The following is a 119,790-nucleotide window of genomic DNA, read 5'->3' on the forward strand; positions in this document are numbered from 1 at the left end:
ATTCATGGATTTTTATTTTATGTGATGAGTTCTGATTCATTTAAATTGGCTTAATTCGGCCAGTTAAACTCTCTCCAAACTGTCTTCTGCGTCCTTTTCAGAGGTCCCCATCATTCCTGAGAATTTCCTTATTTCTTGGCACAAGTTGGCCAAGGTTAATCTTGTACTTTTTCTGCCCAACTTTGGATCGGCTGTTTCTTTAAGACTACTTGGTTCCTTTTTAGTGGATAATCATATTTAGAAATTGTTTTGTGGTTATTAGTCAGTCATCCATTCAAAAATCTTACATTTATTTTAGCATTGCTGTACATGACTGATCTCACATTTACTCTGTTTGCGCATTTCTTAATGAGAGACAACCTCTAAGAAAAACTTTAGAAATATTCTGTGTAATTATTAAAATTTAAAATAATTGGTAAAATAAGAATATTTTATATTTGAAAGTCTTATAGATTCTGATTAGCTTAATAATACTCATTTTTTTGTGTGTGTATCATGGCTAACTTATCGAGGGGGTAAATGGTACCTTTTTTTCCCCAAAAAATTCAGGCCAATGTACATTTAGAAAATAAAGATATAGGATAGTTAAATATATACTTTTTGCTTTTAATGCCATTGCTAGTTCCAATTTATTCTACATTAATAAATGCAAAACAGTTTACCAACTTAATAAAAATATACCTTTGATAATGAAAATTGACAGGTAAGATTTGCTTATTCCATTTATATTTGTTGCTCAAGCATCTATTTTCATCGATGTGTTTCTGTGGGAGACTAATGCCTTGGAATTTTTGAAAAGTGTAATTATGCTGATATGATTCATGGCACCTTTGACATCTGTTTAGACATATGAAAAGTAGATTCCCTTTTCCAATGAGTATTTTTGGCAAGGGTAAAATTTTCCCCAAAATGTATTTTCAAATGTAGTCAGCTAACTCCTGATTTTGATAGAACACAGAGTACAAGTGAAAATCTTCCTTTTTTTGCTGCAGGGACACTCTAAACTAAGTGCAGGCCACTTGATTCTCCCTGACTTCAACCTAGCCACGGACTCTGGGACAATCATGGGCTATGAGTCCTAGAGGAGGGTCACAGTGGCTCATGATTGCATTAGCCTTCCTGTTAACACGGGCCTGACCAATTTCTCCCAATAACTGGACTTCTTTCTTAAAAGCAGGAACCTGCTAGGTCTGTTAACGGGACACTTCTCTTGTCCCCAGAGCTGAATATCTTCTTTATTCTTCTATCATTGTAACTTACACATATTTCAATAAACTTAAGACTAAAGCATGTTTTTAAATTATTTTGGCAGATTTCAGCATAAAAGCTATAATAGCTCTGAACTTCAGGGCCAATATGAAAGCTTCATGATATGGATAAATGTGAAAGAAAATTCATTAATAACGGTGTATTTTGGTGGGAGGCTCACAAGTATAGTATAGTCCAATTTCCTCACATTATAGATTTACAGATGAGGTGGAGAGGTGGCTTTATTTATATAACTTACTTACTCTTATTTGGAATGAGGTCTAAAGTAACCCCCAAATTCAAAATCAAGACATGAACTTTGCTTCCTCTGAAACTGGTTGTCCTACTATGTAACATTTCACCTTCCAATTCCACCTTTTCTTCTCTTCCAATGGAAGAGAAGAACAATGGAAAAACATTCCACTATTCTCTGTTCACGTATCTTCTGATCAATAGCTAATTAATTTCAATGATATTCTTCATAATCTTGCTTGCCAATGATGCCATTTTTTTTTTATTTTAGAATACTAGTTAAGAAAAAATTCTATCTAAATCATTTAAACTTTCTAGAACCTAAGAAGTATCGTCGAGGTTGGAAGTTAGCTTAAGCTTTGCTTTCACACTCCTTGATAGATTGCAATTGAAGTAATAATTTATAGATTATTTAAAACTTTCAATTTAGTGTAACTCTAATTTAATATATAAAAGCTCTGAAGACCATGTATCCACCTTAAAAAAAAAAAACTGAACTGAGTACAGTATTCAGGTAGCTATAGAACCTTTTTTTTTTTTTATTTAAATGTTGAGGGAAATCCAAATAAGTTACATACATTCTGTTTTATTTTTAAATACCTCCTTTTGTCTTAATAAGTTAGGTCATATAAAATAAAAAAATTTTAGAAATGAAGCAATTGATGGAAATGTTTGAAAAGGGAAAATATAGGACTTGCACATACTATTATTGACAAAATATTTGAAGATCCTAAGTTTTTACTGAAGCAATATAAATGATTTATAATGAACTTGGTCTTAGAATAATTAAAAGGTGTAATATATTTTTCCAGTATCCAGGAGTTCAACATGATTTAAAAGGGTATTTTAAATGACATTAAAGTTTAAAATGTAGAATTTCTTTCAGTCTTATTCCCCTCCCCAAATCCTAAGCGAGTACATGTCTCTAATTTCTAGCCAGGGGACTATTGCTTATCCTCCAACTTTGCCCCAGCCTCATCCCATACAATTGCCTAATTATTGCCAAATCTAATTTTTGTGAAGCGCTCCCACAGTGACTACTGACAGCTCCACTGGCCTGTCTAAATGTTGACAAACTGCTTGCTTACTGTTCAAATTACTGAGAATAAAGTGAAAAGAAACACTTCTTTTCATACAACACCATGTCTTCCAACAGCTTTCAAACATTAGAACTACTTATGTATGACATTTATATCTATCTTCAGAGATGTTTTTGCAGAAAGTTAATTGTTTGGGCTAGTTATAATAAAATGTCAAAAAGGAACATGATTTTTCAAAATCAGACTCAAAGTCATACATTTTGCCTAAGTGAGCACTATACATTGCAATGAATTATAGATCATTAGGCCATATTTCTAGAGAGGTGAAAGTATAGGAAAATATCATACAGAGATAACTACCATTACTATTTTTGGGTAATAGTCTCTTAAATGTCTAATTCTAATGGGAGCTATGTTAACCATTTTAGAACAAAGCAGTGTTTAAATTAGGGCTCAGCAAGTGGTAGCTCTGAATGCCAACAGAGAGCTGCTCTTCCCAATGCTCAACTGGCAGGACTCGGGGAAGGAAAAGAAAAAACAGAAATAGTATAAAGGACAATAATCATAAAGAGTATGTGGCGTAAGAAAAAAAGAATATACAACCTAGAGGAGTTTGTGAGAATGATCCTGAAATTGTCTTGAGGGCCATGAAGTGGCTTGAATAAAATTGATTTCTTATCTTTAAATTAATTTGTACTTGTGTGACTTACAAAGATTAATGTATTTCAGATATGTGTCTAACATTGTCCAATAGTATTTTTGCCATCGGTAAAACTACAAATGCTTAAAAAAAATACATTAATGGTTTCAAAATTAGCAAAGGCTTATTATACATCTGTTATACCCTGGTGATAAAAAGGTACATAAGAAAGGTAGTCCCTGTACCAAAAGGCTCCCAGTGTAAGTAGCAGCCATCTTCAAACACAACTAAACTATGAGATAAGTACCAGATTGGTGAAAAGAACCAAGCATTATTGGATAGATAATTAATTCTTTCTCTAGTGCCTGGGGGAAGTATCTTCAGAAAAAAAAAAAGATTTCTACTTAAAATAGTCCTTGAAGACAGAACTGAGTTATGCCAAATAGAAAGGGAATTCCAGACTAAAGGAGCAGCAAAAGGAATAGTCTATTTGTGCTGAAATATTACTTTTCTTTTCCTTTCATATGCTTTAAATCAGGAGTTCCAAATTTAAATGCCCACAGAATCTGCCAGATAACATAATCAGGCACACATTGCAATCATTTCAAAATTTATTTTAATCATACTTTGAAAAAAAATGACATGTCCCTATCATAAATGGGAAACCATTATTAGCAATTATAAATGGAAAGTAACAGTAAAAATAAACACAATGAAAACCAAAATAATTTAAATATATTTTATATTTAAACAAAACAATAAAATAAAAGTATACTAAATTTAATCAATGTATAAAATGCATTCTGGAATGAGAAGAATGAAATTCTTTATGAGCTGTCACTAATAAAAGTATATGTAGCTTAATGACTTAATTTCAAAGGAAAATTAAATTCAACTCAAGATAATTTCAGTTTTTAAAAATATTAACTAGAATGGAACATCTCAAATCACATTAATTTCAAATCAAAATCTTCAATAATTTTTATTCAACAGATTTTTGGTTTGAGAGGCTTGCTGAAGTGTAGTCCATAATGTACTTTTCTGTAATGATCAATTTATTTGGTAATGTTCTTAAAGTGTTCTTTTTCTACTAACTGCTGCCTTCAAGTTAAGAAAAAAAAATCTTATAAAGATTTTATATTGTCTTCCTAGTGTTTCTTCATAATATTCAAAATGTTTTCATGTTGTTCCCCAAAGTTGTTCATGAGCAGGTCATTCACAAGAGACAAAACCCAACATCCCATCATCAGGAAGTGCGTGCATGTTTCCAATGTTATCATCACATGTACTTTGTACTGTTTATAGGAAGAGTTGATGCACTTTAAATTTTGGTTGGTCTATAAAATACCAAGCCAGTGTTAACCAAGCTTGTGATCTCTGAAGTTTAATGTGTTGTCCAGAAAAATCTTGAATATCCTGATACCTTAGTAGACAAGTCAAGACTTTGTGCAAAAAGTCAGGATGGAACAACAACACTTGTAGACACTGCCCATATTTATTAGAAGCAAAAGAAAAATTTAGAATTTAGTGACCCATGCCTAAACATGATTGGCAATTTTAATATCATAGATAACCTAAGTATTTTTCCTTTTTTTTTCAATTTAAGCTTCTTTAATGTTGATGAAAGGTATTTGTAGTTCATATAAACCATACTTACGTGAAGGATAGCAGATGCTTCATATAAATTATCACTTTGATATACATATCTTATGGTTTATGAGAAAAGAGAAAAAATGATATATCGGTTTTGCTCCCTTTCAATGGATTTTTTTTTTAAGGGATTGTTTTTTAGGTCTTGTCAGCAACATCAAACAAAAGGTACTGAGTACTCCGCAGGGTACAGAATGCTGCTAAGCACCTCAGAAAAATTACATGACATGGAGAAAATGCACTTCTTGCTCCTTGAAGAACTTACAGTCTAGGGATTTGACAACTCGCAGTCTTAGGAACTGAGTGAAGAACAAAGTAAGGCAAATTCTTCATCCCCTAGAGCTATTGTGGATTGAATCATTTTAGAATTTGGAATTAATGCAATCAAGATGAGAGACAAGACTAAATTTGGCCGAGAATTCGTTCAGGCTCGCATAGTTTTTATTAACATCTGTCTAGTAAACAGAATGGACCTAACAGACAACTGAAAGTAAAGACTAGATCTCTTGAAGTGCAAGGGCTAAAACTACTTAATTGTGGTTACTTATTTTAAAAAGCAAACACACTGAATGGTATGACTAGAGTGATTACACTAGTTTAAAAATAGGCCAGGTACTGACACTGCATTCCCCTCATGCATTGCTCATTTAAAGTAGTGAATATTAAAATATGTGGGCTTTACATCTAACCCACAGAAAGCCCACCACAAATGTTCTGTGTATCAGATATCCACCTCACGTGTACTATGAAAGTTTTATTTATGCCCCATTAAGTCAAAAGTAAATAGTCAAATTATAGTAAGCTAATGACCTGCGTATTTTCATATGGATGAAGGTCAGTATATCTAAATAGGAAATAAATGGTGATCCTATCTACCTATAAAAAAAAATAGAGTATCTTTCCGGATTTTGCATACTCCTCACTATAAGAAGAGGTATGCAGGTTTTAAGGTTTTACAATCAGTTGTCAGAAAAACAGCAGTTATGCCTGCAGTATCTCGTTAGCATCTGACTCAGTTATTTTTAGATTACATTGTTTAGACATTGTAAACCCATCTAAAACTTTGTAATTATTTTGAGATGGTTCCAATGTTAACCCTAGAATCATCGTCAGAAAGAGTAACAATGTGATGTAGAAGAACAGCTAATCAACATGACTAAAATATGCTGATTTTCAGAAAAACAATCTGGTCATCTGGAAACAATCAGAGCTACAACCTAGGGAACACTCCCGTATGGGATACTGATCTGGCCAAGCCCACTTTCTAAGCAGGAAAACTATCACATCAGGGTGAATTTAGGCCACTTCGGAGGAGTTGCCTATAAACATCCAAACAGACCTTCTTAGGCAGCAGAACTGGTCCAATTCCTCTCAAAGCAGTTTGACACAGCCTTAACCACATCAACCCAAAGCTTGAAGTTAAGTCAAAAGAGCATATTGGAGCAAAAGTGAACAGATGTGTAAACTCTAGCACATGCTTATTGCTGTATTAAGTTTGAAGATGAGCACGTCCTACCCACAACAGTATTGCTCCAGGAAGCAGGGTAGGAGTAGTGGTAAATTAGAAAATAGACTATTAATTGCACAATTAATAGAAAAGTAAAAACATGTTCAAAATCTACAATAAACCCGTATCCAAAGGAGTCCTATACATCAGTGATGTGCTGGACTTTGAATTCTGTGGTACAGCTTTGCACTGGACTGCCTCCGGCCTAGTGGTCTGTGTATGGCTTGCTTCCTGCCTGTTAAAGGGTGAATATGCTACACAGAGCTATGATGGTTTCTACTGAGTGGTAAAATTCACAGAAGTTCCAGGTTCATCATGTCAGGATCATTCCTTGTGCAAAGTTTGATGTAGATGAAGATAAAGTAGTTTCTTGGTCAATAATTGCAATTTGTTTCTTTTAAAGTCAGTGGGTTTCTTGTATAGTTCTATTACCATTGACCCAGGTTTAATTTCATCCATCTCCATGAAAGCAAAACACTTGGTGCTGGTGAACCTTTTTTTAGGCTTGTAGTGTTTGAGTTCAAAGAAGAGAGCTGCACCTTTGATTAATTTTTCAACATGTTTCTGGAGCTCAATGTCCACATTAAAATGAATGTATGTGTCTTCTTTTCTTGAAGCCACAGGAGTATCTTGCACAGGAGTTAAGTCTATGCCATTCAGATCCTTTATACTAACTGTAATATAGGGATCGATGCACTGCCCAGCATCTTTCAAACCAATTTTCTCAATTCTGATAGTGAGTAATGTCATTCCTGGTTCCAATGGCAACCTTGGTAATAAAGTACTGGGAACTCTAGCAGGAAAAGAATCAGGAGACCCTGCTCCAGCACCACCCTCTTCTTCATCTTCTTCAAATTCCAAATTCTCTTCTTCACCAGGTGCCAAAATTCTTCTTAATGGGACAGGCTGAACATCAAATGGGAATTCTTTATTATATGTAAAAATATTCTTTAGGATTGGTTCTAGCTTCTTCGGGTCCTCCGGTTTAAATTCTTCTTGAGACTGTGTGGACTGTAAAGCTGCACTTCACAATTCCAAGCATGTTGCAATTTTGCCTATGGTTTTCTTTTGTTCTTCTGTAAATTCAGAATTATTGTGTTGAGCTTCGGCCTCTTTTTGTAGATGTCTTGTGAATATCTGATCCCATCTATCGCCTCCACCAGTTAGCCCCAAGAGTCGAAGTCCGCGCCTCTCCTAAAACTGGCGCCCCAGTGCTGCAGCAGACTCCAAGTCACCTCCGACATGGCCGGTCCCCACCCCGTCCCCTCCCACGCCTACCCCAGTAAGGCCGGGTTCTAGGGTGCCATCCTCCCCGGGCCTGGCGTCCACATTGACAGGGCCAGGAGGAACCACTAGGGCCACCACCACCGCCCGCCGAGGAGCTGCCCAAGCCCATTGTCAAGGCTATCTTGGGTGGTAAGTGCGTCTCTCTATAGACCCAACCAAGTAGCTTTGGCTTCCAGTGCAAAAACTCATATATGTGGATCAAGTCCTTTGAAGAACCATCACGGTTGTAGAGCTATTTTCTATGCACTATTCTACTTTCAAATACTCATGATGGAAAGTTTAATAACCAAACATTTCACATGTTCACACACTATGACTAAAGGGTATTATCACAATATACATTACTCTTGTTTATATCTATATCTGCATCTGCATCATTATCTAGGATATCTGTAACACATTTTTAATATCTGTGTTGTTAGTATTCATTTCTAGGCAAAGGCAGATTATTACTACTTAAAGCAATCAGTTCTGCTTTGCAGTTCTTTCCCTTTCTCATCACATTGCCGTAGAGGGACAGGCCTGTATGGGCAAAGGGGTTTTTTTGTCACCATGGGAAGGGAACCTCAAAAACTGAAACCCTGAAGGCTACATGGGAGCAGGACAGCTCCCCCTCCTCTCCAGAAAGACAAAGAGAAACCCTATCTCCCTAATGTGAACAAATGCCTTTTGGGAAGAGAAAGGGAAGGTGTCTAATTTCTTGCCCATTGGAATCAAAAGAAATGCCTCGGGGTTGGGAAGGGAGATAAAATAAGCATTTCAGAGTTTATAATCCAGAATTTTACATTTATATGTAATCAAATGAATAGCTTCAAGCGTTGCCCAGGTGGGAAGAACATGTTTGGGATTGGAAGGAAGGTCCAACAGACAGGATTCTAGGCCTTTTACACTGCACTTGCAACTATTGGGTCTGTGTTTTTATCTGCTGAAAAAAAGTTCAGAGCCACACATTTACACCCCAACCCCAGGTCCACGGACCAGTACCAGTCCATGGCTGTTAGGAACCAGGCTGCACAGCAGGAGGTGAGTGGCAGGTGATCCAGTGAAGCTTCATCTGTATTTATAGCCACTCCCCATTGCTCACATTACCGCTTGAGCTCCACCTCCTGTCAGATCAGGGGTGGCATTAGAGTCTCATAGGAGGGCAAACCCTACTGTGAACTGCGCATGTGAGGGATCTAGGTTGTGTGTTCCTTATGAAAATCTAATGCTTGATGATCTTTCACTGTCTCCCATTACCCCCAGGTAAATAAGCTCAGGGGTCCCATTGATTCTATATTATGGTGAGTTGTATAATTATTTCATTATATATTACATATATAATAATAATAGAAACGATAATAATAATAGTAATAATAATAGAAACAAAGAAACAAAGTACACATCAAATGTAATGCACTTGAATCATCCCCAAACCATCCCCCCTGCCACATCCCCAGACTGTAGAAAAATCGTCTTCCACAAAAGTAATCCTTGGTGCCAAAAAGGTTGGGAACCATTGCTCTAGACGAGAAGTCAGCCTAAAACCTCTGTGGCAGTTGGAACCCCTCTGTGATACAAAGGGGCATACTGTCTTTATACTGTGGCTTTCCCCATCATTTACACAAGCCATTTTCATTTCTGAAAGCCAGTTTCCTCCTTTACAAGTTAGTTCTTGCTGAACATAACTTACAGGACTGTTGTGAGGATTAAATAACATAAGGTAGATGAATGCTTTCTGTAAAAAAATACAACCAACCAACCACTGTATTAACATTGCAGGATATTACTAATAGCAAAAATCTGAAGGTTGAAACTCAGGTCTGTTTTTGCTATACCTTTTTCTCTTCACTTCTCTTTCAATTTCTCATGCAGTAAGCTTTGTGACTTTAGATTTTACTCTTCTAAAAATGCCCCTTGATTAGGGTCATCTCAGGTGATAGGATAGACACAATTGCTGTTCTTCAGGGCAAGTTTGGTGATTATAAATACTGGAATAATTCTCAGTCCTAAAAAAATATTTGTTTTAGGAAGTTGTGCTTCACTTTGTCATTTACCTGGTGAATTTATTATTCTATTAATCCATTCCTGTTTGAGAACTCTGTATTACAGTTCTTACTGACTTTGAAGGAAAAGTAGATTCAAATTCAACCTGCTCTGGCCTTTTTGTGACATTCAGGGATCCATTAAACGTGATCTGGAGCAACATGAGTGAAGTTTTAAATGAGTAAGTCATTTTTGGGTTACTGGTGCCACCAACCTTATTCTCAGGATTGAAAACAAAATGGTTCTCTCATTCTTCCAACCTACCATCACACCCCTTTATTTCATCAGTAAATTCACGGGAAGAAAAATGTTATAGAATCCTTGAGTTGGATTTTCTTGTATGGTTTCATAATTCTAATGAGAGGGACTCAAGATCCAGAGTTGCTAAGTGATTTTACCAAGACTGTGCTCTTTTAATCAAAATGGGGTCTAAATAAAATAACCTAGATAATTTTAAATCAGTGTTTTCCAAACATGTCCCATTGCTACTTTGACAGAATGTTCCTTCCAGGATAGTGTACTTGGTTGATATTATCTTTCCAAATTCCCAGTACTAATAACAGAAAGTTTTATCAAATAAAAAAATGAGTTATGTGTATTTCAAAACACAAAAAAGTACCATGACTTAAAATTAAAAAATATTTTATGATACATCATAGAGAGTATCCTCCAATGGCTTTGCATGAAGAAAAATTTCATACTTCTGTAGGTGTGAGTGGCTGCTCCTCTGCTGATTCTCATTTCTTAGTTTCCGCTAAAGTCATTGTTTGCCACATATCACTAGTTTGGTCGATTCCTACTGGGCAGATTTCATCCTAATTATTCTGTTCTCTATATCCTTGCCTAGTGTAATCCACCCCTAGCCTGAGGCATTTGCACCTTGAATATTGACAGTGGGAGGCTGAAGCCTACTCAGTTGGGAGCTCTCCCAGCCATTTTCAAAGATCTTGCTTCTTTTTGGAGGCTTACTCTGCTGTTGATAAGATAGTTATCTTCTGCTCATAGAGTTTCTTGCCTCTATGCCAGCCACTGATTTGTTTTTTGTTTTGTTTTGCTTTCTCGCTAGTTGGTTCCTCAGGAGTTTGAAATATCACCACAACATGGAGTAGTTCAAGGTTTTTGCCTAATACAGATGAACGCAGAACATACAGCGTAGGCAACCCTATTGCTAAAGGAAGATGTACTTACAGTGAAACAAGATATCTGCAAATAAGTGCTATTAATTAATTTCCCCTGACACTTAATTTTTCTTTTTCTTTTTGTAAATCTTTTAAGTGTTCAAAATGTTAGCAGTACTGCTTTTGGAATTACATATTACAGAAACATAGTTCTCTTTTCAAATATTTTTTCTACTCCGAAGAAGTTTGATCCCCATTCGAGAACTTTGATTTTCCTTGTGGTTTGCTTCATACTGAGTCAAGTTTGTGCAGATTAGTTTTGTGCTTTGGAAAACTATAGAGCAAAAGGGTCAGTCAGTATACTCTACTCACTAAACACACATTTCACATGAGAAAGTGACATAGCTTTAATAAAACAATCCCCTGAGAGCAAAGCTTTGAAATATTTATCAAACACAACTTTCATAAATCCTGCAGAGAAAAACTACTTGAGCAGGACAGATACCACAAAGCACTGCTGCTATTTGCCTCACCCAGTAGAAGTTAAAGGCTGTTCTTTGTAAAAAGCTGTCAGTCTTTTAGGCTTATGTTCTGTGAAGAAAAGTGCTATAGCGAATGATCTGATCGCTAGTTCTATTCGTGTGTGGGTTGACTTTCTTTCCCTTTTTTTCTTTTCAGAGACAGGGCCTGGCTCTGTGCAGTGGCACCATCATGGCTCACTGTAGCCTTGACCTCCTGGACTCATGCGATCCTCCTGTCTCAGCCTCCTGAGTATCTTAGACTACAGGTGCGTGCCATCATGCCCGGCTAATTTAAAAATTTTTTGAAGAGACAGAGTTGGTTTGCCCTTTATTAAAGGCATTTTGGGCAATAGCGTATTTGATTTTATTAAGTATGATAGATATTGTGTATCCATAACGCCTATATGCCAAGAGCAATATAAGGGTAAAAGCATAGACTTTGGAGCCAGGCTAGCTGGCTCTGGGCTTTATTAGCTGTATGTGCCCAGGCAACTTACCTTTTTGTGCCTCAATTTTTAATCTGTAAAATGGAGAAGATTTATTGTGAAGATTGTATTAATAAGAGAAAAGCATTTGAGACACACCCTGACACATTTGTAAGCACTCAAAATGTTCATTACTATTACAGTGAATGTGCCAGGTTGATATGGTCACAGAAATTAGGAAATAACAAAGATATATTGAGTATACCCTGTATGTATCCTGAGCTGGCCTCACACCATGTAGTTTGTCCCTTGATTGTGTTGTTTTTTCCTCTTGCTTATGGATTTAGTAGGACAGGAATGAAGCCCTGTTATGGCATATGACTAGGGGAGCTGCATCAGAGGATGATACGAGGGACAAGCTCCATACAGTGTCCAACACCAAATCCCAAAGCTATTCCTCTTAGTCGTTTTTAAAAATAACTTTTAGTCAGTTCTTTGAATAAAAGACTCATATTTCTGATTTTATATTTTTCTTTTTTAAAGAGGGGTCTTATATTATTGGCCACACAGTTTTCACTAACAATCCTTTACTAGGAAGAGTGAGAAATGGGGTGGGGCTAGCCACAGAGGAAGTTGGAAACATCTCTGCTCTTTGCCACAGAAGGACAAAAATGGTGCAGATGTGTCATCTTTGTTTTATTTGATCAAATTCTTAATCCAGAGAAGCGGACTGCTGAGCAAAGTCAGAACAGGAAATAATTATCGAATGAGGACCATGAGCTTTCTCTCTGAGCCATGTCCATCTTTTGCTGAAGATATCTTCTCTCTCTGAAAAAGAAACAACAAAAGATGAAAAGAGACAACCCACTAGGACAGGAACACAGCAGATTTAATTGAAAAGGATTCTGAGATTCCTAGAATTAAAACTGTAAATTACTAGCCCCAGTGCTTCCCCTACAATGTTTTTGAGCTCACTCTATACTCAAACATAAAATTCAGTTTCTTGTGAACTCTAGATGCTATAAAACAACAGAAAAGAACCATAGTGAGTAAAGGCTAAGAATACACATAAATGGAATAATTTTGTAAACCAGAGAGTTAGGCAATCTTAGTTTTAAATATCATTTCCCAGTAAAAGGAACTAGTCCTTTGAAGAAAGAATTGATTAAATGTTGGGGTGAGAGAATGTACAAAATGAGTAAATGTAAAAGAAAGCCAGGAAGTGCATAAAGACTAATGGAGGCATTAAGGGGCTTCTACTGTTCAAATCTGAGAAATTAAAATATATTTTAAAATGAATTACAATGGATTTTAACACATTGAACATCATTGTCAAATGGTTTCCACAAGTCTCTGGGAAAGGAGAGGGCAGACAGAAGGAAAAACTTATTTTTACAGAAAAATGCTGGATAATAAATATACAATTAGTGATAGATGTACAAGATCACATTTTTGCAACTACTGAAAAAATAATTTATCAGACAAGAATCATCAGTGGATGCTAAAGCCACTGGGTGAAAGCTGGTTGGGGAATAGGATATTAGTATGCTCTCAAAGTATTTTTTAATAATGAATGAATCTGGTAGAAATCACCTTAATCAAATTATCAAACTCAGTATCACCAGTAATGGTATCAATGCGACATATACCTCTTGATGTGATACAATGTGAAGTATACAACAATTCAGGAAATATTAACCTACAGATAAAATTGAAAAAAGTTTGGTTTAAAGGATGTGAAAAAGGCAATGAACAAAGTTAATTTAATGGGTATGTGCTAAGTTTAATAATCTAAGAAAACTTAAGATAATCTTATTTCTAAGCTTCCATTAAACATTTGTAGAAATTTATATTAGTGCACAAAAGCTGCTATAATATATAAATCAAAATTATAGGATATTTTATAAGACAACAGGTCTGAATTCTACTTTTAAAATTCCAGTATCATTAGAGACAAAAAATTTAAAAAGACAGGTATTGAAGGAACAACTAAAAAACTGTGATAACAAAATTCAATGTATTAAGTCTTGAATTGATCCTGGATCAAAAAGATAAACAGCTAGAAAGGACATTATGTTAACAACTAAGTTAATTTAAATAGACTACCAATTAGGTATCCGTTGCTGTTTGATACACTCAAATTCAGTGGCTTAAAATAAATAATTTATTGCTTCTCTGGAAACAATAAATTGCAACAGGTGCTGATGGGTTTCTCTTCTGGTTTCACCTGCACTTAACCATGCAGCTGGAGGGATGGCTGAATGGCTGGGTTTCCCTGTTTGTGTGCTCTTATAATCTCAAGGAGACTGGCCCAGGTGTCCTCTGGTAAGAGCATTCTTATAATCGCAAGGAGACTGGCCCAGGTGTCCTCTGGTAAGAGCATTCTTATGATCTCAAGGAGACTGGCCCAGATGTCCTCTGGTAAGAGCATAGGCTTCAATATGCATAGGTTTATCTAGTCTCTACTTGAAGCATGTTCCTTTGTTGATAGTGGGTTGGATAGTGGGACGAGATATTCATCAAGGCCATTAATGTAGCAACCAACTATAGAGAGTATATTAGATAATAGTTTTGAATCAATATTAAGTTTCTTGTATGTAATAATGACATTGTGATTGTGAAGGGGAGCGTATCCTTATCTTAAGCAATAAATGCTGAAATAGGTAAAGGTAATGTGTCATGATGGGTAGATTTACTTTCAGGTTATCTCAGGGAGAGTGGGGAGGAGTGAGAAAGGGCAGAAGGGAGGAAAGAAGGGAGAGAGAGATAGGAGGGAGAGGGAGACGAATAAAGGAAGCAAAATGCTACCAGTTGATACAATGTTTATTTACTGCTTTTTCAACTTTTCAAACCTGGGTTTGTGCACAAAATTTTAATAGGTTTAAAATTTTACAAAATAAAACTTGATGGGGTTCAAAAGATCCTCTGGCAACCTTGTTAAAGAGCAACTCTATGTCTTCTCTACCTCTGAGATACTGATTTAGTAGTGGGTCCAAGATCTATTTGTGTAACATGAGCTAAAAGTGACTCTATTCATCCATCATTCACACTTTTAGAAATACTACATTATAAACATTAAGATAAGCTCATACACTTTCCGTTTTTTTTAAAAAAAATACGTGAGACAGATGGCTAGAAAACACAGGTCAAATTTAAAAAGAAGGAGAAAAGGAAATGGTTAAAAATTAAAAGATAAAATAAGATGGAGGAATTGAAATCAAACATATTGTTGATAAGGATAAGTATAAATAAGAAAAATTCATTTATTAAATAAATAGAAACAAAGAGTGGAACTTTATAACGATAAATTTTGCCCTCTCTATTGAAGATCTAATTGGAATGAATCTTTCTAGACTAAGTAATATAATATAAAAATTCAAGAAGCAAACCTATAGGGAATACAAAAGTAAATTTAAAAATTCAGGAAATATTAACTGACAGATTAAATTGAAAAAAGTTTGGTTTAAAGCATGTGAAAAAGACAATGAACAAAGTTAAAGGGTGTGTGCTAAGTTTAATAACCTAAGAGCACTTAAGATAACTTTACTTCTAAGCTTCCATTAAACATTTGTAGAAACTTATCTTAGTGCACAAAAGCTGCTTCAATAAATTTAAATAAATAAAAATATATTAATTATACGAAAAATAGAAATTATAAAAATAAAAATTTAAAATCTCCAGCCACCAGGAATTTTTAAATGCTATCTTAATTATTCTTGTGTAAAGCAGGATATTAAAAGTAATAATGCAGATATTATCTAGAATATATATCTAGAAAACGAATATATATATATATAGAAAATAAAAATAAACTCTAGACACCAAAACTAATAACATGTCTGAAACTATATTTGTAGAAAAATTAATAGACCTAAGTACTCACATTTACTAAAATATGGAATAAAATATTGAATTAAGGACTTAACCCAGGTAGATCAAAAATAAAAAAAAGAAGTCCCAAGACCAATAGAGAAAATCAATAAAAAGTTGGTTCTTTGAAAAGATCAATAATTTTGATAGGTGGCTAGCCATGTTAATTATGAAAAAGAGGACACAATATTCAAAATAAAAGAGAGGTCATAACTACAGAGCCTATGGACATTACAATGATACCAAGGAATATAATATGAACAACTCTTATGACCACAAATTTGATAACCTAGATGAAATAGCTAATTCCTTGAAATATATAATCTGCCACAACTCACATGAGAAGAAATAGATATGAATATTTGAATATCCCTTTGATATATTTGAATATGTTATATATGTATTTAATAGGCCTGAATAGGTCTGTATATATTTTAAAGAAATTGAATTAATAAATAATAACTTTCCAAAACAGAAAGCACCAGGCCCAAGAGAATATACTGGTGAATTTTACCAAACATTTAAGGTAGAAATTATACCAATTCTCTACAATCTCTTTTAGCATATAGAAGCAGGAGGAATAGTTCTTAACTTATTCTATAGGGCCAGCATTACCCTAATACCAAAATCAGAGAAGAAATGACAAGAACAGAAAATCACAGGTCAGTATCTCTCATGAACATAGATGCAATAATCCTCAACACAATGTTAACAAATTGAATCCAACAATGTACAAAAAGAATTACATACCATAACGAAGTGGGATTTATCCCAGATATGCAAGGCTGGTTCACCCATGAAAATCAATTAATGTAATCTATCAGATTGACAGGCTAAAACAGAAAAATTACAAAATCATATCAATAGATGAAAGCATTTGACAAAATCCAAAACCCATTCATGATAAAAACTCTCAGTAAGCTAGGAATCAAGGGGAGCTTCATAAACTTGATAAAGAATATTCACAGAAACCCTACAGCTCACGTAATAATCATGAGAAACAAATTTTTCTGCTGAGATCAGGAACAAAGTATGCTTTTTCTGCACTGCTCTTCAACAAAGCTAGACTTATAGGAAGGTCTAGCTAATGAAATAACACAAGACAAGGAAATAAACAATATGCTGATTAGAAAGAAAGAAATAAAACTGTTTTTGTTTGCAAATGATATGATCACTTATGCAGAGAATCCAAAAGAATCAACAAAAACAAACTCCTGGAATTAATAAGTGATAATAGCAAGGTTGCAGGATATAAAAATCAATATTCAAAAGTCAACCACTTTCCTATATGCCAGCAATAAACAAGTGGAATTTGAAATTATAAAAACAGTAAAATTTACATTAATGCCTTCCCCCACGCCACAGAAAGTGAAATACTTAGGTATAAATCTAACAAAATATGTATAAAATCTATATGAGGAAAACTACAAAACTCTGAAGAAATAAAAATCAAATAAATAAATGAAGAGATATTCCATGTTCATCAGTAGAAAGGTCAATAATATTACGGCGTCAGTTCTTAACTTGATCTATAGATTCAATGCAGTCCCAGCCCAAATCCCAGCAATTTAGTTTGTGGATGGTGACAAATGGCTTCTAAAGTTTATACGGAGAAGCAAAAGACCCAGAATAGTCAATGCAATAAAGAAGGAAAGAACAAAGTTGGAGGACTGACACTACCTGATATCAAGACTTACTAGAAAGCTATAGTAATCAAGACAGTGTGGTACTGGCAAAATAATAAGCAAATAGATCAATGGAACAGAATAGAGAGTCCCCAAATAGACCCACTTAAATGTAGTCCAATGATTTTTGACAAAGACACAAAATCAATACCATGGTGAAAAGATGATCTTTTCAACAAATCATGCTGGAACAACTAGATATCCATAAAATAATTGAATCTAGATACAGACCTTACCCTTCACAAATACTAACTCAAAATGGATCATAGACTATTTTGCAAATGTAAAATGCAAAACTAAAGCTCCTAGCAGATAACATAGAAGTCCAAATGGCCTGGCATTTGGTGATGACATTTTAGAAACAACACCAAAAGTATGAACCACGAAAGGAACAATTGACAAGTTGGACTTTATTATAATTAAAAATTTCTGTTTTGCAAAAGACACTGTCAAGAGAATGAAAGGACAAATCAAAGACTGGAAGAATATTTGCAGTGGACATAATTGACAAAGAATGGCTATCCAAAATATATAAAGAAATATTAAAAACTCAACAAGAAAATAAATGACACAATTAAAATATGGGCCAAACACCTGAACAAACACCTCACAAAATAAGATATATAGATTGCAAGTAAGCATATGAAAAGATGCTCCACAGCAAATGTTATCAGGGAAAAGCAAATAAAGACAACAATGTGATATATCACCACACACCTATTAAAATGGCCAAAATCCACAACTCTGACAACACCAGATACCGATGAGGATGTGGAGTAACAGGAACTCTCATTCATTGTTGGTGGGAATGCCAAATGGAACAGCCACTTTGGAAGACAGTTTGGCAGTTTCTAACAGAACTAAACATACTCTTACCATGTGATCTAGCAATCACACTACGTGATATTTACCCAAATGAGTTGAAAAGTTCTGTTCACACAAAAACCTGCACTTGGATATGTATTGCAGATGTATTCATAATTGCCAAAAATGTCCTTTAATAAGTGAGTGGATAAATAAACTGTGGTATAATGGAATATTATTCAGCACTTATAAAAAGAGCTATCAAGTCATAAAAAGACAAGGAGAAAACTTATATACATATTACCAAGTGAAAAAAGGCAATCTGCAAAGACTACATACTATTCTATTCCAATGATATGACATTCTGGAAAAAACAAAGCTATAAAGTTAGTGATGGGTGGTTTCTTGGGGTGACGGGGTGTGTGGCAGGGAAGGATGAATAGACAGAGCACAGAGGATTCTTAGGGCAGTGAAACTACTCTCTGTATTATGGTGGATACATGTCATTATAACTTTGCCCAAACATATAGAATGTACTACATCGAAGAGTGAACCCTAACGTAAACTATGGACTTTGGGGGATTAGGATTTGGTAATGTAGGTTCACCAATTAATTGTAACAAATTTAACACTGGTGAGAGATGTTGACAATGGGAGAGGATACACATATATGAGAATGAAAGTATATGGAAAATCTCTGTAGCCTCTGTTCAATTTTGCTGTGAACCTAAAACTGCTCTAAAAAAATAGTCTTTCCAAAAATGGGAGTAATTACAGTACTGAGTCTCAAGTATCAAATGAGACACCAAAATGGTAATCATGTATATGCTGTAAAATGACAGAGAAATATTGGTATGGGTATTGGAACTTCGTGATGTTCTCTGGGATAAGTGTTGCAAGCAAAAGAGATAGGATTGAGGTAACCAGATCCCTTTTACCAGGAAGACCTTCCCTGCCAGATGTGAATATTCTCACATCTGAACCCTACAGCCTATTTTACACACTTCTCCAACTCATTTGCATGAAAGACATTTCTCTTCCTGTGACATCGTTAGACTGAAAGACAGGGAAGAGGATTTTTTAGCATTAACCACGATGTGCCAAGAACTGCATTGACTATTTTAAATATATTACCTTAGAAAAATCCCCATATTTTTGTTAGAAAATTTGTATACGACTTTGAAATGGAAAGAAAAAGAGATGATGTTGGGTGTCCTTTCTAGTGCACTCTGCAGTTTATCTGATTCTGTTGTATCAGGGGAACCAGCCCCCAATATTTCAACTTAGGTTCTTTCTATTTTCCCTAAGTGTCAGCTGGTCTGAGAAATACAGAGAAAGAGTACAAAGAGAGGAATTTTACAGCTGGGCCTCCGGGGGTAACATCACATATTGGTAGGTTCGTGATGTCCCCTGAGCTGCAAACCAGCAAGTTTTTATTAGGGATTTTAAAAGGTGAGGAGGTGTACCAACAGGGAGTAGGTCACAAAGATCACATGCTTCAAAGGGTAATGAAGATCACAAGGCAAAGGCAAAATTAGAATTACAGATGAGGGTCTATGTCCCACTGTGCATATATTGTCTTGATAAACATCTTAAAAGAAAAACAGAGTTCAAGAGCAGAGAACCAGTCTGACCAAAATTTACCAGGCTGGAATTTCCCAATCCTAGTAAGCCTGAGGGTACTGCAGGAGACCAGGGTGTTTTAAAATCGTTATCTCAACCACATAAGACAGACACTCCCAGAGCGGCCATTTATAGACCTCCCCCCAGGAATGCATTCCTTCCCCAGAGTATTCCTTGCTGGGAAAAGAATTTAGCGATATCTCTCTTACTTGCATGTCTGTTTATAGGCTCTTTGCAAAAAGAAAACTATGGCTCTATTCTGCCCGACCCTGCAGGCAGTCAGACCTTACGATTATCTTCCCTTGTTCCCTGAAAATTGCTGTTATTCTTTTTTTTTTTCAAGGTGCACTGATTTCATATTGTTCAAACACCCATGTTTTACAATCAGGTTGTATAATAGTGGTCCTGAGGTGACATACATTCTCAGCTTATGAAGATAATGGGATTAAGAGATTAAAGACAGGCATAAGAAATTATAAGAGTATTATTAGAGAAGTGATAAATGTCCATGAAATTGTCACAATTTATGTTCAGAGATTGCAATAAAGACAGGCATAAGAAATTATAAAAGTATTAATTTTGGGAACTGATAAATGTCCATGAAATCTTCACAATTTATGTTCTTCCATGGTTCCAGCCGGTCCCTCCGTTCGGAGTCCCTGACTTCCTGCAACACTTTTGGGGCCTGTGCTTTTCATGGTCTTTGAGCTGAAGTGGTCTTTTATAGCTCCGTAAGTTGCAGAAAACTGATATTAACACAAATGATTCTTATCTTTAGAGATGCAAGTAAAGTGCATCTGGTGGAGATGTAGTTGATTATTGCTCAATGATTATTGATCAATTTTGCTGCTAAGGTATGTATACATTTATATCAGTTTTCCTTTTTCTATATATGTTAACTCTTTGAATTGCCACCGTCAACTGGATCTTCCTGGTTTCTTCATCAGCTAAGGAGTTCAATGAACCCTTTCACATGACAATTAAAACAGAAATATAAAAATTCGATAAACAGTTGCACTGACAAATGAAATCAAGAACTGGCGTTTTCAAACAATGGTAATAATATAATAGAAAACTATGTGATAGTATAATGAAAAAAACTAACAAAAATGTGGAAAGATGTTGAGTATTTTTGAATAGGAAGACTCAGTAATTGAAAGATGTCAGTTGTCCCTAAGTTAAATTTGCAAATTCAGATGATGTCCTGTCAAAAAACCAACAGATGTTCAGTTGCTCTTATGTTTGTCTGTTTGAAATGTAATTGTCTTATTTTAAATTCATCTGGAAAAGCAAAGAAATAGTAGCCTAGAATAACCTGAAATAGAAGAATAACGATAGTGGAACAGGTAAACAATTTTAAGACATTATTAAGACACAATAGGAGCTGAATACAGTGGCTTGCACCTGAAATCCTAGCTACTCAGGATGCTGAGGTGATTGCTTGGGGTCACAAGTTGAAGAGCATCCTTGGCAACAAAGTGAGACCCTAATCTCTTAAAATAAAAATTAGCCATGTGTGGTGGTGGTGTGTGCCTACAGTCCCAATTACTTGGGAGGTAGAGGCAGGAGGATCACTTGAGCCCAGGAGTTCGAGGCTGCAGTGAGCTATGGTCATGCCACTGTACTTTATATTGGGGTGACAGAGCAAGATGCCTCTTAAAAAAAAGAGAGAAAGAGACAGAATATTTATAACTGTATGATTTTAGCACAAAAGAAATTACACAGTCCAGAAACTGATTCAAGTACCTATTATAATTTGAAATACATTAAAAACATTTTTTACAACACTGAAAAAAAGCAGAGTTATTCAATAAATGGTGCTTGGTTAACTGACTAGGAGTTTGGAAAAATAATAAAGGTAAACTTTTATTCCTTATTCTAAAATTAACTCCACATGGATTAAATATTTAAATATAAAACATGAAAATAAAAGTTTTTGAACAAAATAATAGAGATTAAAAACATAATTATCTCAAGAGTGTGATCAAAACCTGTTAAAAAGGAACATTTGATACATTTTACCATATAAGAACTAAATGCATGGTAATCATCAATAGAACCAAAATAAAAAATGAACTGGGAGAATATTTGCAAAAAATCATATCAGAGGTAAAGGAATAATTATTTTTAATATACAAAGAGATCTTACAAATTATAAGTGTACATTCCAGAACTTTCTAGAAAAAAATTTTGAGATGACCCAAAAAGTTACAAAAAAAGGAAATACAAGGACCTGATACACATAGGAAGAATTGATGATTCTGCTCACAAATTAACATATAGACACACTTAGGTGCTCAGATGCCATTTAAATCACATCACTTTGGGAAATAATTTTTAAAAATCATTTTGGCAAGTGTGTGAAGAATCTGTTAGCAGAACAAAAATTTAGTTACAACTTTTTGCAGGGCATTTTGGCAATACCTATCAAAATTTAAAATGTGTATCATTTTGTGACACAACAATTTTACTTCTAACAAGTTACCTTGTAAATATATACATGTGTATAAAATATATATGCAAAGATGTTAATGGTAGCATTTAGTTTATTTTTTTAATTGACAAATATTGTACATATTCATGGGGCACACGGTAATGTTTCAATACTCATATGATGTATAAGCATTTTTAATTTTGGTAATGAAATATAGAAAACAATCTCTAAGACCAAGCGTGTGTCTGTGTGTGTGTGTGTGTGTGTGTGTAAGAAAGAGAAATTGAGAGAGACTAGAAGAGAATAAGTGTGGTGTTTAATTTTTAGTTTTATTTTTGTTTTTGTCATTGTTTTTAAAACAAACTTGTTTCACTGATAAACAATAAACAAACCTACTTTAAAAATCTATGTGCTTTTCTAAAACGCTCAATAAATTCGGTATTGATGGAATGTATCTCAAAATAATAAGAGCTATTTATGACAAACCCACAGCCAATATCATACTGAATGGGCAAAAACTGGAAAAATTCCCTTTGAAAACTGGCACAAGACAGGGATGCCCTCTCTCACCACTCCTATTCAACATAGTGTTGGAAGTTCTGGCTAGGGCAATCAGGCAAGAGAAATCAAGGTATTCAGTTAGGAAAAGAAAGAAGTCAAATTGTCCCTCTTCGCTTAGATGACATGATTGTACATTAGAAACCCATTGTCTCAGCCCAAAATCTCCTTAAACATTAAACAACTTCAGCAAAGTCTCAGGATACAAAATTAATGTGTAAAAATCAAAGCATTCTTATACACCAGTAACAACAGACAAACAGAGAGCAAATCATGAATGAACTTCCATTACAATTGCTTCAAAAGAGAATAAAATACCTAGGAATCCAACTTACAAAGGGATGTAAGGACCTCTTCAAGAGAACTACAAACCAGTAGCAGTGGAAATAAAGAGGACACAAACAAATGGAAGAACATACCATGTACTCATGGATAGGAAGAATCAATATCATGAAATGGCCATACTGCCCAAAGGTAATTTATAGATTCAATACCATCCCATCAAGCTACCAATGACTTTCTTCGAATTGGAAAAAACTGCTTTAAAGTTCATATGGAACCAAAAAGCCCGCATCTCCCAAGACGATAAATCAAAGAACAAAGCTGGAGGCATCCGCTACCCTGACTTCAAAACTATAGTACAAAGGCTACAGTAACCCAAAACAGCATGGTACTGAGTACCAAAAGAAACAGAGATATAGACCAATGCAAGCAGAACTGAAGTCCTCCAGAAATAATGCCACACATCTACAGCCATCTGATCTTTGACAAACCTAGGAAGGAAACAAAGAAATGGGGGAAAAAGGATTCCCTATTTAATAAATGAATTATAGGAAAATTAAGTATACATAGTAGAAAATTGAAACTGGATCCTTTCCTTACTCATATATGAAAATTAATTCAAGATGGATTAGAGACTTAAATGTTAGACCTAATATAAAAACCCTAAGGAGAAAGCTAGGTAGTACCATTCAGGACATAGGCATGGGCAAAGACTAATGTCTAAAACACCAAAAGCAATGGCAGCAAAAAGCCAAAATTGACAAATGGATCTCATTAAGCTAAAGAGCTTCTGCACAGCAAAAGAAACTACTATCAGAGTGAACAGGCAACCTACAGAATGGGAGAAAATTTTTTGCAATCTACTCTATACTGACAAAGGGCTAATATCAGAACCTACAAGAACTCAAACAAATTTACAAAAGAAAAAAAGCAAACTATTCCATCAAAAAGTGGGCAAAGGATATGAACAGACATTTCTCAAAGAAGACCATACAATAACAGACACATGAAAAATGCTCATCATCACTGGCCATCAGAAATGCAAATCAAAACCTAATGAGATACCATCACACCAGTTAGAATGAAATCATTAAAAAGTCAAGGAAACAACAGGTGTTGGAGAGGATGTGGAGAAATAAGACACTTTTACACTGTTGGTGGGATTGTGACTGTTGCAGCCATTATGGAAAACAGTATGGCGATTCCTCAAGGATCTAGAACTAGATTGTACTATGTAATTTTAGCCATCCTATTACTGGGAATATACCCAAGGATTATAAATCAATATACTATAAAAGTGCATACTGCGTATGTTTATTATGACACTATTCACAATAGCAAAAGACTTGGAATCAACCCAAATTGTCCATCAGTGACAGACTGGATTAAGAAAATGTAAGCTTTATATACACCATGGAATACCTATGCAGCCATAAAAAGGATGAGTTTGTGTCCTTTACAGCAGGGACATGGATGCAGCTGGAAACCATCATTCTTAGCAAACTATCCACCAAGAACAGAAAACCAAACACCATGTTCTCTCATGGTGAGACTGAACAATGTAGAGATCACTTAGACTGGGAAGGGGAACATCACACGGGGCCTATCATGCAGGAGGGGGAGGGAGAGGGATTGCATTGCAGGAGTTATACCTGATGTAAATGTGAGTTGATGGGTGCTGTGAGTTGATGGATGCAGCACAACAACATGGCACAAATAGCATGCCATGTATGACAAACCTGCGTTATGCACATATGCCCTAGAACTTAAAAGTATAATAATAATAAAAAATAAATTAAAAAAAAAAAAAAATCTATGTGCATTCTAGAGAGAATTTGGATGGAGAACATAAATTAACAATAAAAAATTAAAAAGCGCTAGCATCTTGTTCTCTAAGGAACTTTCTTTTAATGTAATTTTGAACTTCGACCAATATGAATGCATTTTTGTTGATGTGCTTTTCTGTATCATGGACAAGTAAATTGCATAAGAATAGGCCATTTAGGCCCTGCTGGATTTCCCATAGCCTTTTCTGAAAAGTTTGCCTAAATGAATAGTAAGTCAAACAGCGGGGGCTGCAGAATCCAGGAAAACCACACAAAAACTGAGGAAAATGACATTTTCTTCCTTTTATTTATGATCTTGAATCATCTTTGTGGGAGGATAAATCAATCTTATAAAGCATTGAAGTTAAGCAGTGATTAGATATTTAGAATTTTTGCAATAGCCATAGAAAAGGTATATATTTACATAAAATAGTACAGCATGTAGAGTCTGGTGTCTGAAAAAAAATCCCTCATATGAAAGTGTCCAATACCAAGTTGCTTTCCCGTCTCTCTACTCCTCATAAAATACACAAAAAATATATTAAAATATATTGTGAGATTTAGTTTTACATATTTTCTGACCTCGTATTTAATATGTCACATTCCCATATTAAAGTTGATGGTTTTATTACTAATACAGCACATACATAATATGATTTTGAATTTCAGACTTGAGATCCTCAATAAGAAGCATTGGGAGTAAGATGATATAAGTGAGGGGACAGGATTCTAAATGATCTTTAGTGTATAAATAAAGAGAAATAAAAATTCTGCAAAATATCTCAGCTTATGATTTGAACATGTTAGACATGTCCAATTTTCCTATTTTTGTGGAATTTATCTCATAGTGATTTTCCATTAGGCATTTCAGAGCTGAAATAAACAACAGGCTCATGTGCTATCCCACTTTATGTCAAAACTTTAATGTAGTAAAACATCATTCTGTGCTCAAAAAATAGGAATGCATCTTCCTCAATCCAGTCTACAAGTGATGGCAAATTCTGTAAGAATCTGTATTCAGTGAACATCCAATTACCACAGATGATTGACATAGTAGGCTATTGGGAAAACATTTCTGCCTTGTGCTTGCAAAAGATCTTCAAAAATAACAGGGCAAATAGTTCCAGGTCTCTGTGACCTAAGAAGTCTAACGAAGCCAAAGAATTACTAGAGCATCTTAGAGAAACCCGAGGCCATTCAGCCTAATGATTTAGTGATGATGTCTTTGTTTTTAGGTCAGAGAATAATGTGGCTTCTAGCTTAATATTTATTGAGCAACACTCACTAATATTGGTAGCACTGGCTGTGAGCCTTCTTCTATGTCCTGAATATTCTAGGGCAAGAACAGACTCTTCTGTTTAAATAATTCTAAAAATCGAATTGTTTTGTAATGTCTTCAACTTCTAGGAAATGATAAAGTCCAAATATAATAATAAAGTAAAAGAGTGTTGAAAACTCAGTGACTGAAAAGCAGACGTCACATTGACAATCAGACTGATAGCACAGGAAATAGCAAATAGGTTTCTTTTTTGTAGTTCAGATTTAAAAAATCTATAAATGGCAAAATATGGTCATATAAGAGGAGAGATACAGGAGAGAGAGAAGAAGGGAGGGAGGGGAGGAGAGGGAGAGAGCCCAAACTTAAAAAAAGTTTACATTTTATAATATAGACCACCACAGATTATCATAATTAACCCTATACTTCCCTCTGGTGGTCAAATTTGAAAATGTATTTACAGATGAATTAAATGAAAGATTAATAAGCAGTAATAACTAAAGGTAAGACAACCAGATACCTCATTTTGTGTGAACATTCCATTTTAACCAACTACCTCACTCCAACATTTCCCCTAGTTATTAAAGTTGAATGACTCTTCTGTGGAGAGGTCCCAATTCTCATAAACTTTCCTAACCTATGGCAGGGACTATACATAGCAAGTTGTATTGCATGGCACTAACTATATACTTAGGATGTGGATATTCATTTATGCTATAATTTATGCAAAAATAATAGGAAATAATATTTTCCTGGATTTCTTAAACTACTTAAATTTTAAGAAAGTAGTCTATGAATTATTTCATGCTGTATTGTGTCATGCACATTAAAATAAAAATTTGAGGAACATAGAGACATACATTATTATCAGAATATCAGATTTTAGAATCTTAACCCAGCAACCAAACCTGGTGTTTTTGGGTAGTTACTGTTTGTGAATATCAGATACATCTTACAGGTACTGATTTTTTTTTTTTTTTTTTTTTTTTTCCCTTAAGGGAGCAATGTATACTTAATTACAGCTTTAATAAATTTAATATTTTAAATTTCAAAATTACTTAGAATATTAATTTTTCTATTTAGAGAAAAACTAAAGCCTGCACCGACATGTTTTTCTTGGCTGTTTAGTTTTAATGTCATCCCTGATAATTTCATATGGGAGCCAATACAACTTATTTTCGTGAATGTACTCCTTGAGTCTCGAAGAAAAAAAGAAAAATGTCACTAATTTTATTTGGCTCCTTTTTTTATTCTAACCATAAAATATTCTTTTAACTGAGTAAGATGTGACAGGAATTACAAGTTTTACTTTTTTGTTCTTTTTGACAACTGAAGAGTATTTAAAAGGGTTTCCCACCGGCCGGGCGCGGTGGCTCAAGCCTGTAATCCCAGCACTTTGGGAGGCCGAGACGGGCGGATCACGAGGTCAGGAGATCGAGACCATCCTGGCGAACACGGTGAAACCCCGTCTCTACTAAAAAATACAAAAAAAACTAGCCGGGCGAGGTGGCGGGCGCCTGTAGTCCCAGCTACTCCGGAGGCTGAGGCAGGAGAATGGCGGGAACCCGGGAGGCGGAGCTTGCAGTGAGCTGAGATCCGGCCACTGCACTCCAGCCTGGGTGACAGAGCAAGACTCCGTCTCAAAAAAAAAAAAAAAAAAAAAAAAAGGGTTTCCCATTATACTTTTTAAGTTTTATCCACTGTATTAATTGGATGTGAGCTATTATGAAAATGATTACAGAGTGGAAGTGTAAATTGTCTTGAATTTGAATGTCTTTTAATTAAGCAGTTTCTCAAACTGCTTTTTTCAGTGTGAAACCTAAATAGGAGACACAGGATAATTTTAGAACCAAATGAGGCCTTTAGGATTTAGCTTACTTTCATTTATTCAGTAAATATTCATTGTACTTATTTTGCAAAAATGTTATTTTGGCTACCTAAATCAGTGAAGGGAAACTACAAAGGTAAATCAGAAATGTACTGTGAGATCAAGAAGCCTGTAGCACTGAGGAGAGAAAAACGTGTTTAAAATAACAAGAGTGTGAAGTGGAGAAATGGGCTAGTATTGTAGGAGATAGACAAGAGGAGGAGAAGTTTAATCAAGGAAATGACATCATAAGCTGAATGTAGGCTCCTTTTGAGGGGTAGCGTAGAGCACTGTCTCTGTAGTTCTCTCTCTATCCCCCATGCCTCACACATGGTTGACATTTCATGAATATTAAATGATTAGAGTAGAAAATCCTGACTGATTTTGTCACATACTTGCAGCATGGCTAAAAATAAGGCACTGCAATTTCTTGAGGCTCAGTTCCTTTACCTACAAAATAATATGGATTTTAAAATGAATATCAAATGCATTTACACATGTGAAATACTTGAACACCTTTATAACACAGGTGATACTGTTGAATTAAGGTAAGTGTATGTGGATTTTACCAGTCCATATGTGAGTAGGGAACCCACACAAAAAAGTGTGGACCTACTTTGAGAGTTACATGTTAAAATGAGACTTTTCTTATTTTATCAGTATTGGGGTCTTCAATTTAAAGGGTTGTAAGTGCCCACACTTAGGATTTCAAAAAAGAGAGTGCCAGACTACCTTATCAGTTTGCAAAGGGGTGACTCTAGTCAATGTCTGGTGGGTCCCATCCCATTATGTACTTCAGGAGTGGGATACAAATATATAAGGCGAACCTTGAAGCAACTTGGGATACTATTAAATTACACCACTAGAATGTGTCCATAGTAACAACGTTTTATGTTTGCATAAATTTAGAATCCTTTAGTTGAAAACAACCATTTTACAAATATGAGGAAGTTAAAATATCTCACAAAGTGATGTTACCTACCAAGGACAGGAGGATCATCGAATTTTTTTGGCTCTCAGATCAGTAATCTCATTATCATATCCAATCCATCTCTATTTGCAAATTTGAAACCTTCTAAGACTCTAAGAGTGGGAATAATATGAGAAAACACCAAGTTTGTTTCTCTGTAGAAATCCAGAACAAAAGTTGTATTCCTTCTAACGTGCCCAAAGAAGAGGAAAAAGAGGGGTAGGGATGAGATAAATAAGTGACATGTGGAGTTTGAAACTTTCTAAGTTTCTATAAGATGTAAAAATATTACATTTACATTGAAAATTTTTATTAAAAAAGTCATGTAACTCTGTATTTCCATTGCTAGTGCAACAAATTATCACAAATTTAGTGGCTTAAAACAACACAAATTTTGTTTCTTATAGTTCTGTAGGTTAGGAGTCTGACATGGGCTAACACCAAGGGACTGGCAAGGCTGTGCCCTTCTGGAGGCTGCAGGGGTAAGTCTATTTCCTTGTCTTTTCCAGCTTCCAGAAGCTGCCCACATTTCTTGGCCTGTGGTCCCTTCCCTCATCTTGAAAGTCAACAATGCATGGGTTTAGTCCTTCTCATATGACATCACTCTGACCTCCGCTTCCATCATCATCTCTCCTTCTCGACTCTGATTCTTCTCTTCCACTTTCAAGGACCCTTGAGATTACACTGTGACCACCTGGATAATCCAGGGTCTTCCCATCTCAAGGTCCTTATTGACACATGCAAAGTCCCTTTTGCCAAGTGAGGTAAACCCTTCTCTTTGTGTATGTGATGAATACATTATATAATATAAATATAACATTATATATATATACACACACACACATATATATATATATACACACTAGTCTATTTTATCATTTACTACCATAAAATTTACATAAATCTATTATAAAATCTCCTGTTGCTATTGTGGTGAGCTCTAGTGTTGCAACTATCCACTTAAAGCACCATGTGATGCTAATCATCTTCAGATGAGCTGACCATCTCTCTGGTCAATTGCCTCTGGTGGTTATGATCTCTTGCAGTTCTTGTATATTTTTCATCATTTTTATTGTGATAAAATTAAACCTTGTAAACCTTGGATAACACCATGGTACCCATACGGAGCTCGACTAGTGATGCTGGAAGTGCTCCCAAGAAGCAGAGAAAAGTCATGACATTATTAGAAAAAGTTGAATTGCTTGTGGTCTACAGATGCCGTTGCCCAACATTTCAGAAGATTCTTCTTGTAATCAGATGATGCAAACTTACAGTACTGAAAAATATAGTACAGCACTGTAAATGTACTTTTTCTTCCCTATAATTTTCTTAACAATATTTTCTCTAGATCACTCTACTGTAAAAATATAGTATGTAATACATATAACATACAAAACGTGCTGTTTATGTTACAGGTAAGGTTTCTGGTCAACAGTAGACTATTAGTACTAAATTCCTTTTTTTTAAAACATAAACACGTATTTATAGAAAATATTTATTACTTTGGTTACTAAAAATTTACCTAAATGTTATCATGCTATGCACATGGTTCTACAACTTACCTTTTTGCGATCAATGTGTTTTTTAGCTCTATCGATATTGAGACATAGAAGTCTAGTAGTTAGTAATTCTGAATATAAATAAATCAGTATAATAGGAATAAAAAGAGATTTGGTAGCTCAGGGAGATGCTGTACTATTAATCCTTTAAAATTTATTAGGATTTTCTGTTCCTATGGTAGAAAATTCCCATAATCCGATACCAGCCTTTTTGGCTGCTACTTCTACTGAATGTAGTGCCATCTCTGTACACAAGATGGCAGGATCTGTTTAGTACAGATGGGGTTGCCATTTGACAGAAAGCCATGCCAGAAAAAGGTAAAATAAACACTAGAATTTAGCCACACTAGATTAGGAAAAATAAAGCCTAAAAACCTCAAGGGAGTTAGGCATTCACTTCCTAAGGTGAGCAAATAATTGCTCATTTAGATGAACCTCTAAATAATAAGTGGCTTTTTTGGTACCATTTTGAAAAATCTTGTCTGGTACCAGAAACTATATACAGGTAATACGATTGATTTTTCATTTTTCTTCTGCAACTGCTTTACTTCACATTTAAAAGTTTGCATATGAATTGGAAATCCCAACTAAAGAATAAATAAAAGTTATCCAATGTAAAATTCTAAAATATATTTAAATGAGAACAATAGCTTTTGTATCACGATTTATTCAGTTTATCAGCATAATTTAATGACATTTCAGATTAAAATTGAAATGAGTATAAGAAGTTATAATCAAATATTTATTTGTATTAGCAAGTCAATAAACAAACATAAGCTCCATCACTTTTAAGTAGTATTCATTTAGAGGAGTAATAATTGTTTGGATGGGAAGGTGGTGAGCTCAGTAGCTCTTAAGTGGTAGTCTACAATCTACAAAAACTTTTTTCCCCCTTCAAACAGCACATAGTAGAAGCTAACAATTACATAGTGTTTGCGAAGTATCAGATACTCATCAACATACTTTACAGATTTTAACTAACTTTAACAACACAATAACCATGTGAGGTAGATGCCATCATAAACTCTATTTTGTAAATGAGGGGCCTGACACAGAGGGCTTAGGAACTTGTCCAAAGTCACACAAATAAAATGAAGCAGAGGTGGGATTTAACCCATGCACATTGACTGCAGGGTATACACACAAATAGAATGCTGTTTTGTTTCTCCTGCATAGCAAAGTAATAAACAGTACTATCAGGTGGGAATGGGTAAAATTTACATTTGAATAGGGGTTATGTTATTTCAAAGTTTTAGAAATAATTGCAGCAAACATTGTACTAGCAGTTCTGTTTCAGTTTTCGTTTTTCTTACAAATTTAAATTAAATTTATTTTTCAGAGATGGGACCTTGCTATGTTGCCCAGGCTGGCAGATTTGCACTCTTGGGCTAAGTGACCCTCCTGCTTCAGCCTCCCCAGTAGCTGGGATTATAGGCGTGTGCCACCCTGTCTGGCTTAATTTCAGTTTTCTTAAAAAACAAACAAACAAAGAATACTAGCATGCCTGTCATTTTATTTTGCCTACTGGAAACCACCAGTTAAAACAAGAAGAAAACAGGAAAACCTCCAGTTAAGAGGGTTTTAGAAAAGTGTATTTCAGAAAAAAAATAATTGTACATTCAAAAGAGTGGTTGGTTCCTTTAAATTGTTACTGATAACCTAGAATCTCATTTTAGCAACATATCTGTGTGTATTTATGTACGTGCATATACTTGTGTATGAATGTATTATGTTATGCACATATTCTCAATGATGAAAAATTTTTGTTCTCTGAGAATGAACTTTATCTGGCGATAATCAAAAGCATTATGAGCTAAAATGGGTAGATGATGTAGAGTTGGGCAATATTAACTTGAAATAAACGTAAGTAGTTACCAACTATGCATTTACTTTATGAAACAAAGGATCCAAATATCTATGGAATCTACTTCTATTAGAAGGTAAGGCTCTCCCTCCTTGCCCAAGGTATTTTTGCCTCACTTCACTGGGATAATAGGTGAGAAATTTGGACTGTAACTTCTTTGCATATGGACTGTATACTGTGTTCTAGATTATGCAACACGAGATACATATTGTGGTAAAATGAGCATCCTCACATGTAATGCTATAATAATGTAGATGTTTTAGTCACCCAGTAAAGTACTACTTTCATAAAGAGTTCATCAGAAGAAATTTTCATTTTTATACTTGAATGAAACTCAGTATTCCTTCATTCTCACATTTTTGGGGAAAAAAATCATTTACCCACTCCAACAGTGGCTGAGATCCATTTGCTGTATGAAAATGCACTCTTCTCTCAGCATAATCTCTCTGCTGTCCCATAGACAGATTCGCTTAACCACTGCTGCCATCTGCTGGTCTTGTCATTGTTAGATTTTAGAAAAAGCAGTGCATAAGGCTCCAGTCAAGATGATGCAAAATGCAAGAATCATTAATAGGTAGTTTTGTAGACCCTAAATAAGAAAAAAACAGTAACAGTGATGAATAAAGCCTGAATCAACTATACAAAATGGACAGACTCTCAAGATTGCTAGGGACCTGACTAACCATCTGCTCTAGCCACCTGTATGCTTTTTTGCTACCCCTTCCAAGTAATCAGATTCTTACAAAACCCTGCAGAGCCTTATGAATTCACCCATTCGGTAAATAAATGTGGGCACCCACTAAGCTTCAACATGTACCTTTATGCAGCCGATCATATAATATGGGAGACAGGAAGTAATCACAGAAAAGAATGTTACTATGTGACAGGGGTGTTAATAATAAAGCAAACCACCATGGTTGTTTGAGAGTGCGTTGCAGGAATCTTAAGGATGCTGGTTTGGAGGGTGGGAAGTGGAGCTTCTAACTACAAGTATCAGTGAATTGGCCAGGGGAATAAGGCAGCAAGTAGAGATTCCAGGTAGAAGGAATTTTATGTGCACAGTCCTGTTGTAAGAAAAAGCAAAATATTTCCCAGGGACTGAAGGGAGGTCAGTGTGACTGGAGTAATGAAAGTTAAGTGGAGCACGATGAGGTTGGAAGACCATGGACCTGAGCACTTTTTATGCTTTGGGTCTTTTGGGTCCTTTTTTTTTTTTGGAGACAGAGTCTCGCTCCATTGCCCAGGCTGGAGTTCAGTGGCACAATCTTGGCTCATTGCAACCTCTGCCTCCTGGGTTCAGGTGATTCTCCTGTCTCAGCCTCCCAAGTAGCTGGGATTACAGGCCTGTACCACCATGCCCAGCGAATTTTTGTATTTTTAGTAGGATGGCAGACAGATTGGAGGGGCCAGAATGGATGCAAGGAGACCAATTAGGAGGTGACTGTAGTCTTCCAGGGAAAAGATGATGAAGGGCAGATGGAGAGGTGGAGATGGATCTCAAGGGTGAGGAAGAAACGCAGAGAGGGTGTGAAGAATGACTTAGTTGGACTTGCCCGGTTATGTATGGGGTCACTGTTCTTAAAGATGGGAACCACCTCCCTGTGTTGCCCAGCCCATCTTTGAATTAACAAAGAAATATCTTCCTGTGTTAAGTAGAAATATTTCATTTCCTATAAGTTCCATCACTAGGAGTACAGATAGATCGATTTTAATATCTCTCCCACAAGATAAATCCTCAACCATTGAAAAATAACTCTTGTATATCCCCGGAGGCATCTCTTTTCCTGGTCAATATTTCAGCTCTTTGACCATTTTTCATATGGAATGGTTTCAAGCTTCCTTACTCTCCTGGCTGCTCCCCTCTGAATGACTGCCATTTTGTCTATATCCTTCTTTATGTTTAAAGAGTCCAATTTATTTATTTTTTTTTTAGTGAAAGTACAGAGACTTGTTGCAAAGTGAAAAGTACACACTTGAGAAAGGGGAACATGAACATACTCAAGAGAGAATCATACAAGGGGGTTGTGGTTCCTATTTTCATGATTTCTTTAACCGACAGGTGGAATACTCATGAAGATTCCTGGATAAAGGTAACAACTTCTCAGAACTGTGGTGTCACTAATTTTTACAGCAAATATGGGTGTTCCCGGAATTGTCATGGTGCTGGTGGGTGTGTGATTTGTATGTTAATGAGTGTATAATGAGGTCCTACGTCAAACCTAGGGCAAATCCAGCACCACGTTGGGCTCAGTTGGTCTTAGCCAGCTTGATCCATACCCTGTTTTTCAGGGTGTTATCAGCCCATGGCCTCTGCAGCTATTTCAAGTTTCCTTTGGCTAGTCATGTGAAACTGCTGCCTGGAATTTTCCTAATCCGTGACCACCCTGTATTATTTCTGTCTCATCTCCCCGCCACTTAAAGATTTCCATCCCTATCCTTGAGGCTTGATGTGGGAGGAAGTCAGTCTTCTGCCTCTACTTCCTGCTGATTAAGGGTAATGGCTCTGCCATTGAGGGCATGGCAATCTCTGGCTGCCTGGTCTAAGGGTCCCAAGCATGAGTCATCAGGAGAGTCTGAATCCAAGGCAGAAGACTCCAGTATTCTTTTTTTTTTTTTTTTTTTTTTTTTGAGACTGAGTCTGGCTCTGTCGCCCAGGCTGGAGTGCAGTGGCCGGATCTCAGCTCACTGCAAGCTCCGCCTCCCGGGTTTACGCCATTCTCCTGCCTCAGCCTCCGGAGTAGCTGGGACCACAGGCGCCCGCCACCTCTCCCGGCTAGTTTTTTGTATTTTTTTTTTTTTAGTAGAGACGGGGTTTCACCGTGTTAGCCAGGATGGTCTCGATCTCCTGACCTTGTGATCCGCCCGTCTCAGCCTCCCAAAGTGCTGGGATTACAGGCTTGAGCCACCGCGCCCGGCAAGACTCCAGTATTCTAAGGGAAAGTCTGAACATTACAAGGTAAAACAAGACTAGCACCTCTCTAATTTTAGATATATCTAAGATTACAATCAGATAATCTAATTTATTTAATAATACTATTAGATCCTTTTAAGAAGGAAAAATAACAATGGTATATGGGTAAGTCATTGTAGAAGACACATAAGGGCTCTGGAAAAAGTCAAAAGGAATGGAGAGGAGGCAACTCTAGGCAGCAGTTGGCATCCTGTCTGCTTCAGATCTGCAAGGAACAGGGCTGGTGGCCTCCCTCTCTGGTGAAAATTCTGGCCACTGGGGTCCGACAGGTTAACAGCCTCACACTACCCAAATTTGGGCAAAACTTCAGGAAAGGTAGTGGGAAGAGAATGCTGTGTCTTTGGGGCAAGAGTTGACTGACTTGTTGGGAGGAGTGGGTTCATAAAAGCAGGACCCTGGGCTCTGTTAGAGGCTAATCCTCAGGGCTAATCTGGATTCATGAGTATCTCTCCTAATGCTCACTCAAGGACTCAGTGAAGAACATGCGCCAAAACTTGGGTTCCTACAGCCAGGCCATGCAAAGTGTAGGCTTAGGGAGACTCATTTCCCCCTGCAGAGATGCAAGCGCTTAGAGGGTGGGAGGCGGTTCTGTCTTTGCTGCCTTGCAGCCAGATCAGCTTTGAGGGAAACCCAGAAAGGGAAGCTCTGAGTGGGCTCCCGCAGGAGACAGGGTTGGGGCAGGATAGACAGATTGACAACAGGAACACATGACTCTCCTGGCTCCACAATGAAATTCTCCCTTCAAAGAATGGACTTTTGTCTGGTTTCATTTTGTCTACTTCTCTCACACTTCCTTAAAGGTCTTGTGTTTCTAGTTTACTGGAAGAATGCAGAGATCAGAGGTAAATTTGTATAATAAATCTGAACAGAACAGAAACAAAGTCCAGGATGGAGGGAATGTGAAAACTGTCAAGGAAAGTTCTCTTGTATTATTAGTTCGTAAGATTAATGCTAACTAATATGTAACATACATATATGTTATGTATTAATTAACAAAATTAAATATGTTACTAATATTTTACACGTGTGTGTGTGTGTGTGTGTGTGTGTGTGTATATATATATATATATATTCCCTTTCTTCAACTTAAAGAATCAGAGTAGATTAATTTGCCTTTGTTTGATGACCAGAGATAGGTCTTCGTAAGTTAGGTTGGGGCCAGTTGAATTGTTTGATTCAGTGTGACCCTTAGCACTAACAGAAGCCACTCAAATCCCAAATTCTACAAGAAGTACCCTAAAACCTTGCCAAGTGCAGAACAGCTTATTTAAACACGCACACACACAGACACACAGACACACACACACACACACACACACACACCTGGCAGTAGGCTTTGAATTTCCCAGCACCTTTTTTTTTCTTAGTTTTTAAGACTGCAATTCTCACCTAGATCCTGGTACTAATGCAGAATAGGTATTCCATAAATATTTGTTCAAACAATAAATACACTGAGGTGATTTCCACATATACTTTGTGAATTTGAAATTGATGCAATTACTTAAATTAAAAAAATGGGTCTTCAGTTACAAGCACTCTACAATCTAATTATATGAATACATTGCTAAGTGCTATTTTATTACCTATGTAGACAGAAGAATAATGTTCTCAGGGAATGAAAAATTTTTTTCCCCTTCAATGTTAAGATTCTGCCCAAACTGCCCAGTCTCCTCGAGAAAAAGACTGATTGTAGTTGGGCCACAGCAATGCTTTTCCTTCATCAAAGGTGGATGTTAACTCTTGGAAAGAGCACGCTAACATTCTTCCCAAAGCAGAAAGGTTTTCAACTTGGATTTCTGAAGTAGCTACTAAGATAATAGACCATCTCATTCTTCACTGGGGAGTAGCTTACTGACCTATACATTGTTGTGGTAATAACTGCCTGTGTTGGCATTACTGTAGACATACTGACTAAAGTGTGTTGGTAAAAATATAATTTATATCTAGCTTAAAGATGTAACAATCTAAAATGAATTTCCCAATGAGTACTGGAGATCAGATATAAAAGAATATCAGGGCCGGGTGCAGCCAACACTGTGAAACCCCGTCTCTACTAAAAATATAAAAATTAGCTGGGTGTGGTGGCGGGCACTTGTAATCCCAGCTACTTGGGAGGCTGAGGCAGGAGAATCGCTTGAATCCAAGAGGTGGAGGTTGCAGTGAGCCGAGATCGCGTCACTCCACTCCAGCCTGGGCAACAGAGCAAGACTCCGTCTCAAAAAACAAACAAACAAACAAAAAAACAACAAAAAAGAGTATCAGAAGTATGAAAACATTCAACTGAAGCACTGATGGCATTAAAACTAAATGGAATCAGTAAAGTTCTTCACACAAAAGGTGCTTGGCGTTCAGCTTTATTCCTCGCAGCTGTAGGTCGTAGATTCTTAAATATGCATCTTCAAGGACTGCTTTCAGATATATAACTGACAGCACCTATAAGTCCTGCAGATAACAGGTTTGCTTTTGTTTTCTTCTTTAGAATTTAGGGGTTTTTGTCTTGTTTCTACAAAAATACTTTAAAAATTATTCCTATGAAATTTACTGTTTAGTTGATGATGCTTTTCTAAACTGATTGGCATGTAAGCATTTACAATTTTTCTTTAAATCAGCTGTCAAGAGGCAATTAGGTGTCTGCAGTGAATGTTAAGTACCACTAGACATCCTTTAAATTTTGTTTGTAGATGACATATAAGATTTTTTATTTATTTATTTATTTATTTATTTAGTTAGTTAGTTAGTTAGTTAGTTAGTTAGTTAGTTATTTTGAGACAGAGTCTAGCCCTGTCGCCCAGGCCAGGGTGCAATCTTGGCTCAGTGCAATCTCCACTTCCCAGGTTCAAGCCATCTTCCCATCTCAGCCTCCCAAACAGCTGGGACTAGAGGCACACACGACCACAGCAGGTTAATTTTTGTATTTTTGTAGAGACAGGGTTTTGCCATATCGCCCAGGCTGGTCTTGAAATCCTGAGCTCAAGTGATCTGGCCACCTTAGCCTCCCAAAAGTGCTGGAACTACAGACATAAGTCACCATGTCTGGCCCCAGGTTTTTTTTTTTTTAACTCTTTGCTTTCATCTTGGCCCTCTCTCTTCTTTGAATACTTGTAATCTTATCTTAGTCATTTTTTTAAATAGAAAAGAGCAAACAGTCATTTTCTTAGGTTTAGAAATCCTTATTTTATAAGAAAACTGGCCTAGCTAATCTAAATTGCACATTTCAGAAATATGGTACATGTGCTGTCGTGCTTTTTTTTTTTTTTTTTTTTTTTGCCTATTTTTACATAAATAATTAGCCAAACTTTAGAACCTACTCTAAAAAATCTAGACAGAGCTTCACTGGGATTTTACAGGAATTATACTGAAGGTTATTGGAGAGAACTGCCTAATTATAACAGTGAGGTGTTCCATCAGAAATGTGGTGAGTCTCCCATATTTTTCTGATCTTCTATGTCCTCTAGTAAATGTTTGTAGCAAAGTAAAATACAGTATTTTAAAAATCTGGCACATTACTTGTTAATTCTTTAATTAGATTTATGTAATTTTTGTGGTTACTATTAATAGCATTTATTTTCCTCTTTTTAACTGGTTTTTGGTGACAATATTGGAAGGCAATTGATTTCATATTTATTTTATATCTCAAGCCTTACTGAATGATCTTATTGGATCTTAAATTTTTCAGTTGATTCTTTAAAATTTTTATTTTAATTTTTAATTTTTGTCACCAATAAATTGAAATCACAATGCTTACATTTTTAAAAAATGTAATCTGCAAATGATAATCTTCTCATTCCTTTTCCTATATTTATTCATTTCATTTCTTATTCATGTGTTTCCAAACTAGCTAGATCTACAGAAAATATTGTATAATAGTATGGAGAAATCTTTGACTTCCAATATACAGAGAACTCTTACGTTTCACGAAACTCAGGTATATAATTGCTATTTTGTTTTGATAGACATACTGTATAAAAAAACAGCATGGTAACAGGCGGCTATTGCCATTTCCTTTTCAAATGCAAATGATGGGAATTTAAAATTGCATTCATCAAATAGTTCTAGTATAAAAAAACTTCCTTTTATTTCTAGCTTATTAAGGGGTTAGTATAGTATTATCATGTCCTTTTCTTATTTGATATGGTAGATTAAATGAGATTAATTAATTTACATATTATGAACAATCCTTGCATTCCTGAATTAAACCCTATTGGGTCATAGTATATTAATCTTAAAACTTACTTTCCTATTTGATCTGAGGTGTCTTTTTAAAGATGTCTTTACCAAAAACAAAACAAAACATTCCTCACTGTTTTTCAGTACTCCTTTAAATAAAGGACTGTAAAGAATTAATACTAGACTTTTTGGTTAGGGATTCTCTCTTTGAACAGGGTTCTTATATGTAGTTAACAGGATTTTCAATTCAGTATTATCACTGTAGTCAAGACCAAAATAATTTTCAAATGCTTTAATATAAGTCTGTACTTGTATTACAGACTTATAAAATATGTACTTCTTTATACCTATAATTACTGATAAACTGTGATCACTAATTTGTGATTTTCTAAGGCTTCAGCATCTTACATGAGATAATAACCAATTCGTTAATGTAAACAAATCATTTTTTGTGAGGTAGATGAAATATGTGTAGAGAGATTTACAACATATTTTGGGCACAGAGTTACTTTTTGTAGAACGAAACTCCGACTACAATAAATGAGAAATGTTCATGAAAGTAACTTACCGGTTTATAAATGTTTCAAGTTGTTCTTAGGTATTTAAAAAAATAAAAATTCTGATCACAGTCCACATATTTTTGAAACAAATTTATTTTTTAAATCTGCGAATGTTAATTGTATTATCAAATAATGGATTTTAAATCAAAATATTTCATTTACAATGATTGAAATGATGTTTTAAATCTAAAATTGAATAATCATTTTAAAGATCAGGTAGAAGTACATTCACTTTATGGTTCTTAGAGATTAGCAACATTAATCTCCTTAGAACCAGGAATTATTTGCTACTACAACTGCATATTAAGACAAGTCTATGATGCCTTGACAGGGGGAAAGGTCTTTGGATCAATATTGTCTTTAATAAAAATTCTTAGAAAAGAATAACAGAATTTTATTTGCATATATTCCTCAACTGAAGACTTTTTCTACAAGTAAAGGTAACTGGGAAAAGTTCTAAAGCAATTTTTTAGAAAAAGTTTAAACATTTTAAAATATTTAAATTGTTAAGGAGACAGGGTCTCACTATGTTGCCCAGGCTGGATTTGAACTCCTAGGCTCAAGTGATCCTCCTACATAGTTGGACTACAGGTAGATGCCACCATGCCTGGCTAGAAGGGGAGAAGTTCTCTGATTTTGTGTTTTCTTATTATTTCTTTCTTTTTCTTTTTTTGAAGAGACAGGGTTTCACTCAGCTGTCCAGATTGCAGTGTAGTGGTATGATCATGGCTTGCTGCAGCCTTGACCTCCTGAACCCAAGCAATCCTCCCTCCTTAGCCTCCTGAGTGGCTGTGACTACAAGTGTTCACCACCACACCTGGCTAATTTTTAAATCATTTATGTAGAGATAGGGGTTTCGCTATGTTGCCTAGGCTGGTCTCAAACTCCTGGACTCAAGCAATCCTCCCACAAGTGCTGGGATTACAGGTATGAGCCACTGCTCCTAACCTGTTTTATTTTTCTATCGACAGTTTGGGCTAGGTTATATGACCCTCACCCCCAAAATTAACTGAGCATTTATTGTGTTCTTGGTAGTGTTCTTAGCACTTTACTCATATTCTCACAGCTCTCTTGATTGGTTATCCCCATTTTCAGATAACGACTATATGCACAGAGAGGTTAAGAAACTTGGCCAATGTCACACAGCTAGTATGTGACAGAGCCAGGATTTGAACCCAGTTGGACTCCTGAGACTATACCTTTTGTTGTTGTTGTTGTTATTGCCCAGACTGGCCTCAAACTCCTGGGCTCAAGTGATGCTGCTGCCTCAGCCTCCTGAGTAGTTGGGACTATAGATGCATGTCACCATGCTTGGCAAAGTGATTTTTAAAGAAAACACACACACGCACGCACGCACACACACACACACACACTTTTACTAGAACTATTTGATGAATGCAATTTTAAATTCCCATCATTTGCATTTGAAAAGGAAATGGCAATAGCTGCCTGTTACCATGCTGTTTTCTTACAAAATTGCTGGTTTGACATGGAGGCCTTTGGGAGAGTAGGAACCAATATAAACATCTATTCCCAAGGACGATCTACCTCAGGGGATACTTTAACCTTTAGGATAAAAAAAAAAAAATCTTTCATCTTGTTTATCTACCGTATTTTAAACAAATTTCCCACTCTCATATTTCATTGGGTTATTTAAAATCACTTCAGGGAAATTTAAGTCGACGACAGCATTTTTCCATTGGAGATGGGGTGGAGAGAGACACGATGTTATAATAATAATTATAATTATCATAGCTCTAGTATTTTCTTTCCTAATTAGGCATTATCACATTCTGAACGTTTTACCTGTCAGATCCATTCATGGGCTGTCTGCCCTGGACCTGGGTACCACAGGCAGTTTTCAGAAAATAATGCAAACATAATATTAAATACTTTACTTACCTGCACGCATTCCCATTTTCTTTTCTTTTTTGAGATGGAGTTTTGCTCTGTTGCCCAGACTGGAGTGCAGTGGTGCGATCTTGGCTCACTGCAACCTCTGCCTCCTGGGTTCAAGTGATTCTCCTGCCTCAACCTCCCAAGTAGCTATGATTACAGGCACACACCACCACACCCAGCTAATTTTTTGTATTTTTAGTAGAGACAGGATTTCACCATCTTGGCCAGGCTGGTCTTGAACTCCTAACCTCGTGATCCACCTGCCTCAGCCTCCCAAAGTGGCAGGATTACAGGCGTGAGCCACCGCGCCTGGCCTACCCCATTCCCATTTTCTAAGTCTGCCCTTTCTCGTACATACCTTTATTTCCTTAAACATGAAGACGCCCCACATTGCAGCTATAAATCCTGGACCCTTAAATAAAAATATAAACTTTAATTAAATTGGATATTTACCTATGACTAGATTCTATATAAATATAGTAAGTTAAAGACAATATAAAAATGTTTTCAGGGAAATCTACCCATAATATCAACCCTAACTCCACACTAAGCTAAACATTAGGTGATACTAAGTAAAAAAATGAAGACTTTTTTTCATTTTCTTTTCTTCATGGTCTTCATTTTTATTATTTTGATGATACTATAATATTTTGTGCCACATAATACTTTAATATGTTTGACATAAATTATTTTTATAAGCACATAGCTTATTTTTTCCATTGGCCTAGTTCCTTAGGACAGTAGAAATGGGATTAATAAGAAAAAGTGTGCACAAGCTTCTAACTTTCTTTGGCATGAGATAATCTCATAACTGAAGAAATTTTGGCATATTATTTTTGGCCTAACAAATAATGTACATGTGGAAGTAGCTCGTGCTTTAAAAAAAATTTTTAACTGATATTACTGCAGAGCAATCAAGTCTGGCTAGCATTAAACACCAACGAATGCTAAAAAAAAGGTTTATGGGAAGGTTAAAATAAACATGTAAGGAAAAACAACAGGAGTTTCTGGGCAGGAGACAAAGAAAAGAATGAAATAACATAGGACAGAGGAAGTGAGAACAAACAGGTAAAGAGAAGGAATGATTCTGCAATTTATAAACTTTAAGCTATTCAAGTTTAGTGGTAATTCTTCTTAGCTGAGAAGAAGAAAATTGGAATGTGGGTTAATTGTGGTCTTTGTAGAGAAGGTGTATTGTATTAGCATTTTTATGGTTGCTCTTCAAACCCCGAGAAACTCTGGAAGAGTTTCAAATAGATTCCAAAATGTTTTTCCCCTATCACTACTCCAACTGTCTAAAGAACTGAGTCAACGAAGTTTGATTCCACTCTTGGTATGTAAGTGAAGCAAAAGAATACACTCCTCTCGTTTATCAGTATCTGGAAAGTCAACACCAAAAGAGCCAGAGAAATAGGTCAAAGGAACTGCCTTTTATCAATGATTTAAGTTCCTAAGCCTCAAAATCCAAATCAAACAAGAAGCATATGGGTCTTTTAGGCAACCCCACACTAACTTTCAGCAGAATAGGAGGAAACAACAGAACAGGATACCATATGAATGTTATGCTAATCAATCAATAATTTTTAATCTGAAAATCCATTTCCCTTCAGAGAACATGGTACAGGACAATATCACGGGGTATCATTGACCTTTGAAGATTCTTGTTTGATGGTTTTCTAAATATGAGTTTAGGCACGGCCTAAGAGTTATTGTGAGTGATGTGGTTATAGGAAGGGTGCTTTGGTAAAAGTAATGCAAGCGTAGGTCAAGGTATGTACTGACTCTTTGATTCAGGCCACGGAGAGCCAAATAGGAAGGATATCTTAATAGGAGATACAACAGTTGGTAATTTGGATTATATATTTTCCTTTTGTAAATTAATGTATGTTAGGTGTAAATCAGCTTTTGAAAACAAAGTGAACTCGCTCCTATCTTGAGAAGAAGCTGATTCAGTTTAGAATTATCAAGGAAGACGTGGAGCAGCTCCTGCTAGGTTACTTTTTTCTTTCTTTCTTTTTTCTTTTGGCTTTTTAATGGAATGTTATTTGCTAATAAAGAAAATGGATACTACTTTCAGGAAACTCAGTTCTAGTTACCACCGGATATATAACTATGGGAATATGTATACCTGGGAAGAAAAGCACTGCTGGGATATTAAAAATGTATTCTGATAAAATTGATTGACCATATTCATAATCGTTGAAACTAGGTGATAGGTTAGTTTGACATTTTATGTTTAAAAAAGTTTTAAAAATCTAGCCCTTCCAAAAAAATAAAATGATGAAGACTGTAAGATTGTTGAGGGTAGGGACTAAATCTTTTCTGTCTGTAAATAAGGTTGTTCTTGGATAAAGTGACTAAAATAAAACCAAGCAAAGGCCTGGTAGCAATAGGGACCTACTCCCTCACCAACTCCAAATACCTGTCCTTCCCAGATAACAAGCACCAAGCGCACAAGGTAAGAAAGTTACACGTGGTGAGTGAGAAGGCTCTGCTTCCATTACAGTTTTTCAAGAATAATCTCTGTGATGGGCAGGTCGCTGAAAGCCACAGTGACCACTCTCACTGATCCTCTGCCCACACCCACCTACTTCAGTGGTTTATTTCCTTTGAATTAGCCTTTCATTTTGTCCTCAGTCTTTATTCTAACTCAAAACAAGAAACGATGGTAGAAAAACCAACTCTCTACTATAAAAGTTTTGTGACGGATATCGTTTATTTGTTTTTCAATGTTGCCTTTAAGAGATCCCATATGATAAATTCTACTAAGAATTCAATGCAGAAAAGAAATAATTGGTCTGTTCTGAGGAAATAATATGCTGCTAATAATAAGAATTACTTACCCCATTGCATTATCCTTTTGAAAACACTACGTAAAGTTTAATGTTTAATGACAGCAACTATTTGCCATTTACACTATTTGCTCCCTTTCTTGTCTTTACCACGGTTTTATTTTTTATTTGTGTTTGTATTTCTATTTGTCTGTGTGGCTTAATTGCATCTGTGTATTTTAGAAAAAATTGCCTCAAAACCTTCTTGGAGAACTCACATCTGCTCAATACTATAATTTGAGTAAAAGAAAAAAAATCACTATCATATGATAAAGATAAAAGCTTACATTTGTTGTAAATAATGGCTTGTTCTATTTTAATAAATATTATTCCCCCTTATGTAGTGGAATTTAATATTTTCAAATAACATTTGCATCTATAGCCAAGGGACACATCATACTGTATACTTTACAAATTTGCTTTTATGCATTTAACAGGTAAACTGTATACCCACTGCCTGTCACTTCTAACATTAAGTGTCCTTGAAATAAGGAGGAACACATCCCTTGTTGGAAAGAGTTTGGGTCCTTTGCCATTTCGATTGTGAAGAGTTTAGACCTACAGAAATTCTTCATAACTTGCTAGATTTTCCCTCAGCAGGATTAAAAATGTTAAAATGTAAGTTCTTTAAATTTTAAAGAAAAAACCCTTTATTATTTGAATTTAGTTGCATTTGAAGGTTAACTATTTTACAGAGTAGAACTGTCAAAATATACTGTTTGATACCCAGGGTTTATATCAAATTTTATCAATGGTTTTTAGACTAGATATTATTTCTAAAAATCAGTTTTCTAGCTTTACACAGGTATGCAAACACTAAAATGTTTTAGATAAATTTTGTTAGTGATGATGATCTTGGAAGCAGGGGATGCAGTTGAATGCTGGTTAGCAATCTACAATATCTAGGATAGACCTAAGAGCCCAACATGAAAGCAGTTCCTATATATATATATATCAGTCCTAGTACCTTAGTGAACCTGAAACAAATTCTAAATTAGATTCCATGCTGATGGCAGAAAGTAGCACTGTGTACTGGGAACCCTGGACTTAAAAGTCTTCAGATTTTCCCTAGCTATGTGACTTCAGATATATTCTTAGCTATTGCCTCAATTTTCTCATCTTCAAAATGGGAATAATCTTATGAGTACTTATTTTGCCTACGTAAAAAAAAGTTTCTCTATTATCTATGTTTTATATCATTGGCACCAAAAAAATGGATGAAGCAAATTGTATTAAGTATGCTGTAATAAGTGGTATCATCCAGAGACAACACCTTGCTTTAGCACTTTCAGAAAGTTTTGCTTAAAAACAGTGAAGTATCAGGAGGCTGAGGCAGGAGAATGGCATGAACCCAGGAGGCAGAGCTTGCAGTGAACCGAGATCGTGCCACTGCACTCCAGCGTGGGCAAAAACAAAACAAAACAAAACAAACAAAAAAACACACGCGCGCACACACACACACACACACAAGAAAAACACAGTGAAGTACCATAGGAAGAGGTGTCTGAAGTACTTTCAATCTCACAAAATTGTCAAGACATTGATGTGGTAATAGGCATAAAATCATTTTTTATATTTATCAACTTTTATATAAGGAGAGAATAATAGTTATAAATAGCAAATTACAATGTCTCTAAAATGACATTAGATAAACCAATCAAACCAAAAACTGCAAGGATATTAAAGATTAAGGATTAATAGCCCTGCTAAAATGAGGTGAGAAATATTCCTTAGCAATCAAGCACATGAAGATTCAAGAGGGTCAGTTTGTCTATCCGAATCCATTAATTGCACTCCTAAAAAATCAAACTCCATGACAGTCTTTAGCGATGCCCTAACAGTGCTTCAGAAAAATCGGGATTACATTTATAAAATGAAAATTTGGAGAAACAGTTCAGTTACTTACAGCAGTGATTATTGGAAAACTGACCACAGCACTCAAAGAGTGATTTGCTATGAACCAACAGCAGGTAGCTATTGCCCAAAGTACTCCTGACAGGAATCCTGAAACACAAAGACAACACACATTTGCAGACCATGTTCCCCTCCTGAAGAACTCACACTTAAGCTACAACAGGAATATCAAAGTGCACATATAAATACATTCCGATCAATGTTTTTTGAGCTGTGTTTTATTGTTATTTTAGAACCAGGTAATTTCTCTACTCTTGCCTGCTATGGGTAGAGTGATCGATGCTTTCACATTATCGGTATTAAAGTATCCATAGTAGTCAAAGAGGTAGAGATTGGGTGGTGAAAAGGGGCCTAGGGGACATACTGAACCCGAACATTCTCTGCAAATATCATTTACTGTAAACCATAGATATTAATAAAGTGAATCAGAGTGATGCTACGGCAAAGAAAACAAAACAAAACAAACAAACAAAAACCCTATAGTATTTAAGTAAAAATACCAGCTAAAATTTTCACAGTACTTTAGCTAGGCATTCAGTAAAGTATTCTAGCATTTTGTATATGGTGGCATTCTTTAGCATAAATCTGTTAGGCATTCAGAATAAGTCTCTGACTTATGCTTTATTTTTGCCTTTAAAAATTTTTACTTGTGGACCTACATTCCAAATTGAATTATAATAAACTCCTAAATGAGATTTTTTTTAAAAAAACAATCAATGCCTAATGAATTAAGTCCAAAAGCATGTATGTTTAACATATGTCTTTTTTGAAGTCATCACAATCTCTTCTTACATTTTGTAGAAACTATTTTCCCAAGTTACTGCATATTCCTATTTGTTGATATATGAACCCTCAGATAGTGAAAAAGAAATAGTAAAGAATGATGATCAATACAGAAGATGTTTGGCACAGGAAAATATCTTATTAATAGATTTATTGTTTAAGTTTTAGGTTCTGTAATAATGGCCAACATTTCATATTCAGTTTCAAGGATTTAAAATGCTTCATATTTGGTGGTGAACTGGGCAAAAGTAATTAGGGGGAATGAACACACACACACACACACACACACAAACACACCACACAAACACACAGAGGATGGCTTTGTTTCCAGAAGAAACTTATTGAAGTTAAATGAGTTGTAGATGATACTTTCACATAGTAAGATCTGTAGTACATATTCTTACCTGGTAGGACTGCTTCAGGATATAGTTTAGGACTATTTTTCATGGCTATGCAGTAGGCCAGAAAGTAGACAGTACTTGTAAGAAAGATGCCACTGAAGTGTGCAAAAACATAGTCTAAATCTGAAAATAGAGATTAAAAACTCTCAAACACCATTTTCATCATTCCAGATATATTTAGATTTCTGAAAATAAACTCACCAAAATTAACCTTAAAGGTAAAGAAACCATATCAGGCTGGGCGCAGTGGCTCACACCTGTAATCCTAGGACTTTGGGAGGCTGAGGTGGGTGGATCATGAGGTCAGGAGATCAAGACCATCCTGGTTAACACAGTGAAACCTCACCTCTACTAAAAACACAAAAAATTAGCCTTGTGTGGTGGTGGGAGCCTGTAGTCCCAGCTATTCGGGAGGCTGAGGCAGGAGAATGGCGTGAACCCGGGAGGCAGAGCTTGCAATGAGCAGAGATCATGCCACTGAACTCCAGCCTGGGCGACAGAGCGAGGCTCCGTCTCAAAAAAAAAAAAAAAAAAAACAAACCCAAAAAACCATTAATTATATTTAATCATCCTAGTTTTCTATATGCTGTTCATATAGAATTTTAATTAATATATTTAAAATCTAAATACATTAAGTAGTAAATTTGTTACTATAATCAAAACTAAAGGCTAGTTTTTATGATCATCTGGTAAAGCTAAATAAGAAACACTGAATTATGTAACTATGATGTTAATACCTCCCTTTTAAATAGGCATTCAGGCCTAATTTTACTAATGACAATAGAAATTATAGCAAATCCTCAGGTTGACCACAGTGAGGATGTGAATGAAAAAAATTGGGGGTGCTAATTTTATAGGATCCATCAATCTGGAGACCAGCATCTCTGTTGCAGATGACAGCTGTACAGAAGGCTATTCAGGAAGTTAATCCAGAGAGGGTTTTATTCAATTGTTGATTATAAACCTAAGTACATGGGGGAGTTAATATCACATGATGGTGGCCCAATCTCGGAAAAATTCCAACTCCACTGACTGTTTAAGCAGATGGGACTGTGGCCACACAGATGGGTGCACTACAGGTTCTTGGCTGGGAAAGCCATGTTGGACTCAATGTTTCTGTCCCCTAAAATTTTGACAAAGATGAGTGGCCATGTTTAGGAAGTAAAGCTTAACAGACAGAGAGTTTGTCTGTTGCTCTAAGTCTTAAATCCTACTTCTGGATCATGTAAGGGCAATACATCTGTATACGGACCACCACAAAGGAAAGCAAAATACAGTGATTAAAAGCATGGACCATCTGGGTACAAATCCTCATTTCAATACTCACTAACTTTGGGGCTTGGACAAATCATCTCATGTCTGTGTCTTAATTTTCTCCATTGTAAAACTAAGATAATAAGGGTATTAGTTGCTATGAGAATTAACCGAGTATTTATAAAATACTTAGGACAGACCACATACTACATATATGTTGTTAAATAAATGAAATAAAAAATAATCCCCCCTAATTTTTTTTGAATAAACTGGGATAAAGTGTCCCCATCACATTACATTCAGAGTTGTCACAAGCAAGACCCCTAAGAAGCCATTGTTCTCTTTGTGTAGAGATTGTTGAGGACATTGTTTATTATGTCCCTGTACCAAGAACATCTGTGCTCCTGAACAATTAGTTTTTTTTTATCTTGTGCTCATTGAATCATGAGGCTGATCTGATTTCCCTTGTGCCTACAAGGACTCTAAGAGCCAAATTTACGCCTCCTTTCTAGCAAGTATGCAAATATAGTACAAGGATTTTAGACTCATTTCTGGTTCCTTTTATACACCCACTCTTGTTTTTCTTTCTTTAGTGAGACCTTATTTTATCCTATGTTATTCTATTTTTGTTAGTTTTTATCTTTTTGTAAAAATGCAAAAAAGTATTTGTGTAAAATTTTAACAAAAGAAAGAAATCAATAAAAGGTTTGAATAATATACATGGGGATAACTACAAAAAGGAAGACGGAAACTATGGCATCTACTCAGTCTATCTTTTCTGTTAAAGTTGAGTTCAAATCTGAACTTCTTTAATAATTATTCCCCCATGAATTTTGCCCTCCAAATTCTCCTTTATCTGAACAGAGGTCACATTAATTTTCTGTGCCATCTGATTTAGAACTTTACTTTATGAATAATCTTATTCTCTTATCATTTCATAGATGTAAGTCATGCTGCAACATAATCAGAGGATCCCCAAAGTAAACACTCATTCATCTCCTTTTGAACCTGTACAAGGCTATTGCATATAGTATTGAGTTTACTCCTGGGAGATTAATTCTATCAATGGAAACTCAGAGATTAACAGGAAACATTACGCTGGGCCTTCCAGTGCACGACTCTGTGCTTGAAAAATAATATCCTCTGACCATATAGGCTATACATTAACCTTTACCTGATTTTAAAGTACTATGCACTATACTTTAGCCTTTTTAAAAGAGCAGAAGTGTACATATTTTCCCAGAGATCATCTAACTGAAACATAATTTCCAAATCTTACTGGAAAGTCAGAAGCCATGTGTTAAGATCTAAGTAGTTGAAAAGAGTCCTGACTAAAGTTGGTTGCATTTGTATGTTAAAAATCATATGAAAATACTCAATCCTTTATTATTTTTGGTCTTCAGTGCCTTTCTAATTCACCACTTACAATGACAAAGAAAGAGCGAATCGACCCATCAATATTTACTATTATCACAATTCTTTTTATATTCATACAAATATATATTAATAAAGTAAGATAACTTTTTATTCTCACCATATTGGCTTGCCCCTGCATATATACTATCATTTCTTTTGCTGTGGTCCTTGATATAGATGATTGGCACAAATGTAGATCCATAGAGTACTCCAGATATCACTGCAAGACTGCAGCCCCTTACAAAACAAATAAATCACTATTAATCTTGGCCCAAAACAATATTTCTCACAAACGCACAAACGGAATCATAAACATGCTTCAAAAGGCAAATCACAAACAGGCAAAAAGCACCCATTTATCTCAAGCTCTGTGACTGACAGAAGTCACAGAAATACCCTGCACTATTAAAATGGCATCAGGTCTAGGAGGACAGCTTCAGTCTACCAGTGTCTAATTTTAGAAGTACATGATTTATAGAAATTAAAATGGATTATAAATTGTTATTACATGGATGAGAATATTGCTACAGTTATATTGTATGGTCTACATAAATAAACTTGGCACTCTAATTAAATTGAGATATCTATATACTGACACCATGCTTTATGCTTTTTTAAAAATTTTAACAGGCCATACTATCCAGCACAGAACTAGGACAGACTAAGTACTAAATGCATGTTTGTTGAAAACAGCTATTGAAATCCATGAACTTGCCTATGCCTTAGTTGACAATGCCATGGTCAAGAGGAAGTGCTGATTTAATTAAATAATCTGGGTATTTCAGACAAAACATTCCTTTTTATAAAAAGAAAATGTTTCATTTTCAGCACTGGAGTCAGAATTGGGCCGTATCTGCATGAAGCAAGCATTTCCAATGATTGTAGGGGGAGGTGATTCATATTTTGGAACAGTTCCTTGAAGTTAACACAAAGGATGATGACAGAAGACAGAAAACAGGCCAGGCGTGGTGGCTTTCGCCTGTAATCCCAGCACTTTGCCACTGCACTCCAGCCCAGACGACAGAGTGAGACCTTGTCTCTAAAAAAAAAAAAAAAAATCACACAAAAAACCCTCCAAACAGAAAACAGTTGTAGGCAAAAACAATTCCCTCCAAAGCTTAAAAACTAACTTAGTCAATTTAAACAGTGCTATAAGTAATATGAGCCTGTACAAACTCACAAGACCACCTTAGCAACATGTTCTACTCATAGCGGAAATCCTTGTGTCACGTGAGGTCTGGACTTCATAGCCATGGAGCATCCCAAACACAGAGAAGACTTTAGGCCTAGCTAATTACAAGACAACTAACAATATTTTTCTTAACAAATATCTTAATGAAGGGGAGGCTTTTGTGAAAATTTTTTCTGTTTGAAAGATTGGTTTTATTCTGATGCAAAACCAGCAACATATTTATTTCTTTCAAAGGTGGTTACTTTTTCATTCATTCAAATTATTCAAATATGTATTACCTACTATGTGTCAGGTGCTGCTCTTTCCCCTGTAAAGACAGTATATACACTATCAAAAAGAAGGTTTTCTATTCTTGAGTCAAAAGGTGCCACCACATGAAGTTTAAAGCAGCCATCAAATGTAAAATGCAAGCTATAGACTAGTGTGTATTTTCATATTTATTTGGAAGTCCAAAAACCAAAACAGAACAATGACCAAAAAAAAAAAAAAAAACACAAAACACTATAAAGTAGAGGGGCTGATGTTGAGCCCAACTCTCGAGTCCTTATGGAGATGGGGGAGTAGGACCCACACGGACACAGAATATTCCACTATATTTGACAATGAATGTCTGGAATTATGTAACTGTCTAAATACAGGAGTGTGGGGATTCCCAGAGCAGGGTGGACATCCCGGGTGGTGCAGTGCTAGACAAGCTTATTGCCTAATCTGATTGTGACTGCTGAGAGCAGGTTGGTCACAATACTACCTCTTTTACTTTAGCTACATAAGTCATGCAAAATTAGGTTGCTTTTATTATCTACTTATCATTTGGAGAGAAATGCAATGATTTAGTAATTACTCAAAGCAGTTGAGCTCAAGGGCATCTGTACCTAAAATTCAGCAGGGGACAAACAAAACCTCGCCGCATGGAGATAGAAGTCAAAGCTTGCATTACTATTTTCTTCTTGAACTGAGATGAACATTACTTCATGCTGGTAATCACTGCTTTAACCAAATATGAAGCAGCATAATAGAGCAAAGAAGTAACTTCTCCTTACACTATGCGGTAGTGTACTGTAGAAAGTTTATCCACCCAGGAACAGGGGTCTTGAGTTTTGTTGATCACCTATGGAAAACATTGACCCAAATTAAAACAAAAAGAGCATTCAATTGATAATCACACTGGTAATAATATTTCTAGTGTTTTTCTCTTCTCTTTCAAACATGCTTTAAAATATAATACACATGTCACCTATGTATTCTGATATCTCTAAACTCAACTATTTATAATTCTTTCCTCTTTCATTTAGGATGACTTGGCAGTTGGCAAGTCCTCCATTTCAAATTCTCACATTTAATATGTGACTGTTGTGATACACCTATAAAAACTAATAAAACTTATTCACTCATGTTTCATTTGCATATTTTAATGGTCTGTATAATCTGTAAGGAAATTAGACTGTCCTCCTATGGAACGCTTAAGATCAATGAGCATTTCTTATACTGATTTTCTTTTACCTAATTAGTTAATAAAATATTCCAAGCCATGTTTCAATATGAGGCTGATATTCTAAGTCAGGAAAAATTATGAGCAAATTCATATTTCTACTATGGAATTACAGTATCCCTCCCTTATCTGTAGTTTCGCTTTCTGTGGTTTCAGTTACCCGCTGTCAACAGTAGTCCAAAGATATTAAATGAAAAATTCTGGAAATGAATATTTCGTAAGTTTTCAATTGCACACTGTTCTGAATAGTGTGATGAAACCCTGCATCGTCCCTCTCCATCTCACCTGGAATGTGAAGGAGTCCTATGTCCAGCCTATCCATACTGTATACACTGCCTGCCCCCCAGTCACTTAGTAGCTGTCTTAGTGATCAGATACAAAGAAATAGTATGTATAGGGTTTGGTACTATCTGTGGTTTCAGGCATTCCTTGGGTGTCTTGGAACATATCCCCTGTGGATAAGGGGAGTGTATTATAATACTGCCTCTTAGCTTAAGTGTTCTTTTTTTCTTTTCTTTTCTTTTTTTTGTTTTGAGATGGAGTTTCACTCCTGTTGCCCAGGCTGGAGTGCAATGGTGTGATCTTGACTCACTGCAACTCCTCCTTTCAGGTTCAAGTGATTCTCCTGCCTCAGCCTCTCAAGTAGCTGGGATTATAGGTGCCTGTCACCACACACAGCTCTTTTTTTTTTTTTTTTTTTTTTATTTTTAGTAGAGATAGAGTTTCACCATGTTGAACAGGCTGGTCTTGAACTCCTGACCTCAGGTGATCTGCCCACCTTGGCCTCCCACAGTGCTGGGATTATGGGCATAAGCCACCATGCCTGGCCAGCTGAAGTATTCTTGATAATATACTCTTACTGTTTTTGTAAGAGACAAGAAAATAGGTCTGAATTCTTTGTTATGTGCTAAGTCAAGTTTTCCTTTGGCAATAACGGTTTCTTTCACCATAAGGAGCTCATGATACGTGTTTGTGTACCCATCAATCATGCTGTTTATGGATCTTTAAACTTATTGCCTAGAAAAATCTCAGGCAGTTAACCTACTGTGTATCTTTTACCAAAATGCATTTGTTTTATTATTTTCTTCCATTGTTTTGGAGGATGGTTGGGCAGGAGGTGTCTGGATCCCTGAGGCAGGCAAGGAACCCTTTCCCAAAGCCAAATCCTCCCTTCTCCATGAAACATTTCCCTGATTAGAGATGCCTGTGGATTAATAAGCCTCTTCTCTTTATACTTAAGCTAATTACTATTCAACTTTAGCATCAATTTAACTAAGGCTTTAGTTGATAAAAGTTTTGATAGGGGAAGAAGGAAAGGAGAAAAGATTAATTTTGAAGATAAGCACCCTGTGAAGGGGCAATACCCCATTGGGGGTGAGGAGCGCTGGATTCAGAGGGCAGCTGGATAGCACTGGCCCAGGGCAGACAGGAGAGATTTCTTGAGATGAGAAGGATTAGGGCCTGGGTTCATGGCAATGGGGCTTTGCCCTGAAGTCACTTTTGTATATGCAGCTGCTGACACTTGTGCTTTATCAGGTCCCTTTAAAAAGTTGCTCCTATTTCACTCAGATTTACTATTCCAGACTAATTCAGATTCTTCAAGGTCAAAACAGTGACTCTATCATATTTTCTGTTTTTCACTTTGGGTAGAATGGGTTACCAATTCCTACTCTCACACGACTTCACTTACCTTTCATGGGCTTCCTATGGTCTATTCTGCCCTGGACCAACTTCCAAACCTCCTTCCGCCTCCTTTCTAAAGTTACTTTCACATTCCTCTGCAGTATTTAGGGTTCCTCTATTGTATGAATCTTTAAATTATTACAAAACATGGGGAGATATATATATATATCACCTAGTAGAGATCTGTTAATCAAAATAAATAAACCTGTGTGCTAGCTGAGACGCTCAACTGTGGAAATACTGATTGATTGATACATAGACCTAGCCACAATAAATAAGCTTAGATATTTTACATAGCCAGGAGTGATGAACAAATACCACTTTTTCATCTGTGTTTACAATTTATGTATTTTCCATTTATCTTAATTTTATGTTTCAAATCAAGTTGTCTCTCATACTATACTCACAGGCTCTGTTATTAATGGAGTGGTATCCACGGAACACGTGTTATTTGGTATTTCACTTTTGATGAACAAAAATATGAAAGCACTGCAAGGAAAATAAAGTTTAGTGATATTTGTCATAATACTGGTTTATATCAAGCTGCTTGATTTTTAAGAAAAAAACACACATCTTAAATAATCGGATCCTAATGATACAATGATTACTTTCAAATTGCCCCTTCAGTGGTCCTGCTGTTTTGCCAGAACTCCTATTCTCTCAGATGTTTCTCATTTTCCTTAATTACAACAGGCTAAAGGCTAAACTCATAAGCTTTCCTTCCACATCAGATCTTTCCCTTAACTTTGAAATCACATTGTAAAAGAAACGCAAATGAAAACTACATTGTGTCCTTTGTAGGGACATGGATGCAGCTGGAAACCATCATTCTCAGCAAACTATCGCAAGAACAGAAAACCAAACACCGCATGTTCTCACTCATAGGTGGGAACTGAACAATGAGATCACTTGGACTCGGGAAGGGGAACATCATACACCAGGGCCTATCATGGGGAGGGGGGAGGGGGGAGGGATTGCACTGGGAGTTATACCTGATGTAAATGACGAGTTGATGGGTGCTGACGAGTTGATGGGTGCAGCACAGCAACATGGCACAAGTATACATATGTAACAAACCTGCACGTTATGCACATGTACCCTAGAACTTAAAGTATAATAATAATATAAAAAAAACACCAAAAAGTAAAAAAAAGAAAGAAAGAAAGAAAGAAAACTACATTGAAATAATATTTCTTAGCTATTATATTGACCAACTTCAAAAGTTGAACATCCTCAGCTGGACAAACGCTAGGGGACAGATACTCTTAGATACTGCTGGTAGAAGTGCAGAACTGTATGACTCCCACAGAGGAGAATCTGGGGTGATCTACTGAAGCCACCGGTGTGTCCACTCTTCACCTTACCAATCCTGCCCCAGGACCACTCACACAGGTACACGCAAACTCAGGTGAGGTGGCCTACATGGTCATAAAATGGAATACTATGCAGCTGTAAAAATGGAATGATGATGATATCTATGCTCTGATATGGAAAGATCTCCAGGATATAGTTTAAGAGATAAAAACATACATTTAAGTCTAGTGACATTTTTCCCTTTAACATCTCTCTCATAATATGCTATTGATGTCCTGTATCTTTGAAACAAATGCCTCACTTACTCTTGGCTTTTAAGCCTTGCAAATTTGTTAAAATGCGTCAAAAGATTAAATTAACTTGAGAAGATGAACAACATTGGGATACTTTTAACATCTCTTTTGAAATACTTTTAAAATACATTTGCATGGTTCAACATTTCAAACAAAATAAGCTTTGAAAGCATATATGACACTGAAATAGGGTAGGTAGCTAGGTACAGAAGAGTGTCTATCATGTGCTATCTTTTGTGTAAAAATTAAAATGTTCTAGTTAGGTTTATTTGTTCAATCTCCTACTTGCTTTAAAACATGAATAGTTTCCTATTCCTTTCCATATGAGATTTAACTTTCCTTTTTGATTTTTATGGCTCTCTGCATTATGTTCCACTCAACGTATCTCAACATAAATCCTCATATGGGCTTCTATGCCTGACCACTGCCTGCTCCAAGCTCTCTACCAACCCCCTCCCCAATTTTTCACAATGACTTGCACCTGCTTCTCTTTCTTCCCTAGCTGGACACCCTACATACTCTGTGTCCAATCCAAACTACACAAGAGTTGAAGTGTTGAATGTAGTTTAAAAAAAAAAAAACTTTCCCTTGGGCCAGTCCTCACTGAATCTTCCTTTTTGAATCCCCACAACACTAAGAATAGTTACCACACAATCTAGACCATTTGCCACAATGTAATCTTTTTTCTCTAAAGATTTTCTAATTCAATAGAAGCCAGTGTTGGGGTCCAAAAATGATACCCCAAATTACGGCACTTTGGCATGCTGAGTGCTTTGAACTATAGGAGATTGGAAGGCCTTAGAAGCAACCTCAGAAGGCAAGTCTCTCTCTGACTTCCTCACGCCTTGATGGCTTCCACTCACCTTTCTCCCACAAAGCAGACCACAGAAATTAGAATTCCTCTTCTCCAAGATAAGTCATGGACACTAGAATCCCTCTTTCTCAAAGCCAGCCATGAAACCCAGATCAGTTACTCTAACAACTCCCAACCTTCCACTTTCTGTGTAGGAGCTGGCTATACAGAAATTCTCTGACCTACCTTGTCTAGATCATAAGACTCTCATTCCAGAGGGGTCCTGCTGCCTATCAAGGAGGAAGAAATACTACACAAAGAGACCAAGAAGAATCTGAACAGGCAGGTTTCGCTGTGTTTCTCCCCTCAGTCTATTACCATTAGATCACACCCTTTGTGTAATTACATTTCTACATGGCTGTCAAATCTTCACATCTAAGCAGAAAAACAGATGTTTTTTTCCCTGCGTCTTTGGGTCTACAGGTTCCCATGTCATGCAGAACTTTGATTAAATTTTGTTATGTTTTTGTCTCATCAACCTGTCTTTTGTTATAGGAGTGTCAGCCATGACCTTTGTGATAGGGAAGAAAGGTATCACGCCTTTCCAGTCCTACAGTGGAAACCACATATCTCCTTCAGGGTCCTCAAGATATTTAACACGTAGTAAAATTGAATGCATAAAGCCTAATTATATCAGTATATTTAAATGAGTTATATATGTGTGTGTTTTATACGTATTCTATATATATATATATTTGCACACATATATTTGTGTAAATATGTGTGTATTTCTGTGCATGCATATTATATATATATATTTGTAAGGTTAATATTAGACATTAATTGGCATTTTGTCCTCAAAATTATACAATGAAAATCCTCTACTCTGTATAGATCTGTGCATTTTTCTAATAAACAATACAGAATGATATGTTAGAAAATACTTGAAAGCCACAGATAGGGTAGGTGGGACCAAGATGGCCAACTAGCAACAGCAGCAATCAGAGGGTCACATCAAAAAGAATGATAATCAGTGTGTGAATCCTTCACTGGCAACCAAGGTATCCAGATTCTCTCATCAGAACTGACTAGGTGGCTGACGTAATAACGGTCAGGAAGGAAAAGCAGTGTGGTCTAGTGGCCCACCTGAGAGCCACACAGGGCTGCAGGGCCCCCACCCCGCAGCCAAGGAATTGGTGAGTGAGCATGCTACCCAGCTGGGGAAACCATGCTTTTCCATGGAACTGTGCAACCCACAGATTGGAAGATCCTACTTGCAAACCTACGCCACTGGGGCCTAGGGTCCCAACACTGGAGCCATGCGGATTCTCAACAGCCTCTCTGCTAGAATCTGCCTAAGCCTGCTGAGCTCCCATAGGGAGAGGTGACCAGCATCACAGCTGCAGCTACCTGCTGCCTAAACCAACTGAGCTCCTTGGGGAAGGGGCAACAGCCAGCACTGGGACTCATTACTGTCTAACACGCTAAGCTCCCTGGGTGGGGGAAGGGTAGCATCCAGCTCTATAGCTCCAGGCCATGCTTTTTCACTGCTGGAGCCAGGGAGGCTGGAGAGCTTGGTCCCCAAGAAGTGTTCCCCAAAGCCCAGCACACTGGCTGTGGCAGACTGTGGCCAGAGCACCTGTTCAGGCCTCACCCTGACCCATCCTTTCTCACTGGACGGGGCCTCCCTGCAGGAACTCCAACAACTCTAGCCCGAGGCTCAGGGACAGAACCCGAGCCTCCCTGGGCCTCCCTTAGGGGAAGGGTTGGCCACAGTCTCTGCAGACCAGCAGAGTTAGCCTTCCCTCCAGTAGTTCTGAGGAATCTGCACAGACCAGATGAGTGGGTTTCCCCCCAGCGAAGCTCACCCCCTCCAAAAAGGACAGTCAAAGCGCTTCCGTAAATGGATCCTGTTCCCCATGCCACCCAACTGGGTGAAATCCTCTGACAGGGGTTGTCAGACACCCTATATAGGAATGATCCTACTGGCATCGGGTTGGTGCCCCTTGGGGTCAGAGATCCCAGATGAAGGTGAAGGCACCCATCTTTGCTGTTCTTCAGCCTCCTCCAGTGACACCTCTAAGCGCGGGAGCAAACCAGATGAACGGGGCGTGAAGTGAACCCCCAGCAAACCACAGCAGCCCTACAGATGAGTGACCTTGAGAGAAGAGAGACAGACCCTCTCATATTGTTTTATATTGATTTATACTCAGAAAAGGAAAGAGGAGCAAAGCTAAAGGCAGTAGCCCGGCGCCTAGGAACCAGACCCGAAACCAAGGAACCAGACCTGAAACCAGGCCTGGGCCTGCCTGACCTAAGCCTGGCAGTTAAAGATCGACCCCAAGCCTAACTGGTTATGTTGTCTATAGATTCCAGACATTGTATGGAAAGGCATTGTAAAAAATCCCCGTCCTGTTCTGTTTCGTTCTGATTACTGGTGCCTGCAGCCCCCAGTCACACACTCCCTGCTTGCCCAATCGATCATGACCCTCTCACGTGGACCCCCTTAGAGTCGTGAGCCCGTCAAAGGGACAGGAATTGCACACTTGGGGAGCTCAGCTCTTAAGACAGGAGTCTTGCCTGATGCCCTCGGCTGAATAACCACTTCCTTCTTTAACTTGGTGTCTGAGGAGTTTTGTCTGCAGCTCCTCCTGCTACATTTTTTGGTTCCCTGACCGGGAGGCGAGGTGATTGGCAAAAGGTGGAGGCAGCTCCTTAGGTGGCTTAAGCCTGCCCTGTGGAACATCCCTGCGGGGGACTCTGACCAGCCCAAGCAAGGCGGATCCTGAGAGCGCTCCCGGGTAGGCGTTTGCCCCGGTGGTACGCCTCACCAGAGCAGTGTGTGGCAGGCCCCCATGGAGGATCAACGCAGTGGCTGAACACCGGGAAGGAACTGGTACTTGGGGTCCGGACATCTAAAACTTGGTAAGACTGGTCTTTGGAACTTGCCTACTCCGTTTGAGTGGAAGCGTGGCCTGATCACCCATGGCGTGCCTTTATCGGTACTTTGGTTTAGTTTTGGTTTTGACTTGGTTTGAATTGCTTGATAGGACTGGTCTTGGGAACTTGCCCACTCCATTTGAGTGGAAGCGTGGCCTGATCACCCACGGAGTGCCTTTATCAGCACTTTGGTATTGGTTTTGACTTGGTTTGAATTGCTTGACAGGGCTGGTCTTGGGAACTTGCCTACTCCATTTGAGTGCAAGTGTGGCCTGATCACCCATGGTGTGCCTGTATTGGCACTTTGGTTTTTGTTTCTGACTTGACTTGGATTGCTTGATACTTTGTTTTGGTTTTGATCTGGCTTGGATTTCTGGATACTCTGGTTTTGGTTTTGATTTTGGTTTGGTGTAAACTGCAAAAGTGTGTGTGTGTCCTCTTTACCCGTTCTTTGTTTTGTGGTGTGCGTGTGGTGTGAGCGTGATGTTTTGTCTCGAAGAAGCATGGGTCAGGCACAAATAAGCCCACCCTACTAGGAACTATGTTGAAAAATTTCAAGAAAGGATTTAAAGGAGACTATGGAGTATTATGACACCAGGAAAACTTAAAACTTTGTGTAAAGTAGACTGGCCAGCATTAAAGGTAGGCTGGCCATCAGAAGGAAGCCTGGACAGATCCCTTGTTTCAAAGGTATGGCACAAGGTAACCTGTAAATCCAGGGCACCCAGACCAGTTTCTGTACATAGATGCTTGGTTACAGCTGGTTTTAGATCTCTCCACAGTGGTTGAGAGAGCTCCAGCATAAGTGAGAAGAGAGAGAGGAAGAGACAAAGGCAAAAGGAAAGTCAAAGAAAGAGAGACAAAGTCGAAGAGAGAAAGAGAGATATCTACAAGTAGTTAAGAAAAAAAAGTGTACCCTATTCCTTTAAAAGCCAAAGTAAATTTAAAACCTGTAATTGATAATTGAAAGTATTCTCTGTAACCCTGTACTGCTCCAATACCACTTTGTTGTCAGTATAAACAAGGGCGTATCCTGAAAGCACTGAGGCCTTCTTATCAAAAATCCTTAACCCAGTAACCCGCGGATGGCCCAAAAGCATTCAATCTGTAGTGGCAACTGCTTTGTTAACAGAAAAAAAATAAAAATAAATAACTTTTAGGAGAAACCTCATTGTGAGCACACCTCACTAGTTCAGTTCAGAACTATCCTAAATCAAAAAAGCAAAAAAGTAACTTATTAACTCAAAAATCTTAAGGTATGAGGCTATTCTGTTAGGAAAAATAAAAAGCTATCTATACCAATTCTAAATTAATTTGGACAAAACAAGGTCTTATTAATAGCAAAGGACAATTAAAATCCCAAACTTACAAGGTTTTCAACAAAAGTAAGGTTTGCTAAAAGTTAACAGTGTAACATGTATTATACTAACTTCTATTCTTGTGGCCTTAGGCAGTCTAGCTCATAGACATAAAAGAAGCTCACTTTAGAAGATAATAGTTATCATCTCCAAAAAAAATTAAAAAAAAAAAAGGAAAAGAAAAAAAGTGGGGGCGGAATTTATGTAAAAAGAGTATTATATGGTAAATTCTTGTCCTGCAATAAATTAACTGGTTGTTTAAAGAAAAAAATATTTGTAATAAGTCCGAAAGTTAAAGCATGTCAAAGAATTGTCTGCGAAAGTCGTGAAAGAGAAAAATATTACAAAAAAGAATTTATGCAAGAAATGTAGTATAATTTAAAAGTAACTAGGCCTCCTGAATGTTAAACTAAAAAAAAATAAAAGTTTATGTGCAAGGTGTATAAAGAAAATAAAATATACTTTTGATAAAAGAATAAGGAGGCATAATAATATAAATGTTTATCTACATTAAAAGGTTAAAAAATATGTATATTTTGTTTTAAAGGTTTAATCACATTTTAAAATATTAGAGAGAAAATTCTGTGTGTAAACATTAGCTAAAGTTATAGAGGTATCATCCAGTTTTTCTGTAAACTGGACATTAAAATAAAAGCATAGCAGGCTTTTTTTAAAGCACCAATCTGCTCTTTGCAAAAATTATAAAAGGTTAAAAAAAGTCTATAAAATCTTACTTTATGGTCAAACATTAAAAATTGGATAAATATGTCTACAAGATTTTATTAAAATTAAGTTTAACATTAATGACACACTAATATAAAGGTAAGATTTAGCTTATCTGGTATAAAAATCATACATGCATTTTGCTAGAGGATCATAGAAGTTAAAGACTTAAACTTTAGCAATTAAGACAGGATACCAAGATGCAAATGCCTGGTTAAAATGGATCAAATATTCCATCTGCACATTAAACAAAAGCAATTGTTATGCTTGTACACATGGCAGGCCAGAGGCCCAGATTGTCCCCCTCTCCACTAAGGTGGTCCTCCAGTCAACCAGGCATAGGCTGCATGGTAGCTCTTTTCCAGGATTCTATAGCCTGGAGTAATAAGTCATGGCAAGCTCTCTCTGCTATATCCCGAAGTCTGGCACCCTGCAGGTCAGCCCCTGAGGGCCATCCAGCTTCCATCTCCCAACACTAAGTTCACTTTGTGTCTCTCATGACAGGCAGGAAACTTAGCATTCCTTGGAGACCTGAAGGGATGCTATGAGCTTAAGAATTTTCAAGAGCTTATCCATCAGTCAGCCCTTGTTCATCCCCGAGCAGACGTGTGGTGGTATTGTGGTGGACCTTTACTGGGCACTCTGCCAAATAACTAGACTGGCACTTGTGCTTTAGTCCATTTGGCTATCCCTTTCACCCTGGCATTTCATCAACCAGAAGGAGAAAAAATAAGACATTGTAAAGTGAGAGAAGCCCCTTATAGGTCTTTCAACTCTCACATCTATTTAGATGCAATTGGGGCCCCACAAAGAATACCAGATCAATTTAAAGCTTAAAATCAGATAGCTACAGGATTTAAGTCAATATTTTAGTAGGTGACAGTTAATAAAAATGTAGATTAGATAAACTACATCTATTACAACCAACAGCAACAAGCTTTTCATGAGTTAAAAGAAAAACTCATGTTGGCCCCAGCCCTGGGGCTACCTGGCTTGACAAAACCCTTTACACCCCATGTGTCAGAAAAAAAAAAATGGCAGTTGGAGTTTTAACCCAGACTGTAGGGTCCTAGCCAAGGCCAGTGGCCTATCTTGCAAAACAACTAGATGGGGTTTCCAAAGGCTGGCCCCCATGTCTAAGGGCCCTGGCATCAACAGCCCTGTTAGCACAAGAGGCAGATAAGCTAACTCTTAGGCAAAACCTAAACATAAAGTCCCCCCATGCTATGGTGACTTTAATAAATACCAAAGGACATCATTAGCCAACAAATGCTAGACTAACTAGATACCAAAGCTTGCTCTGTGAAAATCCCCACATAACCATTGAAGTTTACAATACCCTAAACCCCATCACCTTGCTCCCAGTATCAGAGAGCCCAGTTGAACATAACTGTATAGAGGTATTAGACTCAGTTTATTCTAGTAGGCCCAACCTCCGAGACCACCCTTAAACATCAGTAGACTGGGAGCCGTACGTGGATGAGAGCAGCTTCACCAATCCCTGCCAAGTGACTCTGAAGAAGACGACAAGCCCTGCTCTAGTCACACTTGGAGGCTGACTGGTCCATGCACGGCTGAAGCATGAGGAAACTCATTGCAGGACTCATTTTCCTTAATATTTGAACTTGTACAGTAAGGACTTCAACTGACCTTCCTCAAACTGAAGGCTATTCCCAGTATATACATCAAGTCACTGAGGTAGGACAAAAGGTTGCTACGGTCCTATTATTTTATGGTTATTATAGTGTACTGGAACTCTAAAAAAACTTGTTTGCATAATATTATTCTATACAAGGTATGTAGCCCGAGAAATGACCAACCTGATATGTGTTATGACCCATTTGAGCCTCGCATGACCAGTTTTTAAAATAAGATTAAAAACTGAAGACTAGTGAAGGCTCCTAAACGATACAAGTAAAGTGTTAGCCAAACCAGAAAAAAAGAGAGGTGCTCAAACAAGTCACCTTAAAATTTGATGCCTGTGCTGTCATTAATAATAATAAGTTAAAAATAAGATGTAGTTCTCTTAATTAAGAGGCTATATGATAGAAAATAAGTACATTTATCATAAATTAAGACTGTGTAAAAATAAATGTACATACTGGTCTTGTGTCATTTAGGCTACTTAAATAAAAAATGAAAAAAAATCCTGTCCACCTTCAAAAAAGAGAAAAGTGGCCATTCCTGTACCAGTAGTCAGTGGAACCCCTTAGAACCAGTAATAACTAACCCCGTTAATCCTCGCTGGAAAAAAGGGGAAGATGTAACCCTAAAAACTGATGAGGCTGGACTGGATCTTCAAGTAAATATTACAGTTTGAAGAAAAGTTTATAAACGCTCTCCTGAGCCAGTATTTCAAACCTTCTATGATGAACTGAATGTGCCAGTACCAGAAATTCCAGGAAAAACAAGAAATTTGTTTTTGCAATTAGCCGAGCATGTAGCCCAGTCTCTCAATGTCACTTCATGCTATATATGTGGAGACACTGTAATGGGACATCAATGGCCATAGGAAGCCCAATAATTAGTACCTACAGACCCAGTTTCTGATAAATTCCTGGCTCAAAAAAAAAAAAATCACCCTGATAGCTTCTAAGACCTAAAAGCCTCAATCATTAGACAATACTATATAGCAAGAGTGGGGAAGGACTTCACCCTTCCTATAGAAAGATTCAGCTGCCTTAGGCAAAAACTGTATAATAGTACTACAAAAACAGCTACCTAGTACAATTCAAACCATATCAAGAAAATTCATTTAGTAAATTCCCAAAGTTGCAGACCGTTTAGGCCCACCCAGTATCCCTCTGGGACTGGACAGCCCCCACTAGGTTATACTAGACATGTAGACATAAGGCCTATGCTAAGCTACCTGAGCGGTGGACAGGTAGTTGTGTTATAGGCACTATTAAAACATCTTTCTTCCTAATGCTCATAACAACAGGCAAACTTCTAAGCTTCTCTGTCTATGCTTCCCGCGAAAAGCGAAGTATAGCCATAGATAATTAAAAAGATGATAAACGGCCTCCTGAAAAAATTATACAATACTATAGGCCTGCCACTTAGGCACAAGATGATGTGTGAGGATACTGGACCCCCATTTACTTGCTCAACCAAATCATATGGTTGCAAGCTGTCTTGAAGATCATCACTAATAAAACCGGTAAAACCTTGACTGTGCTCACCTGGCAAGAAACTCAGATGAGAAATGCTATCTGTCAAAATAGATTGACTCTCAACTACTTGCTAGCAGCTGAAAGATAATTTTGTAGAAAATTTAACCTTACTAATTGCTGTCTACACACAGATGATCAAGGGCAAGTAGTTGAAGACATAGTTAAAGATATAACGAAACTGGCACATGTGCCCGTGCAAGTGTGGCATAGATTTGATCCTGAGACCATGTTTAGAAATTAGTTCCCAGCACTAAGAGGATTTAAAACTCTTATAATAGGAGTTATAATAGTAAAAAGAACCTGCTTACTTCTCCCTTGTTTGCTACCTGTACTTCTAAATGATAAAAAGCTTCATCACTACCTTAGTTCACCAAAATGCTTCAGCACAAATGTACTATATGAATCACTATCAATCTATTGCACAGGAAGACATAAGAAGCAAAAATAAGAGTGAGAATTCCACTAATAAAAAGTGAGAGTCTTAAAGGGAGGAAACGAGAGAAGACAGACAGACCCTCTCATATTGTTTTATATTGTTTTATATTCAGAAAAGGAAAAAGAAGCAAAACTAAAGGCAGGTAGCCCAGCACCTAAGAACCAGACCCAAAACCAAGGAACCAGACCTTAAACCAGGCCTGGGCCTGCCTGACCTAAGCCTGGTAGTTAAAGATCGACCCCCGGCCTAACTGATTATGTTATCTATAGATTCCGGACATTGTATGGAAAAGCATTGTAAAAATCCCTGTCTTGTTCTGTTTCGTTCTGATTATCGGTGCCTGCAGCCCCCAGTCACATACTCCTTGCTTGCTCAATTGATCACGACCCTCTCACGCGAACCCCCTTAGAGTTGTGAGCCCTTGAAAGAGACAGGAATTGCTCACTCAGGGAGCTTGGCTCTTAAGACAGGAGTCTTGCCCAATGCTCCAGGCCGAATAAACCACTTCCTTCTTTAACTCAGTGTCTGAGGAGTTTTGTCTGCAGCTCGTCCTGCTACAACCTTACCATTGAAAGAAAAAATAACAGAAAGCAACAACAATAGCATCAACAACAACAAAATGTCCCCACAAAAAACCCCATTCAAGGGTCAGCAGCCTCAAAGATCGAAACTAGACAAACTCATGAAGATGAGAAAGAATTGATGAAAAAATGCTCAAAACCCAAAAGGCCAGAGTGCCTCTTCCCCTCCAAATGATCACAATGCTTCTCCAGCAAGGGTGCAGAATTGGATGGAGGATAAGATGGATGAACTGACAGAAGTAGGCTTCAGAAGATGGGTAATAAAAAACTCTGCTGAGCTAAAGGAACATGTTCTAATCCAATGCAAAGAAGCCAAGAACCTTGATAAAAGGTTGGGGGAGCTGCTAAGAAGAATAACCAGTTTAGAGAGAAACATAAATGACCTGATGGAGCTGAAAAACATTGCATGAGAACTTCGTGAATCATACACAAGTATCAGTAGCCAAATCAAACAAGCAAAAGAAAGGATAGCAGGGTTTGAAGACCACCTTGCTGAAATAAAGCATGCAGACAAGATTAGAGGAAGAAAGAATCAAAAAAGTCTCTAAGAAATACAACACTATGTAAAAAGACTGAGCCTATGATTGATTGGAGTACCTGAAAGAGATGGGGAGAATGGAAACGAGCTGGAAAACACACTTCAGGATTTTATCCAGGAGAACTTCCCTAACCCAGCAAGACAGGCCAACATGCGAATTTAGGAAATACGGAGCACACCACTAAGATACTCCATGAGAAATCAACCCCAAAACAGATACTTATCAGATTCTCCAAAGTCGAAATGAAGGAAAAAATGTTATGGGCAGCTCAGCTAAGAGAAAGGCCAGGTCACCTACAAAGGGAAGCCCATCTGAGTAATAGCAGATCTCTCAGAAGAAAATCCATAAGCCAGAAGAGATTGGGAGCCAATATTCAATATTCTTAAAGAAAAGTATTTTCAATCCAGAATCGCATATCCAGCCAAACAAAACTTCAAAGTGAAGGAGAAATAAAATCCTTTCTAGACAAGCAAATGCTGAGAGATTTCATTACCACCAGGCCTGCTTTCCAAGAGCTCCTGAAAGAAGCACTACATATGGAAAAGAAAAACCGGTACCAGCCACTGCAAAAACACACCAAAATATAAAGACCAATGACACTATGAAGAAACTGCATCAACAAGTGTGCAGAATAACCAGATAGCATCAGGATGACAGGATCAAATTCACATATCACAATATTAACCTTAAATGTAAATGGGATAAATGCCCCAAATAAAAGGCACAGACTGTGAAATTGGAGAGTCAAGACCTATCAGTGTGCTGTATTCAGGAGACCCATTTCACATGCAAAGACACATAGAGACTTAAAATAAAGGGATGCAGGAAAATTTACCAAGCAAATGGAAAGCAAAAAACAGCAGGGATTGCAATCCTGGTCTCTGACAAAACAGACTTTAAGCCAACAAAGATCAAAAAAGATGAAGGGGATTACATAATGGTAAAGGGAACAATTCAACAAGAAGAGTTAACTATTCTAAATATATATTCACCCAATACAGGAGCACTCAGATTCATAAAACAATTTCTTAGAGACCTACAGAGAGACTTAGACTCCCACACAATAATAATGGGAGGTGTTAACACCCCACTGTCGATATTAGACAGATCAACAAAACAGAAAATTAACAGGATATTAACAGGGATATTCAGGACTTGAACCCAGTTCTGGATCAAGTGGATTTAATGGACATTTGCAGAACTCTCTACCCTAAATCAACAGAATATACATTCTTCTCAGTGCCACATAGCATTTATTCTAAAATTGATCACATAATTGGAAGTAAAACACTCCTCAGCAAATGCAAAATAAGTGAAATCATAGACAGTCTCTTAGACCACAGTGCAATCAATTAGAACTCAGGATTAAGAAATTCACTCAAAACCACAAGATTACATGGAAATTGAACAACCTGCTCCTGAATGACTCCTGGGTAAAAAAACGAAATTAAGGCAGAAATAAAGAAGTTCTTTGAAACCAATAAGGACAAAGAGACAATGTACCAGAATTTCTGGGACACAGCTAAAGCAGTGTTAAGAGGGAAATTTATAGTACTAAATGCCCACATCAGAAAACTAGAAAGATCTCCAATTGACACCCTAACGTCACAATTAAAATAGCAACAGAGGCAAGAGCAAACTAACCCAAAAGCTAGCAGAAAACAAGAAATAACTACAATCAGAGCAGAACTGAAGGAGATAGACACACACACACACACACACAAATCCCCCCAAAAATCGATGAATCCAGGAGCTGGTTTTTTGAAAAATTTAACAAAATATATATACTGCTAGCTAGACTAATGAAGGAGAAAAGAGAGAAGAATCAAATAGACACAATAAAAAATGATAAAGGGGACATCGCCATTGACCCCACAGAAATACAAACTACCATCAGAGAATACTATAAACACTTCTATGCAGGCTGGGTGCAGTGGCTCACACCTGTAATCCCTGCACTTTGTGGAGGGTGCTAAGGGGGGTGAATTACTTGAGTTTGAGATCAGCCTGGCCAACATGGTGAAACCCCATCGCTACTAAAAATACAAAAGTTAGCCAGGCATGGTTGCAGGTGCCTGTAATCCCAGCTACTCAGGAGGCTGAGGCAGGAGAATCATTTAACCCAGGAGGCAGAGGTTGCAGTGAGCTGAGATTGCACCACTGCACTCCAGCCTGGGCAACAGAGTGAGACTCCATCTCAAAACAAAACAAAACAAACAAAAAACTCCACTTCTATGCAAATAAACTAGAAAATCTAGAAGAAATTGATAAATTACTGGACTCATACACCCTCCCAAGACTAAACCAGGAAGAAGTTGAATCCCTGAATAAACCAATACCAAGTTCTGAAATTGAGGCAGTAATTAATAGCCTACCAACCAAAAAAAAAAAAAAAAAAAAAAAAATCCCAGGAACAGATGGATTCACAGCCAAATTCTACTAGAGGTACAAAGAGGAGCTGCTACCAGTACTTCTGAAACTACTCCAAACAATTGAAAAGAAAGGACTCTTCACTCACTCATTTTATGAAGCCGGCATCATCGTGATACTAAAACCAGGCAGAGACACAGTGAAAAGAGAAAACTTCAAGCCAATATCCCTAATGAACATTGATGTGAAAATCCTCAGTAATGGCAAACTGAATCTGAATACTGGCAAACTGAATCCAGCAGCACATCAAAAAACTTATGCACCATGATCAAGTCAGCTTCATCCCTGGAATGCAAGGCTGTTTCCACATATACAAATCAGTATACATCATCCATCACATAAACAGAACCAAAGACAAAAACCACATGATTATGCCAATAGATGCAGAAAAGACCTTTGATAAAATTCAACATTCCTTCACGTTAAAAACTTTCAATAGACTAGGTGTTGATGGAACATATCTCAAAATAATAAAAGCTATTTATGACAAACCCACAGCCAATATCATATTGAATGGGCAAAAGCTGGAAGCATTCCCTTTGAAGACTGAGAAGGATTTCTTTGAACAAGACAAGGATGCCCTCTCTCATCACTTCTATTCAACATAGTATTGGAAGTTCCAGCCAGGGCAATCAGGCGAGAGAGAAATAAAGGGTATTCAAATAGGAAGAGAGGAAGTCAGATTGTCTCTGTTTCCAGATGACATGACTTTATATTTAGAAAATGCCATCATCTCAGTCCCAAAACTCCTTAAGCTGATAAGCAACTTCAGCAAAGTCTCAGGTACAAAAATCAATGTGCAAAAATCACAAACACTCCTTTACATCAACAGTAGACAAGCAGGGAGCCAAATCATGAATGAACTCCCATTAACAATTGCTATAAAGAGAATAAAATACCAGAGAATACAGCTAACAAGGGATGTGAAGGACCTCTTCAAGGAGAACTGCAAACCCCTGCTTAAGGAAATAAGAGAGGACACAAACAAATGGAAAAACATTCCATCCTCATGGACAGGAAGAACTGATATCATGAAAATGTCCATACTGCCCAAAGTAATTTATAGATTCAATGCTATTCCCATCAAACTACCATTGACATTCTTCACAGAATTAGAAAAAAAACTACTTTAAATTTCATATGGAATCAAAGAAGACTCCATATAGCCAAGGCAATCCTAAACAAAAAAGAACAAAGCTAGAGGCATCATGCTACCTGACTTCAAACTATACTACAAGGCTACAGTAACCAAAACTGTACCAAAACAGACATATAGACCAATGGAACAGAACAGAGAACACAGAAACAACACCACATATCTACAACCATCTGATCTTTGACAAACCTGACAAAAACAAGCAATGGGGAATTGATCTTCTATTCAATAAATGGTGCCAGGAAAACTGGCTAGCCATATGCAGAAAATGGAAACTAGATCCCTTCCTCATACCTTATACAAAAATTAACTCGAGATGGATTAAAGACTTAAATGTAAAATCCAAGACCATAAAAGCCCTAAAAGAAAATCTAGGAAATACCATTCAGGACATAGGCATGGGCAAATACTTCATGACAAAGATGCCAAAAGCAATGGCAACAAAAGCCAAAATTGACAAATGGGATCTAATTAAACTAAAAAGCTTCTGCACAGCAAAAGAAACTATCATCAGAGTGAACAGGCAACTTACAGAATGGGAGAAATTTTTTGCAATCTGCCTGTCTAACAAAGGTTTAATATCCAGAATTTACAAGGAACTTAAACAAATTTACAAGAGAAAAACAACTCCATCAAAAAGTGGGCAAAGGATATGAACAGAGAAATGCAAATCAAAACCACAATGAGATACCATCTCACACCAGTTAGAATGGCAATCATTAAAAAGTCAGGAAACAACAGGTGCTGGAGAGGATGTGGAGAAATAGGAACACTTTTACACTGTTGGTGGGATTGTAAACTAGTTCAACCATTGTGGAAAACAGTATGGCGATTCCTCAAGGATCTAGAACTAGAAGTACTATATGACCCAGCCATCCCATTACTGGGTATATACCCAAAGGATTATAAATCATGCTGCTATAAAGACACATGCACGTGTATGTTCATTGCGGCACTATTCACAATAGCAAAGACTTGGAATCAACCCAAATGTCCATCAGTGACAGACTGGATTAAGAAAATGTGGTACATATACACCATGGAATACTATGTGGCCATAAAAAAGGATGAGTTTGTGTCCTTTGTAGGGACATGGATGCAGCTGGAAACCATCGTTCTCTGCAAACTATCGCAAGAACAGAAAACGAAACACCACATGTTCTCACTCATAGGTGGGAACTGAACAATGAGATCACTTGGACTCGGGAAGGGGAACATCACACACTGGGGCCTATCATGGGGAGGGGGGAAAGGGGAGGGATTGCATTGGGAGTTATACCTGATGTAAATGACGAGTTGATGGGTGCTGATGAGTTGATGGGTGCAGCACACCAACATGGCACAAGTATACATATGTAACAAACCTGCACGTTGTGCACATGTACCCTAGAACTTAAAGTATAATAATAATTAAAAAAAAAAAAAGAAAGAAGGGCTGTGGCTTGAGGAAAGGTGATAGCTAGAAACAATGATTTGGGTTTCCTCACAATGTAAAATAATAGATGAAGCTGTAGAGTAAACATAACCCTCCAGGGAAGGCACGTAAAATGAGAAGACAAAAGAATGGAGAGCAGATCCTTAAAGATAATCCAAATCATATTATTATTATTTGAATTGAAAGGGACATTGGTCTTGTTATAGACCTCTGGCTCCTGGATCTTCAAGGAAGCAAATGTTTAACAGAGTGTCCTGAATATTGTTTCTTGGTGTCAGCTCTGCTCTCACCCTACGCACTCTCTCCTGAACCATGGAACATGGAAGACTGAAAATTACATTTCCCAAACTTTATTGGCAGCTAGGTTGTGCCAGTGGGAGGCACTTGCATCATTTGAGAAGATGGGAGAAGATATTATGTTTTGGTGGTGCCTCCAGTAGTTTCAGCAGGAGCAGTCGGTCAGGCAGAGGCAATTCAGCAGTATTGTGTGGGCTTCAGGGTTATGGGTGACACCGCCTTTCTTCTTCTTATTTAATTGGGTCTTGTAAACAGTTCCCCGTGTTAAATCCTCTCCTATTTAAAATACCTGGAGTGGTTTTGGTATACTGACTGACAGACACTTTGTATATCACATAAAGAAAATGTAAGGCTAGAAATTAACCAACCTTTAAAAATTAGACTGGCCAGGCGCAATGGCTCACGCCTGTAATCCCAGCACTTTGGGAAGCCAAGACGGGCGGATCATGAGGTCAGGAGATCGAGACCATCCTGGCTAACACGGTGAAACCCCTGTCTCTACTGAAAATACAAAAAATTAGCCAGCCGTGGCAGCGGGTGCCTGTAGTCCCAGCTACTCAGGAGGTGGAGCTTGCAGTGAGCCGAGATCGCTCCACTGCACTCCAGCCTGAGTGACAGAGCAAGATTCCATCTCTAAAAAACAAAACAAAACGAAACAAAACGAAACAAAAAAATTAGACTATACAGGGGATAGAAGCAATAATTTTAATTTTAAAAAGAAAAGCAATATCCTAAACGGATGCAACCGTATTTCAAGTGTCTTTACATGGACCATGAAGCTCCAAGTTTATTCAGTGAATACCCTTCAGAACAAACTGATTTAACCGAGTTAAAACAATGAAATGACATATTCCAGAAACTCCTCTTAGCAGAGAAACATAGAAGGGAGCCTAGATGCACTACAGGAAGAGTTCTTGAATTTCCTTGCTACAGACCAAGTTCAAATTGAGCTACAGGGTTCCTTAGGTGCACTGCCTAGTGGAACATAAAGCGGGGCAACAAATACCCAACAGGGAAACAGTAATTGAACATAAATGTTATTAATAAAATAATTGTAATGGCAACTAATACGTAGAGCATTAACCATGTAATCAGCACTATATGAAGCACTAAACATATTTTATTTCATTTAACCCTCAAAATACTTTATGAGGTTGGTGCTCTTATTATCCCTCTTTACAAATGGAGAAACCAAAGCTTGGAGAACTGAAGTTATTTGCCCATGGCCACATAGGTGGAAGTGGTAGAACATGAATCATTGATCTGCAATTTTGGAGAATGTATTTTTCTAAATAAAGAAGAAATGTGGAGGAAAACAATGCCTGATAGACTGGGTAAACTGACCTTAAGTTGTCATTAAGTCAAAACTAAGCCATGCTATGTTACAGTTTTGGTGTGTAAAGAAATTGTTTTTGAGAGAGCTATTCAGAGTTAGAATTCTGTGTGAATTGTACAAAATACATAAAATTGCCTCTAACCAAAAAAAGTCAGGAATCTGCTATTTTAGAATAATTTATGTTTTTTTTTTTCTCCAATTGGCCTGGGACTACTCTCTAAGGCAACATTTCAATGACAAAGAGATTGTTCCTGAATGTGGCTGGGGAAAAGCCATCATTGTTGAAGGAAGGCAAATATACTGTTCTTTCCCTGAAGAATAAAAAAGTACTAAAATCTTTCTAGACAGTACTATCCATTATGCGAAGAACTGACAGGGAATATAAATGGAATCCAGAGGGGAAAGAAGACTAAATTTAAGGTGACCCAGTTCCTGTTAAGTTTTATGGACTGAACACTGCCATATAGAGATTTAAAGACATTTTCACCCTTATTCATAGAGTGCATACCGCTAGACACAAATGCAACCAAACATGGGCATTCAAAAGAGTATGTGTTCTCACAGGTGAAAGAGTGGCTGTCTAGCTAGGTTGAGAAGAGTGAGTGAGGAGACAGGGAAGTGGAAACTAGGTGAGACAGGAAATGAGTTGTACGTAGAAGAGAGAATCGGTGACTACTCCAGGGGCATCAGGAAGCCAGCAGAATGCTTTTTTTGAATAGCATGTTTTAGTTTGCAAAATATTTGATTCTCATTGATAAGATATGTGTTATGATTTTCTACATATTACAGATGATAAAACTAAGCTTAAGAGCAGTTAAATGATTTTCCAGGTTCTCAGAGTTTTGGAGAGCTAAAGCTGGGGCTCCTGCCCCCCAAATCTGGCACTTTTTGGCCTCTAAAACCAGTCATTGTAAATGACAAATCTGAGGAACAAGCGTGTGGATTTTATGAAATGTAGGTTTAAAAAATGTAAACATATCAGGATCCTTAAAAAAGCACTCTCCATGTTTTAAAGAATAGCAAAATCACTAGAAATGACTGTGTACCTTACTACTGAGAGCCCGGCTCCAATGTAATTTAGCAGTGGATTTGACACTTCTTCTGCATCCAATCCAAACCAACCAAACCTGAAAATCCAGAAAGTCACATCAAATTAAATATTGTTAAGATGTTTCACCATAATGTTTAAGGGCATGGACTCGGGGCCAGATTCCTGGTTCAAATCCCAGCTCTCTCACTTATTAGCTGTGACTTTGGGTAAGTTATTTATTTTCGCTGTACCTCAATTTCCAATTTTTTTATTTTTTATTTTTTTTTCAGATGGAGGCTTACTCTGTCACCCAGGTTGGAGTACAGTGGTATGATCTTGGCTCATTGCAACCTCTGCCTCCTGAATTCAATCTATTCTCCTGCCTCAGTCTCCCAAGTAGCTGGGACTACAGGTGCCTGTCACCAAGCCTGGCTAATTTTCGTATTTTTAGTAGGGATAGGGTTTTGCCGGTCTGGAACTCCTGAAATCAAGTGATCCACCCACCTCGGCCTCCCAAAGTGCTGGGATTACAGGTGTTAGCCAACGTGCCCAGCTTCCCATGTTTAAAATAGGATAATTATTGTACCTACCTTATAAGTTTGTTACAAAGATTAAATGAGTTAGTATACATAAAAGTACTTGTGAGTGTCTCTTTACTAAGACTAAAAAAGAAGAAGTAGGAGAAAATAGTTCACCTGACTCATGGAAGGTTAATTAATTGGTTACAATATTGTATTGTATATAATTGGTTACAATATTGTATTGTATACGATATTGTATAGTGTTTGGAGTACACTTTTAAAAAACTTCTAGGTTAAATATCCCTACTCTGTCATTACCACAGATTTTTTTTTCCTACCTTGACATTGCTGTGATCATCACCAAGAATCACTGAGAACCATCCAGGGGCAAGAGGAAAGGAGAAAAGAAGGAAAAGAAAAAGAAAATAGCAGGAGGTGGGGAATGGGGAAAGGATGGGAGACAATGTATTGGAAGTTAGTAAGTTGGTTTGTTTTGTTGTTTTGAGGTGGTTATAATGCTTTGAGTGGAAAGGGAGTCCAAAAGGTAAGATGAGAATAACACCCTACATTCTACTCATTTTTCCAAAATTGATTTGAATGTTAATCTTAATGCTGACCAAGGGCACCAGTCTGATAGAACTTTGTGTAATGATGGGACTGTTCTCTATCTTCACTGCACAAAAGAGTAGCCCCTCCCCATATGTAGCTACTGAGCACACCCAAGTGGCTAGTGCAACCCAGAAACTGGAGGTTTAATTTTATCAATTTAAATTAATTTAAATTTAAATATAAACGGCCTCCTGTGGTTTCTGGCTACTCTATTGGACAGCGCAATGCTAGAGCTGGGGCTGGCAAACTTTTTCTCAAGGGCCAGACTGTAAATAATTTAAGCTTTGAGGGTCAGTTATTCCCTTGCTGCTCAACTCTACCATTGTGATAGAAAAACAGCCATAGACAGTCCTTAAATGGATAGGTTTGGCTGTGTTCTGATAAAACGTAATTTATAGAAATGGCTGGGAAACCAGACCATGGTTTGCCAACCCTGCTCTAGAGGGAAGAATATGTGCTCTGGAACTAGAAGACCTGGGTTTGAATCCTAGCTTCTTAGTTCTGTGACCTACAGTAAATTACTTAACCTCTTTGGGTATCTACTCTAAGATAGTGCTTACTTCATGTATTTGTGAAAGTGAGATGATAATGATGCATAGAACATGTCCAGCAAACTGTGACACAATAGAAAGGGACAATAAACATCAGTTTCCTTTTTCTCTCTCTACCTTTGTTTCCCAGATTTAATGCTACACTATATCTTGATCAAATATCTAGATTATTTATTTATTTATTTATTTATTTTGAGACAGAGTCTCGCTCTGTTGCCCAGGCTGGAATGCAGTGGCGTGATCTTGTCTCACTGCAAGCTCCGCCTCTGGGGATCACGCCATTCCTCTGCCTCAGCCTCCCCAGCAGCTGGGACTACAGGTGCCCGCCACCATGTCCGGCTAATTTTTTGTATTTTCAGTAGAGACGGGGTTTCACCGTGTTAGCCAGGATGGTCTCAATCTCCTGACATTGTGATCTGCCCACCTTGGCCTCCCAAAGTGCTAGGATTACAGGCGTGAGCCTGTAAATATATTTAATTTCTACATATTCTAAATATTAAGAATTTGGGGCAAATAGCAACAGAAGGTGGCATATTTGATGTGTATGTTTTACCAGCTATAAACTCTGTGAGAATAAGAATCACATGTTATTCCTCTCAGTAAGCACTTGCCTTACGAAGAATATGGGTGCGGGAAATCTTAGTTGAACTAATTTGACTTGAATTACCTTGAGCTTGCCCAGCCAGTTAAGGCATTAAATGATCCCCAGATTAAGATTCCAAGGCCTAATCCAATGGTTTTGATAATTGGGACAACAGCAATGTTCCCTGTAGATGTAATATACAGAAGAAACATGTTACTTCCAATATAGAAAATACATTTATAAATAGAATTAGTTTTTATTCTAACTTCAACTGAAGTGTATGGGATTTGGACAAATTTAGTAAAGCACAGTTCCTTATTTTTTAAGTAAAATAACCATATTTTTGGCATTAAATTTATGATTATGATTGCTAAAAGAACTAGGCTCAGGGAAAAAGTCTACAAAGAAAAATGTTGAACTCCTAATTGTACAGAGGTTTCTCACCCTTAGCATAGCTCTCTATTCTGTGACTCTTCATGGAAGCTGTCAGTGATAAATTATCAGTGACCATCCTCTGAGACTTGAACTAGGGCCAATTACTGGCAGAAGTCTTTGGCCATAAAACAGGCTCAGAATTTGCTCTTCCATGATTGCTGATCTGTCTTCTGGATTTCTGGATTTCCACATTAATTTTTTTATGTTTTGAGGGTCACTGAGGGCCAAATCCATATACATATATATTTTTGGTCTGTCCTACAATCTCTTCTTGAAAGGTTACCTCTTTAGGATTCCATGACGTCCTCATCACTTGATTCTCCTCCTGTTTCTCTCTTTAGCTCTTTCTCTAGCTGGTATTTTTCATCATTCCTTCTGGAATAAGGTACCTCCTAAAGATTTTCCCTTGAGCATATTTGTCCCCTTGCTTTATTGTCCTTTGGGTACTTGACCTAATTTCATGTTTTCAGCTACCAGCTAAAGGTGCATGTTCCCAGTGCTACAGCTCTAACCTGGACCTACTTTAGAGTTTTAATATTATTCTCCAAACCATCAAGAAGAAATCTCCAACCAGATGTTTTCTATGGTGGAAACATCAGGATGTTCATGCTCAGAAAGGGCCAAGCTGAACCCATCCTTTTCCCTTTCAAACATGTTCTTTTTCCTTTCCTCACATGTGTCAATACCACCACCCTCCTAATCACCTATAATCAAATCTCTACGCTATCATTGGCCCCTCCCATTCTGCTATGTCCTATATGCTATCAGTTGCTCCAACCTATGGCATCCACATTTGCAACATATCTCAAATTGGACTCTTTCCCCACGGAAACTCAGTGGAATCTGCTGGGTGAACAGAAATGCTCTCGTGGCTATAAAGATCTGCAGGATGGATGGATGTTTCGTCTGTTCCTGTCCCTCTATTAGATATGACAAGCAATCATACTGAGGTATAAGTGAGGTATAATAATGTAAATCTTGGTGGAAATCTAAAAGCTAACTCTTTTGTCTTCTAACTTATGAACTTCACTAAATCATTTAACTCCTCAGAGACTCAAATTAAGTGGGTAATAAATAAATTTTAATTTTAATTTTTTAAATAAATTTTTAACATTTTCACATGTATTTGCTCTTAATGAAATTATTTCTAAAGATCATTGATACTTGGAATTCTCTTTGCTGAAGAAAAAAAGACCTCCTGGGGTGTATTTATATTAATTGAAGGGAAACACTTGATTGACCAAGCCAAGTTACGAATTCTAATTATATAGTTTCAGGTACTGATAAGGCAACAGAAAGATTTTTGTTTACTTTGCTTTTCTGTTAACAAGCCCTTTTGAAATGAAGTATCTTCACATTGGCCTAATTAGGTTAAGCCCTAAAAATGATATTAGTAGAGATTACTATTTAATAAATATTTTCTGATAAACATCCTGGAAAAAAGGGGCAGAACACACTAAAATAATAAATGAGTTATGCTTGAATCGATGGAGAATAATTAAAATGTTTTTACTGTAATAATTTTCTACCACGAACTTAGAAGTAAATCATTTAGAGGAATAAATCAGGTGGAACAAATCAGGTAAAGCACCAAAAATATTCATTGAGCATGTGAAGGCAAGAAAGTAGTTAATTTCTAGTATTTATGACTAAGGGTTATTCAGAATCACTGTTTGTGCTATTTCCTCCTACTGTGAGCGAGAATTATTTTGATCATTATGTTACATAATAAAAGTATAAATTATATCAGACATTACCTGTTGCCCAAATGCAGCCTCCAAGCATTGCAAAAGGCCAAAACTTTGGGCAATGCAATATCAGATTGACCACCAAGGCAACCAACCATATGGCAGCACAAAGGACCCACTGGAGAAACATTCCTGGAAATAAACAAACTCGGTGTTAGTGGTTCAAATTGAATTGAATATATTTGTGCTCAGGAATATCTATGAGGTGGTATTATAGGAATGGTCACAATTTATTGAATGCCATATGCCATGGACTTTGCACATTTCATTCTTATGACTACTCTGCATCATAATTAACCCCAGCTCAAAGATAGAGAAAATGAATCTGCAATTAAGCAATGTGTCCAAACAGGTAGTAGTTTGTTGAGCTGGAATTTAAACCCAGGTTGACTCCAAGGCTTAGACACAGTGTGCTCTGGCTTAGTATTATTTTTTTCTATTAGACAAATCAAGAATTTTCAGCCAAAGAGTGATGGCAAGACCAAGTGCATATTCTCATTCAGATGCCACACTGAGTACTCTTGCATCCCCAAAACCTGGTAGTAAGTACTTCAGAATAGCATGACAGTAATTTAAACCTTCAGTGACCATTTATGCCAGCTCTGGGATAAAAATAAAATCATTTATGGTCATACATAGGCCTCATACAGTTAGAGTTCAATGCCTATGATGAGTCAGGCATTATAAACCTGAGAATTAGCTTTCTAGGTCAAGGTTACTCTACTTTCTACACTTTGAGTTGCCATTTTCCAGTTATCTGAAGATAAGCTGGTGATGAGGTGTATCTGTACCTTTTTGAGGCTTCTGCATCACTAAGGATTTAAAGATTAAAAGGATGAGCAAATAGTTGACATTGAAAGAAATACTGAGGCAGTTAAAACTCAATGGATTACTTCTGGCACTAACTTTGGAAGATTGTTGCCCTTCTTGGATTCAATCTCATGGTGGAGGAGAGAGAAAAAATGGCTGCTAATCTCTATGACAAAAGAGTAGAATCAGCCAGGCGTGGTGACTCCCGTCTGCAATCCTAACACTTTGGGAGGCCGAAGTGGGTGGACTGCCTGAGCTCAGGAGTTCGAGACCAGCCTGCACAACATGGTGAGACTCCATCTCTACTAAAACTACAAGAAATTAGCCGAGTGTGGTAGTGTGTGCCTGTAGTTCCAGCTACTTGGCAGGCTGAGACATGAGAATCACTTGAACCCTAAAGGCGGAGGTTGCAGTGAGCCAAGATTATGATACTTCACTCCATCCTCGGTGCAAGAGTGAGACTCTGTCCCCTCAAAAAAATGAAAAATAAAAAATAAAAAGAGTAGAATCACAGAGATGAAAAGAAACTTCATTTTATAAGTTGTTCGCTTTACAAATGAGAAACTGAAAACAGCAGAGCTGGTAATATTTGCCCAGGATCACAAAGCTAATTGTGGAAGACTAAAAGCTAGATCCTCTACCCATTTTTTTGTTGTTCCTCAGGTAGTTCCTATTCTTGTCCTAACTCCAGAGGAAAAGAGAAGAAAGGCCCTGGAGCAAAACAATTTGTAATCATATTTTCTAAGTGCACGAAGACAAAGAATTGGGGAAATAACACAACTGTGGTCAGGTAATAAATACTACCAAAGAAGTAATCCCAACATGTGTTCACCATCAATCTCAATTCCTTCTCCCGGCTTCAATATGGAAGTCAGGTAAATACAAATAACTCTTGCTTCTCCTTCTCCAAAACTCACATTAGTCAGTTCTGCTATGATGTAACATGTGCATTCCTTGAAATCACTGCACTATGCAAAATCATGCAGTAAAAACTACAGAGCATATGGGGAAAATGGGACTAGGGGAACAACACTCAACCCAATTAAAATGGAAGTACAGTTTTAACTGGTTAACTGGTTAATTACATGAATGCTGTAATAAATAGGGCATTTTAATTGAAAAAGTCCAGAAGTTTGCTCCTGGAAGTGGGTGTCCAAAGGGTTGCGGCTTAAAAATTACTGTGAAGGTGTTGGGTGAGGAGTTCTGATAGCAGATGTGGTTGGATGGAATACTTCATAACCACATGTGGTGAGCTAAGGGAGCTGGTCGATATTTGAAGGACGTGCGGGTATATGCGTGCATTGTGTGCATTATCACACATCTTTATTCATCTAGGTGCAGTTTTCTGTGTTTATCTAGAGCTTTCTCACACACAAAATTGCACATAAGCCAGCCAAAAATCTGTTATGCTTGAATTGTTCTCCAATAGATCAATCATGTTGAAGATTCATGTTTTCAAAACAAGTGTTATTAGTAGAACTGACTATAAATTTCTTCCATTCATATAATGGCCCAAGAGCTTTCCTGACAGTAACCTCCCTAGCTTTACCATGAAACAACCTTAGTGGTTCTCCTATTCTGACTTGCAGACAAACTGGTATGGGCACTGTCAAATGATTAATTTTAAGCTCTATTCATTAGGTATCAAGATCAACATGATTTATTTTTGTAGCTGTACTTTTAAAAGACCAAAAAAGGAACTTCATTTTTAAAAATAATATAACGTTAACAATCAAGGAAAAATAATTACCATCACCAGTATCAAATTTTTTAAGTGGCACAAAATTTGAGCCAAACAGAAGGATAGCTACAAAACAGGAGATGTAACCAAAGGTTAGGTCTGCTCCATTATTGCTCATGGTTCCAGTCTTGATGAGTTTAGCTGGTTCACTTTAGACTTGATGTACTTTTCAGGAGCTTCTGAAATTTAAAAAAAAAAAAAAAAAGAAACAATTGAGATGTGAATCTGTGAACAAATTGTGATTCACATATTTATCAAATTTTTCAAAAGTATGCTAAGACTCCTTTCTGTGGATAGTTAGGACATGACAGAAGTATATATTATGCTTGTACTTCATGCTCATTTATTCTATCAGCAAATATTTTTGATCACTAGCCTACAATTTAAAAAGAACAACTTTGTCTTCAGGGCTTGAAAGCCTAACTTCTTCTAAGATCTGAAGACAATTTTTAGTACATTACAAAAAAAAAAAAAAAATTCTCCTGTGTAGATTCCACCACTGCAGAAAGTTTTAGTGAACAACACAGCTAAACTTATTTAACAGCTCTAGCTCCTCTATGAAGAAAAGGACTAAAACCACAAATAACCAAGAATTAGACATTTTTTCATAAAGTTAGCATTTAGAAAAGGCCACTGAATACAATTCAGATTTTTAGTTTCCTGAGATACAGGAGAAAAAAACACCACCAAAGTAATTTTATCACAGGGTGCAGAGTCTTTCCACAATGCCATCTTGGATTCTTTCATATTTAGCACACTGGCCCTTTGGAATAAGCCCCCTGGAATAGAATCAGAATAATCCAGTGGTTTCTTTTTCCCTGCAAATTTAATGTTACATTAATAACTTCTTGTATATATGTATTGAATAAAGTACACCTGAAATTAAATCACCTTTCCTTGTTATTTTATTTCACAATGACAAACATTTAAAGGTCCATGTATTGTTCCTTATGTGTTCTTGCAGAGAATATTAAATATACAACAACCTACAAAATATATTATTAATCATTATTAAAGATAGTTTAACTGAAAACAAAGATCACTTCAAAACTGGTCATAAACTTTAGTAAAGAAAATGTGTATTTGAAATTGTGTGGACTTTCTTAAAACAAAAACAAAAACAAAAACACATTGCTATTAAGAAAACATCCTCTATAGGGATGTGGTTGAGGAAGAGACACTGAGGCACATTTCAACATTGACACAATAATGCTATTCAATAAATATAAGAATAATTCTACTGTTAGGCTCAAAGAGAGGTTCAGCCCTGCAGAGACTTACATGGGTTATGACTCAAGGGTCAGCTGAAGCAGGTGCTTGCTGCTAAGATAACAGAGGTGCCAAGATAACAGAGGTGCAACAGGTCAGAGATGCAGGAAGTGTCTTGAAAAGCTAACCTATGACTAAAAAGACACGTGATTGGGTGATAACGCATTATTTTCTCCTCATTTTAATTAACAACAAGCAAAGCAAAGCAAAACCTTTATGTGTACATTCATAAAAAGAGAATGTCTAACCTTCAAGAGTGGCAAATTATTTATAGAAAAGAAGGCTCCACAAAGGCCCTACACCTCTGAAACGGAGAGAATAATTTGACATGCTAATTAGAGTGCATGAGCTGCATTTTGACTACTGAATAAACATCAATCAGTTATTACCTACAGATAAATGAAGTTTATTGCATGCAGCTCTTGTACATTTCAGGGCATGTGATCTTATTTCATTGTGAATTGGCAATAACTTACTGTCTTTAAAAAGGCTCTACCTCGCTCTAAAACAATGACATTTTTGTGGAAAAGAAAAGGAGTATCACTCCATCCAGCACATTTTTTCCAATTCTTCCTGCACAAAACCTAAAAAGTCTCAAACATTATTTTAATGTTTTCTTTTCAGAGTCCGCTGATATTTTGTCAAACTATATTAATTCATTTTTATTTTATTACTTTTGTTTCATTTATTAGTAAATACTTCTCCTTTACATTTTTCCTAGTAATTTAAACTTCTACGCAGACTTGGAAAAAATTCGTATTTGGTATGTTCTGATCAATACTGTTTGCTCCACTCCAACTAAAATTTCCTTTTTAGTTTCATGTTGATTTCCCCAAATCTCCCGGCAAGTACCGCCTGTCTTTGGGCTAAAATTAACAGTGCTTGAATGTATTTATTCTGAGCCTTGATTTTTCTTTTTAACCATGAGCACATTTTTGAAAAATCATGAGACGCTCCCCTGCAAAGCGACTTTGCTTTCCTTTGAGTGGCTGTACTCACTGCGTTCCGGGCTGGCGGCTGAAGCTCCTTCCTACTCAGCGCCGGCGCGATCCGCCCCTACATGCCTGCGTGGAGCCGGAGCCTGACTCATTCCCTCTACGTGCTGGGGGCGGTCTGGCCAGCCTTTACTTTCTGCGGGAACAATTTCCCACTCACCGACCGGGAAGAGAGGGGAGGGCTCTCGCACCCGTGACCCAAAGTCCCATTCCCAGGGTGCTCGCGAAGAGCGCCAATCCAGCCTTGACTTCCTGCTGGGACGTTTACCTCCCTAAGGAGGGTGGAGAGGGGAGGGCTTTAGCACCGGTGACCCAGAGGCCTTCATAGGACAGCAGGTTGGGGAACGCCTTCCTTCAGTTGCTGTCCTGGAGTGAATTGTCAGGTGGCTCATGAGGAGTCGTCAACCCTGGGTGGGTCAACCAGGAAACTAGAAGAGTTTTGTGTATTTCAAGAGGTGATTATTCAGGGAACTCTCAGCATGTCACCCTCTCTAAGTGTCACAGAGGGAGGTATTATTTGTGCAGTTTATGGATAAAACAAAAGGTTGAGGAATTTCACACCACTGTAAAAGATTATCTCAAGTGAATTTTTCCACTTGGTATTAAGAAATTCATTTGCACCACTGATGTCAGTAACATCTCTCATGACATCACAAGATTTCACTTGTAATCACTAACTATAGATGCAACCAAGCCATTTATCTGTACAGGCCATTTATCTGTTTTGTTTTGTTTTGTTTTGCTTTTGTAGATGGAGTCTCGCTCTGTTGTTCAAGCTGGAGTGCAGTGGCGCGATCTCGGCTCACTGCAATCTCCGCCTCCTGGGTTCAAGCAATTCTCCTGCCTCAGCCTCCTGAGTAACTGGACTACAGGCGCCCACCACCACAACCGGCTAATTTTTTGTATTTTTAGTAGAGACGGGGTTTCACCGTGTTAGCCAGGATGGTCTGGATCTCCTGACCTTGTGATCCGCCCACCTCGGCCTCCCAAAGTACTGGGATTACAAGCGTGAGCCGCTGCTCCAGGCCTGTATTTTTATCTAATATGTACTTAGTGTCACATGAAAATATATGTTCTAGGTTTCTCAAGCTTGACTGCACATAATGGCCGAGGGAAGTGGCTTTAAAAAACAAAATAAAACAAAACTAATATCTGGATCCAATACCAAAGCAATTAAAATAGAATCTCTGAGTATGTGACTCAGGAATCATTTCCTTTCAAAAGTCTTCCCGGGCTGACTCTAATGTGAAGCTAGGCTCAAGAATCATATTCTAATCAATACTTGTCAAACTGTATTGCCAGTAAGAATAACCTGAGGAATGGGTTAAAATGCAGGTTCCCAACATCTTTATTTAGATTATGAGGAACATTGTTCTAGTTCTGTACTGTCCAATATGTAGCCACTAGCAGCATGTGGTTATTTAAAATTAAATCACAATAAAATATTTAGTAGTTCGCTTGCACTGGACACCTTTCAAGTGCTCAGTAGCCAGATATGCAGATTATAGAACATTTCTGTCATTGCAGAAAGTTCTACTGGAAAACACTGCTCTAGACTGTTAGCAATGGAAGTACAAAGGTTACCCAGATAAAATCATCTCTTCAGTCGGAAGAGATGTATACAGGCTCGCCTGTAATACCAGCACTTTGGGAGGCTGAGGCGGGGGGCTCATGAGGTCAGGCATTGGAGATCAGCTTGGCCAACATGGTGAAACCCTGTCTCTTCTAAAAATACAAAAATTAGCCGGGCGTGGTGGTGCATGCCTGTAATCCCAGCTACTTGGGAAGCTGAGGCAGGAGAATCACTTGAACCCGGAGGCGGAGGTTGCAATGAGCCAAGATAACACCACTGCTCTCTAGCCTGGACGACAGAGCAAGACTCCATCTCAAAAAAAAAAAAAAAAAAAAAGAAATCATCTCTTCATGTGGGTTCACGTATACCAAAGGAAGCAAACTTTAAGTTGGAAAGGGGAAGTGCAGGTTCTGTGCTAGTCTGAGTTCAAAGAAAGCTTCTCTGAGGAAGTCATATTTAACTGGAGACCATCCAGTGGTTGGTAATGGGTGTAGCATTCACAGGAAGGAGAAAACAGAAGGACTGTTAAAAGATGACATTTCCTAAAAGGAAGTTCTGCCTTAAACATTAATCACATTCATAAACTATCATGTCAGCTGAGCAGATGGGAAGGCAAAATAACATTTCATTTAAAGAATTAAAGCAGCAAAACTTTTTCACTTAAGGAAGAGGATTAATTTAGCAGTTCAGAAAGATTTTGAAGAAATCAGTTCCCCTTTTCACATATGCACACTTAAGACATACACACATATACAAACTCGCTTCCAAAAATATAGGGCCTAAATCCAACCTAGAATTGTTTCACTTCATTGTCACAAGATCATGTGATTTATTCTTGCTTCAGACTCACATGAAGAAGTTAAAGCTTGTGTCAGCATTTGTTGAGAATTTCTGAAGTCTAAAAGTGAGTTGGGGGCTGAATTAGGCCTGAGAAGATTCATTATGGGATATGCCAAGCCATTGCTTTTTACATTATGCCACAGAGCAAATCCAAACATGGATGACTCTATTCTTAAACTGAAATTTTTCTTTCAAATTGTTTCATATACATTAATGCCTAAACATAATGGTCAGTATTGGAAGAGTCCTGGCAGACACTAGAAGATCCAGGTTCTGATTTTAACTTCATCTGTTAGCAATATTTCTCACGGAAACTCATTTAGTCTTTTTAAACCTCAATTTCTTAACATGTAAAATGATAATAATAAGACCTGTGCACCTCCCCATTTTATATGGTCAGAAGATATATATATATAACATTATGTATATATAACGTTATGTATATATAACATTATTACTAGGACTTCTGGTTTCTGCTCTGACATTTGAAAGGTGTGAAAGTCTCCACTCCCATCATCACAACAAGAAAAAAATGAGCAAATCAAAAATCAACAACTCTTTTTAGATCTGCAGAGAATTGATGTCATAGGACATGCCACCTCTTTGCAAACTGAACAGATAGATGAATACAGAGAATTACAGCTTATCAGGACAGCAAAAACTACTGGAGCCATTAAAGGGTAGGGGGGCATTTATACAGTATTTGGTATATTGCTGAAGGCTGAGTGTGACTAACTTGAGAGTTGAAAACTCAGAGACAGAGGGAATCATTCATATAGGAGCATCCACACATTAATGAGTTTTACTTTCAGAAGATAGGACAAAACTTTTCTCTTTTTTCCTGGCATGTGGGAGGAAAAAAATAGCTACTTGAAATATATTCAGAAACAAAAGCCTGCCCTCAAGGTAAACTTTACCCCAGAGCTTTATCTGAATTAGAGAAAAGGCAACTAGACAGTCTGAACACCTTCTACATTTTCTTTCTCACATAAGGAGAAAAACCAAAGAAGAAACTCTTATGAAGTAAGTTCACAACTCAGGGATTTTGGACAACTAGAAAACAAAGTTTTAGATGTTGGTGAAGATACAGAGAAAAGGGAATGCATATACACTGTTGATGACGATGTAAACTAGCACAACCCTTATGGAAAACAGTATAGGGATTTCTCAAATAACTGAAAATAGAAGTACCATTCAGCCCAGCAATCCTACTATTGGGTATCTACTCCAAGGAAAAGAAATTGTTATATCAATGACACTTGCACTCATATATTTATTGGGGTACTATTTACAATAGCAAAGTCATGGAGTCATCCTAAGTGTCCATCAATAGTTGATTGGATAAAGAAAATGTGGTATATATAAACTATGGAATATTATGTGGCCATAAAAAGCAGTGAAATCATGTCCTTTGCAGCAACATGAATAGAGCTAGAGGCCATTGTCCTAAGTGAAATAACTCAGACAGAAAATAAAGTGCTGCACGCTCTCGCTTATAAGTGGGAGCTAAACAATGGGTACACATGGATATAAAGGTGAAATAATAGATACTAGGGACTCCAAAACAGAGAAAGGTGGGAGAGGAGAGCAGGTTGAAAAATTATCTATTGGCTCTAATGTTTACTGTTTGGGTGATGGGTTTACTAGAAGCCAAAACCTCACCATTACAGAATATATCCATGTAGGAAACCTGCACATGTGCCTTCTGAATCTAAAATTTTTAAAAAAGAAATAATAAAAAAATAGAGATTTTTATCATAACATTATAGAATGTATCAACTCTCCAATATCTTACGACCACATAAATAGTGCTCTGGTATAATAACTGTGGATCACAACTAGAGAGAGTTGCAAGACACAGACTCTGCTTAAGAATGAGTCTCTAAGAAAACCCAAAAACAACAAATAGGGGAGACAAAAATAAAGATATTAGAGAAAATAGAAGCCTCCGATCCTTACAGCTACAACCACCATTAAGCACAGTCTAACTTCTGGCCTGATAAACAAAAACTAAAGGTCTACTTATCTTGTTTTCTATTATCTGATACATCATGCCTTGCTTTCAATGAACAATTATAAGGCATGCTAAAAGGCAAGAGAAAACACAGCTCTGAAAAGACAAAGCAAGCATCAGAACCAGATTCAGATATGGCAGGGATGTGGGAATTATGAGACTGGATATTTAAAATATGCTATGACTAATATGCTAAGAGATCAACTGGGAAAAGTGCAAGAACAAATGTGTAATATAAACAGAAAGATGAAAACTCAAAGAATCAAAAGGAAATGTTAGAGAACAAAAAACATTATAATAGAAATGAGAAATGCTTTTGACAACTGCAAAAGAATCAGTGAGCTTGAAGGTATGTCAATGGAAACTTCCCAAACTTAAATGGAAACAGAAAACAGAATATGAAAAAAAAAAAAAACCCACAAAATTTCCAAGAACTGTACGAAAATTACAAAGGACATAAAATACAGGTAATAGGAATACCAGAAGGAAAAGAAAGAAAGCAGCAGAAGATACATAAATAATAGATATCTAGGTACCTAATAATAGTGGACAACTTTCTAAAATGAATAACAGACATCAAACCACAGATCCAGGAAGATCAGTTAACACCAAGCAAGATAAATTTTTTAAAAAACTACATGTAGGCATATTGTATACAAATTGTGGAAAATTAAACAAAGAGAAAATATTGAAAGGAGTCAGAGGAAAAACTATCACCTTACTTATAGAGGAACAAGGATGAGAATTACATCAGATTTCTCAGAAACCATGCAAGCAAAAAGAGGGTAGAGTGAAATATTTAGAGTGTTGAAAGAAAAATCCACCAACCTAGAATTTTTTTCCTATTCTTAATTGATCGCATAGATAACTGTTCAAAATAATAATATCAGTAATATATTGGGTCATATTAGTTTATGAATAAATGAAATAAATAACTGCAATGCTTTAAGGGACAGGAGCGAGGCACGGGAATAATCTTTCATACAGTACCTGCACTAACTGTGAAATGGTATAGTGTTATTGAAAAGTGGACTTAGTTGTAAATGTGTACTGCAAACTCTAGCGCAATTTCTAAAAACATATTTTTAAGTATAATTGATATGCTAAGAGAGGATAGAAAATATAATCATATAAAATGCTCAATTAAAACTAGAAAAGGGAGCAAAAGAGGTATATTAGTCTATTTGCACACTGCTGTAAAGATACTACCTGAAGCTGGGTAATTTATAAAGGAAAGAGGTTTAATTGACTCACAGCTCTGCATGGCTGGGGAGACCTCAGGAAACTTACAATCACGGCAGAAGGCGAAGGAGAAGAAAAGGCATGTCGTACATGGCAGCAGGTGAGAAGAAGCGAAGGGAAAGAGCCCCTTATAAAACCGTCAGATCTCGTGAGAACTCACTATCATGAGCACAGCATGGGGGGAAACCACCCACATGACCCAATCACCTCCTACCAAGTCCCTCTCTCAACAGGTGGGGATTATGGGGATTACAATTCCACTTAAGATTTGGGTGGGGGCACACAGCCAAACCATATGAAGAGGGGAAAACAAAAAAGGGAAATAATTACAAGGGCAACAAACAGAAAACGGTATATGGGAGATATTAATCCAACTCTATCAAGAATCACTTTAGATATAAATGGCCTACCAATTAAAAGACAAAGACTGACAGAATGAATAAAATACAGGCATGAACTCTATGTTGTTTACCAGAAATCCATGTTAATTATAAAGACACAAAAGGAATGGAGAAAGATATATTTTTCTCTTCTTTTCTTTTCTTTTTTTTACCTTTGAAACAGGATCTCACTCTATCACCTGGGCTGGAGTGCAGTGGCATAGTCATGGCTCACTGCAGTCTCGAACTCCCGAGCTCCAGTGATCCTCCCACCCCAGTCTCTTGAGTAGCTGGGACTGCAGGCATATGCCACCACAACAAGCTAATTTTTAATTTTTTGTAGAGATGAGGTCTCACTATGTTGCCCAGGCTGGTCTTGAACTCCTGAACTCAAGAGACCCTCCTCCCTCAGCCTCCCAAAGTGCTGAGATTACAGCATGAGCCACCATGCCCAACAAGATATATTTTTCAAACACTAATCAAAGGAAAGTTAGAATAACTATTTTAACTTCAGACAAAGCAAACTTCAGAAAGGAAATTATTAGGAATAAAGAAGGCAATTACATAATGATAAAGGGGCCAACTGTCCAATAAGCCATAACAATCCTGTGTATGCACCTCACAACAGAGTGTCAAAATACATAAGGCAAAATCTGGTAAAACTGCAAGGCGAAATAGACACAAATAGACTATTGCAGTTGCGGTCTTCAATATTCCTCTATTAGTAACTGGCAAATCGAACAAGCAGAAAATCAGTAAGAATGTAATAGAGTGAATAATACTATCGCCACCTGGGTTTAATTGATGGTTATATCTCATTCAACTGCAGCAAAATACACGTTCTTCTCAACCTCGTATAGAACATTAACCTAGATACACTACATTTGCGGCCTTTCACATATGCCAGAACCTATAGAGCTACTATACAACATACAGAGTGCACTCTAATGTAAACGATGGAGTTTAGTTAATAATAATGTACCAATACTGGTTCATCAACTGTGAGAAATGTACAACTCAAATGCAGATGTTACTAATAGGGGAACTGTGAGAGAGTAGAGATGGATTATATGGGAACTCTTCTCTTATCTGCTCAATTTTTTTCATAAATCTAAAACTGCTCTGAAAACAGTATGCGAAAGTATTATAATTTTAAGTTTGTGATTATTTTATGGCAGTTAAACTATTTTCTAAGCCTAGTGAAGGAAACCAGTCCCCTAAATGATCTCATCATATTTGCACATATATTTATATATTTAATATATATCAACATATTAAATATTAAATATATTAATATATATTAAATATATATTTAAATACGATGAGATTAGTGATGGGGTTGACTTACTTCACCAGGCTGGGAAATACATATATATATTTAGATATGATGAAGTAATTGATGGGGTTGATAATTGATAACTGATGATATATATTTGCCCATTTATTTAAATGTATATTTAATTCATTTGACTATGTTTTTAGCCATTCACCAAATACAAGATTACTTATAAAGTGAGAAATCTATTGTCAAGTGGCATTTTATTCTTGTCTGTAGAATCAAAACCAATACCAATATTTTCCATATTTAATCTCTGAACACTTGTTTATCTTTTTATGATCTTTTAGGATGTTTAGATTTGGGAACTTTAAAAAAATCTAGGCTACTTACTCTCCTTCCTCCAGTTGCTAAATGATCCTATAGACTGAATGTATCTGCTCCTCGTTTTGAGGATCTCTGTGTATAATGAGAAATGATGACTGGTGAAGGCAGAAAAAAAAAACTGCTGACTCATTGGATAACATAATCAACCACTTTATTGTTTAAAATAACCCTTCCTCTGTTTTTTGGAAATGGAGAAGGAATCAATTTAACACATAATTTTCAAGTAGAATTTTATTATATCATAGAAGCAAACAAAAATTTCCAAGAATAATCTGAAATTAGGAAAAATGTGCCAGTTTACTAAGAAATAACGATGCTGTGTTGAAATGTTTCTCTCCTGATTCAAAGTATATTTTCCATGTAAAATGTTTTACAGTAAGAATACCCCAGGCTAGGCACAGTGGCTCACGCCTGTAATCCCAGCACTTTGGGAGGCCGAGGTGGGTAGATCACTTGAGGTCAGGAGTTCAAGATCAGCCTGACCAACATGGTGAAACCCCACGTCTACTAAAAATACAAAAAATTAGCCAGATGCAGTGGCGGCGCCTGTAATCCCAGCTACTTGGGAGGCTGAGGCAGGAGAATCACTTGAAACTGGGAGGTGAGCTGAGATTGAGCCACTGCACTCCAGCCTGGGTGACAAAGCGATACTCTGTCTCAAAAAAGCAAAAAAAAAGCATACCCCAATAAATAATAAAAATATTATCTTTGTTGATTTTAAAAGGAGAGTTCACAAAAATTAAAGATTTATTCCTTGAAAAGTTTATAATTCTGTAATTATAATAAACTGAATCAAAGATAACTATAATAATCTATTGTGAGCTTAAGAAAACACTAGTATACTTACTTATATTTGTGTTTATAATCGACTTAATTTCATAAAGTCTTTGAAGCAATATAGAATAAAAACAATAAAATAATAGGAACAAAGGGAAAAACCTAGGAAATTAAGAAAGTCAAGATGAAACAAAACAGAGTTTAGATGCCAAGAACACATAGTTACTATAGATGACTTTCAATTTTGGTCTGAGTTTCACAAGAGAAAAGGCAAACAGTGGGTTAGGTTAGCTTCCTATTTAACTGCTATTTTTGTGAGACAGTTCTTCAGGAAAGAAAAGGTTTTTCTAGTAGTAAATTTTAGAACTGGCTAAAGTGGCGGTAGATCTAAAGATAAAGATAAATCAAAAGATTTATCTCTGAGGCATTTTTGAAGGTACTATTACACTCTTATACTCTTAACACTGGTGTATTCATTTGACAAATTTCATGGAGTATCTACTGTAAACCAGACACTCTTTTAGACATTGGGAACAGACAAAAACCCCTGCACCAACTTAACTTACATCTAAGAAAGGGAAACCAGATAATAGATGATATATATGGTATATGAAATAGTGATATGTCCTAAGGAAAAAAAAAATTAAGGAGCCAGGAAGACTAGAGACTGTGTGCGTGTGTGTGTGTGTGAGTGTGTGTGTGGGTGTGTGGGTGTGAAGGTTGGGGGTACTGCATTTTAGGAAAGGAAGTCCTCACTGAGAGGGAGACATTTGAGTGAAGGTCTGGAGGAAGGAGTGGGAGTTGGGAGTGTGTCCAGTACAGAGGCCCTGAGGCAGATTTGAGGAAGGGCAAAGAAGTCACTGTAGCTGAGGTTGAGGTGGTAAGAAGGAGAGGGGTAGAAAATGGAGTTAGAGAGATAATGGGGGATGGGAAGAATGTGAGGGGCCTCATGGGCCTTATGGACTTTGGATATTTCTCTGGGAGAAATGGCGAACCTCTGAAGTGTTTTGATCACAGGAGCTGTATTAGTCATTTGTTACTGGGTAATAAATATAGCCATCCAAAATGTAGTGGCTTAAAAGAACACTAAACATGTATTATCTCTCATAGTTTCTGGGGATCAGTAATGTGGGAGCAGTTCAAGCAGGGCTTCCTACTCAGGGTTTCTCATCAAGTTGCAGTCAGAGCTGGGCTAGGGCTCTGGCCACCTGAAAAGGTGGTTGAGTCGAGAGGATCCACGTCCCAGGTGGTTTACTCACATGACTGACGAATTGGCTGTAGTTGATGTTGGGAGATCTCAGGCCTTCTTGACATGGGCCTCACCACAGGACTGCTTGTCTCATGGAATGTTACTGCCTTTCCACAGAGTGAGAAATCCAAGAAGGGGGCAGTGTCCTTGTCCTCTGTGACCTAGCATCTGAAGTCACACATCATCCCTTCTACAGTGTTCTATTAGTCACACGGTTCATCCCTGATTTAGAGTGTAAGCAGATTGCATCATGGTGTGGATACCAGGAGGGTGGGGATCACTGGGAGCCATCCTGGAAGCTGACTCAGGCAGAAGAAAGGAGATAATTACTGGAACAATGTCTCCTCATAGGCATGAGTACATAGAATTTAGTGCAAAAGGAGAGGAAATAGCCTTTGTTAGGGACACAGAGGAGCATTTGATAGTAACAGTATAGAGGTGCAGTTAGAGGAAGGTAGGAAGATCTTATGGTAGGAGCTTGTGCACATTCTCGTCTAATTTTTTCTCTGTTTCTCAGTGAAATAGGAAACAAGGTCTTAGGTCAAGAGTGAGGATTGGGAAGAAGGTGTTTGCTAGACATTCATCAGTATTTCAAGTTTTTCAGTATCTTTTAAGTGATGCAGTGCTCATTGCCACTAACCCTTGTTTGGTCATATTATAAAGGAGGAAAAAAAGTTCTATTTTTTGATCATTGTTCTATTGTAAGAAGCACAGCCCGAGCTTTAGTAAAGTGAAAAAGCCCCAACTCTGTGTATATATATATTTTTCATTTTAAGGACAGTAATTTTTTCTTTTTGATTTCAAGAACTTTCTATGTTTACAGCATAGAAAGTTTTACGCTATAAGCATCTTTTGGTGCAATTAGACAACTTTGTTACTTCTGCTGATAGAATAGAGTAAAATACAGATAATAACATTTGCTTAAAGGAGACATTTAAAAAATAAGACATGGTTTGTCTTAGCCCGATCAGCCTAAAACCACCAGGGACAACCTGTAAACAAACCAATCGAGTTTACTGACTCATTGCAGTGTGGGGACTGCACAACAGAGCAACTGTGAGGTATCTCATCAAACAAAGGAAAATATAGAGTTAACATAGGATTTTGCTGAAGAGTGGAATTTAGGTGTGATGTAAATGAGGTGATGTTCTATGGGCTCTAAGCAAGTATGGTTGTGTATAAAAGGGGTCAACCTCAGCTCTGTACTGTGAAATGGACCTATGGTCCTTGTCTTAGTCCATTTTGTGTTGCTATAAAGGAATATTTGAGGCTGGGCAATCTCTAAGGAAAAGAGGTTTATTTGGCTCTCTGTTCTGCAGGCTGTACAAGAAGCATGGCACCAGTATCTGCTCCTGGCGAGAGGCTCAGGCTGCTTCCACTCATGGTAGAAGGTGAGGGGAGGTGTTGTATGCTGAGATCATATGGTGAGAGAGGAAGCAACAAGGGAGGAGGGAGGTTCCAAGCTCTGTTTAACAACCAGCTCTCTTGAGAACGAATAAAGTAAGAACTCACTCACTGCTCCCTACCCCAGGGAGGGCATTAATCTATTCATGAGGCATCCACCCTGATAACCCAAATACCTCTCGTTAGGCTCCACCTCCAACACATTGGTTTGGGGGAGACAAACATTCAAACCATAGCAGTCCTGTTTTCTTGGAAATGAAGTTAAAAAAGATGTCAAATGTTGTGTCCTGAGACCCATTCTTTGAAGCTTTGCACAGGGGCTGTAAATCAAGGCTTCACTGATCACAATGACTTGACTCCTCCAGATAACAGTGAGATGTTTCATTCTTATTGCAATAATTTTAAACAGCAATGCATCTGATAGTCTATGATTTCAGAGAATAAAATTTCTCAGTAAGTAAGCAGTAGTCCCTCTAAAAACTGGGTTTTTAGGGCATTTTATGACTGCAATATGTATTTGGGAAAAATATTGTTTTCTGATAAATTTGCACCTAGCTTAATGGGCAGCTCTGGTTCCAGACTCACGAATGTCAGGGACATTGCTTTCTTGGTCCAGGTAATTTTCTCAGACTATAGTCTATAACTTACTATGATTCTAAACATTGATGAATAAGTCACTGTCACTTCCTAGGTAATCTGAGTCAAGACATATAAAGAGTTTGTATTTCATATTTTAAATTTATAATACAAGGTGGTTGGAAGAAGTCTTCAACAGAATATGTATATAGAACTAGACAGTTTTTAAACGTTAGTGACTAAATTACAGTGCCTCCCACAGCATGTTTACTGGAACTTAGCATCCAAGTGTCCCACAATTAGGTTTGTCAGTTTCCAACAGGGAGCCTCAAGGTGCTCAGACTCCAACTGTGGCATCTTCAAAGCTTTTCTTTCTGGTTCTAGCTTGCTCTAGCTAGCAACCACTATCATCAAAGCTGTGTGAGGAAGACCTCCCATTGCTGCGACTGACGGGACTCTTGGTGGAAGCCCTATTCCTATGTGCCCATGGCTGCAGCTCCCCAAGGGAGCAGGACATTGTTGGATTCTCTAAGAAGCTCAGAGGAAGTCACTTCTCACTGTGGTGCCATATGGGACTTGAAGTCGTTCTACTCATGCTCTGTTTTTCAGTAAAGCTGCTTTTGCCTCTGTCTTCTGTGCCATGTCTCCTGCAATGAATTCCCAAAACTTAAAGCAAACAAAACCAAAACCCAAAGCAAAAAATAAATAAATAAATAAATAAATAAATAAACCGAACAAATCAACTAATTAAAAAAAAAAAGAAGAAGAAGAAGAAATGAAGTCAACATTCTTTGAGATCCAGCTCTGATTCTACCTTACACAATGATCAAACCACAACACTTAACTTCAGCCCACAGGTCACCACAATTTTGTCAAAAACAAAAGTGCGTTGAGATTGTATAGTTAAAGACCTCATCTGTTGATTTTCTTAAAAAGAAAACAGGAAACAGCCTGTCCAGGTAATTCAAAATATCTGTCTTAGAGACCAAAAACTGCTCATAGGGTTACATTTAAATAAAAGTTTCTACTTGATTTTACTCATCAACAATTTTAAAACTCTTGAGTCCAATCTTAGCCAGGACATCCTTTTGCATAAGTAATCTTACAAATCTTACAAATGGCCCCCCTCTCCCCCAGTAAATGCACATGGTCGTTTCTACCTTGCTTGTTGACACAGCTGTGTGATTTTCTTAAGCAGTGTTCCCCAGTCAGTAGATTCACAGGGTGAGAGTTGGCGTAATACCTGCGATGAAAAGACAGAGGAGAAGGCTCATTGAAGGTGCTGATGAGAGTATCATTGATGAGATTCATCAAGGGCCCTAATAGGGCTGGAGAAATAAGTAAGAAAAAAAGAAGGTACTGATGGAAAAGGCTTCTAAAGAAAGACTTCTCAATGATATATAATAACACTAACCATAACTACTAATAATTATTGAGCCTTTATTTGGGAAGGCACTGCAAAAAGAGCCTTATCTGCATTATCTTGTTCAATTCTTAGAACAGCTTGCTGAGTTACATACTATTATTTCCTCCATTTTATGAATGAGGATTCTGTATCTCAAAGAGTAACTTCCTCAGATCCATGTGGCTAAAAAGTGGTACTGCTAGTTCTTAAACCAAATTTTCTCTGATTTCAGTGCTTGTGTTATTAGTTCTTAATATGCTTTCCAAAATATTGTTGAGATATGCACCTTATTCTGAAACTTTTAATTAGATCTGAAATACACATGCAAATAATTATCTACAGAAGGTGAAAACTGTAACGTGTCTTTTTACACACACTTTCAAAAACTATCTAAGCCTGCTTCATCCACTACCCCTTCGCTCTCTCTCTCTCTCTCCCTCTCTCTTTTTTGTTTCTAGCTCCTGAGTCCTCTCATTTTGACTCTCTTCCCATTATTCTTCCACTTTTCAGGTGGATGACCCATTTTCAAACTTATCCTGATTTTTACCTTTAGGATTTTACCTGGATGTTATTCAATTTCATGAACTAAAATCACCAGTAAGATACAGCTTAACAATTGCCAAATATTAACAATTGTAAGAAAAAATCAGATATACTTGAAAAAATTATCAAGCATAAGCTATGAATTGATATGGGAAGTTTACTAGTGAAAACATAATAAAAATTTGACCCACATGAGGGTCAAAGATTTAACACAGGTAACACATCCAACATGAGGATAAAATGTAGTTTTATTAGTTTTGTCATAGTTGATTTGTTCTTTCTCTACACCTGCTGGTAAGAAGAAAAAATATTAACTTTGATTTAAAGCTTAGTTTGAACTGTTAATTTAGGCAGAAGCTTTATCAAAAGTCTGCCTTGGCAAAAAGTAAAACACAAACAATGCTCAGTTATTACACAGCCCTCCAACCCCCGAGTTCTCTCCCTCAGGTGGTGTCCCTGTGTCTGAGGGAAGGGTTGGGGCTTACAGAACATTATGAACATAGATGAGTCAGAGTCCTAAGATGTTAGATGCTGTGTCTCATAAATACTCTAGTTTCCAGGACAATGACCCATCTAATTTCTGCCTTGTCTGCTGGCATTTGTGGCTAAAGTGTAACTCTCGCCTTTTGCTCTTATTACTGCATAGAAACTGTCAAAATCACCAATGGCAGCCAGTTTGCTAAATCCAATGGTTAATTCTCTGTCATTATTTGTGTCACTCTTCAGCAGCATCTGTCACAATTGATTTTTCCCTTCTCTTTCATGTTTTGCATTCACATGGCTGCTAGAACACCATATTATCTTGGTTATTCTCCTTTACTCTCAAAGCTTCTTCATTAGTCTCCTTGGAGGGCTCTTCCTTTTATTCCTAACCTTTTAATTTTGGAGTTCCCAGATCACTCTTCTGAAATCCAGTCCCATATATCTAATCTCTTACTCAGTATCTCCACTTGGATGTCTGAGAGACAACTCGAACTTACTCCAAACCTGCCTTAGACGTATCTTCCCTTTCTCAGTTGCAATACTACAGGTTCTCAGACCAAAAATCTTGGGGTCCTTAGGCTCTGCTAGTCCATAGCTTTGTCTCTTCCCTCATAGGGGAGAAACATAGATCAGGATTTTTTTTTCTCCTAAGGTCTTGCCTCTGTGATTCACAACCCGTTCTCTTAATTGACAATGTCCACTGTATTACAGGGCATAATCATTTCACGTGTGCAAAGTTGTTTTGAAAACTAGAGACCTAGGTAAATTTGGGGTAAAGCCATATACGGAATTTGAAATTTATAATCTGAAATAATCTCTTTGATCAAAATCAGCCAAATGCATAAATTGTCTCTTGCAGGCTTGAGTAATAATTTCAACTGGTCACATTTCCTTGACCTCCTTTTGACCCTCCAGGGGTCTCAAATTCAACATGTTTAAAATACCATCTTTCCTACAAGAGGCTCTCATAGCTATATTTGCCTTTCTTCTGGAAATAGAACCTCTGTTCTTAGAATAGTTTCTCTTCCTGGTCTAATTTTACAGCTTCCATGAGCATTGCCATTTTCTTACATGAGCCCACCACCCCGGCTCCCATTTGATTGGTTCAGGAATGTCAACCTGGCCCAAGCTAAGCCAATCATAGTATTTTAAGACCCTAGTTACAATTGGTTGATCCATTATGTGACATAAGGTGGGTCAGTTACAATCCTTCCTTAGAATATTTGACCTTGGAAGCACAGAAAATGAAAGGCAGTTCCCTTCAGAGATGAAACCTATCAGAAGTAAAACTTGGCATTTGTTTATAATCACATTTGCAACTACAAGAAGGAGAACAGTCTGCAGTGAGAAAGAATAAAACTGACATCCAGAGAGAGGTACAAATGAAAAGTAGAGAACTAGATTCTGGTGATGTTCCAGTGGCTAGATCTAGTTTTTCCTGGGGCCCAATAGGCTATCCTTTCAACAGGTATTAATGAAGAATCTTGTACTTTATATTATGGATACCCTTGCTAACTATACTAAGAAGGAAAAAAGTATTCATTTTCTTATCTAATTGGGAAGGACATCGAAGTAGCTAACATAATCAAATAGCTGCAGTAACCAGGTCTCTATTTATGCTTCTGGCACTTCAGGACTGCTAGCTTTCTCTTTTTATATATCTCCCATTTCTGCTTATTTTAGCTTTTGCATCAGTCTCAACTGGACTTCATGCAGTTATGTTTTTTCTAGGGCACTGAGGAAGATGGCTGCAAGCTGCTCCAGTGTCTTTTCATCCCTCCTAAACGATGACCCCAAAGACAAACACTCTAGGGGAAGTCTAATGAAGCCTCCTGATTGGTGTAGCTTAGGTCTCATGACCACCTTTGAACCAATCACTCTGGCTAGACCCAGCTCATATGCTACTTCTGTGTCTGTGGATAGGTCAGAGTCAGATAGAGCTTTGCAGAAAACATGGGGAGAGGAGGATACAGTTACTATAAAGCATATTATAATACATTCTGAGAAGACAACACTATAGCTACCACAGTCCACTATACCATTGTTTGTTGGTTTAATTCTTTCTTGGATTCAGTGCAGCAATAAAAGCCATTTTTTGCTAAGGCAGCTGGGTTTTCTCTCATTTGCAATCAAGAGTCCTGATGAACATACATTTTCCCATTTCTCTTTTTCTTCTTACATTCCTATCTCCCTGAATGACACTGCTTACTGAATCATTCTAGTTAAAAATATGGGAATCCTCCTCAAGTTTTCTCTATCTTTCACTTTCCACAGTCAAAAATGGGGGAATTATTCTTAATTTCTGCCTATTCCTTCTATATTAATAGATATCCATATCCAGATATCCTGCTATGTCAGTTCTAACTCTAAAGTAGCTCTATAATCAGCCTCACTATTCCATTCCTATTGGCACAGCCATTGTTCACACCCTCATCATCTTTTGCATGATGTGCCCCTTAATTAGTTCACTTACTTTCAGTCTTGCTTATTTGCATTCTATCTTCCACACTACTGTAAAAGTAAACCATCATGTTATTTCCCTGAATGGTATTTTCTCTTGACATCCATTGCCTTTAGAATAAACCTAAAAAATTTCTTGGTGATGTGTACAGGACCCTTTCTGAATTTTTGTTAAGCATGCTTAACTTCTCTCTTGGTGTTTAGGTCTCAGCATCAGTTCTCACCTATGTATCCCACCTATGTATGTCACTGCTGTGTCATCTTCATCCCATTCTTTTCAGTCAGTGCTGTTCTGACCCTAAACTCTACTCTCATCATTAGGTGTCCTTTATTTGCTCTTGGGACTCCTTGATATCCTGAATCCTTCTGCCTTTGGTACTTACCAGGTTCCCAAACCTTATATTATACATAAATCACTTATGGAGCTTTTCCTTGACCTATCCTGGACACACTGCATTGGAAACATTTTTAAAATTTCCTCCTGGATCAGCTGTTTTGTAGGAGCAGTCATTTAGTAAACACTTGAGTGTTTCTGCTACTGCCTGATATTGGAGTTCTCAAATGCTTCCTTTCATCACTGATTGGAGCAATAAAATTCATTTTTGCACCTTTACCTACTTCTGAGACTTCTTCTGATTGGTTGACCTGACTTTAAAATCTCTTCAGATTCCATTATAGTCATCTCTGCTCCCTACCCTCATGACATTAACGCAGAATCGGCTATTTCAATCATTTCGCTCTCCTGTAGTTATGCAGCCCCTCCATTATTCCATCTCTTTGAATTTGTTCTGTCTATACTTTCTTTATCATACATAATTAAAACTCTAGTTCAAGCCTAAATTATTTTTCCCAGCTACCTTGGCTATGTCTCCAACTATAAATTCTCCTTCTCACTTGAGAGCCCTGACATACCATTTCTAGATATTAACCAGGGCTTTAAAATCATTGTAGTGGCTCCAGTCATTGGCACACTACAGCAGAGGGCAGATAGCATGCACCTTTTCCAACGTCCATTTTCAATAACATCATGGCAGTTGTGTAAAATCAGCTATGGTGTGAATATTTACGCCACCCAAATCAGCAAATACTCAGCAAATGCTAGTTTTTTTTTTTTCCCCCTGGAGGGCTAGTTGTTATGCATTTACCAGCATATCACTAGCTTCAGTGGACGACCAAGCTGTGGGACCCCTGATGCCAGCCTGGAGTACCTGATATAACACTACAGCTAAGAAGTATACACCATGGACTAATATCAGCTGAAAGCAAAAGTGGACTGAGCCTGGACAGGTGGGTTGTCAGTAGTCTCTAGACCTTAAAAAGTCTAAAAGTAAACTCCTAGTTCTGCTCCAAATCTGTTCTACTCATGTACTGATTCATCTCAATTACTGGCAACAGCATTCACTGGGAACTTGCACAAATCATTTAGGGAATCTGTGCATCAAGTTTGGGCCCACTAGTAGCATGTATCTCATAGGTTGTTTTGAGGATTAAATGAATTGTGATTGGTAAAGTGCTTAGAATTGTGTCTGGCACAATCATGATTTCCGGAAATACTACGTAAGTTTTAAAATATTTGCTCGGACCCAAACCTTTAGAGTCAGCTTTGCCTCCATCATTTCTCTCATACCCCATATCCAATCTGTCAGAAAATCCTTTTCCCTCAATTTTCAAAATATATATCTGGGTCTGACCTCATCTTGCTACTTCTACTGTGACAACTTGGATCAAGCCTCCATCATGTCAATCTGAATTGTTGTGCTGGATTTCCTACTTTCCCTCTTGCTCCCTCTGCTGTTGATTTCTAACATAACAACCAGAATGATCCCTATTCATTATTTTTAGACCATGTCCACTCCTCAGCTGAAAAACCTCTAAAGCAGGGGCTTCCAATCTTTTGGCTTCCCTGGGTCACAGTAGAAGAAGAAGAATTGTCTTGGATCACACAAAAAATATACTAACACTAACAATAGCTGATGAGCTAAAAAAATTGCAGAAAAATCTCATAATGTTTTAGAAAGTTTACGAATTTGTGTGAAGCTGTGCTGAAATCCGTCCTGGGCCACAGGTTGGACAAGCTTGCTCTAATGGTTTCCCATTTTTCTAAAAGTAATAGCCAAAGTCCTTCCAAAGGCTTACAAGGCTTTGGCCCAGCTCTGAGCTTTCCTCTGACGTCATCTTTTATAATACTGCTTCACTCAGATCTAGTCCTCCTGGAATTCTACCGCGGAGTGAGTGAGGGGAGTGTTGTGGGATTGTCAAAACAAGAATGAGTGAGAAAGCAAGAATGGGCACAGTGAGGGCAAGTGGTGCAGGGTGGGGTATATGGTTTAAGTGGTACAGATCAAAAAGGAAGAGTCCACATAGGAGCAGTTCAAGAATTTTGTTCAAAACAAAACAAGTGAAAACAAGATCTATACCCAGCCCCTTGGAAATAGGCCTAGTATGAAGAAGGCAAGAAAGCAACTCCAAGTGCCTGGCATAGATCTTGCCAGCCTTGAATACCCTTGAGTCCTAAAATTAGGCCAAATGTGGTCTGGCTTTGTTGTAGTGGTATTTGATGTTAGGAAGCCTGTGCATGTTTTGACAAAAAAAATATTTCTAAACCTGGTGGTATGTGGAACCAACTCCTGTAATAACACTGACCTGATTTTCTCCTAGAAAAGTGATGGGATGGCTCCTATAACTATAACTGAAAGTTCCTTGGGAAAAGCTGGGATGTGGCTGACATGAAGGCAAGCAAAAATTTAAAAAAAAAAAAAAAAAAAAAGGAGCAGCCAGGACAGCTGGGAGAATCGGCTGTGATCTAGTTCAAGGATAATCTTCCTTTTATTCAGAGACCAAGAACACATAGACCAAGAGCAGATATACTGATTGTTATCTTTTAAAATACAGTCTTGACAGAGCCATATTGTAAACCAAACAATCAGATAATAAAAAATGAAACAAAACCAAAAAGAAGACTTTTGTTTGCCCAGTTTACAACATTGTACTGGTAAAAATCTACTGCAACAAAATCTACTGGGTAGGATCCCAACTTACAGCCCAGCCTCATCAACTGCCTCGTCCCTTTTTCTGATACTGATCTCAGTTTATGAATCCTTTTCCAGTCTGTACACGTACCTTTCCAGCTTTGTTTCTGGCGTATTAGCTCATTGCTACCTGCTTGTTTCTAGGATTCAATACTGCTTCTATGATTACTTGGCTGTAGCTCTTCTACTCATTAGATCTGTTTTGCTTGGGTCGCTGTGCTTTAGGTCCCTGTGGGCATAGTTGGCCTTAGTATTATAACCTTCTCCCATCCCAACTCCCCTGGCCCCTTTGTCATCTGTATCTGCCTTATCCTGGCTTCTTCTAGACCATGTCCTTGGGTTAACAGGCTACCCTCAGAGATACACAGGCTACTCTATGCAAACATCTCATGACATGATAGAAAATTTCATCATAGCACATCCAGCCACCAAATAAAATATTCCAGCATGCTGACAAGGTTAAAGGTTGTTCTATTTAAATTTGTCCTAGCTGAGATTTTAGGACCTGGTCCTAGACCCTCCTGTAACTAGACCCTCTTTTGAATCATTTCCATAAAGGCCTGATGAAGGTGATAAAAAATTTGGTGATGAATCCTTTATACTTATACGTAATTGATGCTGTTGGTTTACTACAGAGTTGCCCATGTAGCCAATATACATTTCCCCCAGCTGCTGAAAGTGCGGAAGCTGAGGCCTAGACCAGACTTTCTCCAAAGGGTCTCCCTTGGCTGACAGAGCTACCTCATCCAGAGATGCTTGGGAAGTTACTCCCTCCCCCTACCTCCATTCTACCTGGATTAGACTTCAAATCCAGTTTTTTTGTATAGGGTGGAGTTGAGGGAAACGAGGCTTCTTCCCACATAATCACCATATAGGGCTCTCTGAGAAACGCTACTAGTCTGTGACTTGGTGCTGTATGAGTGGTGCCAATTAAAATTATTCTTCCTCCCACCTTTAAATAAAATCTACCTTGTGACTTCACATTTTTAGTGAATTCAAGCATTAAAACCTTTCTCTTACACTGATTAGGGCATTATTTCCAGATGAGAGCTCTGATACATCTTTTTGGACAAGTTGTCAAATCCATGCATCATCAAGTATGCTTTACTCCAGTAATGACTTGCATCTTTTTCAGGCAATAGATCTTCACATGTATAAAATACAGGTACGAGAGAGTGTGTTAGTTCCTCTCATCAAATTGCATTGATGTGAGGCTTTAGAAAGAGGCACTGGATTCTGTTTCCATGACAACCGCTTCACTGCTCAAGGGGAAAACAGGACAGTGATTGAAATCTGTGTTAATGGCAGCTCTAAAAATAATTGGCAATGTATTGAAATCAAATGAAAGAGCCAGGAAGCAATTAATAAAAATTGTAACCGTAGAGAGTGAGATTATTACAGTTATAATATTCTTTAAGAATTATAGAAATGGCTGGTGACAAAAATAGTTTTGGGGAGAATCAATTATTATTTTGTTTGTCCATTCTTTCAGGTGGCTGTCGATATTCATTATATGCCAGCCATAGATTAGGACCTGAAGATAAAGGGGTGAATCAACAGTGTCTCCATCTTCCAGGACCTCATGGTTTTATCTTCTAGGATCTCACAGTTTTATAAAAAGAGAATCCACCGTGATTATGATGGACATTTTGTTTGCATACCCAACGTTTAACCATTTCCCACTGTGTAGCAGCCAGGAGATTACATATTTGTGTGGGATCAATTCCATAGCTAAGTCCAGGGACAATTCGAAATCATTTAGTATAGTTATTGGTTCTTCGGTGAGCATGCAACCAAGGCATAAACCTATATGACACTCTTTTATTAAGAATGGCTTCTGCACAAAGCTCAGAAATGTTGAGTGGCGATGGGATGCTTATAATCTTTTTTACTTAAACATAAAAGAGGGGGCATGTAAGGTCTGTTGCTTCAGGCAGCTACTTTGTGATTGGGGGAAAATCAGCCTGAGGATGAAACCAGCCCTTGGACAAGGGCAATGCCAGGAGAATCACAGAGAAACACAGCCAGACCTGATTGAACTGCAGGAAACTACTCTACCTCTATATGTTCTAGAGATCACAGCCCACCAAATTTCTTTTTGTGGATGCTTGAGTTGGGTTTTCATGTTTTTTTCACCTGAAAATAAAAAAAAAGCATACAGCTAATAACAAATGTCAATGTCATCAAATAAGTGTAATATTGCAAATAAGCAGAGGTAACTATTGAATGTACAGGGAGAGAATAAATCAGAGGGAGAAAGAGGAGGTAACAATGAACTCAATCTCAGAGAAAGGAGAGCAGAGAAGATCATGAAGCATCTTATACTGTGAAGGTAGAAAATTCGGCTTTGTTGTCAGCATAGTTCCTGACTGCCGATCAATGGCAAAATGGGCCTATCTTAGTCCAAGCTCTATGCAGAGGTGGATGTATCCCGAACCTAAAGAAGCTTAAGCTCATGTGCTTGTTACTTACACTGCCCCTTTGGGGAGGAAGTAGCAGCCATGGCTGCACATTAGCAAATGGGCTCCCCCAGCTTGAAGGTTATACTCTTAGGCCTGGTGGTGTTTTTGCATTGTGGATGGAGTTTTTGAAATTGTGATGTTTATGGTATTTATCAACTTTTAAAATGTTGTAACTTGGTTTTATGTATTTTCTAAGTAAATATTCTCTTTAGTATGTAAATTTGTATTCTTTTAGTTAAATAGAGTGCACAAAAGTGTACCATTGTCAGACCCACAAACCCTACATCTGACACCTGTTTTATGAGTCGAATATTCTCAGTCTTCTTCAGATGAGTCGGTTTTAACTAAAGCTTATTTCTCTCCAGCATCTTCCAGCAATCTATAAGAAGTACGAACATGGTGAAGTACTGCCTATTTTTCTTTTTCCTAAAATTTCAGACACAGCAGGCATGTTGTCTGAATCCTAAATGCAATCGGCAATGATTTAACCAACTGTTTTGTTATTACATGTACCAGTTTCCTGGAACTGCCATAACAAATTACCACAAACTGGGTGGCTAAAAACAACAGAATTTTATTCTGCCGCAGTTCTAGAGGTTAAAATCTTTTGCTATCAGTATCAGCGAGGTATGCTCCTGGTGAAGACTCTAGGGAAGAATACTTCCTTGCCTCTTCCTAGCTTCTGGCGGCTTTTGCAATCCTTGACTTCCTTGGTTTGTAGCTGCATCACTCCAGTCTCTGCCTCCATCTTCACATGGCCTTCTTCCTTGTGTCTCTGTGTGCCCTCTCCTCTTCTTATACAGTCATTTGATTTAGGACCCACTGTTATTCAGTATGACCTCAACTTAATTACATCTGCAAAGGCCCCATTTCCAATTAAGGTCATACTTTGAGGTTTCAGGTGGATACGAATTTTTGGAAGGCACTACTCAAACCACTCAACTACATAACAGGCATATCGTACTCCCAGATGGGGATGGAGTGATTTGCATTGTCCCCATCCCATCTTGTTTCATCAAGTTCCACATTTTAAAGACTGTAATTGACAAGGTTTCAGTTCTAAGTATAAATACTCCTAGACTTACCTCTTTGATAAATCCATTATATACTCATAATATTCTAAATCAAAAATGCATTTAATACACCTAACCTACCAAATATCATAGCTTAGCCTACCCTACTTTAAATATGCTTGGAAAACTTACATTAGCCTATGGTCAGGTAAAATCATCTAACCTTAAGATTATTATATAATAAAGTGTTGAATATACTATGTAATTTATTGAATGTAGTACATGATAGAGTACAGTATCATTTTTCAGTACTTGTGGTCATATGACTTGGAGCTGTGGCTCACTACTGCTGCCCCACATCATGGAATATTATCATCTCATAGCCATAGCCTTGGAAAAGATCAAAATTCAAAGTATGGTTTCTACTGAATGTAGGTATCTTTTGCATCATTGTAAAGTTGAAAAATTTTAAGTTGAGCCATAACTTGGGGACCATCTGTACAAATCTGTGCATCAATAAAAAATCTTTGAAATGAAAGTGATTGAAACTCAATTTGAGCTTGTTAGGCAAAAGGGTGAATTTATTGGCACATTAATTATGGTAAGGACAGGGAAGATGGAACATCGAACTGGAGGCTCTAATGTGTATGATTCTCTTCCTTCTCTTTCTGTGGTTCTTTCTAAACAGTGACTTCATTTTCTCAAGCTGGCTGAAATGATGTGCACTATCCCTCTTCCTGGGATCATTAACTCATCGCTTCATGACTAGACAGTAAATGTTCTTAATTTAAAAGTCCTGGAAGAAGGCTAATATTCCAAGCTTGAGTAAAGTTCTCAACCCTAGACCAATTGCTGTCCTAATAGGGAGATAAACTGTTTTTGCCACAGCTTAGCCATGTATTCATTCTTACATGCAGGACAGTGACGGGGTCTATTCCTGGAAGAAGTGAGGAAAGAAATGGTAGGTAGAGAAAAGGTAGATGTCTATTATCAATAAATCATAGTTCCTTTTTCCATTCTCTCCTCTAGTCCTCCACCCCCCTTTCACATAGTACAGATTAGAAATTGTATGGATCAGTCGGGCACGGTGGCTCACATCTGTAATCCCAGCACTTCGGGAGGCCGAGGCAGGCAGATCACCTGAGGTCAGGAGTTCCAGCCCAGCCTGCTCAACATGGCGAAACTCTGTCTCTACTAAAAATACAAAAAATTAGCAGGGTGAGGTGGCGGGCACCTGTAATCCCAGTTACTTGGGAGGCTGAGGCAGGAGAATTCGTTGAACCCAGGAGGCAGAGGTTGCACTGAGCCGAGATTGTGCCACGGCACTCCAACCTGGATGACAAGAGCAAAACTTCGTCTCAAAAAAGAAAAAAAAAAATTGTATGGATCACACAACAAATAATAGCTAAAGCTAAACATGAACGCAAAAGAACAGCAGTTTTCGGTTTCAGTTGCAATGCTCAAATGCCATTAAAAAAAAAAAAAATACATGTGAAAAACACTCTGAGCTTGAAAGTTCAGAGACTTGAATTTTAGTCCCTGATCTGCCTCTAACATGTGATCTTGAACAAGTGACTGACATTACCCTTTCTCACTATCAATATGCCAACATTATGAAAGTCAACAAGAAAGATTTAAAAAGTAGTTTAAGAAAATCCATATTTAAAATGATAGTATGCTCTATATCTTCTGATAATGCTGTTGATTTAATTTAAGAAAATTAGATAGGAAAGTCTTATATAGTGAAAATATCACTTAATTTGAATTTAAGAGTTCTGATTCTGTCTGACTCTCAAGTTATTTACTGGTAGGCCCCTCAAGCTGCTGCTTCTATAAAATCAGTGGGTTATATTTATTTTATCTCTTAGGCATCTTCCAGTTCTAATATTCCAAAAAAATACAGTGCAACCTCAATTATCCAAACTTTATATTGCTTACTTCTTATAAAATGGAAATGTGCTTATCCTTCTGCAGATTTGTAGCATTTATTAAATCTGAAAAATTCTTGGCTGTTTTCTCTTCAAACACTGTTTAAGTCCCATTTTCTTCTCCCTTCTTCTGTACCTTGAGTAAACCCTTTAATCATGTCTGGTAAGTTTCTCACGCCCTTTCCGGATTCTCCATCCTCTTAACTGTCTGTGTGTCAGTTTGGGTATCTTCTTCTGACCTACCTTTTAGTTTACAAATTCTCTTTTCAATTGTATATATTTTGTTTTTTAATGAGTGAACTATGAGGTGTTTATTGATAATTCCCTTGTACATGCATTGAATTCAAAGATTTTACTTAATCTTTGGATTGATGTGTTTTTTGAGTTTGAAAATTCTATCATTGTCTTTTAAAATATTGTTTCTGCCACCACGTCTTTCTCTTTTCTTTGGGACATCCAGTTATGCCTATGTTTGATTTTTTAACTGTGTCCAATACATATTTTAAACACTCTGCTTTGATTTTTTTCTATTTATTTTTCTAATACTTTGCTTTTATATTTAATATTTTCTAGGGACCTGTTTTTGATTTCATAAACCTTGGTTCTGCTTTGTTCTATCTGCCTTTAAAATCAAATTTTTTTTTAAATTTCAGATTTCTAAAAAATTTCAGACTAAGAATATCCACTTAATTTTTTTTTTTTTTTTTTGAGACAGAGTCTCACTCTGTCACCCAGGCTGGAGTACAGTGGCGTGATCTCAGCTCACTGCAACCTCCACCTCCTGGGTTCAAGCAATTCTCCTGCCTCAGCCTCTTGAGTAGCTTGGATTACAGGAGCGCACCACCACACGTGGCTAATTTTTGTATTTTTAGTAGAGATGGGGTTTCACCATGTTGGTCAGGCTGGTCCCAAACTTCTGACCTTGTGATCCACCCGCCTCGGCCTCCCAAAGTGCTGGGATTACAGGCATGAGCCACTGCGCCTAGCCCCACTGATTTTTTTATAGCTTCTAATTTTCTGTTGAAATTCTCACACTCCTTATCTTTTGCTTTACTTTGTTTTATCGATCAATCTAAGTATTTCAAAGTCTGAGTCTCCTGTAGAACTCTCTCTAAGTCATTATTTCTGTCTTATAGGTAGGGAAACTAAAAAATTTCATGAAGAATAAAATCCATTGTACAATGCATAATATAGTCAAAGATCTTGAAAAAGAATTGGTGTCTAAACCATTATTTTTTACCTTTAGTCAATAAACATTACTCCTCTTTAGAGGAGGTAAAAAAAATTACCCTTATAAAATATACTGAAAATAAGTGTCATTAAACATTAAACGATGAATAGTTTTAAATCGCTCTATTTTCTTTGCATGCATTAACTAGCACTTCAGAGAAAAAATAATGACAGCTTTTGTTATGGCTTCATATTTCTTTAAAATATTGACTTAAAATAGATTTCCCATCTGGGAAATAGATAAGAACTAATGCTGTTTGGTTTTAAACAGAATTGTGTTGTAATCCTCAAGCTAAAGGCACAGCAAAATAAAAAATGACAACATCACTGGAAATTTGCCTCAGTCTACTTACTGTTCACCATTTAATCAGACACTTTTTAATTCTGGCAGAAAGTCTAAGGAATTCATGGATCCACCTCCTAAGCACCTCAAGAAGTGCTAATGCACTGGACAGCTAGAACAATGGCAGTAGAACATCTTATTTAAACTTTTGACATAATAAAATAATAATTTTTTTCTTGTTTGGGTAACAATAGCATTAATACTTTATAGTTGTGGCATACTATAAAGTTAAAGATTAAATTAAGCAAGAGAACACTGTTATACACTTTAAATAAGACTGCTACAACTTTCACAGGCACAGTTTCAAACAAGACTAGTTAACCCTCATTATTCATTAGGACTACTTCATATAAGTCAGCTACCAATAAGTAGCACTTTACAAAAGCCTCTTATCTACCGACTTACCACACAGGTCTTAGGAAAAATGTTTTATTTTTGAATAGTTATATGGATACTATAAAGATGGTGATTGTTTATCACTATGTTGTGAAATTTCTTGCCCTCCTTCAATTTTTTTTTTTTTTTTAGTGGAGAAATGATTTTCTAAAAAGTCTGAGTCTTCTAAGCATAGTTCACCTCCTGGTAAAAATTGCAGTGCCCCATTAGTTAATAATGCCATCGCAAGGCATCCTTTTCTCTCTTCTAATGTACGATACAAACAAAATTTGTGCAAGTCAAAGAGCAGGGCAAAGTTTTCGTACTTCATAGAGCTTTAAGTAAGTTTATTTCATAGAACTGTGGGAGTGCCAGCCAAAAGAGCTTCCAGTATGAAACTTTCAGTTGCTTTTATGGAGATGGCCACTGGCAGCCTACCACCTTGGTCATGCTCGGGTGGGCAGGCAGGGAGAAGGCAGCTCGCGCAAACAGCACAGGAAAAAGGCCTTTGGATGCATGCGGCCTCCCAGGCTCCTGAACTGCAAGAGCCAGGGACTCCAATAGCACAGAGCCCGGAAATCGGGCGGGCAGTCAGGGCGCACCTGCAGGCACAGGAAGTGACGCAGAGCTTATGCCTCAGGCTAAGGCTCAGGCTTCAGTGGCAGCAGGTGCATGCCTGCCTCCTCGATATTCCTGAAGGATGGAGCCTGGAAGTTTTGTTTTTTCTTTCTTTCTAAATTTCCCGCCTTTTCCCTCTGTGTTGGTTATTTGCTGTTGTTATTTTTGGCATGTTTTATAATTTTCAGTCGGTTTTCAGAATATAGATGGCATACTGTACATTCTCTATATGATGTTCCCACAAAAGTGTTGCTTTTGTTTTTTAGTTATAAAGCACTTCAGTGAATGACTTTGATCCAGTTGAGACTTAGTTTTAAGCTTTGTCATACATGAGCTTTTTAATTTGTTACTTACAGGATGTGACTATTAATCTTAAAAAGTAGCTTTGCCCGAGTTGGGTGCGGTGGCTCACGTCTGTAATCCCAGCACTTTGGGAGGCCGAGGTGGGTGGATCACGAGGTCAGGAGTTCGAGACCAGCCTGGTCAACATGGTGAAATCCCATCTCTACCAAAAATACAAAAATTAGCTGGGCATTGTGGCACTGTGCCTGTAATCCCAGCTACTCAGGAGGTTGAGGCAGGAGAACTACCTGAACCTCCGGGAGGCAGAGGTTGCAGTGAGCCAAGATCACGCCATTGCACTCCAGCCTGGGCAACAAGAGTGAAACTCTGACTCAAAAAAAAAAAAAAAAAAAAAAGAAAAGAAAATTTAAAAAAGTAGTTCTACCCAAGTCCTAGACCTGAGTTTAGCACGCTCCCTCTGGATTTCATTTTAATCTTTAACTCCTCAGTGCTGTTCAACTGCTGAAATCTGTGCTCAGCACTCCAGCTTTCTGTTTGCTGTTTCCTAGTATGTATCTTGAAGGCTTGCCTTACACATGCACAAGTCAGAAATTTACCCACAATTTGAGGGAAACTAGGGTGCAGATTTGCAGACACTCTCTTAGCTTCCTGTCTTTTTCAATAGTTTGCTCCTCAAATCAGAGCTCCTTTGGCATCCTGAAACACCAGACTTTGTCTCCTCTGGTGTGTGAGACTCCTGCCTTCTTCTTGCGCTCCTTTCGCCTTCACCACAACTTGGAAAATGCCCCCAGGAAAATTCCGAGGTGAATGTTGAATACATCTTGTGTGCTTCCCTTTCTCAAGGATTCTAGCTGCTCAATATTACTTGCACTGGCTCTCCAATGCTTTCAGAGGATTGTTTTCTAGATATATGTTTTTCCAATTTTTAAACTTATTTTTGGTAGAAGATTTAGTTAAATGTAAGCTACACAGTTGACTCCAGGGGCCAACATTTTATTCAGTGAATTTTAATTTGAACAGTTTTATCATTTCTAAATGTTATTTAAATTTTTTTTTATGTGTATCCAATCATTTTTAAATCCTTTTGTTGCATGTTCCCTTAGTCTTCCTTTAAACAGTTTATGTTTATCTATCTATATTTACGTTTGGATTCAAATAATTCCAAAATTTCTCTCTCTCTCTCTCTTTGTGTTTTTTTTTCTTTGTATGCTTGTGATTTCTAATATTAACCACAGATAACTTGATGTCATTTATGGAAGTTTTAAATTTGAGAATCTTTCATTTTTAGGAAATTTGTAAACAATGGATTATATGCGGTTTTTCCTTATTTATTCTAGGTCTAGGTTTTAGGTAAGAGGGCCTTTGAGAGTTTCCAGCCTGACAATATATACTGCTTGAAACAGAAGGTTATACATTTTAATTTTGAATTGTGCTCTTCATGGAAAACTTGAAAAGAAATAAAAATGTTTCGTGATGAACTTTTGTTCACCAAGCCTCTCAGACACTTATATGTTTGGCTGCAGAAATTCCAAACTCAACTTATTAAACTTTTTTATTTCACAAAGCTATATATTTTAGAAAGAAATCTATCCACCTGTTAGCTGAAATTCAATTAATTGTAAAGCATTTTTTTCTTATTTAACAAAAAGAAGAATGTCTTTTTTTTCCATGATTCAATAATAGAATAAGTGAAAATAAGCTTTGGGTCAGTTTGAAACTTATGACAGATTGGTAAGTGAATTATTTATCAATGAAAATGAATTATCTATAAAACTACCGAAAGCACTCCAATACTGTCACTTGGTAGACAAATTTAGTATGATTAGAATGGACATATTTGAGGTATGTAGGCATGATCTACTTAATTATATTGAGACAGATAGAATGGGAAGAATTGAGAGCTGAAACTAGACATTTCTGCTCGGTTTGGGCAGGTTCTCAGGGTGGTAGATGAGGAAGAAGGTGGAGAACAGGATAGAGATGAAATTTTGAGAAGGGAGTCCAGCCTAGAAGGTAGGATCCTATAAGTCCCTTGACTGCTAGACCATTGTATATCATTTTAACTGCTACTTCCAAAGTGATTTCACAATGCCTATCACATGGTAGTTGCTCCAAAAATATTTTAAATGAAAAAATAAAAGCATAATAGAGGAGTCTAAGGATATGGCAACAAATACTTCAGTCTCTAATAAGCGATTACAGGTTTCTCCATAATAAGGAGATACCTGTCAGGAGAACTGACTAAATCCATCCAATAATTGGGTGACCTCTCCCTTGATCAAAGTATAAATGGGCGTGACCAACTCTGAATCTCATTTTGACCGTAAGAAATGAATATTTCTAAGGTCTGTTTTTCCCCACCTGATAATAACAAAGCTGACTTTTTTTTTTTGATATTGTAAGGGCTTGCATGTATGAATTCATCTAATCCTCACACCAGCTCTATGAGATGGATGCCATTATTAAGAAAAGTAAAACAAGTATTCAATTATGATACCTCCCTATTTCAATTATATTGCTATGAATCACCTCACTATAGCCTCATATAGGTTACCATAGACTAGTTCTAAATTTCAAATGCAAAAATGGGCAAAGATTTGAATCCAAAGTAGCATGCAGAATATATTCCTGATTATCTTTTAAGTCTTTTGTTAAGTATAAAAGGAGACAGTGAAGCAAATTCTGGATAATTTGCTGCATTAGTAACTTAATAATACAACTGTTTCTTGAACCTGAAATCATGTATTGATCAATGAATCTTACCAACAGTGTCTTACATCTCTTTAGAGAGTGCCTAACCATTAGTATCATCCTTGCAAAAAAAGAGAAAATAATGAATGAGCAATTACCTCTTAGAGTGTATCAAGCAATGTGCTAAGTGCTTTACATATAACATGCAATTTAATTATTAGAACCATTCTGTGTACTAGATATAATGATCTTAGCTTTTCAGATGAGGAAACTAAGCTAAAGTAATTATCTTGCCAAAAGCACCTACCTGAGATGGGAATCTTTTTGTTCACAAATTCGTTAACTCAGGTAAATGCAGATTTATTGTCATAAATTATATTGTCTGGTTATTTCTCTAAGCAATTAGTGCAAAGATAAAACAAGGAGTTGCCTCTGAACTGATGATTACCTCAGTCAAGGGTGGCTTCATTCCCCAAAGAACTGCAATATAATATGCATTCTTAACCAAAGCACTGGTCATTTCCTGTGGAAAAATAATTGGAGTGTGTTATATTTAGAGAACGACATGTTCATTCTTATAAAAATATTCAATTTTTTTTCTCTGTGTTATACTCCTTGGTATCTTTTCATCTTTTCATTTCAGAACCCATTCCAAGCTTCTAACCAAAAGCTTTTAGGCTTATAATTTTTGGCTATGCTACATGTTACATGACCATGGGAACCTGATGACTGCCCTTTGGAAAACAGTGTGATTTTACTATAAAAGGAGTCTTTATGGATTCATAACTGGTGATGGGCTGTCAAGGATTGATTTTTCTCTGGCACTTTTCCTTAGGCAGTCCCTCCACACCCAGCCATGAGTGCTCCTGGTTTTCATTCCATGGGCTGTGAACTGTAGTCTCTCTCAAATTCCTTCTTTTTCCAGTTTCTACATGCTGTGAACTTGCTTTGAGAAGGAACTTGAATCTATAGAGCTGAGTAGGTGAGAGTGGGTGGCTGGGCAGGGTATGTGATGTTAACATATTCCGTGTTTTTGATCCAAAGGATAAAATATCAGGAAGGAAATGGAACTCTCATAAAGACGGGAAAAAGAATAGAATAACCTTAGATAAACTGCAAATATTGTTTTGAATCGTCTCCCAACTTTTTGCTTTTCTGTCTACCTTCTTTTGGCATCTTTCTGTCTTCCTCCTGGCCTGCCCCTTTCGTTTTGGGGCTTCTCACTAGGGCAGTCACCTGGAGGGCTTGTTTCAATATCTGTATTGAAACAAGACTCTCCTCCAGTTTCCGATTCCGTAGGTCTCAGGTGGGTTTCGAGGATTTTCATTTCTAACAAATTTCTAGGTGAAGCTGATGCTGCAGGTCCAGGGTCACACTTTGAGAACCACTGGCCTTGGGATGTGTTTTACCATCTTAATATGTTCATTCATTCATGCACTTGTTAATTCAGTTAATGTCCAGGCAGTGCCTTACACATTGTGTACTCCCCACAGAATCCAGCTTTAGTGACAAGCGTTGAGTAGGTCTTCAATAAATTTTAAACTGTTGTGCAACGTACATTTCTCCAAGTCTCACTAGCCCATGGCTGCCTAGCATTCTTTGGCAGGAGTGACTTGAACTGTACTGACTTTTACCCTCCTGCGTAAAACAAGACCTCCAGCACCTCTCCAAAAAGCACTTATTGTGTCTTAGGGATGCTTAGTCTTGTAGTTCATAGGCTTATAACCCAGGTAGTTCTGGTTACCACACACAAGCCTCTCTCATGGATGTTTTCTCTCTGTGCAGCTACTTATGGGCAACTTACTGCTTCACCTGCTGCTGTTGCTGCCTTCTACGGCAACCCTGAAGTCCACACCATGGGAGCTACCCACCAGTGCTCCAGAAGTTGCAATACCTGAGAGGTAATGGAAAGGATGAGATGCTCCCTGACCCTGCATCATATTTCTTTACCTTGCAAGCCAATGGCTGCTGATGCTTTGATATTGCACAGAATAATATATGAAAATATCTCCATCAGTGCCTTCCTGTAGTTCTTCTTTCCTGGTGCTTGAATCCACAGTGCTGGGGAGGTGGGAGCGGGTGAATGGATAGAGTATGTAACATTAACCCAGTCTGTCTTTTCCAATCCAGTTTCACTATCAATTCTTAAAACTTGGGTATGTAGTTACATACCCCAACATTGTATCAGATAGGCTACATATGTGAGAATCACAGTAGGTGATCCAACTCAGTTCCAAAACTACCACATACAAATGAATAAAGGATTCCAAATTTCTCTCTACATTCTTCTCCTGCAGTTTAAGGTGTTTATTTATAATCCCAATGCATTTCTAATGTTCCGAATTTAATCTAATGAAGCCAGGAGCCTTTCCTTTCTTTAAATGTACTCTGTAGATTTTTTTCTTTTACATAAACTATACCTTAGGTGAGGAGAGAAAAAATAATTTGTTGGTCTGCACTAGTTTTCTGCAAGGAGCCCAAGGGTTGAGACAGTTTTATCCAATCTTTACTCCTTTACAAAGACAGAAAACTACTGCTGCATGAGTTGTTCTGTCTCTGCCAAGAATGACCTACAGCCAGTGTGTCTGTCCTGGTTTCTCCTCTGTGTGTGTGCCCTGGGGACAGAGATGGAGCAGAGTATCAGGACCTTGAGTGCCCATTTCTGAAACAGAGAAGCTTAGTTGTCTAGACTGTGTGGGGGCTTTTTGAAGAAACCCAGGGCAACCTCCAATTTTCCTAATTCTTACTTTATTCCATGATGACTCTATGAATTATCAGGTTTTAGAACTATAAAACAAATGGAAATTATTCTAACCTGCATAAATTATCTAATTATTAAGAAGTGAAATAATAACTTTGTACATGTCTATCATTTCAAATAGATGCCAAATTGGCTGTCATATGTTTTATCTGTTTACCATATCATAGTATGTTCATGCAGACATTGCCCAGTTTCTGGTCATGTGGCAGAACCATTCTAACACAGACACAACATCAAATCACGGAATAAACGTTCCTAGGGAAATGAGGCAAATGCATTATTGCAGGAGATTTCCATACCAGGAAAATGGAGGAAAGTGCATGGTATAATAGTAGACAGAGGAGAGAATACCTAATACAATGCAATGCCAGGCATTTTATCTGCTGGAAATATGCCTATTTGGTGTTCTCTGAGTCATATATGAGTGATTAGGCCATGGCACATAGTGTTACTTCATAGATTTGTAAGACCAGTTCTGAGGAGACAGGTGATTTTCTCCAAAAGCACTTCTCCTACTGCATATAGATGTACTAGTTTAGATCAACAGGAATGATGTCCTTAGGGGTGAGCAATCAATTGTCAGATAAAAAGTGCTCATATTTCTATAAAATATGACATAATCAATATAACTTCTTTTGCATACTGGTCAAAAGACAGATATAGTATAGACTACTATTTAACACTTTTATGACAAAACTTCAAAGATTATAAAGTTGAAAGTTTTTCAGCGGCAGGCGGGGCAGCTTGGTGCTGTCCAGGCCTGGTGTTGGAATGGATAGCAAAGGTATTAGCAAATTCCATACAATAAGTAGGGCAAAGGTTGTACCCAGGAACCTATGCTAATGCTGCAATTATAATCATAGTAGGGTTGTGGTTCCTAGAAATCAGGAATATGAGGAGCAAGGGATAGGGTGCCCCAGTGGAAGAGTCTGGGCAGCACTGAACCAGGAACAAGGTGTCCATCTGCAGGTCTGCAATCTGTGCAACAAGCCTGGGTCAACAACGGTAAAGAAAAACTCAGCACTTAGCTTTTCAGTGATTGGAGTCCTTATATATTGTCCTTCACTTTCCCAAGGGCTCTCAGGAGATGGGCAAGTTGCCACACAGTCACAGCAGGTGGCACACCTGACAGGAGTGGGGGAAATGAGAGTGCTGTGGGTGAAAGATGAGGCCCGATTCACTATCTAATCTGGTCCAGGAGTTGTCCCAGACTGAAGGCAAATAGCCTTCATCAAACTAGGATCTTACTATTGGAAGCCTTGAAGGGTTCACTTCATTGCCAGTGAAACCTAAGACATCATTTAATTGTAAAAAGGTGTTAATTTGCTTCTAGAACTAAGTATTTAACTTATATATAACAGTGAATTATACACAGTATATAGCAGTGTATATAATTATACACAATATATAACAGTGAATTATAACTCTGCACATTAGAAGCTTTTAAAACTGTGGATTCCTGGGCCCTACTTTAGATCATTTAGAGTCTCTGGGAAGATGGATGGGGCCTAGACACTCATATATTTTTAAAATTTTCGGGGGTTTTTGCTGTTCTTTAATATTTAAACTTAATTTTTAAATGACTGAAAAAATGTGCATTTTTTATTGTAAACAAATTATTTGTCCTACTCTCCTTCTTTATAGATTTATAACATATATACAAGGTATAAAGAATATAAAATAAATAACTATTTATCTACCACCTTTCCAATTTGATTGAAGGATAAGACATATATAAATATGGAAAAGTACAGAAATCACAAATGTATAGTCAATGTGCTATCTCAAAATAAACATACTTAGGTAAATCCCATCTAAACGAAGAAACAGAACATTCCCACAATCCTGCTCTACTCATGTTTTCTCTCCATCACCATCCTTGCCCCTCCATAAAGATATGGAAAGGTCCCCAGGTAATTCTAATGGGCTCTACCATTATCCTACGGTCTACTTTTTCACTTTATTTCTCTCATTATTTTTAAGAAGAGAAAATATTTTAGGCATGAGAATTATTAGTCTCTCTGATCTAATCTAATAATAATAACGAATGCTTTGAGTTCTATATGTGCACACACAGATTATATTGTAAGTTATAAACGAATGTTATATTGTGGCAACAAGTTTTCAAACTAACACTCGTTCAAGGAATTTAGCTTTATTTTTCTAAAACCAAATTAAACTTCTCCATGTCCCGTGCTACCTGATGGCAAAAAACACCTTTCCATTCAGTTTCAACAGAGACCATGAGCAATTGATGGCAATTGCTTCCACATTCCAAAATGAGGTATGGATCCGCTGTGCTGAGGGAAGTGGTTTGCTGCATTGGGAAGTCTGAGGTTACTGGAGCAAATCATGGTGGCCATGTCCATTGGATCACTTGTGGGGCAGTACACAGAGGTCCAAGTTAGAAAACCAGCCTGCGAGTCAGCCTAAATGCTGCC

The 119,790-nt window shown here is 37.3% G+C and overlaps 1 protein-coding gene, 1 long non-coding RNA gene and 1 pseudogene across 14 annotated transcripts; 1 reads left to right on the forward strand and 2 right to left on the reverse strand.

The window, feature by feature from the left end:
- Positions 1-6,293: 6,293 nt before the first annotated feature.
- On the reverse strand, positions 6,294-7,596 carry LOC100999566 (annotated as a pseudogene).
- Positions 7,597-12,388: 4,792 nt separating this feature from the next.
- TMEM144 (transmembrane protein 144) lies at positions 12,389-93,856 on the reverse strand. Of its 11 annotated transcripts, none has more exons than XR_002522279.1 (16): positions 83,992-84,123; positions 83,005-83,126; positions 81,733-81,902; positions 79,182-79,304; positions 77,074-77,173; positions 74,742-74,822; positions 55,299-55,380; positions 52,760-52,827; positions 50,646-50,764; positions 47,861-47,980; positions 46,666-46,763; positions 42,287-42,340; positions 32,716-32,920; positions 28,921-29,021; positions 13,363-13,412; positions 12,389-12,541 (listed from the first exon to the last, which is right to left on the reverse strand). XR_002522279.1 is itself a non-coding variant. In XM_009207766.4 (14 exons), the coding sequence occupies exons 4-14, from the start codon at positions 81,839-81,841 to the stop codon at positions 32,837-32,839; spliced, it is 1,038 nt and encodes a 345-aa protein (XP_009206030.1). In that variant the 5' UTR covers positions 81,842-81,902; positions 83,005-83,126; positions 83,992-84,123; positions 93,736-93,854; the 3' UTR covers positions 31,189-32,836. The 11 variants fall into 11 exon arrangements, 4 of the variants coding, with proteins under 4 accessions (XP_009206030.1, XP_017814641.1, XP_021794589.1 ...); XR_002522276.1 differs by having other exon boundaries at positions 13,307-13,412; XR_002522280.1 differs by lacking the exon at positions 28,921-29,021.
- LOC108586133 lies at positions 93,851-116,876 on the forward strand. Of its 3 annotated transcripts, none has more exons than XR_004182627.1 (3): positions 93,851-94,179; positions 95,045-95,116; positions 96,090-96,336. It is a non-coding gene; the product is annotated as an uncharacterized LOC108586133 (long non-coding RNA). The 3 variants fall into 3 exon arrangements; XR_004182626.1 differs by lacking the exons at positions 93,851-94,179; positions 96,090-96,336 and adding exons at positions 94,577-94,786; positions 116,374-116,876; XR_004182625.1 differs by lacking the exon at positions 93,851-94,179 and adding an exon at positions 94,577-94,786.
- The last annotated feature ends 2,914 nt before the right edge of the window (positions 116,877-119,790 follow it).

This window comes from Papio anubis, chromosome 3 (genome assembly GCF_008728515.1).
Source record: "Papio anubis isolate 15944 chromosome 3, Panubis1.0, whole genome shotgun sequence".
In the NCBI taxonomy this organism is placed as follows: Eukaryota; Metazoa; Chordata; class Mammalia; order Primates; family Cercopithecidae; genus Papio; species Papio anubis.

What these genes read in the sequence shown, in the direction of transcription:
- TMEM144 (XM_017959152.2), bottom strand. Translation starts at nt 81,841, where the DNA reads ATGAGCAATAATGGAGCAGACCTAACCTTTGGTTACATCTCCTGTTTT. An exon ending in TCCTGAAGCAGTCCTACCAG is followed by an intron (nt 46,764 to 47,860) that starts GTAAGAATATGT and finishes TTTGTGTTTCAG; the next exon opens with GATTCCTGTCAGGAGTACTT. An exon ending in GTTTTCCAATAATCACTGCT is followed by an intron (nt 42,341 to 46,665) that starts GTAAGTAACTGA and finishes TTTTTATTTAAG; the next exon opens with GGTCCAGGATTTATAGCTGC.